A 142,118-nucleotide genomic window follows, 5' to 3' on the forward strand; every position below is an offset into this window, starting at 1 on the left:
ACAAGAAAGAAGGACACTAGAGGCAACTTTAGTCTCTGACACCACAGCTAGAACAAAAAGTAAACATAGCACCTCATACTAAAGGTTTATCTACCTCAGTTCCTTTTAACTAATATATCACATCTGGCTTTCAACAAAAAATTACAAGGCATGCTAAAAGACGGGGGGAAAAAAAACAGTCTGAAGAGACAAAACAAGTATCCGAACAAGACTCAGATATTAGAGATTTCAGAACTATCAGACCAGGAATTTAAAATAACTATGATTAGTATGCTAAGGGCTTTAATTGAAAAAGTGGGCAGCAGGCAAAAACAGATGGGCAATGTAAGCAGAGAAACGAAAACTCTAAGAAAGAATCAAAAGGAAATGCAAGAAATGTTTTAAAAACCCATGGTAACAGAAACAAAGAATGCCTTCGATGGACTCATCAGTAGACTGGACATGGCCAATGAAAGAATCAGTGAACTTGAAGCTATGTCAATAGAAACATCCCAAACTGAAAAGCAAAGAGAAAAAGAGTGGAAAAAAACTCCAGAGTATCCAAGAACTATAGGGCAATTACAAGAAGTGTAACATACATATAATGGGAATACTTGTTCTTTTCTCTGTCTACAAGGCTTGAAATATCATTCACATGCCCTTTCTTCAAAGGAGAAGAAATAGAGAAAAGAATAGAAGAAATAGTTGAAGAAACATGGCTGAGACTTTTTAAAAATTAATGACAGACACCAAACCACAGATTTAGGAAACTCAAAGAACTCTAAACAGGATAAATACCCAAAACACCTACACTTAGGTATGTCATATTCAAATTGCAAAACACAAAACAAAACAAAGACAATGATAAAGTCTTAAAGGAAGCCAGAGAGGGAAAATACCAACAAAAATGGTAACTAGAGAAAAAGAAGAAAATTTTATTATGATAAAAGTGTCAATCCATCAAGAAGATATAATAATTATAAACATATATGCACCTAACAAGACAGCCCCAAAATACTTGGTGCAAAAACCATCAGAATTGAAGGGAGAAATAGACAATTCATCACATAACATTTCACAATAATAGTTGGAGATTTCAATACCCGACTCTCAATAATGGATAGAACAACCAAACAGAAAATAAGTAAGGAAATAGAGGACTTCAACAACACAAGAAACCAATTAGATCTAACAGATATATGCAGAACACTATCCAACAGCAAGACAATATACACTTCTTCTCAAGTGGGAGATGGAAAATGGGACATTTTCCAGGACAGACCATACGTTAGATCACAAATTATGTCTCAATAGGTTTTAAAAAACTAGATGTCGCACAAAGTATCTTCTCTGACCACAATGGGATGAAGTTAGAAATCAATAACAGAAGGGAAACTTTGTGGAATTTGTGGAAATTAAACAAAGCTCTTAAACAACCAACAGATCAAAGAAGACATCACAAGGGAAATTAGAAAATACTTACAGATGAATGAAAATGAAAACACAACATTACAAAACACGGGATACAATGAAACAGTACTAACAGGGGAAATTTGTACCTATAAATGCTTACATTAAAAAACAAGATAGATCTCAAATCAACAACCTAACTTTACAACTTAAGGAACTAGACAAAGAACAAACAAAACCCAAGACTAGCAGAAGGAAAGAAGTAATGAAGATTAAAGCAGAGATAAATGAAATAGAGAATAGAAAAATAATAGAGAAAATCACTGAAACCAAAAGTTGGTCATTTAAAAAGATCAACAAAATTGACAAACCTTTGGCTAGGCTGACTGAGAAAAAAAGAGAGAAGACTCAAATTACTAAAATCAGAAATGAAAGTGGGGACATTACTACTGATTCTACAGAAATAAAAATGATCATAAAAGAGTACTATGAGCAATCTTTTACCAACAAATTGGATAACCTTGATGAAATGGACAAATTCCTAGAAACACAAAACCTACCAAGACTAAATCACAAAGAAATAGAATATCTGAATATACATATAACTAGTAAGGAGATTGAATCAGTAATCAAAAATTTCCCAACAAAGAAAAGCCTTGGGCTTGATGGCTTCACCAGTGAATTCTACCAAATATTTAGAGAAGAATTAACACCAATCCTTCTCAAACTTTTCCCCCAAAAAATGAAGAGGAGGGAACACTCCCTAACTCATTCTGTGAGGGCAGCATCAATCTCATACCAAAGCCAGACAAAGATGCTGCAAGAAAAAGTATAGTTCAATATCCTTTATGAACATCAATGTTAAATTCCTCAACAAAATACTAGGACACCAAATTCAGCAGCATAGTAAAAGGATTAAACACCATGACCAAGTGGGATATATTCCTGGAATGCAAGGATGATTCAACGTATGAAAATTGATCAATGTAATACACCACATTAAGAAAGTGAAGTGGACAATCCACATGATCATCTCAACTGATGCAGAAAAGCCACTGACAAAATTCAATACACTTTCATGATAAAAAATAAAATCACTCAACAAACTAGGAGTAGAAGGAGACTACCTCAACATAGTAAAAGCCAGATATGAAAAACTCACAGCCAACATCATGCTTAATGGAGACAGATAAAGCTTTTCTCTAAGGTCAGGAACAAGGCAGGGATGCCCGCTTTCATGACTTCTATTCAACAGAGTACTGGAAGTCCTAGCCAGAGCAATAAGGCAAGAAAAAGAAATAAAAGGCATCCAAATGAGAAAGGAAGAAGAAAAATTACCAGTTCACAGATGATATGATCTTATATGTAGAAAATCCTAAAGATTCCACACACAAAAAAAAGTTAGAATCATTAAATGAATTCAGCAAAGTAGCAGAATAGAAAGTCAACACATGAGGCTGGCCCTGTGGCTTAGCGGTTAAGTGCGCACACTCCACTACTGGAAGCCTGGGTTCAGATCCGGGCGCGCACCGATGCACTGCTTGTCCAGCCATGCTAAGGCAGTGTCCCACATACAGCAACTAGAAGGATGTGCAACTATGACATACAACTATCTACTGGGGCTTTGGGGAGAAAAAGGAAACAAAAGGAGGAGGATTGGCAACAGATGTTAGCTCAGGGCCGGTCTTCCTCAGCAAAAAGAGGAGGATTGGCATGGATGTTAGCTCAGGGCTGATCTTCCTCACAAAAAAAAGAAAAAAAAAGTCAACACATAAAAATTAGTTGCATTTCTATGCACTAAAAATGAACAATCAAAAAAGGAAATTAAGAAAATAATTCCATTTAAGATAGTATCAGAAAGAATAAAACACTTAGGAATTAACTTAACCCAGGAGAGAAAGACTTGCACAATGAGAACTACAAAACATTTCTGAAAAATATTAAAGAAAGACATCCCATGTTCATGAATTGGAAGACTTAATATTGTTATAATGTCAATACCATCCAAAGCAATCTACAGATTTAATGCAATCTCTATAAAAATCCCAATGACTTTTTCTGCAGAAATAGAAAACCCATCTTAAAATTCATATAGAATCTCAATAGACTCTGAATACCCAAAACCATCCTGAAAAAGAACAAAGCTGGAGGACTCACATTTCCTGATTCAAAACCTACTACAAAGCTACAGTAATTGAAACAGTGTGGTACTAGCATAAAGACAGACGTATAGACCAATGGAATAGAATAGAGATTCTAGAAATAAACACTCACATGGTCAAATAATTTTTGACAAAGGATCCAAGGTCATTCAATGAGGAAAAGACGGTTTTTACAAACAGTGCTGGGAAAACTAGATATCTACATCCAAAGAAATGAAGTTGGACCCGTACCTAACACCACATAAAAACATTAACTCAAAACGGATCCATTGCCTAAATTAAAGACCTAAAACCATAAAAACTCTTAGAAAAAAACACAGGCCAAAATTTCATGACATTGGATTTGGCAATGATTTATTGAAAATGACATCAAAAGCACAGGCAACAAAAGAAAAACTAAACAAAATAGACTTAATGAATATTTTAAAATTTTGTGCATCAAAAGACACTATCAAGAGAGTAAAAAGGCAGCCCACCAAATGAGAGAAAATATTTGCAAATCTGATAAGGGACTAACATCTGGAATATATAGAGAACTCCTAAAACTCAACAACAAAAGCACAAACAACCCGATTCAAAAATGGGCAAAGGACTTGAATAGACATTTCTCCCAAGAAGATATACAAATGGCTGATAAGCACAGGAAAAGACGCTCAACATCAGTAGTCATTAGGGAAATGCAAATCAAAAGTACAGTGAGATACCACCTCACACCCATTAGGATGGCTACTATCAAAAATCCAGAAAATAAAAAGTGGTGGCGAAAACGTGGAGGAACTGGAAACTTTATGCAACTGCTGGGAGTGTTAAATGGCACAGCCGCTGTGGAAAACAGTGTAACAGTTCCGCAAAAAATTAAAAACAGAATGAACATATGATTCAGCAGTTTCACTTCTGCGTATATGCTCAAAAGAGAATTGAAAGCAGGATCTCGAAGGGATATCTGTACACTCATGTTCATAGCTATTACTCACAATAGCTAAAACATGGAAGCAATTCAAGATGGATAAATGGATAAACAAAATGTGGTATATACGTACAATAGAATACTATTCAGTCTTTAAAAAAGAAGGACATTCTGACACATGCTACAATATGGATGAACTTTGATGACATTATGCTCAGTGAAATAAGTCAGCCACCAAAAGACAAATATCATATGATTCCGCTTACATGAGGTACTTAGAGTAGCCAAAACCATAGAGACAGAAAGTACAATGGTGGTTGCCAGGGGCTGGGTGGAGGCGGGAATGGGGAGTTATTGTTTAACGAGTATAGAATTTCAATTTTGCAAGATGAAAAGAGTTCTGGAGATGGATGGTGGTGATGGTTGCACAACAATGTGAATGTATTTAATACTACTGAACTGTATGCTTAAAATGGTTACGACAGTAAATTTTACGTTATGTGTATTTTACCACAATTTTAAAAACTGGAAAAAATGGCTAAGATGGTAAATTTTATGTGTTGTTTTAATTTAAAATAAAAATTTAAAAAACATGCCAAAACTTATGGGGCAGCAGTACTTAGAGGGAAATGTGTACTGTAAATGCCAATATTAAAAAAGATCTCAAACCACTAACACGCATTATCTTATTGCAGAGTTCGGTTTACTCTTCTACCCCCATCACAATGTTGTCCACGTGGAACTTCGTCATTCTGACAGTCTGCAGAACATCAAGCTAGTCCACTACATTAATGACATCATGCCAACTGGGTCTGGTGAATAAGAAGTAGCAAGTACTCTTTATTCCCAACTAAGACATGAATGCTAGAGGGTAGAAGAGAAACCCTACAAAGATTCAAGGGGCCTGCCACATTAAGGATGTTTTTAGGGGTCCAGTGGTCTGGGGAACACCAGGACATCCTCTCTAAGGTAGAGGACAAGTCATGGCATCTTATACCTCCTTCCATTAAGGATGTATGGCAGTTGGTGAATCTCTTTAGATGTTGGGAACAGCATAAATTGCTTTTGGAGATACTGCTCCAACTGACTTTTATCAGGTGACTCAGATGGCTTCCAGCTTCAAGGCAGAGGGTAGCAGGCCCAGAGAAAGTCCCTGAAGAAGGCCCTGGCTGCAGACCAAGCTATGCTGTCCCTCGGGCCGTATGGACAAGCAGAGCTGATGATGTTAGAGTGACCTGTGGTGGATGAGGATGGGCAGGCCCAACAGGAGAGTTGCAACAAGGCAACTACAACGTGCCTTCTACAGCAAAGTACTATTCACTGTTTGGAAATTAGCTCGTGGTGTCCTGCTGGGCCTTCATGGGAATGGAGCACGTGGCCTCAGGACATCAAGTGACTATCAGATTCACGGAGTCATATGTTCGGGCAGAAAGAGTGGCAAGTCATCACACAATGGAGATGGTGCATGTGGGATCAGGCCAAAGCAGGTCCAGAGGATACAAGTACATTTCTTAAGTCAATGGTTGTGATTCCGACAACATCTACCTCTGTTGTGACAATTCCTCTCCCTCAAATCACACCTAAGGCCTCACAGAGGGATTCTCTGTGGCCAATTGATAGAGAAGGAGAACGTTCAGGAATGATTCACATAGTCAGCTTGGTAGATTAATGTGAGCTGAAAATGAACTACTGTCATAGGAAGCTCCTCTCGGGGGTTATCCCGAAGGACAGTAAGGAGGGAAGATGCTCCCAGTTTGTAGAAATGCAAGCAGGGCACTCGCTTGTCCACTCTGCATGGATGGAGAAACGTCCTGAAGCACGGATATTGTTGGGCTCCTACGCAATGAGGAATGGCTTGGCGGGTTGTTCAGGGGCCTGGGAAGAGCAAGATTGGAAGAATGGAGACAAGATAGTTTGGTGGGAAAGGTATACGCGTGGATCAGTGGGAGTGAGCACAAAGCACAAAGATTTGTTTCTTGTGTTAATGCCCATCAGAGAACGCGGAGAGAGGAATCGAAGATCAGAGAGAAAAGATGAGTTGCCCAATAGAGGTCAGCTGGCCTCTGTCCTCAGCCACTCAAGGCTGGCACAATGGGCCGTGAGCAGAGCGGCCACGGGGTCAGGGATGGAGGCCGTGGGCACGGACCCAACAGCTTGGGCTTCCTTTCACCATGGTCGACCTAGCTATTGCCACTGCGGAAGGCCTACCTGCCAGCCACAGAGACCACGCTGAGCCCGCGATTTGGTACCATTCTGTAAAAAGACCAGCCAGCCAGTTGCTGGCAGATGTGTCACATCAGATCCTTTCTTCCCTGGAGGGAGCGTTGACTCATCCTTGTAAGAATTTGCCTTCCCTGACCTGGGGATCCCTGACAAGGGACCCATTTTATGGTGAAGGGTGTGTGACATGGACACATGACCACAGGATCCACTGATCCCAATATATACCACATCATCCAGAAGTATCCAGCCTAATAAAATGACGGGATGGCACACTAGAGGTTCAGCCAAGGAACCAGCTTGGGGGTGACACCCTGAGGGTGGGGCACTGCTCTTTAGGACGAGGTATAAGCACCAAGTGAAAGGGTGGCACATAGCGCTGTGGTCCCAGCAGCTAGAATAAGTGGGTCCAGCACCCCCAGGGTGAAAGGATTGGCCCCACTCAGCAGTATTCTCAGGGGCTGTGGTAGAATCGGTGCTTCTTGTCCCCACAACCTTAGACCCTGCTAGAATAGAGGTTCTGGTCTCCAAAGGGGGACTACGTCCACCAGCAGACACGTAGGCTCTACGGTGACCACCTGGTCATTTAGGGGGCGTCATGCCAGCGAACGAGAAGGCCAAGAAAGGAGGAGGTCATTGACTCTGATGAACACGAGGGGCTGGGGCTGCTGCCCCACAAGGCAGGTAGGAAGGGGTAGGTCTGGAACCCAGGGCTTCACCAAGGCGGCCCTTGGTGCTTCTAGCCCAGTGATTACTGCTACTGGACAGCTGTCACAACCACAGGCCAGCAAGGACAAGGCGACTAAGGGCTCAGACACCTTGGGGGTCAATGTCACTCCACCAGCCCCGTGCCCTAGAGCAGCCAAATGGCCGAGGGTGAGGGGACCCAGCATAGACGGTGGACAGGAGAGATGACGAGTATCGGTTCCACCTTGGTCCCAGCTGCAGCAGCAGGGCCTGTGGCTGGGTCCCCTCAACTACCCTCAGGTAGAGCCGGGGCTGGCTGCTGCCCTAGAAACTCCGATCACCAGGCGCCACGAAGGACACAGACGCAATGGGCGAACGAGAAGTGGACGTCTCTGGGCCTCCCTCGTATTTTCTTGGCCCAGCTTTCATTCCGGCCATGGCTGCACCACCCATCTCAGCCAGACGTCACCCATCAGCAGCTCCCGTCAGCTACGCTGCAGGGCTCTTGCTCTCTGCCCCGGGGCTGCATTGTGAGATGCCCGCGGGAAGCTGCTGGGCTGTCCTACAGGTGTGACCCGGAAGTGCAAGGGAGTTAACACCCCATGGAGTGACCCTTGACCACTGGCGTGGGAGCCGGTATGGGGCCAATGGATCAATGCCATCCTCTTCCCGCCCCTGGCGGACTATTCCAAAGTGGCTCCTCAGAAGGTCCTGGCAAGACTGAGCCCCATTGCTCACAGCAGTGTCCAGCTTAGAACATTCCCTTGCACTGACTTTCCCTCTTCCCTGTTGAACTCTCCCTGGTCTCTCACTCCTGTTCCCCCGGATCATGTCCTGGAATAAACTATCTGCACATAAACCCTTGTCTCAGGCTCTGCTTTCTGGGGGAAACCCAGGCTAAGACACTGTTATTTGTCAAATTGTGTCCCCTCAAAATTCAAATATTGAAATCCTAACTCCCAGGACCTAAAAAGGTGACCTTATTTGGAAACAGGATCATCGCAGATTAGTTAAGATGAGGTCATACTGGAGCAGAGTGGACCCGACTCCTAGGTGACTGATGTCTTTATGAAAGGGAGAGATTTGGAGACAGACACCCCCACAGGCAGAACGCCGGGTGGAAATGAAGGCAGGGAGCCGGTGGTGCTTCTCCAAGCCGAGGAGAGCCAAGGATGGCAGGCACTCCCCCAGAAGCTGGGAGAGAGGCCTGGAGCGGTTTCTCCTTCACAGCCCTCAAGACACTTCTGTTCCTTAAGCCCCCTGGTTTGTGGTACTTGGTGATGGCAGCTCTAGCAAACTAATAAAGAACCAACCCAACTTACTCCATAAAATCCCCCAAGAATCTCAGGAACTAGCAGCACGGCGTACCTCTGGAACTGGGGATGGGGGTGCGGGATGAAGCCTCTTTGAGAAGCTTTTGGATCCCCTCCCCCACCACACAAGGCTGGGTGTCTACCCCTCTCCGCACCGGTGGCACTCTGACAGCTGATTCTCTAAAGAGGGTAAAACGAAGGAGCTTTAGACTGACAGATGTGAGACACGGTTGAAGGCAAAGCTACCGTACCAAAAACGTGAATATTAATTGATAAGATGTACCTGAATACTGTATATGGAGACACGGAAAAGCTGTGTGGCCTTAGGCAGGTCATGCAACCACTCTGTGCCTTCAGTTTTCTAACCCCTAAAACAGGGAGACCAGTGGCATCTATCTCCTGGGGGTGACATGAGAACTGAATCCTTAGCACACACATGTCCAGCAAAAGTATCCTTTGCAGGGGCCCCTGAGCCCCTCCATCCTGAAGAGCCAGAAAGCGCTGAACTTCCAGAGTTCTCCGTCAGTGGAGGGAAGACAGGACCCCGGGCAACACGCCCACAAATATAGACGCCACCAGCCAGTGGTAATGAGTTTTGGGTCCCTTGCCACCCCAGCACAGCCCCGACACCCAGCCCTAGGCCCCGTCCCCCCCAGCCCCTCCAGAGCTGACCGTGTCGCCGGGGGTGTGCCAGGAGATGTGGCGGGTGTCCCTCAGCTGCCGCAGCACGGGGTTGTAGAAGGCAACGCTCTGGAAAGGGATCTGGCTCCGGTCCCACTGCCACTGGATGATCTCCAGGCTCACGGGCAGGTCTCCCTGCTTGTCGAAGAAGATTTGGTGGCCCAGGAGGGTGAAGTTGACCTTCCGGATCTCCTCAAGTAGCTGGAGGGGCCAGAGGAAGTGAAGCTGACACCCAGGCCCGGGTCAGACCTGGGAGAAATTCCACCACCCCACCAGCCTCGGTTTCCACTTCTGTAAAATGGGGCAGTAGGACTGAAAACGCAGCAGTTCAGAGACAGCGCAGGGAGCTCCGAACCCGGAGTCAGACACGTCTGAGTTGAGGCGCCAGCTCTGCTTCCTGCTGTGAGGCCTTGGTCCTGTCACTCAACCTCTCTGAATCCCAGTTTCCTCTTCTGCAAAGTGGGAGCAATGAAACACTATCTTTTGGGCTTTGAAGCAATAAATGAGTTTATCCACATCAGGGGCTTAGCACAGTGCCTGAAAAATAGTAAGTCCTCACCTCAGTCCTTTTCCTGGAAGTTACCTCGGCCATCCCTCTGGGACCCAACACCTGTGGTCCAGAGTCCACTGCGTCTCCCACCTGCAAGGGTTAGCTGGGCTCTTTCCTGTCCCGGGTCCCTTCTGCATCCCTACACTGTAGAGTCAGCTCTCTTTCCAGTCTCTCCCACCCCTCCCCCATCACTCTCAGTATGTAGAAGCTGGTACATACTAGAACATGCTTTGGATAGGGCATCCTTTGGCCTGAATTCCAATGCCAGCTGTATCCTCAGTTTGCTGTGTGACTTTGGGCATCACTGAACCTCTCTGGGCTGATCCCAAAAGGGCTTCCAGCTTCGATATCCCGTTAATCTGGCTTCTAGATTTCTCTCCATAAATGGGAGAGTCTATTGGGCTATATCTTGGGGGCCCAGAGCTCACCTCACCTTGGGGACTGACAGACAGATAGCCAAGGGAGTTGGGCCCTAGCCTTCTCCCTGCCCTGCCCGGGGAGTGAGGTCCTGGCTCTGGAAACCTCTTTGGAATTTTCACAGGTTGCTGGGCCTGAGGGCAATGGTCCTGGGAGACGAGAGGAGGGAGGCTCCTGCCGAGTGGTCGGCCTGAGGATGGGGATCAGGAGGGCAGAGCCCCTGGGGAGCCAGATGCTGGTGTCCGTGTCACACCCCTACAGTGACCTGGCCAAGCTGGGCTGAGAGCAACTTGGGACTCCAGGGATCCAAAAGACGGGCTCAGAAAACATTGTCCCCGGAATTCTCCGGAGGGGGCAGTGGCCAGGACTATTATTGGCAGGGGCCTGGGCATCTTGGGACCCCCTATGGGGTATGAGCCTTGATTCCCTTCCTCACCTAGCCCCACCCCCCAGCAGTGGCTCTGCCCCCAGCCCCACCGTCTCTCCTAAGGCCAGACACGGGCATCAGAAAGGAATGTGGAGGACACTTGGCTTCCCCTCTGCCCCAGGCAACGGGCACACACTATTGTTAGTCCCTCAATAACTCAGCAGGGTATCATGAGTCCTTCTATTTAACAGATGAGAAAACCGAGGCTCAGAGATGTTAAATAAGTTGCCCACAGTTGCACAGCTCTTGGTGGCAGAGCTGGGATTCCAACCCAGGTCCGCCTGATGCCAAAGCTCTGCTCAGTTCATCACCACCTGCCTCCCAACAGATGGGCCGTAACTGCAATGCTGAGGGGTGGGCAGAGGCAGAGAGAAGGGTGAGCCGCCAGTGAGGGTGGCGAGCAGGTGGAAACGAACCAGCCTGTGTTCCTGGCTAGTTAGATGGTCCCTGTTAGGGTCCCATTCCCCCCACCTGTAAAATAAAGGGATTGGACCAGAAGATTCTGAGAGGACTCACAACTCTGACCCTCAACAACCTGCTGAACTTTCGCTTGAACAGCCAAAGCCCCGACACGTGTGTGCCAGCCGGCATTGACCCAGCCTCCTCCTGATCGGATCCCCTGCCGTCACCTCCCAGCACATCCTCCCGGCCTCCATCTCCAAGCCTCCTCGTCCCCCCCGAGGCCTCTCCTAGGGGTGCCCTCCTCTCCAGCCCCACCGCCCCTGCCCTATTTCATCACCACCCTCTGGCCACTCCTGAGCTGGGTGACCGTCACCTCTTAGAACCTCCGTTTCACCTGTATGTGGGAGAGAAACAGTACAGTAACAGCGTCTGCTCACAGGGTGTTTGGGGCTAAGTGATAATTGATGTAGAGGAGGCCAGCTCTGTGCTGGGCACATACTACCTGCTCAGTCATTCACCCATCGTTCAATAAACATTCACTGAGGGTCAATTCCGAGCCGGACCCACTGACAGCAGCAGGGACACAGCATTGAACAGGATTGACGGGTCCCTGCTCCCACAGGCTTACATTTGAGGGGCAGGGTAGGAAAGAGACAACAAGCAAGGACACAGATGAATAAACACCATAATAACACCTTGAGATCAGTGTTACGACAAAAATAAACAGGGTGGCGTGGCATGACCCAGCATGGGCGGGGGGGGTGGTGTAAGGACGCCACAGATGGTTTTGCAGCTCGTGGGTCTGTACAAGTGGGTCCAGTTAGGGCGATGGGGAGGGAAGGCTGGAGCCCGGCTCGCCCAGCTCATCAGGCCATGCACCCGCTGTGGGGCCGTGCTCACCCGGAGCAAAGGGCATCGTAATCTGATTCATCTGCGCAAAATGGCATCGTTTCCTGGTTCACACACCACACTGTTAATGCCAGTGGAGACCCTGTGTAAAGCCGACATGGGATGACCCGGGCTCTCTGCTTCCGGCCTCTACCCCCGCTCCACCCCAACCCTAAACTGGCTTGTTGGATTGTCTCAGAAACATCACCTTGGTGCTCAGCTTGACCTCTCTGCAGGCTCCTGCTGCGGCCAGGACAAAGCCCCAACTCCTCCTCCAGCACTATGCCCTCCAAGGCCACCCGCAGCTCCCCTCGCCCCCTACTCTTCGGCCATGCTGGCCCAACCACTTGTCCAGGCCGCCACTCTCCCACTCTCCTCCTGGAATGTCCAGTGCCTGCCCTCCCCTACTTAAACCCTGCCTTCCCCCTCCCGCCCACCCAGTGATGCCCCTGCCGCCCCTCCACTCATGGCTGCAATTCTGACTTCCTGCTATGCTTTTTAAAGACGAACTCTTAGAGTTACAAGGGCTAGGCTCTGAGAATACGGGGTGGAGAGGTCCCTACAAACAAATAGAATAAGGGAGGGGACTTTTAAAGAGCCAAGTTGCTCTGTTAAGGAAGTGAGCAGGTATTTGGGGATGGGGGACCCACAAAAGGGAGGAAGGGGACCATTAAGATGGGACATGGACAGGGGTTGGGGGGGAGGCTGAGCAACAGGGTGGGCAGCTGGCCCCAAACTATGAAAAAGCCAGTGAAGTGCTTACGCCCAGAGAGCAAGGTAGAAAGTGTACGTCTCTGATGTAAAGCCCCTCTGCTCCTCCAGACCCTCAGTAAAACCTTCTACACCCTGAAGGCTTCATAGTAGGGTGCATGCATGCCTGCGTGTGTGTGTGTGTGTGTGTGTGTGTGTGTGTGTGTGTGTGTGTAAATCAGGAAAACACAGATTTAAATCCCAGGTCTGAGTCAAGGAGATGCAGACCTGGGACAATGAGAAGATCCACACCCCCAAAGCAGGGTCTCGGAGAGCTGATGGGAATACACAAGCCCCACCCCAGGCCTCAGCCCTGGAGAGACGGCCAGGGGACCCGGCGCTCCCACCGCCTGCGAGCCTTCCCGCGAGGGACTTTCACCTGAATCTCCAACGACAGACTATTTTGGATGGTGATAATTAAATTAATACTAAAAAAGGCATTTTGCTGTGGCACCATGAGGGACTTCTGGTCCCAGTGTCTGGAGGCGGGCATGTCCTGTGGCTCCCCAACCTGCTTCTCCAGAACCCACCAAGGGAGGAGGAGGCTAGAGCAGAGTAGGGGGCGCCCTGTGGTCTCCACGGCAACCACGGACTCTGCCTGCTCCGCAGGCCCTAGCTTCCTGCGGCCGGGCCTCACCCGCCAGGGGTAGACCACCTCCTTGTGGCACGCGGTCTGGTTGCAGCCCAGGAGGCTGTGCAGCGCGTGGGCCACGGCGTAGACGGCCGAGTACACGCTGTAGGACGTGCGGTCGCCCGAGAGCGTGAGGATGGTGTTGTAGGACATGGTGGTGTCCAGGCAGGTGTCGCACTCCTGGTTGCAGGTGGCCCCCTCGCTGGTCCTGTTGGGCGCGGGCTGCCTGGCCTGGGAGCGGCGCAGGCGGAACTCGTTGAAGCCCGGGATGGGCACGGTCTGGGTAGCAATGCCCAGGAAGGTGCCCGTGTGGCGCAGCTCGGCGAGGTTGTGCAGGACTGGGTCGAGGGCCCAGGACTCGGAGGCGATCCACACGGCGCCGGTGAGGTTCTGGTGCAGCACCTCGAGGAAGAAGTTGTGCAGGGCCAGGTCTGGCGAGAAGATGACCACGACGTGCGCTGTGCTCTGTTTCAGCTTCTGCACGATGACCGCCAGGCGCTGGCGCTCGTCCGGCGTCACGGTCTGGTTGGGCTGTGGCGTGGGCAGCACCTCCTGGAAGGCAATGCAGATGTCGTGGTGGGCCAGGTGCTTCCTGAACAGCTGGCTGTTGTCGTGGCCGTAGTCGTCGCCGCTCACCAGCAAGACGATCCAGTTCCAGCGGAAGCGCAGCATGAGCTGCGCTATGGCCTCCATGTGGTGATCGGCCCCCAGCACTGTGCGCAGCACCGCCGGGAAGCGCAGCTTGTCGCGCAGGTCGTCACTGATGGCGCTGTAGGCGATCTGCCGGAGGGGAGGGGCCGCTGGCATTAGCGAGGGCACCACCTGCCACATCATCCTGGTGGCATTTAGGGAGCACACAGTGCCAGCCACACCCAGGGCTAGGTGGTTTACACCATCCTCATCTTGGTCATCAGTGCAGTGACATTTCATGAGAACTTACCGTGTGCCGGACCCTGGATAGGTGCTTTATATCAGCGTCATCATGACTATCGTTGTAGGAACGTTCATTGAGCACCTACTGTGTACCACCCCCTGGACTAGGTGATCATCAGCCTTGGGCTGGGCTACACCATCATCGTGATGGTCATCAGCATAGTAGCATTTAGTGAGAACCCACGACAGGCCAGGCCCGGGCTTGGTGCTTGGCATCAGCATCAGCCTCATGCTCATCATCTAGCAACACTTACTGAACACCTACTGTATGCCAAGCCCTGGGCTAGGCGATTTATATCATTATCATTCCTATCATCTAATAACACTTACTGAGCACCTACTGTGCGTCTCCCAGCATAGTGCTCTCCTCCTCGTCATCACCATTGTCCCATCATCAGATTAGTCCCATCTCCTCCCTCAGCATACAGGACTTCACCCTCTTGGTTTTCTTTCCAGCTCGCTGGTTGCTCCATCTCCTTTTCTGGTTCCTTCTCTTCTCTACGACTCTCAACATTGGAGGACCCCAGGGCTCAGCCCAGTCCTGGTTGCTCTCTCTCCCTGGTGATCTTATCCAGACTTTTGGTTTTAAATACTTTGTATGCTGACAACTCCCAATAGCCCCAGCCTGGACCTCTCTCCTAAACTTCAAACTCCTATTTGCAACTGCCTATCTGACGTCTCAAACTTGACATTTCCACAACTGAACTCCTGTCTCCTCTGAACCTGTTCCATCCACAACGTCCCCATCTCAGTTGATGGTGGATCCATCCTTCCAGTTCCTCAGGCCAAAACTGTGGAGTCCTCGTCAGCTCTTCTCTCTCACACTTGCCACATCCAATCCATCAGCAAATCCCAATGGGTCGACCTCCAGAACGTGTCCACCCAGTGCCGGCCACCTCCCCACTCCCTCCTGGTCCAGCCACTGCCATCCCTGGTTTGGGTTACCACAATGTCCTCCACCCTTCCCCTACAATCTACACTTAACGTGGCAGCCAGGGTGTCCCCGCTCACACATACATCAGTCACATGACTCCTCTGCTCAAAACCCACCAACAGCTCCCAATGTCACTCAGGACAAGCCAGAGGCCTTCAATGGCCCCTAAGGGGCCCCATCCTCAGCCCAGCCCTTACCTCCCTGACTTCATCTCCCCCTGCTCTCCCTCTGCTCCACTTCTGAACACACCAGGCACCTCCTGCCCTCTGTGTCTGCTGACCTCTCTCCCTGGAATGCTCTTCTCCTAGATGCCCGCATAGCGCCCTCGCTCCTTCACCTCCTCAAGTCTCTGTCCAGCTGTCAGTGAGACCCACTGACCGCCCTGCTTAAAACTGCAATCTCCCTCTACCCACCCCCACCGCCTGACCCCTGACATGCAGGATCTCCCTTACCTGCTCGACCCCTTCCATCCACGGCACTTCTCACCTACTAACCCACTCTATCATTTATGTATTCACAATTATTGTCTGTCTTTCCTCGAGAGAAGCTCTATGAGGGCCGTGATGTCCGCTGGTTTGTTCCCAGCTGTATCTCAGTGCCGACAACAGCACCCAGCACAGCAGATGTTCAATAAACATTTGTTAAATGAAGGAAAGAATGAGGCCAGTCTTGGACTAGATGCTTCACATGAGAATATTAACATTTATTGAGCACCTACTGTGTGTCAGACCCAGTGCCAGTTGCTCTTTAATGAACAGATATTTTATGCCGGTTCTGGACTAGGTACTTTCAGCACGATGATGATAATAGTTCTAATAATGGTAGTAATACTAACGGCACTTTTTTGAGGACCTACTATGCGGCTGACCATGTGCTAGGCAACTGTACGGGATAATAGTGAGCACTCTCTGAGTTCCCGTTCTTGTGCAAGATGCTTTATGTAACAACAACATTCCTGACTACCTACCTAGAAACTCTTCCATAGGTTGACTGCTTAATCTTCAGGCAGTCCTGGGATGGAACTCTTACCATCCCATTTTACAGGTGGGGAAACTGAGGCTCAGAAGAGTTAAGAGATTTGCTCAAGGTCTCGCGATGGCCAAGACGCAGAGCCGAGAGGCACACCCAGGTCTGTCTGCCTCCAAAGCCTGAGGTCTTAGCTGGTAGTCCAGGCTGCCTTTCACGGATGGGGGTTGATGGCCTGACTCTGCTTCTGCTCCCACCTCTGCCACGCCCGGTGACTGGAGGGGGAATTGAGCCCTCTGGACAATCACTCCTCGGCCCCTCCGCAGCCCCTTCTCCCGGGGCCCAGGGGCTCACCTGTGGAAGGAGAAAGAGGGAGAGGAGATGGGCCACTGTCATGGCGGCCTCGGAGCTGTCAGGGCCGATGACGGCCACCACGCGGGGCACATAGTGGCTGTAGTCGTCCTTGATGGGCAGTAAGTAGTCCTCCCCCGCCAGGTAGTAGAGCACAGGGTGCACGTTGTTGGAGACGTAGCAGGTGTCCACCATTTCGTAGCCCAGCAGCACGCCCGGCAGCAGGGTGCTGTGGTTGTTGATCTCCTCCACCGCAAAGCGCATGGCCTGCATGAGGTTGTAGCCCAGCACCTTCATCTCATACCTGGAGGGGCCAGATGGGGGTATGAGGGAGGAGGCAAGGGAAGGGGATGGGAGAGTCAACTTGTCCTTCCTGCGTGTCATAGGAAAGCCAAGGCGTTGCCTAAGAACAAGCCACTCCAGAAGATTCTGGAATTTTTATCACACCATTGTTACCATGTCACATCTCTAGGATCACCATTGTCCCTAAGACCACCTCTGACACTATGATCTCTGTGGCCACCATCAATCGCTACCACTTCTATCACCATACCTATGACCTCTGTCACCACTCTACCAATGGCCATAAATGTGACCACGATTACCCACTATAACCTCCATCATCATTATCACCACTATCACCTTCATCACCTACTATTCCTGTTACCAATATCATCACTACTGCCATCACTGTCACCACATGTCTGTGAACACCATCACAATACCACCATGACCACCATCACCCTCATCATCACCATCACTACCATCACCACCACCATCACCATCATCACCATCGCTACCATCACCACCACCATGACCACCGCCATCACCATCGTCGCCATCACTACCATCACGACCACCATCACCATCATCACCATACTCTTCACCATTTTCATTATCACCAGTATTACTACTGTCAACATTATCAACATCGCCACCATCACCGTCATCACCTCCATCACCACCCTCACCACCATCACTTCACTGGACTCCCCACCATTATCACAAGCATCAGAATATCCAACATCATGCCTAGTACCACCACCGGCACCATCACCCTCACAGTTCTCAAGCCAGCGTATAATCTCCCCCAACATCATACAACTTGTGTGTTTCTTATAGTCAGCCCTTCAGCATCTTTGGCACTCTCCTTCCTTTCTGCCTCTCTCCCAGAATGCCTTCGCCCTCTCTGCACGAGGTCACTACTTTATAATCCCAGTGTCCCATGCTTGCATGAAGATGGCCCACCCAATCTCCGAGGGATGCTGCCATCCCAAGGGGCTCATGGGGGAGAGGGGGCAAAGGAAATCCCTTCCAGCCCTGAAAGCACTCCCACCCACCCAACCACAGTCCTGGGAAAATGCACCCTTCCCCTCCCGCCTGAGAACCTGCTACAGAAAAACCACATTCTGCCTCCCAAAGTCTAGTCCCTAGTCCCTAGACTAGGTCTTGACATGGACTCACTGGGAGTCCCCCAGTTGCCAAAGTGTTGATAGTCTCTAACACTCCTCTAGGCTCAAACATCCTATAACTCTTTATTAAGAGATGTGACATTGTGACAATCAGGTCTCAGCATTTCAGAATACAATTGCCAATGGTCTCCGTAACACGGACTGTGTGGGATGTCCCTGGGGGCCAGTCCTCTCCCATCCAGGACGGGGGGTTGGTGATGAACGAGGAGGAGCATTCTGAGTCCTGGGCCTGGGTCCTGGCCTGGTCCCCCATGGGCCACAGGGGAAGCCCGGGCTTCCCACTCCCCGGCCCCGCCGCCATTCCAGCTTCACGCTGGAGACTCACTCCTTGCACTTGGGCACCTGCAGGTAGTTGAGGTGGACGATGCCCTTCACGTTGGCGTGGAGGCTGAAGAGGCCCCCCAGGAGGTAATCCCCAGCCAGGTAGAAGTCCGAGTTCTCAGTCGGCTCAGCCAGAACCTGTAGCAGGAAGAACAGGGAGCAGACCGCCGTGGCCTGGGGTCCCATGGCTGGAAAGCGGGGGTCCCAGGAGATGGCTCTGCCTCACTGGAGACCTGGCGGCTCGACACCAGGGCATTTGCACAGACATTTACATAGGGGCGGTCCTGCCACTGTCTGTGGGGCGGGGAAAGCCACTGGGACAGGCGGAGAGGTTTGAGGGCTCTGAGGAAGGGGAGGAGGCTGCAATTAGGACGATCCTTGCTGAGGGCACAGTGGGCCCTGGGTGGTCCGGGAGAACTCCTTTTGGAGATAGAGAGTGTCCTGCTAACCCGGCCACACCCCAGCCTTCTGCCACTTGGTTTGGGACAGGCCTATCCCCCTGACATTTCAAATATTTGGGAGTAAAGGACATAGGTGCTCACATCAGGAGACAGTAGGGTGGTAAACGGACCCGGAGCTTCGGGGCCCGGCCAAGTCGGGCCTGGCACATGGTAATGTATACATGGCACCCGACCCACAACAGGTGTGCCAAAGGCAGTAGCCATTGTCGGTAAGAACCAGGCATCACGCTGGGCGCCTGTCATTCGCCATCACTGAATGCTCACAGTAACTGGGACTACTCCTGACCCCAGGGAACTGAGGCACAGAGAAGTTGAGAAACCTGCCCTAGGTTGCACAGCCAGCAGAGCTGGGATTCAAACCACATCACCAGACTCTAGGGACCAGCTCTTAATCGCCGTATTATATCACGAGGTTACTGCTTTTGATAAAAGTAGCAGAGCAGCTGCCAGGAGAACGGGAGGTAGGAGTGGGGGCGGGGATCTCGCTCCCTCCAAAGGCTGCTGTCTCTCTGCCCGGCAACCGAGCCCCTCGGGGTGCCCCGCCTGGGACTCGGCACCAAGGGGCAGGGGTGTCGGCAGAAAGGAAAGTTGAAAGTGCCTAAGGTCAAAGGTGACTATCCCCCAAGGAGGGGGATGGAGGGAGGCTGCTCCGGCAAATTAGGGATTCATTGGGATCAGAGACCCTCCTCCACGTTATCATGCTGTTCTGGTCCTTTCCAGCCCTAACCGTGTGTGGCGTAGCGGGAGCCTTAGGGGACTTGTCACAAAATGCACAGCTCAGATGGCTTGTCGCAGGCCTGCCAACTGCTCTGAGTCCCAGGGCTGTGCGGGAGGAGGCTCCAAGGCACAAAAACGTGACTGAAAACCCAAAGCTCTCCCTCTGCCCCACCCCAGCCAAGCCCTGCTCCTCCTTCCAGGCCCGGTCTGAGACTCGCCTCCTGCCAGAAACCATCCCTGACCCCAATTCACAGGAACCCCTGCTCTGAGCTGCAATGACCCTCCTGTCTGTATTGTCACTGGGGACCCCCAACAACCTTACATTGCTGGCTGGTTCCCGCTGATGTGGGCGTCTACACCCAAGGAACTTCGAGACAGCATGACTCTGGCTGACCTGGTTGGACGTCAGCTCTGTGTGCTGTGTGAGCACAGGCAGGTGGCTTAACCTCTCTGAGCCTCTATTTCCTCCCCCACTGAAATAGGGATCATAGTTCCAGCCTCAGGGGATCCGTGTGGGGATTAAATAAAATGGCACGTGTGAACTCTGGGGTGCAGAGCAGACCCTGAGAAAGCTGAATTTACCGAAGTGCGAGATTGTTACTTCTTGAAATGAAATGAACTGCCACGGGGGCAGCACGGGCTCTGTGCCTGGCTAAAAGAGCCCAAAGCTTCTCGAAGTTACCCTGAAGATGCTGGATGTCTTTAGCAGCTTCAGAGGGGGCACCCCGCCCTCGCCCCTGACCTCTCCTGGGGTGGAGTTGTCCCACAGACACAAACGGTGAAGCGACAGGGAGAGGTCTCCCACTGCTGCAGACAGACACAGGATTGGCTGTGTGATCTTGGCCCGTCCCTGCCCCTCTCTGGGCCTATGTAAACCAGTGAAGGGGAGGGGCAGACCCAACCCATAAAACAAAAGGAAAAGCCCTGCATGAGGTGTCTGGAGGTGCGGGTTCTGGGCCTGGCTCTCCCCTCCCCGTGCCTCAGTTTCCTTGTCTGCGCAATGGGGAGGCCCTCTCTGGACTGCCCTGATCCACCCTCTGTGTCAGCCGGTCAGAAACCCCGGCACTAATTCACCCTCTGCCCTACGGGTTCTCTCCAGACCCCTCCCCGCTTTCGCCACACCCCAAGCTCAGACCCTCCTCTCCTCCTTTCTAGACCTTTCTGTCCACCTCACGTTGATGGTTTAAACCCCCCAAGCACAGCTCTGCGTCTGCCGCTCCTCTGCTCTGACACCTCCTGGGGCTCCCCACGGCCGCAGGGTCACGGCTGAGCTCCCGGTCCTGGCACTCGAGGCCTCCCCAGCCTGGCCCAGCTCACCCTCCTCCCTGTCTCTGCCCTCGCAGCCCGCTCCCTCCTCCATCACGCGCCCCAAGCCACGGCCACACCGGCCTCCCTGGAACGGGGTCCCTGGGGCCCTTCCCAGGATGGCATTCTGGAAGACTCCGAGACCACAGTCAGCTGCCCTCCAGACACTCAGGGAGCCGTGAGGGTAAGAACAACATGGCCTTTCCCGGGGCACGTTATACGCCAGGCACTTTATGTGCCTGAATTCCCACAAGCACCCTGCAAAGCAGCCGTTTTTAAGACGAGGAAACCGAGGCTGAGAGGTTAAGCGACTTGTCAGAAGTCACAGCCCACAGGTGGTGTAGCAGGAACGCAGGCCCGGGGGCTGCACGCCCTCGGTTGCTCTGCCTGCAGGGGCTGTGGCCGCCACCGCCGGGGGAGGATGGGTTCCAGGGCACGAAGACTGCCCGTGTGGGCTCTGAAGAGGGGCAACAACGAGGCCGGTCGCTGGGAGCACCGGGATGCTTTGGGGACGCCCGGCAAAGGCCGCGTCCTCAGCAAAGCTGCAGAGTTGGGGTGGAGAGAAGAAGGGCATCTAAATTAACCGGAGCGCCCGGGGTGCGGCCCCTCCTCCAGGGTGGGCTACGGGGGTGGAGAGCAAGAGTGGCTGGGACAGCCAGTAACCCCGCGGGCACCGGCCGAGCCCACTGTGTGGCCGGGCTGGGTGTGGGACAAGCAACAAGCCGGTGACACATGAGGGCTGCGGCTCGCAGGCTGGAGACAGAATCAGGGCCTTGGTGAGGGCAGGAGGTGCTGGGCGATGCCGGGGCGCCAGGGCCTCCCTCGTGTGGTGCATCAGGGCAGAGCTGAGAGGGCTGCAGAGGTCCATGGACCACCCATTGTGCACATGGGGAAACTGAGGCCCGGAGAGGGCAGTCGCCAAAGGGCCGGAGAGGCAGGTTGCTTTCCTCTCGACTCCAGTCGAGTCAGAAGTGCCTCAGGACGGCTTTGCGATGCCCTACGCCGCGCAGGCCCCTGAGACGTGGTGAGGAGGGGGAAGGCGCTGGCCAGCCAGGAGCTCTGTGGGGGGCGGGGTCTGTGCCACGGAGCACGGGGCCAGGATGCTGACCATGAGCACGACTTATTTCATTGTTCACACGTTCTGAGGGCTCACAACAAGCCCGGCACTTTGTGGCCCACTCTCCATGCTCCAGCTTCCCATTTCATTCTCACTACTTTTTGAGGTGCTACTATTATTCCCCGTTTTGCAGATGAAGAGACTGAAGTTCAGAGTGGAACAGGAACTTATTCAAAGCCACATAGCGAGTATGTGGATTGGAGGAATCTGAGACCCTAACAGGAGTGGTGGCAACCAAGGGGCTCCAATGAGGAAGGAATAACAGGGTCCCCCGGACAGGGAGAGCTTCTTAGTGTGGACTGTCAGTACGGACGGACAATCTTTCTGAAGACCAAAAATCTGAAGAAGGAGCACTGGACGGAGAGTCACAAGTCCTGGGTTCTGGTCCAGCTCTGCTCCAACCTGCAGGCTACTCCTGGACAAGTCACCTCCATTCTCTGGGCCTCAGTTTCCCCACCTGTCAAATGGACTCAGTACTCCTTAACATTTCAGGGACGAGGATCCTTTTGAGATTCTGGACACTGATGCGCACCCAGCGCAGGCAGCCGTGCACCCAAATCCAGGGGTTGCAGGCTCCGCCCCCGAGGCTCATCCGCAGACCCTGGGCTGTGGTCTCCATGGTCCCCTCTGGCCTTGACGTCACCTAACAGGGGCGAGTGGATGTGGCTGGGGTGCTGGCCGCCCTGGGGACAAGTGCCCAGGACACCACGTCACTGCAATTCTCCTTCGGGGCTGCACACACAGCACACGCCCCAGACCGACACAACCGTCACCTCAGGGCCCAGCCCAGGGCCCCGTGTTCACACCAGTGTGGCCACCGGTTGCCAAGGCGACAGAGAGCCATGACAGGCTTATGCAAAGTACGCGTGGGGGCAAGCGTGGAAACGGGGGCCCGGGAGAAGCTGCCCATTTGCCTGGCATCTGCGTCCCCGTGCTCACGGAAGGGAACGGGCCGCATTTGCTTTGGGCTGGAGGGGACCACCCGGGACGCCCTTCCTCTGCCTGCCGTGGTGGTGGGAGGGGGCTGGAGCACGGGGGGGCCCCCAAGGGGGCCTGACCCCAGGGCCTGGGGGCTGCACCAGGCCTCTCCCTCACCCCACCCTCCAATCTGTCTCTGTGTCTGTCCCCATGAGCACATCCCTCCATTCGCTTCTCTGTCCCCCTCGCCGTTTCCCCCGTCTCTTTCCTACCTGTCCTGCCTCCTCCTGGACACGCTGGCAGCTGGAAACACACTAGCCCCAGTCTGGCTTAGGGGGAGTGGGGGGGACAGGCAGGGCCTCCTCAAGGAGGGTCTGGGAGATGGCCCTCTGAGCCGCCCTGGAGGAGGTCACTGGCAAGGCCTCAGAGCCGGTTCCCAGAGGGCCCAGCCTCATCAGTCACCCCTACGAGAGACGGGCAGGAGTCAAAAGTGGAGCGGGTGGGGTGGCCCCTGGAGGCTGGGGATCTAGGGGTCAGCTAAGGCCTGAGAGAGGAACTCTGGTCGGGATACCCTCTTGAGCCTCACCAAACTTTGCTGGGTGACCTCAGCCTGTGTCTCAACCAGAAAAAGATCTGGAGGTTCCAAATGACCACAAGCTCAATAAGGGCCAAAAGGGTGAGAGTCACTAAAGACGGAGGGAAGGGAAGCAAAGTTTGTGGAGCCTCTACAATGATTTCGAGCATCATTGCTTCTACTCACCACAGCTCTGTGAAGGGTTTTTATCCCTACTGTACAGACGACAAAACCAAGGCTCAGGAGGCTAAATGGCTTGCCCAAGGTCATTGGGATTTGAACCCAGTTTCGTTTCCCTCCAAAGCTCATACTCCTTCCATTGAATTAGTGTAAGCCATCTTAAATTTAAGGTTATATCAAGAGGAGCAGACTGTCCAGAACAAGGGGGGTGACAGTCCTGCCATATGACATGGTGATCAGACTTCACACAGGTGGATGATTTTAACAGCAATGGCTCACGTTGACTGACCCCTTCCTGGCCTCCAGCACTAAGTTCATTTTCCTGTTTTAGCTCATTCAATCCTCATCGCAACTGTAAGGGATGAGTACTATTATCATTACATTCCCATTTTACACAAGAGGAGACCGAGGCAGAGAGAGGTGATGGGACTCAGCCAAGGTCACACAGCCGGGTGCCCAGCTCAAGATGACTCTAGACTGCTCTCCTTGGCACCACCAGAGGATGTGACAAAGTGGACAAAGAACCAGAGACCGTGTCCCAGAGGGAGCAGGTGAAGGACTGGGGATGTTCCGCGTGGGGAGGGAGAGGCTCAGGGAGCCCTCGACGGGAGCATGATGGGCTGGGATGAGGAGGAGGGCGGTCCTGTTCCGTGGGGCCCCAGAGGGCCCAGCCAGCAGGCTGCCTCCTCTCGGCGTCCTCATCTATGAAATGGCCACAGCCGCCCTCCATGAGGAGGATTGAATGAGATTACACATCACGCACCTGCCCGGTAAATGGTGGCCAATATTATACTACAGTGTTGATGGCTTCCTTCCTGGCATGGAGCTGGTACGGGCCCCTCGATTTCTGCCCCAGTAAAAGGCTGGGTCTATGACTGTACATCCCCATCTTCCTGAGACTCAGATCCGACCGACCCGGGTCCCCACCCTGGCTCTGCCGCTTACTGGCTCTATGACCTCTTCCAGGCCCTTTGCTCCCTGAGCCTCACTCCCCTGCCAGCGATGCCCGCCCTGATGCACGGCACGGAGCGGGTGCCCAACGGAACATCAGCTCCCTGGCTCACCCCGGCCTCTGTGCCAAATGCTGCAGGGGCTGAGGGTACCCGCCTGGGCACAGGGGCCTGGAGGAGGGCACGGCAGGGCTCCGGGACGGCATTCTGATGGACCGGGGGTGCCTGAGAGTCGAGTGTACCCGCGCCACACCCGGGGCGGCTGCCACAGCCCGAGTGAGGGGACAAGGCTGGCTGCTTGAGTTTCGAGCCCCGGCGGCAGCTGTGATGGCTGCACGGCTCCCACCCAGAAGGTGCTGGATGCCTGCAAGGCACAGGGCGGGGGGCTGGCAGGGCCATCAGGAACAAGCTCTGCTTGTGCCCCTGCCCCTCCCTCAGCCTCCGTTTCCTCCTCTGTGAAATGGGGCCAAAATAACACCGCCTCCCTCACGGGCTGGTGTGGCCCAGAACGAGCAGGAGCACGGGCCATGCACAGGCGCCCGGTGAAGCTGGCTTCGCCCCCCTCCCGGGCACGGGTGTCCGGCTGAAGCTGTGGCGGGAGCGGTTGAAATATGTTCTCCCTCAAGCATCTCACTCTGCGCAGGGCACGGGACCTGGTGCTTTGTTCCTAAACCTGCCATTTGACCCGCAGCTCCCTGGGAAAGGTCACGTCTGAGCGTGGGGAGCCAAGGCCCAGGCAAGAGGGGTCGAGGCGGGACTGGAGCCCAGGGCTGCGCTCCGGGGCGGCGCGGCGGTGCTGATGGCAGGCAGAGGTGGGGACGGAAACCCAGGCGGTCGTCTCCTCCTGATGCACTAGTTACTTTGTCCGCCGGTGCCTCAGTCTCCTCATCTGTGAAATGGGAGTAACAGACTGTACCTTCGGAGTTGCGGTGAGGCTCCGAGGACGTGACAGCTAAAGCATTTAGCACAATGCCCGGCCCACGGCCTGCGTTCAACTCAGGCTGCCCCCTACTACTTACCAGGCTGCCCCTAGACAGAGAACATACGGGAATTGTGAGGATGAACGCGGGGGTGGGTGAATTGATGAAAATGAAGACGTGACTCCGTGAGGAGGGTGGGTCTGGACCGTGCCGCTTCCTCCGGCCCCCGGGAGCTCCGGGCCAGCACGGGCGGCCCCTCATTTCCTTAGAGCGCACGCCCCACCGGCAGCCGCGGAACGGCGGCGGCAGGGACGTCCGGCCTCAGGCAAATGGTTCACGCTCCGAGGCCGGACCGGGGCCGGGCCCCCAGCCACCGCAGGGAAATGAAGAGGCTCCGCGGGCCACCGCGGACATGGGGACTTGCTGTGGTGACCATGCAAAGAGGCCTGCACTGGGCCCTCGGGAGCCACCAGCCCGTCGGGGGACGAGGGCAGAGGGAACAGAGTGAGACCAGCTTTCGGCCACCCCCTGCCCTGGCTGACATGGAGGCCAAGGCGGCCCGTTGGGGGAAGGCAGGGTACAATGACGTGGAGGGGGGCAGCTGGGAGATGGGAACCCGATGGAGCAGGTGGCGAGGGGCACGGGCTGTGGACACCCGCAGACCCGGGTTCCAACCCTGGCCCTCCTGCTAACCAGCCGTGCGACCTCGAGCTACACCTGACCTCCACCAGTCCCTCCATAGAAGGCAGGTAACAGTTACCTGGGAAGGTCAACATTAAGGTCATGAGACTGGGTAGGTAAGGCACTGCCTCGTAACGAGCCAACCCTGCTACTGTCCCCGTGACCTGGAGCAAGTCACTCCACTCATTCAAAAACATCAACTGGCCTGCGTACCCCCGACTATAAGATGCAGACCCTCTCCTCCCCCGGCTCCTCTCCCCTCCACTCAGCGAGCTCCAGCCTGGGGTCTCCGGGTGCCGCCCTTTGTCCGAGTCCAGCCCCTCTCTGGCACAAAGGAGTGGCAGCCCCTGGGTGAGCCAGGTGGGGGTGCTGCCGAGGAGGAAGGGCTCCATGCCCCTCCCCACAGCTGAGACCCTCCACGCCAGCAGCTCTGACGGGCCTCGGAGGGGAGGTGTCCATGTGACTTCGGAACAGCTCCTTTGACATGATCTTGGGGTGGAGACAGGCTGGGACGGACACCCCCCAGCTGGCCGACGTGGGCTTGGACCCACGGATTCTGGGCTCCAGCTAACGGGCCATGGCTGCCCCCTCCGCCTCATCTCCCGGCCGGCTGAGCGGGTCTTTCCCAGGCGGTTCAGCACCAAGTGTGGACTTCCGGGTGGAAGACAGAGAATGGGTTTTGGTTTATGTCCCAGACACACCACACCCTGGGCCAGTCTCTTCAGCTCTCTGCATCCGTTTCCTCGTCTGCAAAGTGGGAGCATGGCGGAACGTACTTCACAAGCTCTTGGAGGTGAGAAAACGTATGCAAGGTCCCTGCACGTACATTAGTCAGGGTTCTTCAGAGAAACAGAACCACGAGGATGCACAGAGACAGAGCGATGCAGTCTAAGGCCTGGCTCACACGAGGATGCAGGCTTGGTAAACCCAAAATCTGCAGGGTAGGCCAGCAGGCCGGAGACCCAGGGAAGAGCTGCATTTGAGTCCAAAGCCCGTCTGCTGACAGAATTCTTTCTTGCTCAGGGGAGGTCAATCTTTGTTATGTTAAGGCCTTCGACCTATTGGATGAGGCCGGCCCACCCACACTACAGAGCGGGTGATCTGCAAGTCCACTGATTTAAATGTTAATCTCATCCAAAAAACACCTTCACGGGAACATCCAGAATAATGTTTAACTAAATATCTGGGCACTGTGGCCCAGCCAAGTTGACACATAAAATTACCCATCTCAGCACTTAACAGTGGTTGTCACACCAATGGGTAAACGGTAACATTTCTGCATCATTAACTATGTATCTGGCACTGTACTAAGCACTTACATGAATTAACTCATTTAATTCTCACGACAACCTCTGTGTATGTGTGTGTGTATTATTATCCCCCTCTTACAGATGAAGAGACAGGTCAGAGAGGTCGTGTAACTTTCTGAGGATCACCCAGCCCCAGCCTGTCTGACCCCAGAGTTCCCGCCACCTCCAGCACGGATTCCCAAACATCAGTGCCAGCCCCTCCCTCCACCACACTGAGGGCACTGCGATCCTGACACGGACGACACACTGGCAACACCATCGGACTGAGGAGCTGTTGGCCGGTCCCCGTCACCCCCAACAGAAAGACCACTGATTCGATTAAGTAACAGGCATTTTATTGGGTGGCATCAGGGTGAATCCCACTGCCACCTCACAGTGTCGAACCAGCAGAACCAGGCACAAGTCCAGCCCCCACCGACTGCCCCGGCCCCGCATGGGAAACAGTGCAGAACGTGGGGGGAAGCAGAACCCTGACCATGGGCCACAAGGGACATAGTGGCACTGGGGGAAAGGCCACACTGGCCCTGGGGGGGCCCCAAGTCAGCCGTGGTTGAGGAGAGCCCAGCACCTTCAGGGCCCCCTAAATGTCATCCCTTATGGCTCCCTGGCCACCCAGAACCCAACCAGCAGGTATTTGCCAGTGTCCACCAATTGGCTGTGTCCAAGAACAGACCACAGGGGCCAGTCCACACAGAGCCACTAACACGCCAAGGAGAGAAGATTCTACAGGCAATCCTCGGCCCAGGCTGGACGGGGACCCAAGGCTAGGTCTCGGGGGGCTGGGAGAAGGTGGGAGCAACGTCTACCTGGGCCTGCTCTAGCACACCTGGGGGAACCAAGCTCCTGCAGGAGGAACCCAGGCCGACACAGGCCCTGAGCGTGGCTAGGGGCGGGGCCAGAGAGCCAGGGGAGGCTGCAGCAGCGTGAGGGCCACCCAAGGTCCTCCAGACTCACAGCCCAAACGGCAAGGACCACCACATCCCCCCCTCGGCAAGTAACTTCCAGTAGCACCCGAGCCCCAGCACAGGGAGACGGCAGGGATCCCGTGGGCCCCGGGTGAACACAGGCCCCTGGAGAAAGGCACATGGGTGTCTAAGGCGGATGGTCGGCACAGGCCCCTGCGGGCTCTGCGGGTCTGGGCAAAGTGCCAGTGAGGACGGTGGGCAGCCCAGACCAAGGAGGGCGAGGCCAGCTGATGCCCTGCGCCCTGCAGCCGCGACTTGCCAGCCCTGCAGGCCACCTGGTCACACCTAGGCCTGGAGACCTGGAGGAGCCAGGGCCAAGGCCAGGAGGCCCCTCTGCGGGTGGGGAGGTTTGCTGAGGGGCCCAGAGCTGCCTCCTGGTCCCCAAGAGATGCCGGGAGCTGCTCCACCGCCACGTCCCAGGTCCCTAAGCCCCTGGGCCACCGTGTAAAGAGAAAAGGACAGAGAACCAGCCGGGACCAAGGTCACACCCACCAGATGGAATTTCTAGGGTGGCTGATGGGATGAGAGGTAGCCGCCCTGTTCCTCCCAGCGTGATCTCACACCAGAGCCAGCACCTGACCCCGAGGGGCGGGACAGGCCGGGATACGGGCCAGTGAGGGCAGGGGGACAGACCCTGGCCCTGACAGGGGGCTGTCCACGGGGAGCGGGGTGGGGGGCTGGGAGGGGCCGGCGCACTAAGTCAGTAGTCTGGACGGACAGACAGGAGGATGGCGGAGGCGCCGCACGGGGCTCACTGCATGTACGAGTAGCGCCAATCTCCCAGCGGTTTGTGGGTTTCCTTGATGACCTGGGGCGACGTCCAGCGCAGGATGTAGTGGGGGCCCCCCGGCTTGTCATTGGTGCCTGCAGAAAAGATAGCTCTGTTTTTTTCTGAAAAGATGCAATAGCTCTGGGCAGAAGGGACAAGGGAAGGGGAGCTGATGGAATAAATGGGGCACAAGCCCGCACAGCAAACAGCTAAACTACGACTAAACGTGTTCACGCGGCCAAGGTTCCCGGGCAGCACACGCCCGGGCCGGACGAGGTAGGAACCACGAGCAGGCAGGACGCCCATGCTCCCGGGTCCATGTGCCCCCCTGCAAGAATGTCCAGGGGGCAGGGATGCACTGTGGAGAGAGCACTGGACTGGGAGTCCGTTGATCTGGGTTCTGGCCCTGGCTCTGCCTCTAGGCTGCTGGGACCTTTAGCAAGTCACTGTCCCTCTCTGAGCCTCAGTTTCCCCATCTGTAAACAGGAGGGAGTTGGACTGAAGGGAGCCGGAGCATGGTGGTAAAAGGCACGGGTGCTGGAACAAAGCCAGCTCCACCACCTCCTAGCCATGGGCCCTGGAGTGAGTCACTTCACCTCTGGGCCTCGGTTTCCCCCTCTGTCAAATGGGAACAACAATAATAGTACCCCAGCTCACAAGGTTGTTGACAGGACCCTGAGTTAGTGCAGCGCCTGGGGCACAGTGCTCAGTCAGTGGTGCTGTTCCTATCACTCTCAACACCCTTGTGACGAAGGATCCAGGGCCTCCCGCCAGGAACTCGGCTCCCCCCTGGGAAGGGGCACCCACTCACCAGAGGCTCGGGCCCCCCCGAAGGGCTGCTGGCCCACCACCGAGCCGGTGGACTTGTCGTTGATGTAGAAGTTGCCGGCAGTGTTTCTCAGCATCCGCGTGGCCTCCTGGACAACGTCCCTGCAGGCGGGCAGCGGTAAGAGGGCAGCCAGCTCACCCCGCCCTACAGCCCCGGTCCCACCTCCAATCCCCCGCCCCGGCCCATGCCGGCTGTCCAGGTGGAAGACTAGGCCAGGCCTGGAACATGGGCCAGCCGCTAGCTGTGCGCCCCCGCGCAGGTTGCTTAGAGTCTCTGAGCCTCCTCCTCTGGAAGGGGGTTAGCGCCCCTCCCTCGCAGGGCTGCTGCAAGGACTGAACAGGACGGAGGGTCAGGCTGCACACATTTGAGGGAGTGGCCCACCCCAGTCCATTTTCCCGGCCCCCGGGGGCTGGGGGAAGCCCCAGAGCCCCACCCTCCCCCCAGGTTCCAATCCCACCTCCACTGTCTCAGAGGCAGACGTGGGGCAGCAGCCAGCGAGTGGGGGAGGAAAAGGCCAAGCCCAGGTGTAGCATGAGACCCGGGCTCGAATCCTGCCTCTGCGAGCCGAGCAGTGTGCGCTGCCCCCGGGGCCTCTGTCACCCACTCTGCAGCACGGGCCCCTCAGATCCGGGGAGCTGGTGAAAAGCACGGATTCCGGGGCCCCGGCCCGAGACATCCAGGCTCAATAATGGAGCCCAGGAATCTGCATTTTAATAAGGAGCCCGGCTGCCTCTGCAGCCCTGTGCTCGGGAGCCTTCCTGCCTGCGGGTCAGGGCTGAGGGGCGGGGAGCGGAGAGAAAGCGAGGGGCGGCACGATGACTAGGATCCACATCCCGGAGGGCAGTCTCTGCGGTGGGGACAGACACCAGGACCAGAGCTGAGGGGCTGCGCCACTCACTTATCCCGGGCGAACACCGCCCCCGTGAGGCCGTAGCTGGTGCTGCTGTCCACCAGCCGCAGCGTCTCCTTGTACTCGTCGTCCGGGTAGACGTACACGGCCAGCACAGGCCCGAAGATCTCCTGGGAGAGAAGCCCCAGGCTCAGCCCCAGCCTGGACCAGCGTCCTGAGGCCTCCCGGTCTCCCTGCCGTGGCCTCTGCCTCTGCCCGTCCCCAGGCCTCAGTCCACACCGCAGCCCCTGCACGGCGCTGCCTCCTGCTCAGTTCCCTCCGAGGACAGCAACGTGCCCAGCTCCTGCCCTGCCCACCCCAGGCCACCACCCCGGCAAAAGAGCCCCAGACACTTGCTGGCCCTCCCTGCCAGCCAAACCCACACCCGAGCAGCCAGGACCCTTGGCAATGGGAGACTTCTGGCAGCAGCTGGCACAGGAACTGCCCAGCAGTGTCACAGTCCCCTCTGCCACCAAGGGGCTGGGGGAAGACCCCCACCCCTGCACTGCCAGCCTGGACAAGTGCCTTGACCTCTCGGAGCCTCCGTCTCCCATCTGTAAAATGGGAATTCCCACTCATCTCAGCAAGTGCCCAGCTGTGGCCAGCCCCAGTGAGGGCTGTCAGGATGGCCGCGGGGCTGTGGGCAGTGGAAGTGCCCTGACACCAGCCAGGGTCAGCGGCATCAGGACAGAGCACTGGATGTGGGGTCAGGAGACCCAAGCTTGAGGCCCGGCTCTGCTCCCACTAGGGTGAGACCTTCCCTCTTGAGGGCCTCACTCTTCCCATCTGTGGAATGGGGCAACGCAGTGAGAAAAAACGCCGTGCAAGGGCCCCACGCGTGCACTGTGCTGGGGCGAGACTGTCCCCTCGACGCCCAGGCTGCCCGCCCCGCTACCTCCTTCATGATGGGCTCTTCAGGGTGCTTGCTCTCCACGATGCAGGGCTCCACGAAGTAGCCCACGGAGTCGTCACACTTGCCCCCCGCCAGGATGGTGAGGTTGGGCGAGGAGCGGGCATGCTCCAGCCACTTCTTGATGCGGCCGAAGGACTGCGGTGGGCGGGGAGGACGGGCGTCAGGGACCGGCGGGGAGGACCAGCAGCCCCCAACACACGCACCCTGAAACACCCGTCCCTGAAGAGCCCGAATTCTGAAACGGGGGAGGGGGGACGGCAAAGGCAGTCTGGCTGAGCCACGGCAGAGACAAGGGCGGACGTGCATGCTCGCGTGTGTGTGTGAGTGTGTGTGTGTGTGGCAGAATGACAGGTATACTTACGTACAAGCATAACACACACATAAATGAACACACGGGCATGTGCATGGCCACGTGTCTTTATGTTTAAGCACGTAGGGATATGTGGTTATGCTTATGCATATAGACCTACACGTGTGCCTATATACACGTATCAATGTGTACACGATTGTGTGTGCACACCCGTGGGTGAATGCGTTTGTGTAGGGAGATGTGTGTGTGTTCATGTGGGAAACCTGCACGCACGCCCACACAGAGATCTACGTGATAGTGTTCACTGATGTGTACGCACATGAGCACGTATATGTAGGTGCGTGCACACAGATATGTGTGCCTTCTTGTACGTGTGCATATGAACACAGACCCTTGAAGGAGCTTGTTGAGCCTGGTTGCAGGGGGTGTGGGAGGCGAGTTCTTCTCTGGTTGAGGATGCTTCTGCCCTTTTCAAAGCTGGCGTGGGAGGGTATGCGTGGCTATCGAGCTGCCTTGCTGGAAGCAGTAGGGCCGGGTCACCCCGGGTCAGGGCCCCCCGTATCTCTTCCTCCCCCTCCCACCCGGTCCAGGCCTCGGCCCCCCAGGAACGCCCCGCTTCCTGCCTGTACCTTGGCATCAATCACTGCAGAGAAGAAGGTCCCAAAATCCTCTGCAGGCTAGAGGCAAGGGAGACGCCAGGAGAGACCGAGTCACCGCAGGCTCGAGACAAAGGCAGCCCCTCCCCACTCACCCCAGCCCCCCACCCGCTCGGGAGTCTCCAATCCCATCAGCCACCCGCTGCGTGGCGGCGGGGAGCAGGGCGCCACTCACGTCGCCCACTTTGATCCTGCCGTGCTCCTCCAGCAGGCGCCCTCTGATCTGCGGCCACAGCGAGCGAGGCACGTAGAGGCGGGAGCAGGCCGAGCACTTCTGGCCTCCGTACTCGAAGGCCGAGCGCAGGGTCCCGCTCACCACGCTGTCCACGTCGGCCGAGCAGTGCACGAAGTGGAAGTTCTTCCCGCCACACTCTACAAGGGCCGGGGTGGGGGATGACTAGGGCAGCAGAGCCGGTGCCCCCGCCGGCCCAGGGACCCCGCACACCGCCTACACCCGTCCACAGGGCCCTGCGACCAGCCCCCATACTGGGCAGACGAGAGCGGGGGAAGGCAGAGTTAGGGATGGACAACGTCCCAGAAACCCATCAGCCGGGCCTCTCCTCCCCCCGCACGGACGGAAAAACGGAGGCCCGGGCTGGGGTGAAGGGCATCAGAGCTCCTCAGGACCAACGCCCCCACTACACAGACGAGAAAACTGAGACTGAGGGCGGGGGTGCCACCCAACCTAAGGGCAGAGGAAGGACCAGCACCCAAGGCTCCCGAGAGCCAGTCCATTCCCAGAAGTGGGTGCAGCTCTCTTAGAGCCTCCCCCGCTGAAGCCTCTCCACCTCCCACCATTATTCCCATTTCAAAGACAAGAAAACTGAGGCACAGAGGGATTGAGTCACAGGCCCGAGGTGGGAAGCAGTACAGTAAGTGGTGGTCTCTCTCCCTCGGGGAGGCGGGGGAAGGAGACAGAGCAGAAAACCACGGGCAGCTGCCCAAAGGGGCTCGCTGTTTCCGTCTCATAAAAGCTGGGCTGGGGGGCCCTGAGGGCTGGGAGCTGGAGATGCTGCAGCTGGCCCTGAGGAGGGCTCACCTTCCCTGACACCCCACCAAAGCTCCCCCCAGCACAGGAGAGGGGTCCAGTTTTCACCCCCCGGAGCAAGAACACGGAAGCACCAGCCCCAGCTCTGCCATCACTGTGCTGTGTGGCCCCGGACAGCCGTCCCTCCCTCGAGGTCTCGGCATTTTCCCAAAGTGTGTTCCACAAAACACGTGGCCCCTGGGGCCTCTGCAAAAATGAGGTTCTGTGGCCCCAAGAGTTTGGGAAACACACATCAGACCTTGCTCTTGAAGATGCACAATGCATGTTAGAGCAGTAAAGGTTCTGAGAAGTCCTGCAGGCAAGAAAGCCATTTTGCTTTAACACAGCACGTGCCTAATTTCCTTGACCATGAAACTGCTTCTTTGTGGGACAATTATTAATATTTCAACAAGATCTAGCCCCACCGACTCCTCAGCCCCATCTCCTGTCACCCCCTCCCTCTCTCAAGGTCTCGGCATTGCCCCAGCTACACTGGCCTTGCTTCCTCAATACAAGCTCATTCCCACCTCATGGCAGCTGGCAGCTCCCCGAGCCTAGACCAGGGCTGCGCCACACGGCAGCTGCCAGCCACACGTGGCTATTTAAATTCAAATTCATTAAAATTCAACAAAACAGAAAACTCACTTCCTCGGTCACACCAGCCACATTTCAACTGCCTGATGGCCACACACGGCCAGTGGCTACCATACGGGACACGCAGATACAGAACATCATCATCACAGAAAGTTCTCTTGGACGGTGCTGGTGCTGGGACGGTTCGTCCCCCAGGTCCCTCTGAGGCTGGCTTCTTCTCGTCATTCAGGTCTCAGCTCAAATGTCCCCTCCTTGAAGAGGGCTTGCCTGACCACCGAGGTCACCACCACTCCCAGCCCTCGGGGGCCCTGCCCGTCGCCTCTCTTTCTTCCTTTAATCCCTCACGGTGTGGTGGCAACCTGACATGCGTTTACCGTCTGCCTCCTGCTACGGGAGCAGTGGGTGACGGCCGGGTCTGCGTCTCCTCATCTCTGCCTCCCCAGTGTCCACAAAGTGCCCGCGTGGACACTTAGTAACGTATTTGCTGAAGGACTGACGAATGAACGAAAAAATGCACCTGCTGAGGTACACGCGCTCTGCACGAGCCGGGGCCTGCCAGGGCAGAGGCTCCCCCCGGGGCCCCCCGGTTCTCAGCTCCTGCGGGGCCACCCCCCCGCCCTGGAGGCTGCCTCGCCCCCACTCCTCCTCTTTCAGCACAGCCATGGGAGGGGTCCCTGGGGCCAGGGGAGGGGTGCAGAGGGGCCCTCACCTCCGGCCAGGCGTGGGAAGGTGCGGAACCGGTCCAGGTTCTGGGCCACCTGCTTCCACAGGTGTCTGAAGGTGCTAAAACCAGGACAAGACACGGATGAGGGGCCGCGCTCGGGTTCCTGAGAAGCTAAGGGTCTCGGGTGGGGCAGCCCTTACTAGGGGACGGGGCCGAAGAGCCCAGGGAGGAGTGTCAGGGTCGCGGCCCAGCAGGAGGCGGGCAGGGGTCACGGCAGCATGGTGGGGAACCGAGTAGGTGGTGGCACCTGGAAATGGGCTGCATTCCAGGCCTACAAGGAGGGAGCAAGGGGAGGCTTGGTGGCAAGATGGTGCAGAGAAGGCCAAGGGGTGCTGGGTTCAAGTCCTGACTCAGACACGGCTGTGTGATCTTACGTTCATTACTTAACCTCTCTGAACCTCAAATTCTGCACCCCCTCTGGCAACAAGAGAGAACAATCCCACCCGGCAGGGCTGTCCTGATTCACCCGAACGAGAGTCAGTGCTGGGCACACGGCAGTGCCTGACGGGGACAGATGCTGCCGTGGTCTGTCAGGGGCACCCCAGCCCAGCGCCCAGGCTCCAGAGGCCAAACCAACGAGGGTCCGGGGAGAGGGCGCCCGGCCCCTGCCTCCTCCCCGGGCTCTGAGTGTGACCAACCTCAGCACCTCAAAACAATAAAAATGCTAATCACCGGGAGCCGGCGACACAGCAGCTAATGCTAATTTATGACTTTCCCACCTTTGAGCCCGCAGAGCACGGCAACAGGGGCCGGCCCGCCCCGCCCGCTAATAGGCAGGGACCGTGGGGCCCGCAGCCAGCAGAGCGGGCCTTCTGGAAAACGGCCCTCCTCAGCAATTCTAACGCTGCCACCGCCACCCGGGATACCTTGGGGGGGAGTGGCAGGGGGAGCCTGAGGCCAGCAGAGGGGAGAAGCCATTGTAGGTGTCCCCGAGGACACCTGGAAGGTCCCCAAGAGCAAACCCTGACATCTGTCCCCAGACAATCCCTGGGCAGCTCAGCCTCAGAGTGACCAGCACGTGATTCACCTTCTTCAGCCGACCCCCCACCTGACCCTGCTCCTTGCTCACTGCAATCGGCCCCCTTCTCTCCATTGGCACCGTCCCCACCCAGGTTCAGGCCCCCGTCGCCCCTCCCCAGACGTGGCCAGCCTCCTCACCGGCCTCCTGCTTCCCGCCACTAGCGCCTCGTGCGCAGAGCGGCCAGAGCGACCATGTGCGACACAGGCTGCGAACACAGGGGGCTCGAGGGGCCAGCAGGGACGGAACAAGGCCATCCAGGCATGCAGAGACCCGGGCTGGTGGGACAGCGGGGGACCGGGGAGCACCCGCCCGCCTCCGGCCAGTGGCACCACGTGGAAATGTGGGCAGCGACCATGGGGTCCAGGTCGTCAAGAGAAGCCAACGTTTGGATTTTCACATGAAACTGTCCCAGTGTACAAGGCTGGTCCATCTCTCTTAGGAGTCAAAGAAAACAGAGCCACACGGCAGGTCCACCTGGAGAGCCACCATTTGCAACCTCTACTTGAGACAGAACTCTGATTACGCCACTCCCCCTGTGTAAAACCTGCCGTGGCTCCCATCACCTCTGGAATAAAGTCCAGACACCTCTGCAGGCTCACAGGGCCTTACAGTCACCAGACTAAATCCCCCGAGAGGTGGGACCTTGTCTCCTGCACGCCATCACCGCTGAGCAGGGGCTCGATAAACACCTGCTGGGTGAGTGAATGAACGAGCGACCATGATCAAACTGTGTCCTGCCCCTCAAATGCCACTTCAGCCACACGGGCCACCTCCACCTCCCAGACCACGAGAACTTTAGCCTTCAGGCTTCTGCACATGCTCTGCCCTCTCCTAGAACATTCTCCCCAACCCCCCTTTGGCCAACTCCTCTGTTTGATGCCACCTCTTCCAAGAAGCCTGTCTGATCTCCTCCTGCAATTCACTCCAGGCTCCCTTGTACCCTTTCCAGTAACAGATGAGGTGTCAAAATCAGTATCGCCAAACACCTGTAGCAGCTCCCAGCCTGTGAAGCTCTTCCCTGTTCGTTACCTAGTTTGACCCTCACAATTACTCTGCAGGGTAGGGACCATGACTCCCGCTGTACAGCTGAAGAAACTGAGGCTCAGAGAGGTGAAGTGGCTTGCCCACAGCCACACAGCGAGTAAGTGGGTATAGTCAGTGCCTGACTTCTGGGTTCACAGCACCAGCTCTGGGACAGAGGTGACGAGGCAGTTGCTGGGTGAATGTCCCCACGCCACCCCGCCCCACCCCACCCTAGGGACTCACGGCACGCTGCCTGTGAAGTTGATGCCGCACAGGTGCTCTGAGCTGGTGACGGTGTCCCCAAATGTGGGCCCATCAGCTGGCACAAACTGGATGATGTTGGGGGGCAGGCCGGCCTCCCGGAGGACGCGGTAGACGGCATAGCTGGCCAGCATGGCAGTGTCACTGGGCTTCCACAGGACCACGTTGCCCTGCCCGGGGGGGCGTGGTGATGACCCACGAGGCTGGGGCCACCTGCCCCGACTCCCACCTCACCCCGAAGCACGGCCATCCCTCGCCTGGAACCACCCTCTTCTGTGCAGGCCAGGATGTCCTCTACCCAACGCCACTCCTCCAGGTGTCGGGCACTTGCTCTAAAACCCCTTGCCAACAAGACCATACCCTGCCCGTCTGCTCCCACACTCTGGCCAGGGCTCCCTTCCTCCAGCAGCCCGCGCAGACTGGTCCTGCCAGCACCCTCGGGCAGGTCTGTTCTGGGTGTTTCCGAGTCGCTGGGCGCTCACTGGGTGTGGCCGGGCAAGTGCTCGCAGGGCTATTTCTGCACGTGTCCCGGCTGAGGGCACGTGGGCACCTCCATGTGTGCCACGCCTGCCTGTGCAAGATGCACGAGGATGGCCCCATGCATGAGCGTCCTCAAGGTCACCCAGCCGCCCTGGGGCAGAGGGTCCAGACCCCCGACAACTCTCAGCCCCCCTCCTGCTCCTCCGTGAGCCACCGGGCCCTCTGGGGGCAGGGCTGCGGCTCCCCCACCAGACTGGGGTGACTTTAAAACTAAACCCGAATCCTTATCTGTCCCAGCACTTACGAGCTGTGCGGCCCTGACAAATAAGCCCCATGCTGCCCCCGCCTCCTGTGCTTCCCCCACCACCAGGGCCGCGTCTCACCATCAAGGCCGGCGCCCCCGCCAGGTTGCCGCCGATCGCGGTGAAGTTAAAGGGGGAGATGGCTGCCACGAAGCCCTGGGGGAGGGGGAGGGGGAGGGGGGCGGTGAGGCCGAGCTCAGGCCCCCGGCAGCCCCGCCACCGCCCCGCCGCCTGCGGGTACCTCCAGCCCGCGGTACACCACGCGGTTGGTGCTGGGCGGCACGCTCATCGGCTGCTCCCCCTCCAGCTCCACGGCAAACTTGGCATTGAATCGGAAGAAGTCGATGAGCTCGGCCGCGGCGTCGATCTCGGCCTGGATCACCGTCTTACCCTGAGAGGCGGGAAGGCCGGGGTCAGTGGGGGTGGCCGTGCCTCCCGTTAGCCCTCTCCCGACACTGGGCCCTGCGCCCTCGGTGACATCGTGTGCAGGGTGCTGGCGGCTCCTTCCCCGGGACGAGTACGTGCCCTTTCTGGGGCGTCTGGGCCGAGAACCAGGAGGCCTGGCAGCTGTAAACATCTCGTCAGCCTGCCCGTTCCTCCCGACGGCAACGTGAGCCGTGGGGAAGGACTCCGGGCAGCAATAGGGCTTTCTCGGCTCGCGGCGGCCCCTCTTGGCACATGGGGTCACTGGCAGCTGCTCGCCCTGTTTGGGATGCAGAGCAGGGGAGGCTGGGCTGAGACGCACTGCCCCCTGCTCTGTGCGGTCGCCGTGCTTCCTACAAGCTCCTGAGTCTTCAGTAAAATAGAGGCACCTTCATCTGGTCTTGATTTTTATTTGGTTGGTTTTTTTGGTGAGGAGTATTGTCCCTGAGCTAACATCTGTCCCCATCTTCCTCTATTTTGTAAATGGGAGGCAGCCACAGCATGGCTTGATGAGCCGTGTGTAGGTCTGTCTGCGCGCAGGATCCAAACCCGCAAACCCCGGGCGGCCGAAGCCGAGTGTGCAAACTTAACCACTACACCACCAGGCTGGTCTCATCACCTTCATCTGGTCTTGGAGCCTGTGTGTCTCCTGCCCAGGTGTGGCTCACTCGGGACACTCTGGAGCCCGACACTCACCCCAGGGGCTGCTGAGAGAACCAGGAGACACCTGGCAGGGCGGGGAGCTGTTGTACCACCTCCAGGCAGCAGAAGGGGCTCTCGGCGCGGAACCCCCAGGAAGAGCTCCCGGAGGGACCCAACCCCAAGGCTTACTCCTGGGGACGGTGAAATTAACCCTATCTCCCTCTGCTCCTCCCCAGCTCTGTGCTGCCGGTGCCAATCACTGGCTCAACATGCACTCACTCCTATGATTCCAGGAAGACACAGTGCAAGGCCCAGAAAGACAGAGAACATTAACATGTGATTACTGTCCCCAAAAAGCTCATAAAGGGGGACAAACCCATAGGAAGTCATAACATCCCAATGTGATCTGAGCTGTAACTGACAAACGAACCGCATGCTATGGGAGCACAGAGGCGGGACTGATGCTTTGAGACTGAGAAGGTTCTGGAAGCCTCATAGTGGAGGTGATATCTGGACTGGACCTTGATGGGTAGGAGTTCACGGGGCAGAGAAAAGAGAGCGAGCATTCCAGGCAGGAGACACCAGGCACAGGCAGGGAGACGAACGCCTGCGGTGTCCAGGAGTCTTGCTAACGGCAATGTCAAGGCAGGATAGCCTGGTGGGAAGGGCAGAGCAGCTGGCGAGCTGGACAGAGGCTGGAACGAAGGGCCCTGGGTGCTGGGCTCAGGACTTGGGACGTGACTCAGTGACAGAGAGATCTTGTTGGTCTGCAAACCTGGAGTGACCGGCTGAGGTGTCAGAAAGACCGCTCTGAGGACTGAGGGTCTGACCGAGCCTGGAGGACTGCACAGGGCAACCATCAGTCCAGGCAAACACAACAGGCCTGGCCCAGGACGGGGACAGAGATGGAGGGGAGGGGACATTTCCACGGTAGGACACATAGGCTTTTCACAGTCCACCTCGTCCACCATTTTTGTTTGTCTGTCCCTCTCCTAGGCCTTGTCCCTCAAGGGCATCTCTGGGTCTCCAGCACACAGAGCAGGGCTTGGCACCCGGAAGCCGTTCAGCCGATGTATGCTGAATCGGATGGGGTAGGACTGCCCCCACCCCGACCCCAACTGTGCCCAAGGGCACCTCACCTGTCCCACCATGGTCTTGGCAAGGACCTCTGCCCTGCGTGGCCCGCTCAGCATATCTGCCGCCTTCAGGAAGACCTGGGCCCGGTCTGTGACAGGCTTCAGGTCCCACTCTTTCCTGGCGGCCAAGGCGGCCTGGATGGCCTTGTCGAGCAGGGCCTAATGAAGAGGAAGAGGTCAGGGGCTTCCTCCTGCAGCAGGAGGGGTCCCAGGGGAGTGAGCGAGGGAGGAAGATCTGGAAGAGCCCTGGCTCCCTTGGCCCCAGCCCCCTCTCCCCACAGCTGCAGACACCGCAGTCCCATTGCCAGCTGGGCCACCCCAGGCTCGGAACCCGTCCTGCTCGTCTGGAGACGTCTGAGGGACCCGCCAGGTAGGGCAGCAAGCCAGGGACTTGGCACTAGGTCCCACAGCTGTTAAACCTGCTCCACTGTCTCCTGTGGGCTCATCACAGCCTCAACTTATTCCTGGGACCTGGGGCCCCTGACCCCACCAACCAGAGCCTCCAGCCCTCGAGGGGGCTGGCCTTGCCCTTGCCAGGCCAGAACCACAGCCCAAGACACATACCTGCCGCTGGCGTCCCAGATGCCAAGTGCCCTCAGTGCCACATGATGCCAGCTCCCAGACCCCCGGCCACAAGTCACCCCATCCCCTCTGAATGGCCTTCTGTGATACCAATTCTCCGCCTGCCCTTCCATCCATGATGTCTCCAATTTCCCTGACTCAACCTTCCAGAACCTACCCCCACTTCCCAAAGCAAGATCTGCCTCACCAAAATGTGCATGTCCGGGGATGTCCAGCCCTGGCCCAGGCAGTTCCCACTGGCTCAAGTTAACCCTTGCATGCCTGGCCTGCCAAAGAGACTCTCCCAGGGCCAGCCACCCCCCCAGCCCCCACCCCCCACGGCCACAGAGGGAAGCAGCGACACGTCCACCTCCACATCAGCAGCTCGCAGGCCAGACAGGGGCAGTGCCCCAACCCCAAAGTCACAGGGACTCACCTTGTCTGCATAGCAGAACTTAGCCACCTGGTGTCGGTGGTTAAAGGGCTGAAAGAGAGAGAAGGCTGAGGTCACTGCGGGAACTCACTGAGGACAGTGAGCATGGGGCCGGGCTCAGAGCTCGCTTTCCAGGCACGAGTCCTCGGCACGCTCGCTCTCTCCCTCCATTCCCCACAAAGCCTTCGCCCGCCGCCCCGGCCCACACCACCTCCCTCTCGAGAGTTAAGGAGCACCTGCTCTTCAATGAGTAAGACACGGTTCCTGTTCCAGAAGGTTCACAGTCCAGAAGGACATGGACTGCACAATCTTTTTCCAGGGAAGGCATGGACTTGGTGGTCAGGCAGACACGGGTTCAAATCCCAATCTGCCACCTCCTAGCTGTGGGGCCTTATGTTCACCGACTTCCCTTCTCCAAGTCATTCCGTCTGGGAAATGGGGACTTCCTGCCTCACAGCATGGAGAAGAGGACCAGATGGGGTCACAGGCGAAAATCCTTCCAAACCAGGTCTGGCATGAGGCCACGGCTCAGTGATGGGCACTGTGACCATGGGAGGCCCAAAACAATGCACTGGTGTGAAACACTCGGGATTTCTGCCATGCCCCTAAGTCCCTAGGAAACAGAGCAATTGCCTCTTGAGCCCCTTGCATGAGGCCCCGATATACTCATCCAAAAGGGAAGATCCTCGAGAACATTTACAAACAGAACCCGGCAGTGCTGGAGACTAGCATGAGCAGTAAAGTGGGGAAAAGTTCGCTTCTTTGCCCTGTCTCAGTTGCACGAGCCAACTTTCATACGCTTGACAACCACGTGTGGCTGGTGGCTGCCACAACAGACAGCAGATCACCATCATCATCGCAAACAGAAAGCTCTACTGGGCAGCGCTGGTCTAGGTTTGCGTAGAAAGCGGCCCTTTCCCCTTCGCTTTAACCCTGGCACAGTCACCTGTATCCTGTCCACACCTGAGACCAGCCTGTGGCACTGAGGGGCCAGGAAGGACCTGGGACCCAGGCGCTTCAATTGAGCACGTCCCAGTGGACTGTGGATACCCCAAGTTAGCAACGTGTCCCCGCAACACAGCTCCTGCCCTCACCCCTGCACCGCCCCCAAATGCCTGGGTCCCAACCACTACCACGGGACCAGGTCACGGAGGCAACACGGAAAATGGAAATCAGAAGTGCCCGCCCAGGGGGTTATCAAAATCCCAGCTGCCTGGAAAATCCCCGGGGGCCGCAGCGGCCTCGGAGGCCTCGGGGGGCTGCAGGCGAGGGCAGGCTCCAGGCAGGTACAGAGACGAGAGCCGGTGAGTGAGGCCGTGGGAGCTGCTCTGGGCTGGCACCTGGCACACACCTGGTCAGACCTGAGGAGGGCCTGAAGCATGCTGACCCCAGGCCGTGTTCCACTGGCTCCAGGTGTCAGGCCATCTGGTAGCTGATCCAGCAGCAGGGGCTCTGGGACGCTTCTGTGGGCAACTCCTGCCCCAGGCCGTCCTGGGAACCCTGAGAGTGGGGTCCTCTCCCTCACCCCTGCACACGCCTGCTCAGGGTTCTATCTGGACAGAGCCAGAGGTGCTCACCCGTCTGCAAAAGGGCCAACCCTTTATGCTCCCCTAAATGAGAGACCTAAGACCTTCCTGGTCTACCCTAAGTCTACGCCAGTTCCTGCCTCCCTGAACTCGGAGCAGGTGGGTTTCTCAGGCCAAGGTCATCACAGGTCACAGCAAGATGACCTTGCCGCACTGTATGCAAATTAATCCTCTTCAGAAACAGGGTGAATGAATTCATTTACATCAAAATCAAAGGGATACAGACTGGAAAACCTGGACCTCTCATTCATGTTCCAGGTCTAACTGTGCCACCCCAGGCAGGTCATTTAACATCTCTGACCTTGTCCCCTGATCTGCACAATGGGCAGCTAACTTCCTGCTCTTCCCGCCTCCAAGAGGAGTGGCAGGGACTGAAGGAGGAGCTCGTGCGATGGGACAGGGCCTCTGAGACTGTCTGCAGAAGGAGCAGGGCTCCTGCAGGAGGACTTCTCCGAGGAGGTGACACCTGGCCCCGCCCCGGGTGCTTACCTTAGATGAAAGCTCACTGTCGGCTAGACCAGTGGTTCCCAAATACAGACAAGGACTTGGGTAACTCCCCTTTCTTTGGAAGGATTAGCTTTGATTCTGACCTCCAGTCCTTTCTTCCTACTCTCCAGGTGGTCAATGGGAGAACTTTTCTAGAGAGCTGGCGAAGCTGGCAGTAGTCCTTGTTTTTAACTTCCTCCTGGCAGCCCCCCCAGATTGCTGTCGGAACTTTTATCTCGGTGCATGGAATTCAAAATCCAGGAGGGGACTACAAACCCCTCTGGAGGCAGAGACCCTACGTTATATGTGTGGCCCAAGAGACACACCCCAGATTCAGGGAGAGGCCGAGCCCTGCCCACCCACTGGACTTACCGACAGCTGGTACCTCACGTCCGAGGTCCACACTTCCTCATCCCCCACCACACATGGGATGGCTTCTGTCCGACCCTTCAGTTCCTTCAAGGCCTGGGGAGAGGACAAGAGGGCAGATAGGCACATCCTTCTCCTCTCCACCCACCTAAAACCCCAATCCAGAGTCTGCAAATGCAGATGCCCAGGCAGCAACAGAAATGAGTGGGGGGGCCGGCCCAGTGGTGTCGTGGTTAAGTGCATGTGCTCCGCTTCGGCGGTCTGGGACTCATGGGTTTGGATCCCGGGCGCAGACCTACACACCACTCATCAAGCCATGCTGTGGCGGCCCCCCATATAAAAAAATAGAGGAAGATGGGCACAGATGGTAGCTCAGGGACAATCTTTCTCACCAGAAAAAAAAAAAAGAAATGAGAAGGAGGCAAGCAGGTCTGGGTGAGAGAGCATGTGTTCCCCTGGGAACAGCAGGACTCAGCCTCCATCCATCGTCATTGTCTGTCCTGCCAGGTCTTCTCATTACAAACAGATTTAAAAAAACCTGCATCTGAAATTTATGTGAAATCTCATGACTTTTAAAATACTGGCAATTAAGGGGAGAATGTTTTCAAGCATAAAACATCTGTGGGCTTATGACCCCTGACCTGGACTCAGGCCCCAAGGTGGTCCGGGTTGCCACCCTGCTGCCCCCAGCCTCTCCCATGCTCCACGTCTCCTTCCAGGGCTGAGGCGGGGCAGGAGGGGGTGACGGCTGTAGGCACGGAGCAGCATCACCAGGGCAGCTGAAGGCATCTCCGCCCCATGCCCTCTACCCGCTGCGTGTGCCCCACCCTCCCATTACCTTTTGCAGTGCATCTCGTTCAGGGCTGCCCTGTGTGAACGCCAAGATGGGCTCATTGGCCACCGTCAGGGAGGAGGTTTGTTTCCACCGCAGCCTGGGGTGCAAGAGCGGAGAACAGAGCAGATCAGCAGCTGCCGCCGCCAGCGCCAGCCCCTCGATCTCCGACGGTGGGGTCCTGGGTTGGCCCAGAAGCAACTACAGAACTGGCGGGCGAGAGCTGGCCCAAGTTCAAGTCCCAGTCCTGCCACTGTGTGTTCTTGGGCATGTGACCTGCCTCCTCTGAGCCTGTTCCCACATCTAGAAAGTGAGATCATCGTACGAAGTCACGCGGTTGTTTGAAGTTTAAATTCATAGATGCAAAACCATTTCCAAGTGTTCCGCACACAGAGAGGGTTTATTCTCGCGCTCTTTCCCCACAATGCAGACGTTATCCCAAACAGACCCACGTGACTTCTGTCTCGAAGATGAAAAGGCAGCACACTCCAGAGCTGAGTCTCTCGGAATGTGAACCCGCTGAAGTTCCCTCGGCACGCAGAGCTGAGCTCTGGGTGGGCGGGAACGTCCAGGCTTGGACCGTGAACTTGGAGGAGGGCCCTGAGCTCAGCCCAGAGACAGGGAGGGCTGGTCTGCAGGTTCAGGGGCTGATTCCTGGCACTGAGTTTCAAGAACTCCTTGTTCTGGGGGCCTATTCAGTCTTGAACTTCACAACCTCATTGACTAGTGACCTCCAGTGACCACATCCCCTAACGTGTCTGGGGGTCACAGGTGGGAGGACGGGTGGGTAAGAGCTGGGACTTTAGGGTCAGTCATCCCCAGTCCCTGTGGGGCTTCCCCTCCAGGCCTGTCTCCTCATCTGTAAATGAGGACAATCACAATGACAAAGGCCACCTAACGCACACAGGGCACATTAGACTTGATAACGCCTCCCATCCATCGTGGCATCCGATGGCTCTCACCCGCGGCCCCATTATAGAAATAGGGAAATTTAGGTCCTTAAAGGAAAAAGATTAGTTTAAGATCAAGATCAGGAGAAATCTGGATTTGAGTCCAGAAAAAGCCAGATGGATCTCCCCCAGTGTCAACAGCCTGCAGAGACCAGAGGGAACACACCTGCGGTGGACAAGTTGGGTTACTGGTCACTGCGGGAGGGAGCGCGCACATCTGGGGGATGTAGGGCCTCGCGAGAAGAGGGTGCTAGAAAGAACCTGTTATAGGATTTGGGTGCCGGCTGGGTGATTTGGGGAGGGCTTAAGGAGGGCGGGGTTTGCTCTCGACTGGATGATGTCAGAACACGGGGGCGTGTTCCCCATGTTCAAAGCAGCAGTTTCTCATTTAGCAAGAGAGGGGGGTGTCTGGTACTCTGGGGGTGGCACGGTGGCCTCTGTGCTTAGACAAAATTATGAAGGGGGTTGTGGCGCCTCATCCCATTCTCAGGCCTCGTCTGAGGCTGGCGTTCTCTAAGGCTGTTGATGCCCAACAGGAGAACAAAATGGCCCGGCTACGAGCGTCAGGGGCACTTTTTTTTCCTTCTCACTGGGAAGGGGTCTGGAGGCTCAACGACGCATTCTGGGAGGCCTGGAGGAAGGACACGAAACCAGGGCCGTGAGGGCAGGTCCTTCATTCTTTCTACAAGGTTACTGGGCACCTGCCACGTCTCTGATGCTGTTCTAGACCCTGGGGATACCGCAGTGACCGGGAAAGGAAGGCCTCTGGCTGCAGGCAGCTGACCTCCAGCGGGGGGCACAGGCAAGAAACAAACACGATGACAGAGGGGACGCAGCAATGAGTGAGTAAGGGGAAAGGAGGGGCTACTTCAGCCAGGGTGGTCAGGGAGGGCCTCTCTGAGGAGGTGACCTTTGCAGGAGACCAGCAGGAGGTCTGAGAAGAGCTGGGAGGACATTCCAGGCAGAGGGAGGGGCAGGTAGGAAGAGCAGAAAGGGGCCTGTGCAGCTGAGGAGGGAGACAGGGGCAGGCCGGTGGCCCACGATCCCCACAGGCAAAAGGAGTGACCTTCTTCCTCCTCTCCCCCCGCCCCAGGCTGCACCTACACACCCAAGGAAGCCAGTTACATTCCTCGGGCCCCACCCCTCCCCAAACTGAAGGAAGACACGTGGGGCTGGCTCAGCGTCCCACGAGCAGGTAACCTGGGGCAAGTCACTGGTTTGGAGCTGGATTCCTCCTACAGGATGGCAAACGGTGACCCCATCTCATGGGGTTATGATGGAGATCTGAAGAGATGACAATGCAGAGCTACAGACTGGCTCAATAAATTAAAATCCACACGGCAGGCTTTCACCTCCTGCGGTGGGGAAGAACAGAAAGGCAGGAAAAATACCAGCAGCCACAAGCCTGAACAGGAAAGGGGAGGGTGGCATCTATTCCCGGGCCATCTGGAAGGTTCCAGCCGCCTCTCTCTGGGCCTCAGGAGCAGCACACCACCAATCAGCAGATCAGACGGCACCATGTCCTCCTTAAGCCAGGAGAGCGCGGTTGGGAACAAGCGCTGGGCTGGGAGCCAGGAAGGCGGCGGCTGCAACCCTGCTCTGAACCCCCATTCCTGGGGGTGCGAGAAGCACAGGCTCTGGGAGCAGACGCACCCAGGACCACAAACCACACCTGCTCCATCTGAGACCTCAGCACATCATCACAACCTCTGAGAGCCTCTGCTCTGTCGCCTGAAAAATGGGAGTAACACCCTGTTGCCTGCAGGGTCATCACGAGGATTAAAAGCACTTGCCTTTCCTCACCCCTCCCGCTCTGAGGTCTTTCTAAGAAAATTGCAAAGGTCTTCCAGAATGTTTACTCCACCAGGCCAGGTTTTCAAAGGCAAACTGGTTCCCAGACACCCCCAAGGTGTCAAAAATGCTGCTGGAATAAACATAGCACCGTAGTCCACCCAGGGCAAAAGCTTACAATGTAGTAGATACCAGCTCTCCTCTCTGTGTTCCCTCCCGGACAGTGTCAGGAACAGAAATCCTGCAGGTCTCCCTCCGCAGGGAGAGGCCCTCAGGGCAGAGGCCCACTGTGACCTCAGGATCATATGTGCCCATGGCCATCTCTATGCCTAGAAAGTCTCCAGGGCCTGGAGAGACTAATTCAAAGATCAGCCTGAGTCAATAGAGCCAAAAATAATCCAGGGACTCTCTCAATGTGTTTTTGGCTCATGGGCCATTCGGGATTAACATGAGCACCCTTCCATTGGCTCAAGGGAAGGTGGAGATCACTCTCTCACACGACTTGGGGCCTCTAGGAGGATCTGCGCGGCCCTGCTAGGCAGGACTGCATTCCTATTCATTCATGCGGTCAGCACATGTTTATTTCACAGCGCAGAGATGCAGACATAACTCAGATGAAGTCAAGAGGGCTCACTCCCTTATTCATCACCCATTTCCTGAGCGCCCACCAGGTGCCCGGCTCCGGGAGGCAGAGATGCGTCCCATCGACCTTTCCTAGGGCGGCGCTCAGCCTTCCCACTCCAGGAAGGAGGCACGGGGCAGTGTGAACTTGACCCCGCTTCCCCCAACAGCCCGGGGTGCCCCTCTGCTCACCCGGGGACCTCACAGCCTGGGCACGAGACCTCAGCTGCCCCTCCCCTCCCTCTGCAGGCACCAGATCTGAGCTGCAAAGGCCACAACACCAAGACATCACGTCAGGGCTGGATGGAGCTGTGGGCCCACCAGCGCAACCTCAGAAATCTACAGAGGAGAAGCAGAGGGCCTCCACCCTGGTCCAAGGCACTGTCAGCTCTTGCCTGGACGTGGCAACAGCCACTCCTGCCCCAGTGTCCCCAAGCGACTCTCCAACCACAGCCAAAGTTAAAGCTTTAACAGGAAAATCTGATCACACACAGGCACACAGAGAGGACAAGCGCTCAGCTCAGCACTACTCAGTGGCTTCTCCTTTCTACAATAAAAATTCAGAATGCTGACCGAGGCCTCCAGACTCATCTCCCACCGCATTTGCTGCAGTCCAGCCCCTTGGTCTTTTCCGTGGTCCTCTCTGTGTGGATGCTCTTCACCTGGCTGGCCTCGCACAGCCTGGACAGGCCCCTGTTGGCTCATCTCTCAGCCCGCACTTTCCTCGCAGCAGCCCTGACTGTCTGGGCTCCGGCCAGGCCGTAAGCTCCACCTGGCCGGCTCCTGTCCCCTGTGCTGGTGAACACACTGTTCCGGACACACCGCCCAGCCCAGGGCAAGCACTTGAGAAATACCTCTAAAACAACGCACAAGCCGTGTCAGAGGGACACCAGGCCCCCAGAACTGGGCGCAGGTCCCTTGGGCTAGCCAGTGGCTGGAGTCATGGGTGGCCACGGCCAAGGAGAGGAGTGGAAAGGAAATTATCCTTGCCTCATGGGGCTTCCAGGCTTCCCCAGCTGTTATCAGGGGCCCGATAAGGCTAATTCCCCTTATCGCTGAGATAAGCGCCGGCAGAGGAGGCCAGCAGAGAGAAAGCGCGGGGCCCAGGGCCAGCCCAGAGGGAGGGGCATCAAGCTGTTTCCACCTCAGTGCCATCGAGGGACTTTGATTAAGCACTTATAACACGCCTGGCACTCCGCTAAGTGATTATCTCACTGAATCCCCAGGACAAATGCACAAGGGAGGCACCACTATTAACCCCATTTTACGGGTGAGGAAACTGAGGTTCAGAGGTCACGGTACTCTCGGCTCACGGCCTCAGCTCGGTCAGTGACAGAGCAGGATTTGAACCCTGGTCTTCCTCACTGAGGAGACACACACTACTGCAGAAGCACCTGGAACATTGCAGAGACCCACAGTCAGCTGGAGCCGAAGGGACAGGTTCATCCTCCTCACCGTCCAGCTGGCACCTCCTCAATCCCCAGCTGAGGGAAGAGGCCACCCCAGGATGGGCAGCGGCTTGCCCACTGACACTGCCAGCTCAGCCAGGGCCTTCCACTCCACGACGTGGTCTCTGCCAGGGAAGGTCTGGGGGCTAAGGAGCCCCCAAGAAGGGCACGTGTCTGCCCCAGCCCCTGGGGTGAGCAGGCTCAACTGCAACAGAAGGGGTTTTGCACCGGGGGAATTAGAATAAAGGGAAGGGACTGAGGACATCTGAGTTCCACACCTGCCACTATCCTTGTGCTGCTGGGACCCTCTTGCCTCGATATCCCAATCAAGGACGGTCGTTCAGCGGGTCGTTCAGCCCACCAGTGGGGGAGGGGACCAAAATAAGGATGGAAGCAACACTTATCAAGTTTTTTAGGTGCCAGACACTCTTCAAAATGGTTTTTGCGTATGAATTCATTTAATCACCAAGAGAATTCTTGCAGGTGGCTATCATCATCTTTATTTTCTACATGGGAACATGAGGCAGCACAGAGAGGTTGAGTAACCTGCCCAGGGCCACAGAGCTGCTAAGAGGTGGAGCCAGGATCCACCACAGGCTGTCCTCTGGGCCATTCTAACAGCCACCAATCACAGTAGCCACCTACTATGTGCCAAGCCAGGTGCCCGGCACCAGAGGCAGGTGCTCCAAGGTGTGCCAGCGCCGATGTTGCCTGAGTGGGCATTTTAACAACCTTAGAAGCAAGTATCAGGATCGTTCTAGGTTCTAGTTATTCCTTTACTCAATTATTTACCAAGCACACACTGGGTACCCAGGAAGCCACTGTCACATCATCTGTAATCCTTGTGCTACGTGGCTGTTCAATCAGATTATCCCCATTTTCCAGACAGGACACTGAAGGGCCAGAGGAGAGCTGCCTGTCCGAGGCCACAAAGCACTGGAGGAGTGTGGGCTCACCAAGTGGCCAGGGGATGACATTCCAGACCAGGGGCACTGCCCGGCCACTGCCTGGAGGGCTGAGAGAGCACAGTGTGTCCAGGGAATGACAGGCCGTGCCAGCCCCCTGCCCCGCACAACCTCTGCCCATCCAGGGGGCAGGTGGCTGAGACCAGCATTGGGGGGTTGTGAAATTTTGACAATTAAACAGGCAGGTGGGCTGAGAGGATTCCTGCAGGGCACGGGACAGTGGCCAACTCCAGCCCACAAGCCCCCTGCCGCTGGGGGACGCAGCTGGAGTCATCTCTGGACCCCCAGCACCCGGCAGGGTCTGGTACCAGAGTAAGGAAGGGACAAAACTAACCTTCATTGTAAGCAGACGATGTGCCTGGGCTAGTTCTTTTATTTATTGAATTTATATATAAACATAAACATGTATCTTGGCTCTTTCCAAAGAGAATTTGCAGAGACACAACCGAGGACACAGATGATAAAGTTCAATGAAACAGAGAAAAGGGTAAGAAGTCAGGGTCAAAGGAGATGGATGGAGGCCTGGTATTTACGAGCTTAAGGCCGAGGGCAAGTTTTCCTTAATTCCCCCAGGGCCTCAGTTGTTTAAACTGTGAAATGGGAACAATAACACCTGCATCAGAGGTTGCTGAGGAGCTAGGTAAAATAACCCGCATCAAAGGTAAGTGGCAGCCATTGTCATTAGTGACCATCCCTAAAGGCCATAAAGGCCATTGTGGCGACTGTCTCAAGACTGGACGACTGTCTCAAGACTGGACGTGATCAAGATCTGCTGACTAGGACGACCTCAAAGATCATTCCTTCATTCACCAATTGTTTGCCGAGTGCTTACCAGGTGCCAGACACAGTTCTAGGCCCTGGGGCCAGAGAGTAAGGTATACAAGTCCATGAGGTGAGAGAAGCAAGCTACAAAAAAGTATTTGCACATGAGACCGTTTTTGTATTGTTGTTTTAAGCATATATACGTTCATGGAAATTTAAAAGGATATTAATCAAAACGATGGCAATGGTTACCTCTGCCTGTTGAGATTCCAGGTGATTTTTGCATTCTTTTTTGCTTTACTTGCACTTTTTACAATGGACACATATTAATTAAATTAAAAGAAAATGCACAATCAAGAGTATTTGTAAAAACTGGTTGAGCTTCCTGGCACTCCAGGCAAAAAGGGAAACACTACAGAACCTCACCCATACCAGTTCCTGGAGATGGTTTTTCTCGGCACTAGAGTTTTACGTATAGGACACTGAGAGATATCACCAAAAATGTCCTAAAATTGTTTCTCCATAAATGCAGGCATGCCACAGGTGTGTCCTAAATATCTGTCAAATAAATGAACAAGTGACCAGACACCAAAGCTCTTCATCTAGAGCCACGGCTCTCAACTGGGATTTTGCCCCCCGGGTGACATCTGGCAATGTCTGGAGACACTTTTTTGTTGTCACGACTTGCGGGTGCTACGGTATCTAGGGGGTCGAGGTCAAGAATGCTGCTAAGCACACTACAGCGCACAGGACAGCCCCACAACCAAGAATCATCTGACTCAAGTGTCAATAGTGCTGAACTGAGAAACCCTGTCTGGGGCATTGGGCCAGCCACTGTTATTAGACGAGGTGATCTGAGCCTGCAGATCTGGTTGCAAAATGCTTTCTCTCTGGTTGCAAAACGTTCTTCTCCACTCAAGAGGCTTTGTAATTAAAAAGAGCAAGAATCTGGAGTCAGACCAACGGCGATTTTAGTCCCACATTTGCCTACACGGGCAGATAAGTTTCCCATCCGTAAAATGGGGCTAATACAGGGCTTATCAGCACGGTGCCAGGCCTATGGTACTTGACTGCTTGATAAATATTATTATTATGGGCTTTTGGGGGGGGATATGGATTGCTTTCTACCAGACATTAGAGGGTTTTTTCTGTCTAAGCCTTTGTTCCCCATTAAACTGAAAACTTCAAAGGACTCATCGACATGTGAATCCCCCAGGGACCCTTCCCTCCAGGGTTTAGCAGGGCACAGGCACACGGTAGGTACTCAGCTAACACATGAATCTATGGGACTTCCATCCAGGGTCTGAGAGGGCTGGTCTCAGACTGCAGGGAGAGGCCTGAAAATGGGACGACTCTGAGGGTGTGGCGAGTATGGGCCCCCACCTCAGTTTGGAAGAGGAGCCCTTCTCTCCATGTCTTCTTCCTGTGCCCTTCTCCATCCCACCCCCACTCACAGAGGACACACAGCAGTGATGAAACTCACCTGGGCCGATGGCTGAAGGCCACCCCTGTGCATCCCTTGGGACACTGATTAACTCAGAAAGAAGCTGAGCTCAGTAGGGGAGGCATAGCTTGTGACAGTCCTAGGGGTCAGGTAAACAAAACTCAAATTGCGGGCGGGGGCTGCCCAGCTCTGAAAGGGAGGCCAACAGAAACACAGGTCCATAAGGGGCAGCCTCAGCAGACCATGAGTCCCTGGGGGGGCAGAGTCTGTGTCCTACCCCACCCCCACCCCCCCACGGTGGAGCCCAGAGCAGTAAAGAGCTCCGAGAACATTTGTCATTGAGCAGGCAAGGGTCCAGGAACCCTACTCTACAATGTAGGGGGTTGCAAATCTGGGTTTGCAGGGCAGCTCCACCCTGAAACTAAACCTCCGTTTCTTCATCTGTAATTTGGAATAATACTACCTGCCACACAGGAGAAGTTGAAATACAAGTGACAACGATGATCATGATGAATAATAACCGGGCCCTGCCTATGTGCCAGGCTCTGTTCACTGCACTTTACATGTACTAACTCGTTTAATCATCACAATAAGGCACATACCAAGTGCCTAGCACAGCATTTGGCCCATATTCCAGCTACCAGAAGGAGTCCCTTTTCTGCCCAACACTTAACTTGAAACAAGGGGAAGAGGAAAAGAGAGGTAGAAATGCGCTTAGAGAGAGGAGAGGCAAGACTCAGGGAACCCCAGAGGTGGGTCCTGATGTGAGACCGAGGGTGGGGAGGTGAGAAGTGGGCTGTGCTAAAAATAGAGGTGCTCCTGGGAGGAAGCCGCCGCACTCAGGCGGTGGGCAGATTTCGAAAATCCAGTATTAGGAGGAAGACGAGTGATGGGGAAGGTACCTTCCGAGCGTGGGAGCCAGGAGGGCACCGAGGAACCCCATTCGGCCGCAAGATTCGGGAAGGGGGTCCCCCTCCCTGAAGGAAGGCGACCACCGAGGGAGACAAGGGGATCGCAGTGGGAGGAGGGCCTGGGTGGGGGGCGGGAGCACTAGAGGAAGCGACCCCGGGGGAGGGGAGCCCCAGGGGAACCCGGCGGGGGTCCGGCAGGGAGGGAGTCCGGCCAGGGGGGCCCGGCGCCTCCCCAGGCCCGGCGCTCACTCACCCGGCCCCCCTCCAGGGGCGGGCCAGCAGGGCGCGGCGCAGCGCGGGCAGCAGCATCTCGGGCTCGCGGCGCGGCTGTGCGCCGGAGTGTGTGCCCGGGCGCCGCGGGGAGGGGCGGCCCCGCCCGGAGCGCACCACCTCGGCGGGCGGGGGAACCGGGTCTGCCGGCCTGTCCTCCGAGTGGGGTCAACCGAAAGTTGCCTTCTGTTACTAAAATAATTCTCTTTTGGAGGGCATGATAGAGGCCCCTACGTGACCTAGGACAAGGCGACCCAAAAGGGAAGCCGTGAAATATACACGTTTCCCCCTCCTCTCTTTATGGTATGACCCCGCAGGTCTCGAGAGGGCCGCGGGAGAGAGGGCGTGAGCCCCATCGACCAATCAGAGCGACAGATGGAAGCTCCTGGGCCAATCAGAGGGGCGGTCATGTTGCAGCCTTCTTAGGCGGGGACAGAGGCTGAACGAGCCAATGAGAGAGCGGGGCTGGTCACGTGTGAGGCGGGGCGGAAGGACCGCAGGGTAGCGGGTCAGGTGTCGCTGGCGCGCGGCGTCCCGGCGCGACCGCTTAGGCTGTCCTTGCCCTGTGGCTACCAGGCTCCTCGACCCCGCAGGGCCACACCGCGGCCAGTCCCCTGCCTCCAGCTTGGAGTCCCTGCCGCCAGTCCCCTGGCGGTGACCCAGCCGCCCCCCCCCCCGCCCCGGCCTGGCGCGGGGCCACCCAGGGGCCTGGCGCTTAGATAAATCGGCCTGCTTCCTTGCAGTTTACGGTCAATAAAAGATAAAACGCGAGGCGGTCTTGGCTTAACTTTTCTTTCAAAGCCTCTGGCCGCGGAACCAGTTGGTCCTGTGCTTTATCTCCCCTCCCCCCCATCAAAATTTCAGTTTTCTCTTGGAGAAGTTTGGTGAAGGCTTGAACGTTACTTGAAGCCTTCGTATTCTGCAGCCTTCGTGATGACACGGTCTTAGGGACCCATTCTATTCCTAAGGAACTGTTATAGCTTTTCTAACACTCTCGTCTAATTATCTGTTTATATTTCCTCCAGCAGCGTGAACAGAAAATCTGCTTAGGAGCCAAAGTTCTGATGCTGATTGTGGTTCCTCCCTAGGACATTGGCAAAATACGTAACTTCCCTGGGCCTCAGTTTCCCTGTCTGTAAAGTGGGGGTAATAATCCCCACATTAGAATGCCCTGGTTATCTCATGCTACTCCCTTCCTCCAGATCATCCCTTTAAGACACTTTGGGGAATTGAAACAGAGCGGGGAGCGGCGAAAGGAAACCACATTAAGAGCACGTCTTAGGGTAGAAAATAAATTGGAATTGGTGGGGGTTGTTTCCCTTCATCCTTGAAGAAAACCCTAGTCGGTGGGCCATTCACATAGGGCAATGTCTCCCTGAACTTGGCCATTAACAAGAACATTGGACAGTGTCAAATCCAGAGCCCCAGGAGGTGGCCTCTCATGGGCACTGGGAGGAGGTTTAAGAAATGGGGGCTTGGGGCCGGCCTGGTGGTGTAGTGGTTAAGTATGCACGCTCCACTGCCGTGGCCCGGGGTTTGCAGGTTCGGATCCTGGGCGCCCACTGACACCACCGCTTGTCAAGCCATGCTGTGGCGGCGTCCCATATAAAGTAGAGGAAGATGGGCATGGATGTTAGCCCAGGCCCAATCTTCCTCACAAAAAAGAAAGCAAGAAATGGGGGCTCTGTGATTAACAGGACCTTAATTCCAAACGAGGCTACGACAATTACTCAGCCTTAATCTCTCTGGCTCTCTCTTCCCCTTCTGTAAAATGTGTACAACTGTCAGAGGCGAATGTAACCAGTGATGTGAAATTCCCCTATTGTGTCACTAATTGGCTACTTTGTTTTAGTGTTTATGTGGCCCTCAGTCCTCTTCCCCATCCCCCATCACCACTTTATTGTCAATTTAAAAAAAAACACCATCAATTCTAAGACATTTTACTTTATTTAAAAGAAGCCAATATACAGGATATAAAGGGCATGATATTTACAACAGTACAGTAAACAGGTTGGTTTCCGGTAGGATCAGTAGTCTTTCAATGAGTATAAACCCCCCCTTCCCCTTGATGCTAGACCCAGCTGGCAGACAAACAGCAACAGTGGGGTGGGATGGGACTGCAGGATACAAAGTCTCCCTGGATGAGGCTAAAAATCAGGTTGATGCTAAAATGTCCATGAATGGGTCTTGAGGGGTGGGGGGCGGTTTCCTTTGCCTCATTTCTTTTCCGGCTTGGCAAGGGGAATGGTGAGGGATTTACCCAACTAACACACAGCCCATCCTGAGCCTAGAAAGCTTCCACCCATGGAAAGTTCCCTTCCAGAGAGAATTTGCCTTTACCCATACCCACCGGCCACCTGCAGACTCCCCACTCTAGGAGACAGCCCTTCTAGAACCCAAGCTCAGTGTCTCAAGGTGGATGACTCAGGTCTGGGAAAGCCCCCAGCACCCTAGTTCCTTAACCAGGACCCTGGAGGAGCACATCAAGGACTGTAGCCCAGGCCCGGGCCTGGAGCGGGCACAGCCAGGGCTGGGCTACGAGCAAGTCACAGCATTTCCTCTCCTGTTCCAAGTGCCTGACAACCTGGGACCCACTAGGGCCCAGGCCCCAAGGAGCCGTGTGCCCCCTGAACCTACAGCCCCATTGCTGCCCACGCCCTGCTGCTTCTCAATTCGCTCCCAAACACAGCTGACTTGGAAATGGATCTCGGGAGACCAGAGCTCAAGGAACTAATCAGAGCCCACCCTCTGAAAAGCAGGGCTTGTTGCCCACGGAGTACCCCTCCCCCTCCCAATTCTGAATTCCTCACTGCCCACCTACTCCCACAAGTACCCTCCCCACTAAGACTTCCAAGGACCAGAGAGCTGAGGGAGCAGGGAACAGAGAAATGGGGTGAGGTGGGACTTGCACTCTGCTGAAGCTGCTCACGGGTGTAGATGAGCAGGCGGTGAGGACGGGGAGATGGGGATGGGTACTGATTATATTAAATCCAGCAGCAACATGCATCTTGTCCACAGAAAAATGCTGGGCTACCACAACTGCCTACCCTAGATTAAAAAAACCTTTCCTTTCATAAAAATAGATGAGAGACTCTTGCTTTATAAATAGATTACATTTAGCTTAAGTTACACCTTATATTATCCCCTACCCCACACCCTCTCCCCCACCCCAAGCCAAAGTGGTTTGATTCTCCATAGGTCATCTGAAGGACACCCAGGGGCTAAGTCCATGATGGACTGGCCCTTCAGAGACCTCAAGACATATTGCTACAAGAAAACAAAATGTGTGTACCTGCCAATAATTTTTTTCCCTGTTCGGAGTCTCAGAAGAGTGTGTGTGTGTGTATTTGTGTGTGTGTGTATGCGTGCACATATTCCACAACCAGGGAGCCAAAAGGAAGCTACTCTCCCTGCCCCTCCCCAATCCTCTCTTTTTATAAAACCCCCCCAAAATAGGAGAGTGAAAGAGGGCAGCACAGGAGAGCCCATCTGAGAACAATTCCAAAATACCAATGTCAATATGACACTGGGCTTAGAAATAGAAAACCAAAATTAAGTATTTACAGCTTTACAAAGGACGGACCAGTTTGTCCCAACTGGACCTGGTGCTGCCCCAGCGAGCGTTGGGGTCTTTCTTGGCAAGCTGTGGGCTCTTGGCGGGGGACAAGCAGGGCCCACTGGCAACTAACTCAAAAAAAAAAAAAGTGGTGGGGAGGGAGGCAGCCAGGCCTTGGTCCAGGCCAAGACCCGGGACCCCACCCAGGAGGCTGGTCACCACACTCTCGCTGCCCCCCTGCATCCACCTGCCCCAAATCTTTGCTCCCCAGGGGAGAGCAGCTATTAAAAACCAGCGGGAATAACTTTCCAGCCAACGTCTGTCTCTGGCTGCTGCCATTTCCATACGCCCTGGACAGATTCAGAGTACCCCAGTCCCCAAAGACAAACATCCTATGTATACAAGGGGGAAAGCACAAATACTACCACTGGCCACCAGTCGCCACGGCCACCTTAGTTACCCCCAATACTTACACTGTTGCCTTACTGTCTTAACCCTAACGATACGTCTGCCACCCTCCCACCACCTTAAAAAACAACCCAAGGCTGGCTTCCAGTCTGCCCGCCTAACCACGCCATTCGATGCCTCCTGCAGGCCTGGACTGAGGAGGCCCTCGGGGGCGGCCATCTCCCCCATCTCAAAAACGGAAAATCTTTTCAGCAGCTGAGGTCCAAGCCCAACTGGCTCTGATAACCTTTGGTTAAAGTAAAACTAAAACTAAAACAACAATAACGACAATAATAATCGAATATGTTTGAACCCTGTAACCTTTGGAACAAGGGTCAGCGAGGAGGAGGGGAAGGGCTGTCTCTCCTCTGAAACCATCGTCCCTCCACATACCACCAAGGGACTGCGGCCAATCAGAGACGCTGGGAATGGAAGCCTCTCAGCTAGACTGCCACTGGGGACCAGTAGGAGGCCCCCTCAACATAAAAAAAGAGGAAAAAATTCACAATAAAGGCCACCAAGTTCTGATAAATAAAAATGACACACAGTCACTAACACTCTCTCACTCTCTCCACATATATATTATATGAATGTTATGTACAATGGTTTTAAGACTGAAAAATAGGTAAGGGAATGGAAGAGAAAGAAGGCCCTTACCGGTGCCCTGGAGGAAGGACAGGGCCACATCCTACTCAAAGCTAGAGCCCTCCTCTGCCTGCAGACAGAAGCAGCAGGTGGGAAGGTCTGGTCCTCGGGCACATTTTGCTCCTTTGACCTCCAGGGGGAGCTCCTGGGCCAACGAAAACAAAAATCAGCACTAAAGCCCACGGTAGTGGGTACAAAAAGAAATTTTGAAAAAAAAAAAGCAAAGCCTGCTCAGCTGGCTCCAAGCTGAGACTTGGCGGGTGGCCTCGACACAGCGCCCTTCAACTCGGGCCCACTCCAGTCCTGGGGAGATACTGGCTCAGATTAACTCCCCAACTGGTCAGTCAACCAAGTGAAGTATGGAAAGAGGCTTGCATGTGCCCGTGAGCAGAACAAGGATGGTTCTCACTCCAGCTCCACTCCTGCCACCTCTGATCCACCAGCAGCCCTTGCTGCCTCCTTTCCTTTCCCTTTCCAGTGTCTACCAATGGCCAAACAGCAGGCGACTGGGAGACAGTGGAGAACCAAGATGGTGGCAGGCGGTACTGACCCGGCTCCACCGTGGAGAGGTGGATACCAGGCCTGGCCTCTTCAGACTTTCTCACAGAGAAATTAGAGATCTGCAACCCTTTATCGTTGGCTGGAAAGGGACAGAAAAACATCAAGTCATCAGGGCAATAAAAGACCCCCCCAACCCACAGAAGTCCCAAGAAAGCAAGCAGTCAGGTGACCGAGGGCCTTGCAGGAGCCAGGCCCCGCGACCGACCTTGACTGCACCCCCTCCGAGTCAGTGCTCACCCTCGGAGGCTGCGAGAGAGATTGCCTTAGCTTTGGCCTCCCTCCCAGGAAAACCAGGGGTCTGGGAGAGGGCCTACCTTCCACAATGATATAAGGCAAGCTGCTGTTTTCTGTTGGTTTTGTTTTTTGCATAGTAGTTGAAACACAGTGAGGCTCCACCTTCCCCCACAGTGCCTTGTCCCTCCGCTTTGCCACTCGATCCAAAAAGAAAATAAAAATTTGTCTTCCCTCCCTCCTTCCATCTTTTCTCTCTTTCGGTAAGTGAAGAACACCTGGGAGGTCCCCGTCCAGGCCTGGGAAGGTTGCAGAAGCAAACAGCTCCTTCCTGGGGGTAGGCAGATCACTCCAAGCGCAGCTTGGTCAGCGCTGGCCAGCAAAAGGAGGGGAGGGCATAGCTCACAGCCAATCAGAGGAGCAGGTGGGAGGGTAGAAAATCTGCGTTATACCATGCCCGCGGGCCCCGCCCTCACCTAGAGTTTTGTATAAAAACACCTGCAAGGAATAATTCTTTGGAGCTCAAAGTGGCTCAGCTTAAGGGAAAAGGCACAGTTAACACTGCATCGTCCGGACAGAAGTCTGCATTTGTAATGTGGAGAACAATAGAAATTGACAGCACCATTCCTTGGGTGGGTGGATGGAGAAGGGGCACTGGTTGGTGGTGGGGTGGAAGGAAGGAAGGAAGGAAGCAGCGGTCCCTCAGGGCCTCCAGACAAGGGAGGGCAGAGGAAGTCTGTATGGTGAGGACTGGAGCCCCACTCCGAGGAGCCTTCCTGGCCCCATGGGGAGAAAGGGGCAGAGGCCCCATCACCAAGACCACCAGGCACGGGGGCCTCGGTCATCAGCTGACCATGGGCTCCACGTCCGCCTCCCGCTCAAAGTCGTCCTGGATCTCGTCTGTACTTCCTGAGTCACTGCTGGCCACAGAGCTGGGGGATGGTGAATTCCTGGAAGGCACAAGAGAATGGGGGGCGGTCAGAGGGTAGCCTGCGGACCCCTGAAGGGATTCAAGGAGCGAGACAGGCCGAGCAGCCACTCCTGTAAAATCTAACCTCAGGGGATCCTGCCCTGACACCTCGCCCTTGCTCTGCTTTCCTTAGAATCTTCTAAGCTCACGTGTTGAAAGTAGCCCTCAAGACCTCTTGGGACCCCCTGCACTAGCCTCTCATAGTTCTGGGTGCTGAGAGCTCCTCGGGAGCAGGGACCATGGATCGAGCTTGGTTCTGACCCTCCAACCACCAAACACAGGTCTGGGCACATAGAGATGCTCAGTAAACCCCAATTAACTCAGAGCTCAAAGGGAGGCCACACTGGATAGCAGTTAATAGCACTGGCTTCGAATTCTGGGTCTATCACTGATGAGCTGGGGGACCTTGGGCCAGCTGTTTAACCTTCCTAAGTGTCCACTCCTCCATCTGAACAATGGAGATAACAACAGTGGGTTCTGGAGGATTCAGTGAGTTAAATGGATGCCATGCTAAGCCTAGGGCCACACACACAGCTTCCCACGGAGCTTCTGCCTCTTTTATGGCCTGAACCATGGCCTGCAGGAATACGTTCATAATAAGAGAAACAAAATTACAATTAACATACACTTGTGTTTTATGCCAAGCATTTTACATGTATCATCTCATTTTATTATTAGCATGTCTGTCTCCCCAATGAGGCTGCATGTTCCTTGAAGGCAGGGGCTCTGTCTTTCTTTTGGGGTCCCCCAGCAAAGAAAGGGGCCTGATGCATGTCAGTCTCCTGGGACAGAACCACTTAGCCCTGGGTTGGAAGTTGGGAAAGGAAGGGAAACGGCTTCCTATGGACAAATGCGAGCCCCATCAGCAACCGTGGAGAGGAGGGCCCTGCCCACTCCCTCCAGCTGCCGATTCAGCAGAAAGTGGGGTGTAAGCCCCTTGAAGACAGGGGCTGTGACTGTTCTGTTCATCACTGTATCCCCATTGCCTTGCACAGAGCAGGCCTTTGACAAGTAACTGTTGAATCACTGGGGGCACGGTTGCTGTGGAAGTTATGTGAAATTAATATGTAAGGCATCTAGCATATAGTAGGTGGCTAATATCCATTGGATGCTTGGATGGACGGATGGATGGATGGACAGATGAATGGATGGATGCCCGGAAGGGTTAGGTGGATGGGCTGGGCAGATGAAACAGGCCAGGCTGTAAGTTTCAGCCCCACGAATTCCCCCCAAGAACCCAACCAACCACTGAGTCCCCAGGGAGGACAAGACAGGGTACCTGTCTGCGGAGCCTTTGATAAGCCGGCGGCAGGTCTCCATCTGCACGTCCAGGCCACGCTTCATGCTGCACATCTCCATGTACTCATGCAAGTGCCGGTTCATGTCGCTCTTGGCTGTGGCCAGCTCCAGCTGAGAGGAACCAACACGGGTAAGAGTGAGGCCAAGTCATCCTTGTAGCAGAACCTCAGCAACCTCCCTCCTCGCGACCTCGGTGGTGGCAGCATCAAGGCCACCCCTGGCCCCCACACCCTCAGGGCCCTGCCTCGTGGACATCAATCCTCTCTCTGCTCTCTGCGTAGTGGTCCATGGCCTCTAGAACTGCTTCTGCTGAAAGGGAACTGGTTGCTTAGCAACCACAGGGCCAGCCTTCCCTGATGGGCCCCCACCTGGTTCTGCCAACTCCACCCTGCCCGGCATCTCCTTTCTATGGACTTGGTTAGAAAAGTCCTCGAGGGCCGGCCCCGTGGCTTAGCGGTTAAGTGCGCACACTCCGCTGCTGGTGGCCCAGGTTCGGATCCCGGGCGCGCAGCGAGGCACCACTTCTCCGGCCATGCTGAGGCCGCGACCCACATACAGCAACTAGAAGGATGTGCAGCTATGACATACAACTATCTACTGGGGCTTTGGGTGGAAAAATAAATAAATAAAATCTTTAAAAAAAAAAAGAAAAGTCCTCAAGTCTCTTTCACGTTTCTGACCTTCTCCTCTACCAAATGATACACCCCCCCAGGGAAGGAGCCTGCTTCTCTCTCCCCAGCGTGACCAGAGCAATGACTCTCAGGAATAGACGTGGCCAAGTCCACAGGCTCTGGAGCAGAGAGAACTGGGCTCGAAGGCCGCTTCCTGGTTGAGGCCTTGGGCAGGTCACTTGGTCTCTTTTAACCTCATCCTCCTCTGTGAAACGGGATACACAGTGCCTACTGCACCAGGTGGAGGCTCCGAGGGACCTCTGGGCACACACACAGCGTGTGGACACCAGGGAGGGTGGACTTCAAAGGGCTTACTAGTGCCCAGCATCACTCAAATGATGTCACTCAAATGTCAGCTCTCTTTATTTTGGGATCACCATCTACGCTGAGGAACAAAAAAAAATTCTCTGGGGCAGACAGGGATCATCACCCCCATTTTACAGATTAGGAAACTGAAGCCCTAAGAGGGGTATGGCTTGCCCAGCGCCAGGCAAGGAATCGGTAGGCCTCTTGACTCCTGATCCTGGGCCTGCCCCGCTCTACTCGCCCCTGCACACATGGGCACTTGACCACCGGGGGTCTCAACCCTGTGGCCTCAGTGGAGCTTCCCCGGGGGCTCCACAGCCCGCACCCTCACCTCGATCTGGCCTATGGTTTCCTGGTACTCCCTGTCTCTCGTCTTGAAGAAGGATTCAGTCTCGTGGATCAAGTTGCCCAGGTTTTCCTCTTGCTGGGGAAAGAGAACAAAGGGGACGATTGAGCTGGTGGTGGAGGCTGCAGGGAAAGAACGGGGACGAGGGATAACTGAAGGGAGGGCCCCGGTCCCCGCCTCCTGGCCTTTGGGAAGCCAGGCCCGGCCCACCTCGCCCTGCAGGTCGATGGACGGGTTGCAGTTGGTGAAGTCCTCCCAGAGCAGCAGTGTGTCCTCATTCTCCTCCCACGTCAGGCTGTCACAGTCGTCGTCAAAGTCAAAGGTCTCCCGCCTGGGGGGACACGAGAGGGCGTGACTGAACAGAGGCCAGGCTCCAGGGGTCCGGATGGGGGAGAGAGGGGGGCACCACCCACGGGTATGCTCCTACAAGGCGGCCCTCTAAAAAGACAGGGGTGGTGGCCAAAGTGGACATGTGCCTTACCCCTGGGGTTAACCCTTTTAAAATGCAGAAGGTATTCACATATTATTCATACAATTTAAAATGTATATTTTTTAAGATGCTTGGCTTGAATTAATGGAGACTAAAGATATTTGCCTCCCAAGTCAATCTAATAACTTTTTCCATTCATTTAACAGTGCATTTCCTGAGCCCCTACTTTGAGCCTGGCACTTTATATAATCTCTGCAACTCGGCAAGGTTGATACTATTATACCCATTTTACAGATGAGGAAATTGCAGCTCAGAAGGAATAACTCACTTGTCCAAAGTCACGTGACTAGCCTGTAACAGAAACTGGGGCTGACAGGCAGATCTTCCTGTTTCCTACAGCCCTTTCCTCCCCATCAAAACCTCGCTGGGCACCAAACGTGCTGGGCAAGGACTGGCCGCTCAGCATGTATTAAAATGCAATCCATTCCACCCTCACAACAATCCTTTGAGGCAAGCCAGATTATTATTCCCATTTTCCAGGTGAGGAAACCGAGGCTCAGAGGGACTAGGTGGACTCCTAGACCAACACATGCTGGAAATCAGGTTTGAATTCAAAGCCTGAGTGACTTTAGGGCTCCTCTCTTCACTAGAACTAGAAGTAGGGTGATGGAGCAGACAGGTTTGCCTGGGATTAAGGGGTTTCTGGAGATGTACTCGTTACCCCAACCGGAGGGGATCTTAAAAATCATTCGGCCTAACACGCCCATTATTCAGATGGAAGCCTATGTCTGCAGGAGTGAAATCACTTGACCGGGGGACTCAGCCGCAGAGGAGGATGTGCGCCCCAAGTCTCCAGATTCCCGTGGCAGGGCCCCCCACTGCCTGCACTGCCTCCCTCGGCTCCTTCCTGGGTCCTCCAGGGCACCACTCCCAAACTCCCTACAAGGGACCAGGCTGGGGGCCACTGGGCAGGGCCTAAGAAGAAAGAATTTCTGGTAAAAAGCTACCGAGAGGGCCCCCTGGAGCCAGGGTCCCCGCCAAAAAGCAGTTCCTGCCGGAGCCTGTAGGTGGCTCCGGGGTCCAGGGACCAGAGGCGCCAGGGCTGGTGAGGGAGGCGCCGCGCCCGGCTAGCTTCAGAGGAGCCCCTGGGGTTGACTGTCACTGCATTACATACTCGACTGCTGACTTCACTTCCTTCCCAGCGGCTGGGATCTGAAGGATATCCCAGCTGAAGATAGGGGAGCCAGACAGGACGGGAAGATGGACAAGACAAAGGGGTCAGAAGAGGCATCCCCACTCCCCATAGATCTGGAGGGCGGGGCTGAGGAGGAGGGCTGGCCACTGTGCAGAGAAAGTAGCAAATTCCTCCCCTGCTCCTTGGTCTGAAGCCCAAGGAACCGATTTTGATTAAAACAAGACAACCCTGACACGAGTGCCTCATTCAGAGACTTCAGTGGAACCGGCCTGGGCATCTCTGCTTGGGTCTCAGCCAGTAGCTGGCAGGAGATATCAGTGGGAGGGGCCGGGGCCCCACTCAGGGTGGGGTCGGCATGGCCTAGATTAGAACTACAAGGGTGGGGGAGTGATCAGAGGATGTTTTTTTAACTTAGACAACTTTAAGACCAGATAAATCTGATTGGACACTAAATCACCCAGTTCAGACCTGTCAGCACTCAGGCACCATTTCTGCAGCACGGGAATGCTCTTTCCTACACACAGGAGCACTGCCAGTGGAGCCCCCGACTCGGCTCTCAGGACGGTCCCTTTCCGCTCACCCCATTCATGGGCAGCCTAACAATTCCCTAGGGACTTTATGAAAACGGGGACAATGACTTCTTCAGAGAAGACCTTTCATTCGACCAAATGAACCCAGCCTGGGTCTGTGGGGTGTACATCCTGCCTTAGGCTCAGAAATGCCCAGAGCAACATTCAGAAAACCCAGAGCCGACCAGGGTTCTCTTCCAAAGGCCCTCTCGTCAGCAAGAGATGAGAATATGAGATGTGGGGGGATGTCAAAAGATAGATCAAGAATCTAGGAGTCTCCTCGTCACCCTCAAACAGCAAAACACAGCCCCATCTCCATTCTGTTTCAAGGGAATGGCAAGTACAGGGAAGTGGCGGGCAAACCCATCCCTGCCCAGTTCCGACTCCTGTCTTCCTTAGAGTCACCTTTCTCAGGGGCAAAGGGACCGGGGCAGGGATGGTCCCAGAGAGAGCAGAGGAGGGACATCTCTTCCAAGCACGAACACAGCTGGTTGGGACAAAGCACTGGACCCAGAGTCGAGGGCCAGCTCTGTCCCCATTTCTCATGCGCCCCTCTCTGAGCCTCAGTTTCCCCATCTGTACGGGAAGGGGCTGGGCGGAGTGGTCTTTGGACTCTGTAAAAGCCCACCCCAGAGCTTTGCAGGAGCTTTGTCAGGAGAGGCCCTGGGCCCTGGCTTTTGAAGGAGCAGATGTCAGAGTGATCTGCTAACAGCAGCGTGCTCTCTGGAGGGGTTCTGGGAGGTTTTGTGATGGTTCATCGGAGGCAGGAGCTCACCCCTAGCCCTGCTGTCGGAAACTCAGGACTCCAGGGGGCACATCAGGCCAGAAAGCTGGCTCAGCCTGGAGACTCTGATGCAGGGGGATGGGTGAGTCAGAGGGGAATGGGTATGGGGAGGAATGGGGTCCTGGGGGAAAACTGAGTTCTCAGAGCCCAGGTGCCCAACTGTGAGGGACTCCAGAGAGAGCGGGCAAGAGTGGGCCAGGGAGAAAGGTGGACCCCAGAGGCCCAGTCTCAGCCCTGCCCTTTGACCCCAGGCCCTTAGTTAAGTCATCCAAAGCACCTCTCCCCTCTTTCCCCACTCCACTTTAGGGTACAACACGGATTAGAGTTAAAGATAGATCAGGATTGGAAATATGGCACTGGACAGGCCAAGGCCACCACACATCCCTGCCCCAGGCACCTAGACCCAGACAGGTTCTGGTAAACCAGTGCTCCGCAGGGGCAGGGAGAGGAACCCCGATCGGTAGCATTTGCCAATTTCCCACCATGGCAAACTTTAAGCTACCGATGTGCCATCACTGAAGCTAGAGTGGGCAGACATGCACACTACCAGCTTTCACGAGCCAGTACAAGCCGGCCCCAGCCCACCACTGACGGTATCCAGCCCCAGACTCTGTCACTAACCCAGGCAGCATCTCACCGTGAGAGAACACAGGCAGACAGGCCGAGCTGTGAATCCCAGCTCTGCACCTATTAGCAGAATGGTCTTGGCCAAGTGGCTTCCCCTCTCTGAGTCTCAGTGTCCTCATCTACAAAAGGGGAGCGATAACTCCACCTCCTAGGCTTGTCTGGGGTCACTGAGTCACACTTGTAAAGCACCTCGCAGATGGAGAATGCTCAGTGAACGTTGGGAGCCCTCCCTCGGCCAGTGTGGTAGGCCCCGGTGTGGGTCAGCTCTAAGCCCTCCCACCACAAAGAAACGAGTGAGAGTGGGTCTGAGGCTTGATCAAGACTCGCACACAAATCCAACGTCCACCACCATTTGGCACTCTCTGAAAATGTGAAACTCCCCAAATCATAAATGTTGAAAAGGAATCCAAATTCTTTCAGAACACTATGCTGGCCATACAAAACACAACAGTGGGCTACTTTCAGCCCAGGCCCCCAGTCTGCCACCCCCGCCCAGCAGTCTGCAGAAGTGGAGAGGACCCCCCCGCGCTAGGGCAGGGCGATACTCACAGCTGATTAAACATGCGTTTCATCTCGTCCGTGATGTTCATGGAGCCAACTTCGTCATCCGAGAACCGGTTCCCCTCCCCGTCCTGCTCGGAGATGTCATCATCCGAAGCGACCTTACGCTCTTTCTTTTTGGGGACCACCTGACCCAGAAAGGAAGAGATCAAGGTAACTGGCAGGCTCTGCTGGGATGGAGGGTGCGGTGGGCTGGGAAGGGAGCTGGCTTCCCGCAGGATGGATGGAGTGTGGCTGGGGCCAGCCACAGCCGGGAGAGATGCACAGGTCCTCTAAGAAGCAGGCAGCGTTAGCAGGAAGCGTGAGGGGGTGACATGCAGGATGGAGGACACAGACGGCCTGGACCCTTCCCTGCCCTGGTGGTTGGGCTGGCCCAGCTCGCCCCTTCACCAGAGAAACAGCCCCATGAATTTGGGAGAGCAGTGGGCCAGGCTGGGGCGCAGAGTCACCTGGGAGGTCTCAGAGCCAGCCAGAGAGATGGAGAAGCCCTCACAGAGGCCCAGACGGCCCCATGCTCCCCACAGCCCTCCTGCTCCCATGCAAAGGCAGAGGGGTGGGCAGCTCCAGGTTCACCAAGCTTCCTCCACTCCCAGCAGACAAGACTCGAGCGAACCCAAGAGGGCTGAAACGGCGTCCCCCACTTCCCAGGGGAGGGGCAGCGAGAAGGCACGGAGGTGGACAAAGGGCCCCGGGGAAGCCCAGACCTCACCAGCTATACACAAACTCACACACTTAAAGCGACAACACACTGTACTGCCCTGGGCTCAAGCAAAAGCCAAACCACAATCCAAAACTCAAGAAGCAGCCTTTGGAGAATGACGCGCGCCCTTCCGGCAGCTGGACTAGCCCCCCAGCACTCCCCGGAGGACAGCCTGCCGGTGCTAACCTCTCGCCTTCTCTCGGGACACACACCCTTGCTCATTTTGGGGGGTGGGGGGGTGCCGAGAGACTCTTCAGGGGGAATGGAAAACAGTCAAAAGCCAACAGCTCCTCTTCTGAATTCTGAGGCTCATCTGCCGGGGCACAGCCCACCTCACCCGGGGTTCCCCAGCCTGGCCCTGGCTCCCCGAATGTGGCGATGGTCCCCAGAGGAAGAGCACGGAATTGGGGCAGTGGACCCTGCGTGAACCAGTGGATGGAGCCCTGGAGGGTCAGGAGACCTGAGTTCCAGTCTCGGCTCTGCCCTTTCCTTCCTTGAAGCCGTCACGCCACCCCCGCCCAAGTGAGTGGCCTCCTGAGCCACAGGATGAAGGGTCAGCATGGGTGATGGTGAGCCCACCAGTCTACGAGTCCCTGATTCTGTTTTCCTGGGGAGGCCAGAGGGGTGGGTAAACGCTGCCTCTGGGGGAGGGGGAGTGAGCGGGGTGTCAGGGAAACAGGGGTTGGCCAGGCGGGGTGGGGGGGAGGGCGGCCGCCCTGGGAGGGGGCAGTGGCAGGTGGGCGTGGCGGCTGCTGAGCGGGGTGGCCCTATTCACCTGGAAGATCTTGGACACGTCTTCCGAGTTCCGCTGCTGTGCGACATCGCACAGCTTGGCCGTGATATCGATTCGGCGACAGATGTCCATGTCCACCTTCATGGCCTTTTCTTGGATCTTTGTGTCCAGGTCTGTCATGGGCTGCAGGGAGGACAGCAGGGGTTACGTGAGCGAGGGACGGAGCAAGCACGGGGGCGGAGCAGTCGCCCCCAGGCTCCTGCTGCACAGAGAGGCGGGAGGCCCCCAGGTGCGGGGTGGGAGGCCCCGGAGGCCGAGGGGGGCCTTGAGCTTCTCCTGGGCGTGAAGGGCTGGGTCAGGGCAGGGGTGGAGGGGATGTGGGAACTGCAGGTTTGGTGCCACGTGGACGTGAGACCGTTTGCCAGTCTCCCTAAGGGCTGGAAGGCACCCTCTCAGCAGACGCAGTGTCAGTGTTTACTTTGTTAGAGCAAAAAAAAAAGAAAACAACTCCCTCTGTTGAAAGACGTCCCTTCTTTCCACCCCCGTGCCCCATCTGTCCCCACACAGAGGGGCCTGCCAAGGCGGCGCTCTCTCTCCAGGATTCCTCCCATGGCTGACAGCAGGAGGCCGCCTAGGACAAGGGGGACCCCTTGGACCCCAGTGAGGGGAAGCCAGGGGGCCTGCACCTGGAGCCCCCAAGGCTTCTTCCAGACACGCCAGCCTCACGACCCTCAGGACCAGAAGCCAGGCCAGGCTGAGTCACCTGCATTTGGGCTCCTTCTCCTTTCTGGCAGCCCTTCCTACATACTGCCCACTGCGTGAGGGGGGCAGGACTCCCGGGTCCCCAACGGGAAGGAGGCCTTCGCTGCCAACAGCTCCCCCACCCACGGTTACTCAGAGGGGCTCCGATCGTCAAAAGGACACACACACTGGCCTCTCCCGACTTTACAAGCAACCCTGCTGAAGACTGCTGGCCTGAGGGGCTCTCAGGCTGGCACAGACCAGACCTGGGGGTCTCCCTCAACCTGTGCCCAGACACCGAGGCCCACAGCCACCACCCTCCCTCATCACGGCGAGCCGGGCAGGAGTCGGAGCAGACACGCACATAGACCATCAGAGGAGCCCCGGGAGGGCGGGAGGGGTTAAGCGGCAGATTAATGCATCTCTACTCAGACCAAGGGAAGCGGACGTGGGGGAGGGTGCCTGGTCTCCGATGCATCCGTCACCTTCATGTCAAACGCAGCCAGCCAGGACTCTAACTAGAAGCCTCGGAGTGAATGAAGCATTTTGCATGATGGGTGGGGGGGGTGGTCGTGACGCCTGGGGGCAGTGGCCATGGTACTTACGTCACTCATGAGCCCCTTAAACACCACCAGCTCAGCCTTGAGCCGCTCAATCTTCTCGTTCATCTCCTCCTGGATGGCCTCGGCCTCCTGTGCCGCCTACGGGGGACGGAGATGGGAAGGGTTTAGGGACGCTGGGCACCCTGAGGGGTAGGAGGGACTGGACACCTGACGTGTAACCAGGCCAGGTGCCTGAGTGCCGGGGAGGGGCGCCAAGGACGTCATCCCAGCCCGGCCTCCCACCCAGCCCTGCTCACTGCAGGGCACCACTCAGCGTAAAACCCTTCTCAAAAGGAATATTTACGCATGGAAAAATCCATGGCAGATATTAAGAGAAAAAGAGCAGATTCATGTCACAAGGGAGGGATCCCAATAGGTTAAAATACTATGTCGATTCACGTGAAATTGCCAATAGCTGACCAACTCTGATCTCAAAAATGGCAGTCACATGTGTCAACCCAACCAAATGTACACATCCAGAGTATGTGTGTGTTTGCACAGAAAAGACCAGAAGGTCCCACACTGATTTATCAACAGTGGAGGGCCAGAGCTGGAAGTAAGTTTTGTTCAAGTATTTGACCATGAGCATGTTATATGTATAAAGGAGAAAGCACGTTTATTATAAAAGGGGGACGTTCATCCTCTTCCTCCTATACGTTGACATTATTTTAATGTTTCTAACTTTCTGAGAAGATCAGCACTTTAAATTCCAGAAAGCAATTTTTTAAAATGTTTGGAAGAACTTTCCAGGCCTTCTCATGGAGTCTCTGTTCTTGTGCCCATTTGACAAGAGGAAAACAGAGGCTGAGAAGGTGGAGTTTGCTGCCCAGGGCACACGGCAGGTGGGTGAAGTGCGGGGCCCAGAGCTCCCGGGAACAGCAAGGGAACGTCCTCATGGCCGCCACAGAGAGCCCGCTGGGGCTGGGGGCCACCCCCAGTGAGGCCCACCGCCCTCTCCAAGGCATCCAGCCCCCAGTCAGGTCCTGCAAGCCGGGACTCGGATCCAGGCTTCCCAACTCCTGTACCCGAGCTTTTCTGTAACACTGTGCTGGTCCCCTGCTAGCTCCAAAGCAAGAGAAGTGGAGGAGGCCTCTTGGCTCCATCGAGGAGGCACTTAGGCATCAGGAGGTAACAGAGTAGGGTCTGGGCTGGGAACTGCCCCCCAGCTTTGCCCCATGGACTGTGCCCACTGGCCAGATGGCTCTCTGGTGAGCCTCTCCCGGTCGGGACTCAGGGCTCTTACCTCCTGCAGCGTGTCCACCATGGTCTGCAGGTTCATGCGCTTGGCAAGCTCCTCCTCCCACCTGCAAGACCAAGATGGACAGGTGGTCAGAGCGTGATCTCCCCACGCCAATGTAGCCCGCAGACACAAAGCCAGCACCCACCCTCAGCCTGTCCCAGTGGACCCATCCCTGCCTGCCCTCCTGGAGCTCCCGGTCTGGGAGGTCGGGGGAGGACCCACCAGGTTGACGAGTAACCATAACACCAGGTGGTGGTGACGAGTGCCACACACGAGGCAGGAGCACAGCACCAGGAGGAGACGAAGATGGGAGGGACTGCCACCCCCGATTCACACAAACTGTAAAGCGCTGTGTAAATGCTGCTGCTCCTGATGTTGCTACAAGCCACAGTATGGAAGCTGGCACTTGGGAGCCAGGCTGCAGCCAGCACCACACTCTTGTTTCTTTGCACCCGAAAGAAACAAACTTCCCTTGCCCTAACCATTGCAATCCTGCCACCTACCCTAACCAACAAAGAGGAAACTTACAGATGAGGAAACCGAGGCTCAGAGAAGTTAAACATCTTGCCCAAAGACACACAGCTAGTTAGTAGGGGGTGCTGAACTTCAAACCCGGGTCTGCTCTATTACGTTAGAACAAAAAATAATAAACACAGCTCTGACTCATTTAGCGCTTATTCTGTGCCAGGCCCTGTTCCAGGGTGTTCCATGTATTACCTCGTTCGTGCGCACGTTGGTTGAAACTGGACAGGACAGGACAGACGCAGAAGGCACACCGGGCTCACAGCGCGCCCCCAGCACGCACTGGAGGCAGGAGGGGATGGTGATAATTATGGTGCCATAACAACACCAGCTCACCGTAACCGGGTGCCGACCTCGTACCAAGCAGCGTGCTACACGCCGTAATTCAACCCTCCTAACAACCATCTTATCCCCAGGTAACAGGTGAAGAAAGCAAGGCAGAGAGTCAGAGGTCACGGTGAGGACAGGTGGGGCCAGGACTCAGACCCAGGCTGGAGGCTCAAACTGAGAGCTCGTAACCTGCCAGGCTCCCCGCAGACCCAGGACCCATCAGGGCCCCACCCGGGATCCCTCTCTCTCCCCTCCCTCCATCCTGGGACAGAACTCCTCTCTTTCTTCACCCCACGGCCGCCTCCCTACATGGCCTCGGAGCAGGCAGGTCTGGAAGCCTTTTAGGATGTTGTCAGGGCCGACTAAAAATAGGCCAGAGGGGAGGATGAAGACTGGGTTACGTCACCGGCTTTTGGAAAGAAGAGAAAACGGATACTGTTTGCACACACAGAGGAAAATTCCTCCTCTCCCCCAAACAAGACGAGACGGGCCTGGCCAGGGCTCCTGGCACACACACACGCTCCCGTCTCCCCAGTTCCCCGTGGTCTTTACCAGCCCCCCGCACGGGCGGCCAGGCCTAGATCTACCGTGGGCTGCAGGGTCTAGAACCTAACGGGTAGTGGGGTTGGGGCTCCTGCCAGGAATGAAAGACACAGAGGAAGCTAAGGGGGGCCAGCCAGAGAACCTAAGGGCCTAATGCAGGGGGGACCACCTGACTGAACACCCTCATTGTACAAACAGGGAAATTGAGGCCCAGAGTGCGCGAGGAATTTGCCCAAGGTCACCCAGTATGTCAGGGGCAAGGCCAGGAGACCAGCCCCGTGCCTAACGTGGGGGACAGGAACGCCGCGTGGGTTGAAGTTCACAGGCGTCCTCACCCCAGCCCAGCAGCACGGGGCATCTGGGGAGGCCAAGGCCCAGAACACAGCCCCGAGCTGAATCATCTCTCCTGGGCAGGCTGCTCTGAGGGGGGCTGGGGACTCCATTGCAAAGCCGCTGAGCAGAGCAGAGGCCAGGGAGGGCCCAGGGGTGGCACTGGCTGCAGCCTGGCTTCTGGGGCCGCCTCGCTACTGCGTCTTGCAGCAACAGCAGCAGCAGCAGAGCAGGGGGCAGCGAGGGGTGAAGACGCAGCGCCCAGGGGCATCTCACCCACACACACCCATTTCCCAGACGGACTTTTGGGAACAAGGCCTAGCCCCCCCTCACGTTTCCTTAAGCAACCTTTCCACGAGGAAGGTGGGGCAGGGTCAACAGACCCAATGTACAGATGGGAAACTTGAGACCCAGAGATGAAAAGCGACTTGTCCCAAGTCAACCCAGAGCGAGAACACAAGCCGTGTCTTTGGCTCTCTAGACATGTCAGCAGCCACTGATTGGCGAGCACGGTCTGGGTCCCACACACCGGGTTCCATGCCTTGTACTTATATCTCATCAGCCTTCCTGTGAATTATTAACCCTCTTGGGTAAAGACTTTTCCTCCAAACCCATTTTGCAGATGAGAAAGCTGAGGTTCAGAGAGGTGAGGTCACTTGTCTAAGGTCACACAGCCAGTAAGCAGGGATGGGACTCAAGCCCAGCCCATGCTCTAGAGCAGCAAGTCTCACACGTGATATGCACGGGAATCCCCAGGGATCTTGTTCACATGCAGACCCAGATCCGGCAGGTCTGGGGTGGGGTGGACACGCTGCATTTCTAATGAGCTCCCCTGCAGACGACACTTTGAACGGCCCACGCCTCGCTAGTTGTTTCTAAACTGCACCCCAGCACATGAGCTTGCACAAATGATTTCATGGGCCTTTTATTTCCAAAGCGGGGCTGGGTGGGCAGCCGGCGTGCCTGCTCCCAGGAGATGGAGGACAGACCCCCGCATGTCGACGGCAGCTGGCGTGACAGACTGAATCCGCTGCCCACACTGACATCCCTCCCCGCCGCGGCGGGAAACCTGGCCGATGTTGACAATGCAGAAGAGCTTTGCCCTTCAGCTGCTCGGGCTGACTGGGGTGAGGGGACGACAGGGGATGTGCTGCTTAAGGCGCCCAGATGCCCACATTCACTGCGACTCAGCCTGGGGAGGGAGTACGCAGCTGAACCGAAAACGGGTCAACCATGTTGTGGGCTCTGAAATAGCAGCACCTGCTTCCCAGGCACACCCCCCCCACCCTCCACCCCGATGAAGAAGCTGCCATCCAAAACCGTCACCCAAGATCGCACAGCTAGGAGGGGGGTTGTTCCTATTTTACAGGGGAAAACTGAGACTCAGAGAATCTCCAAAAGAGGAGGCTGGAAGGGACCAGAGTTCACTCGTCCAAACCTCTGAGTGTACAGATAAGGAAACAGGCCCCGGGTCGCGCAGGAGTGAATGGCAGAGTGCCCCCCACTCCCCCGGCCCAGGCCAGAACTCATGAGGAGAGTGGAGGGACATGAGTCTGAACCCCAGCATCTGCCTCCCTCTCTCAGAGCCTGGATCCTCTGCCTGTAAATGAGACAAGGGTGGGCCCAACACACCCAGGGGCACTCAAGAAAAACCATTCTATTCCCACTCTCTCTCACCGTCATGGGACTGGCCCCCAGCCACCGATGGTTCCGGCTGGGCTGGACCTCAGGGCATGTCTCCTGGCCCCAGCCCACTGCCCCCACAACTCAGTCACTCCCATCCCTCTGGTGACTGGTGCTCATATCTCCCACTGCCTCGAGCCTTGAACTGAGTGTGACATCAGGATCCAAGGAGGAAGGGGCCGACACACAGCCCCGGAGGCCCCTGGAGCCCCACGGGGCGTGATCCACAGCATGGCGGCAGGGACAGGCTGCTGGGCGAGGACAAAGGCAGTCCTGGAGGGCCCCTGTGCCAATGCCAAGGACACGCAGGGGCTCAGAGCGTGGAGTCTACGAATAGTGAACTTGGACGAGTGTGTGGGCAGCACGGCGAAGCCCTCCAGCACCCATCTCAGGGAGTCTCAGGCACCCTGTGCCCCGGCCTGTCCGGGCGTGGAGGAAACATGGGTAAGATGCCTGTTCTGGTGGGAAAAGAGGCACAGGGAGGGGTGCCATCATACAAGTCATCGGAGGAGCCAGGTCTAAAGCTGGGGGTCCAGCCCTTCCACTAGTGCAGAGAACTGGTTATGGTTACCATCACTAGTCTCGCTGCACACTCCCTGCCCCTAAAACCCACCCACACTTGGTAAGGTGTCAGATAGCTGTTGCATGGATTTGTTGAATGAATGATGAATGAATGAATGAACCCAAGCTGCAATCACTCCTCAGCCCTCCTGCTCGCCCTTCCCCAGCCAGGGCTCTTCTGCCTGGAACATCCTCGTCTGCACCGCCCCGGCCTGGGGGTTCCCGGGAGCCGACTTCCCAGCCCTGGCTCCAGAGCCTCTCCAGGGGGAGGCCAGGAGAGGGACAGCCAGGGCAGGGAGAGAGCAGTGAGGAGGAGAAACCCTCCCTCTCCCACTTCCCACAGCACCACACACCTTCCCACCCCCTGCTCCCCCACCCCCGCCCCGGCCGGCCGGCCGGCCAGGAGGGGAGGCAGGGATGTCAGGACAATGGGGGCAGGGAGAGGAAATGACTCCACAAAACGACACTGCAGCCGAGATCCGGGGCCTCAGCCACCATCTTAGCAGAAGGAGCACACATGTGAGGCCAGCGGCCAGGAGGGGGAGGGGGCAGCACTCGCCCCAGCCAGATGTGGTCTCCCCACATTCCTAAGGGGCCACCGCTGCCACCACGTGACAGACGAGAAGTCATGGCAGGCCCCTGGGGGGAGGGGATGGGCAACTTCCACGACAGCCCCCACCCCCAGGCAACACTCAGGGCCAGCACCTCCCCCTCCCCCATCAGCTCTCATGACACAGACCCACAGGAAAGGGGCCTACGATGCCTGGCTGCCGAGGGGCGGGAAGCCAAGTGAAGTCACAGGCAGAGGGACTGACTCACAGATTTTTCACTTCCTGTGCCATCAGAGAAAGAGGCTCTGGGGCTCCGGCTCAGAGGAAAGTGGGTATGGCCCCAGCAAAACCATTAAGGCTCCAGGGACAGCCCTGGGGCTTCTGGGGAGAAAGTCCTGGAGACTCCTGAGCAGCGAGAGACTGGGCCCCTGCCACTTCCCAGCTGTGTGACCTTGGGCAAGTCAATGACCCTCTCTGGGCCTCAGTTTCCTCATCTGTGAAACGAGAAGCACACAACCCCATCTGAGGGTGGTTGTGAGGACTACATGAGGTGGGCGATGTGGATGAAAACACCCAGTCCCACCCCTGGCACACAGCAGACAATTAATGAGATGGCTCAGTCTGAACCACAGAGGCTGTGGCTGGCTTGGCAGCCAGACCTCAGAGAGCTGGGAGGGGGCCACAGGAATGGTCCACACCTTTTCAGGGAAGGCGAGTGGCCGGCACACCTAGGCCGACTCACTCAGGTGAGGCTGGGCAGGAGCTGTCAGTGGAAAACTTCATTCTGGGCCAAGCGTGGGCCGGCCTCTGGCAGACGGAGGATGGGTGGAGAGCAATTTCCCCCCAGGCCACGGGGAGCTCACCCCACTGCAGCATAGCAGGTGCAGGCTGCCTGGGGGTGGCTGGGGCGCACTGGAGCCATTGTGCCCGCCGGTGCCCCTGGGCTCTGCGCTGTCCCCCACTTCTGTGTGAGCCCACCCACAGACGCACGGAGGCACCTCTCCGCTCCCCACGTGGCCAGCGCCTGGCCCCGGGCCTCGCTGCACAGCTGGGTCCGAGCCGGTGCCGAGTGGCGCGTTCTTCTCTAGACTAACACCCCAGCTGGAGGACGAGGCTGCCGGCACAGACTCAGACCAGGCGGACCCTTTCTGCAAATGCGGGAACAGATCAGAGGGGGCGCTCCAGTGGGGTCCGGGGTACCCGTGAAGATCCGGAGCCCCCCACCTGCTGTGCTTCTGCTGAGCCTCCCTAGAGAGCTTAAAAATCACCACTGAGTCAACTTCCTCGTTCCACACCACCCCCGTCTGACACCACGAACAATTCACGTTTGTGACAGAAAAAAACAGAGACGCAAAAAGGGCGGGGGCGGGTGGAATACATAATAAGAACCTGCCCCTCCAAGGAGCTCCTCCTCCCAGGCAGCCACACACGGAAACATGCAGTCTCTCCACCTCCCAACTTCCTTCTCCCCTTTGGTTCACAGTGAGCATCTTTTCTCTCCAGTAAATGGAGGGCTGGGTCCCCCAGCTTGCGAGCAGGGAGACCCCCATGCCCCTGAGCCCCACTCTCACGGGTACCTCCAGGTATCGCCTCATCTGCGCTCACCATCCTCCTCCCTGGGGACTCTGATGCTCCCATCTGCACTGAGCCCCCGATCCCGGGAAGGGATGCCTCGCAGACATGCCCATCAGAGGCCCAGCTGCCCAGCTGTACTCGCAGAAGGAAACACAAATTAAATGCCAACTGATTGTCTCCACGGAGGAGGTATTAATTTAATGTGAACACTTAACCAGGGCAGCCAATTCCATTACGGGCGGACAGTAATGGCCTGGGCAGGCCGGAGCACAGGCTCCAAGATGGTATTGGGCCGGGTTTGAGGAACCACCATACCAAACGTGAGCCTCCACCCGGCATGCTTCCCCCACGACCTGAAACAGCAGCCCCCTCCAGAGATCCCAGTGGGTGAGGTCTGTGCAAGCCTGCTCAGGGGGCATGGGGTGTCTAATGTCCATAGGGAAGCATCCTGCAGAGGAAAGGGTTCTCGGCTAGGAGGCAGGAGACCCTGGTTCAAGTCCCGGCTCTGTCACTAATTCACTGCATGACCTCAGCAGGTCCCTTCTCTGCCTGGGCCTCAGTCTCCCCATCTATAACACGATCTCCAAGAGTCCCTCTGGATGTGACATTTGCAGTGCTGTCTGCAGACTCTGCATGTGGCCCTTCCTGGGAGCCCAGAAGAGGTGACAGCCTCAGGGAAGTCAACTCACCGCGAGTTATTCTGGGTAACAGTGTCGGTTCTCCGGCCCCTGCCCTCAGCACCGGTAACCGACCACAAAGCTATCTGATAAACCGCAAAGTCTCAAAGCCAGCTGGGACATCAGTCTTTGAGTTCAAACCAATGTGCATAGAGAAGAGAAGGGCAGGGGCTCTGGAGCCAGAGGGTCCTAGGATCAAACCCCAGCTACACATCTTGCAGCTCTGTGACCCGGAGCAAGCCACCGACCCTCTCTGAGCCTCGCTACAACCACCCACCTCACAGGGTTTTTTGCAAACATTCAATGGACTCATGTATGACAGGTGCCTAGGACAGGGCCTGGCACCCCCTGAGCATGCAGGCAGGGCCAGCATCCTCACCCTCACGACCTCCCAGTGACAGACGGTCAGAAAGGTCTGGAGAGACTGAGAGAGTGGTCTCAGACCACATTGCAAGTGACAGGGCAAGACCTGAACCCAGGACTGGCTGACCCCAGAGCCACTATGCTGCCATAACAGTCATGTTGATGATGATAATGATAATGAGCTAAACGCCACCGTGACCTGGCTGGGTGGCCAAGGGCACACGGGGGTGGGGGTGGCAGAGGAAAGAAGCCAGACACTAACACCACCGATTCCACTGCCAGCAAAACCCAGCAAATGTCCTGTTCTGCCCTCCGTGCCCTCAGACATGCCCTGAGATTGAACGGGCACACGCTCAGCCCTCTGGGGTCTGTCCTAACAAGGGTCACCATGACAGCAGGGGAGACCACGGCAGGAGAGGACCCGCCAGCCAGAGCCCAGATGGTCTCAAGGTGCCACCCCCGGAGGCACCTTTAGGAACATCCTCCTGGGACCAGAGAAGCCCCTGACCACCTGCCCCATGCCAATCCAAGGTTTTGGCCATTTATATCAGCCACCTGTTCCAATTACCCGGTGTCCATATTCGCCAGATTCCCAGCACCATTCCCACTTTGGTGTCATTTACTGAAAACACATTTGAGACCTGGCAGCTCTGTGGATGCTCATAATCCAGAGCTGGATGCTGGGCATGGCCCTGCTCCCAATGCCTCTGCCTAGAAACCACACCAAGTGGGCACTGCCCACTGGGCCCCAAACCAGGCTACTCTGAGAAGGAAAGCAACTCAATGAGCATCTCACGGTGAAGGGCGATCTGCAGCCCAAATTGCAGGCCACCGTGAGGTTTCTGGGGTACCACTTCCAATCTCTTCCAGGCTTGCGACACCTTCATCACCTCCTCCAGGAAGCCCTACAGGATTTCCCCAGGATGAGTCACCGCCCATCCCAGTGTTTCCAGTCCCGGCACATGCAGTCCTCACAGCATGTGGGGTGCTGTAAATCTTCACTTCTCTGCCTGTCTTATCAGACTTTACTCTCCCAGGAGAAAGGGAGGACTTGCATTTACCATAAAATGCTTATTACGTGCTAGTCTAGTCACTTTACACCCACCATAGCTCCGTGAGCCAGGTGTCAGCACTCCCACTTTACAGATGAGGAAACGGATGCTCAGGAGAAATTACTTGCTCCAGGTCACGCCCAGGTCCCTCTGACTCCCAAGCCTGAGCAGGCTCTCGGTGGTAAGAGGGTCTCATCAGCTCCATAAACCCCACTCCCTTCCACGCCCCCCAGCACACTGCTCAGAAAACCCCCCAAATGAGGCACAGGGTCAGAGGCACAGATGTGTGCCCAGGGGCCACAGTCACCGACTTGGAAAAGAGCCACTTGGCTGGGGATTTGTTCTGACCGTTTACTCACTTCTCAGGGCCCTAGAACCACACGGGAAAGGCCTGCTATTCCTCCTCCACTGGGCAAGACGGATCCACCCACAGCCCTGCCCCCGGCCACCCCTCCAACTGGCTGCAGCTAGCACCTGATGAGCAAAACAGGCACCAGCTTCGGAGCTGGACCGAACTGAGTCCAAACCCCAACATTACTGGCCACATGCTTCTGGGCAAATGATGCCCTGCCCCTGAGCCTCCCCATCTGCTCATCCACAAAATGGGGATCATAAAGGCCCCTCCCCGGGGCTGCCAGTGTGTGAAAGAGATGACTCTGAATAAACGGAGGCTCTCCTGCCTGCCCTGCCCTCCCTGTCGCTACCTAGCTCTGAGGTCTGAGACAGCACCCTTGTCTCTCCAGGTCTCAGTTTCTTCTTCTGTAAAAAGGGCTCAGTTCTTTCGGCCCCCCTGCTCTATGGAAAGCACGGTGGGCGGACGGCCGCAGACTGTCATGAGGCCCCCAGGCGCTGACTGCAGAGGTCCCACACTTTCCCCACCAGACGGGGATGCTGGCAGGGGCAGACGTGTGCCTCTGAGCGAAGCACTGACCGTCCCGTGCTCCAGGTTCTCCATCTAAGGGGTGGGGCTGATGGAACCACCTCCCTTGTGAGGCTGGCGTATTAAATGAGTCCATACGCCATAAGTACTTAGCACAGAGCCCCGCTCAATAGAAGGATGCTAATGATTAGCCACGGAACGTGGGCTTCACGTTGTCTTTCTTGCCATGGAGAATGGGCAGCTCAGCCTGGGGTGGCAGCTCCATTGGGGGACTGGCCAGGGTCCCGGGCACCAGCAGGATACCTGGGTGCCAAACCAAATGCCCTGCTATCAACTGGCAACACACGGGGCCGTCAAACAGACACACGGGAGGACGTCTCATCTCTCTCGTGTCCAGTCCAGTGCCATGTCCCAGTGTGGCACAAGACCTGGCACCGAGGACACCCCAGGGAGGGGGTGTTGGGTGTTTCTGGGACTCCAAGCCCAGGACCCTCCGAGCGTCCTCGGCAGCCCGGCTCCGTCTGGCTGTTGGCTTCGATTCCGTCTTCCTTCCCCCACGACATTCAACAAACATTCCCCAGTGCCCACTCGGGAGCCAAGGGCCGGAGCAAGGAAGTGGATTAGGAGCGTTCTCCTCCCCCGAGGCATCCCGGCCTCAGGTCCTCAATCCCTGCAACTCAGCAGGGCGGGAAGATCCGGGCACTGGCTGCCTCGTGCCCTGGAGCGGGAATGGCAGGGGGTGCTCATCCTGGGCTCCTGGGGCCGAGCAGCATCCTTGCTCTGCCCATCAGTACCCGGGGGCAGGAGGGAGGGAGGCAAGGATCCACCACCACACTGAAAACAGTGGTTGTCTCCAGAGAGGGAACAGTGTGGCTGGGGGACAGGGATCGGAGAGAGACTTGTCACTCTGTCCCCTTCTGTATCTTCTTTTTCAATCGTGGTAAAATACTCATCATATAAAATGTACCACCTTAGCCATTTCTAAGTGTACAGTTCAGTGGCGTTAAGTAAACTCACGTTATGCAACCATCACTACCATCCATCTCTAGAACTCTTCATCTTGAAACTGAAACTCTGCTCCCATTAAACAAGAACTCCCCATTCCCCCGCCCCCAGCCCCTGACAACCACCATCCTACTTTCTGTCTCTAGGAATGTGACTACTCCAGGTGCCTCATGTAAGTGGAATCATACAGTATTTGTCCTTTTGTGACTGGCTTATTAGCAGAATGCCCTCAAGGTTCATCCACGTTACAGCATGTGTCTGAATTCCTCTCTTTCCGTATCTTTTTAATTTTGAATGATGTAATGTATCACCTAGTCAAAAAGTGAAATCCCTGTAAATTTTAAAAAGACAAAAATACCTGCTCATTGTCCCCTTGTTTTAATTGCATGAGTATTTTACAATGATTACACAATAAAATGGAAAAAAATCAGGGAAACCAAACCAAAAAAAATTTACAACCCACCCAGTGCCCGCCCCAGAGAGAGTCACTGTGAATATTAGCTGCACATCCTTCCCAATTCTTGCTTTTGAGATTTTTTTTTCTTACGAGATTTTTTTTTAAGTGAAAATGGGATCAGCCATATGAGGTTTTCAAGTGTACTTTTTCTATTTCACGACACACGGCAAGCATCCTTCCGAGCGGGTGATACAGAGCTGGCTGGGGCACCAATGATCTAACGGGTCCTGCACTGTTATTCCCAAGTGCTAGCAATCTAAACACTGCCAAGAGCTTCTCGGTTCACACGTATTTGCACACCGTCCAGCTACCTCCGCGGAGTGGGTTGCTGGGTCAAGGGTGCAGGCCTGGAAAAGGCTTCTGTGTCCCTCCAAAGCGCTGTGTGTGACAAGGCTGCACTCTCGGGGGCTCGGCAGCTGCTGGAACCCAGACAGCTGCCCAGGGAGCCACGGAAAAGCAGGGGCCCCGGGTCCTCACCCCAGCTCCTGCAGCAACACTGTTTTGTGCCTCAGTTTCCCCATCAGTCAAAAGGCTGCCTCTCCCTCGGGTGGAAGAAGACCCCACCATAAGTGCCCTTCCTCCCCTCACTGGGGTGGCACTCTGCCTTCCCCAAGGAGCAAGGGCTGAGAGATCAGGCGCATCGGAGAAAGGGGCCCACAACTCTCTTCTGAAAGGAGAGATGTTCCCACCTGTAGGTGAGGAGCCCTGAGCAAGCGGCCACATGCTAGGGTGGGGCAAGACAAAACAGCATCCCCGCGGCACCCCTAGCCACAGGCGTGCCCAGCTGCATCACACTCGAGGCCTGTGCCTGTGCCGTAGACTCTGCCTGGAGGCTCTGCTCTACACACCCTCTCTGTCATCTCTCTCTCCTGCTCATCTTATGCCGACATCAGGACCCAGCTTATAGACCCCCTCCTCCAGGAAGCCTTCCCTGACTACTTGGTCAAGGTCAAGGGCCCCTCTTCTGGCTCTGAAGGCCCCAGTCACTTGCTACTGAGGTTACCTGTTCCCCTGGTGGTCTCCCTACTTAGCCCAGCTCGTGCAAGATCAGGCCCATCTCTAGCTCCCAGCTGCCACTCCAGAGCCCAGCACGGAGCCTGGCACACAGTAGGCACCAAGTAAATATTTCCTGGAGAAAGGGCCCATCGAGTGTCACCACTAGGGCCTTCCTCAGGAGATTTCATCTGGAGCATAGCACTGGCTCACTGTGTCGCCTTGGACATGCCCTCCTGCCTGCCCTCCCCACCAGCCTCAGTTTCCCCAGACAACCTCCACAGTCCCCTCAGCTCTTCTGCTCTCCTCCAGTGATCCTCTTCTCTCCTCTCGGCGCCTGGGCCTGCCTCACACGGGGTGGACGGCAGGAAGGTCGGCACTCCCAGCTCTCCTTCCCCAGGACTTGGCGTTTCTGCCCAGGTCTGACCGAGCCCCAGAGACGCTGCACCCCACCCCACCCCACCCCAGCTGGCCTTCAGCGCCTCTCGGCCTCGGGGCTCCAGCTCCGGCCCAGGTCCAGAAGCCAGCAGGGGGTCTGGGCACCCAGGCCAAGAAGCAGGAGGCCCGGGGGGGGTCTGTGCCCAGGAGGCTCGGGGGCTCCACCCAGGGATATGTTTACAGCTCTGAGGAAATCAGCTACTCCCAAGGCTATTCTGGAAACCTAATGTGCACTTTGGGTCTCTCGGTTGTTTATTCCTGGTGACTGTGCCGCCCACAGGTAAATGCAGGGCGCTGTGGGTCTGCAGCTCGATGCGTCTCCCCATCAAAGCCACATCACTCCCTGGGGCACGCCTGTTCACCGCCAGCAACCCTGGGGCCAGCTGCTCTGGTTTCCAAGTCTCCCTCATCATCCGCAGCCTGGACAAATAAGGGGTCGGAGCCATGGAGAGCCCACCGGGTAGGAGCTGACACCCACCCCGTCCTCGATTCCAACCAAGGCTCTGCAGCCTCGAGCAAGTCCCCTCTCGAGGCCTCAGTCTCCTCATCTGTGTAATGAGTCCCCTCTCGAGGCCTCAGTCTCCTCATCTGTGAAATGAGTCCCCTCTCGAGGCCTCAGTCTCTTCATCTTCCCACCTGGATCCAATAAGGATGGCCAAGCACAAATAGGCTTAGGTGTGAAAAAGAACTCACAGAACACGGGATCCCAGGATGTCAGACGGGGGCGCTCAGAAGCCCAGGCATACGGAAGTGAGAAGCCGGATGCTCAGAGAGGTGAGGTGACATGCCCAAGGTCACACAGCCAGGCGGCGGCAGAGCAGGGACTGAACCCCAGAGCCCGTGTGCTTCCTGCCCTGCTGCGGTGAGGGGAGGAGGACGTTCCCGAGCCATCGTCAGGAGGAAGGCGGGAAGAGGGACAAGGACCCAGGCAGCCAATTACGTGTGGGCTTGTGCAACTGGAGACGGGTCGCGGCGGCTGCCTGCATGTGCAGCGTCCTAATTGTCCTAACCGGCCGGGAGGGCTCCAGGCACGGCCGGGACGGGTAACAGACCGCGATCCCAGCGCCAGGAGAGGGGTCAGCGACTAAACACAGCCCCAGGGTACCAACTCACGACTCAACACCCACCTCCCGTTGTCACACGGGCCCTGACACTCAACTCGATGCGGACCAGTGGGGAGGGCCCGGGGTGTCCCCAGCGCACACGCACACACAGAGCATCCTTGGGGCTGGGGTACCCCTCTCAGCGGACAGAGAAGTCAGTGCCCTCTGGGAAGACGGAAGGGGGAATGAAACGGACAGACACCCAGGGATCCTTCTGTGACAGTCAAGCACCTTACTGGAGCCTCTGGTTTCCTCGCCCCCATTCTGCCAATGGGGAAACCGAGGCTCACAGAGGTGAGGCGACTTGTCCAGGGTCACATAATCAAAACAGCTGACATGAAGTGTTAGTATGCGATAGGCTCTATTACCTCATTTAATCCTCACACCTGCCTTATGAGGCAGCTACTATTATTATGCCCGTTTTACAGATGAGGAAACTGAGGCCCAGGGAAGTGAAACAAGTTGTGCAAGGTCACAGAGCTCGGAGGTGGCAGAGTCAGGACTTGAATCCAGGCCCCAGAGCCCAGGCTCTTAAGCAGCAGACTCGCCTGCCTCTGTTCTCCTTAGGGAGCACCCCGAGCTGGGTTAGAACACGCGCCTCTCCCATCCCATAGCCTGGACTCCTTACTCTGTGCCAGGTGGCCTCATAATGGGAGCGGGAAGGTCAGGGAGCGTGTACCTCAGTCTACTGGGGGTCAGAATGGACCCCAAGTTGCATCACCTCCAAACCCCATAAACAAAGTGCTGAGGCCCCCACCTGGGCTGCCAGGTTGGGCCCGGCTTGGCCCGACCACGTGGCCCCTGAAGTGAGGTGCCCATTGGCCTGGCCCAGCCCCCCAGGGCCCTCAGATGGGCAGGGAGTCCTTCAGACACCAGGGGTCCTCCAGAGGGAGCCCCCCAAGCAGTGCCCAGGTCCTGCCAGGTGCCCAGCCCCGGGGCGGGGGGTAGCGCAGAGGGTCACCCACCCGGGCGTGCCAAAAGGCCAGCCCAGCTTCTCTTCCAGCTCAAATCCAACTGGGGCCTCTCTTCCCCTCTTCCCCTCTTCCCCTCTTTTCAGCCACACAGTCCCTGGCCTGGACTCAGCAAGAAGCCAAAAAGGAGATGGTCCCAGAGAGAGGGACGAGAGGGAGTGGCCTGGGGCAAGGGGTGAGGCCGTTGGCACTGCTCCCCTGCCCCGTGTCCCCAAACACTTGGACGTCAGACAGGCAGACTCAGCCACTCCTCAGCTGGTGACCTGGCAAAAGTGACTTTACCTCTCTGAGCCTCAGTTTCCTCATCTATCAAATGGGGTAACAACAGTACCCACCTCACTGGGTTGCAAGGATCGCACAAGACTGTGGACACCAAGCATTTGATATTTTGTGCATCTTAGCGAGCAGACCCCACTTCCAGCGGCTGAGGGGGCTGGCCCGGAATCCAGGGGCCTGGGCTTGGCTGAGATGTGCCATTCTTCCCCTCAGAGGCCTCCTCCTCTGGGTTCCCTCTCCCTCCCGCTGGGACAGGGATGCTGTCTGGTACCCAGAGTCTCCAAGTGCCCAGCACGTAGTAGGCCCTCAACCAGTATTTACTGGATGAATGAGCTCGTGAGCTGGAGCCATGGGGCGAGCAGTGAGCAGGGCCTGGGTGCGAGTCCCACTCTCCCTGCACTGACCCACTGTGTGACCCTGGGCCGGTCCCTGCACCTCTCTGGACCCCTGTGCACAAGGAAGCTCTGAGCACCCCCGGGAGCTCAGGCTCTCTCTCCTCCTGCCTCTGGGAGACGGAAGCCAGCCACCCCCAGGGCAGCCTGCCCAGTGGAGGGCCTTTTCCCAACCTGCCTGGCCTCCTGGGGACAGATGGCCGGGTCCGTGCCCACCCAGCAGGCCCACGAGGGCAGCAGGCGGCTTCCTCCTGGTGACTTTGCCTCAGGATGGATGGAACACGGTGCGGTGTCTGTCAAGCCAGATGGCCTGGTTGGCCTGAGCGGTCAGGACACCAGCTGGGAGTCCAGCCCTGGCAAGTAGAGCTGCTTAACCCCTTCCCGCCCAGCCCCAGGAGTTAGTGTCCCTGGGGCAACTTAATCACTGTCGTCCACTCGGGCCTCCTGTCCTCCACCCTTGGGGGCGAGGGGGAGTCAGGGAGGCGGTAGGGCGGGAGGGGACCACGGCACGGGTAGGAGGGTAGCAGGTGCCCCAGCCCTCGTCTGAGGGCAGGCCTGGCCCGCCAGGAATCCGCCAACCCAGAGGGCGAGCAGGCGTGGGCACTGGTTCCGGCCGCGGCGTCCTGTGGAGCCACGTGCAGCCGGCCGCTCTGCTCCCAGGACACACGTCTGGGGCAGGGACCGCCAGGCCAGTAGGTCACCAGCCGCTGCCACCTTGATCAGGCTGGACGCAGCCCTGCCCCGTGAAGGAGGAGACCCAACTCCACCAGGCTGGCTGAATGGCCGCAGACACGTTGGTCAACCTCTCTGGGCCTCAGTTTCCCCTTCAAGGAAGGTGAGGCTGGGGTGATCCCTGGGCTCCAGGGCCTCTTCCGGCTCAGAGGGCTCCATGACTCCAGGAGAAGGAATGCGCCTCCCTCCCAAGAACTTGTAGGATCCTAAAGGGACTGGCCAGATCCTTTCTATACCAAGAGCGTGCCCCAATGGGTGTGCGTGAGTCAAGAGCAACTTCCAGCGGGAAGAAGGTAAGCTTTGGGGGCTTAGAGGGGGCGTGGAGCTGTCCTGAGAACTTGGGAAGGGTCCTCACCAGACAGTGGATGCCCACTCACTTCCTACTCTATGGAAGGCTGAGCGGGGGAAGCGCTGCATGTGGGACTACGGCTAGGGTCCAGGAAGCACTTCCCAACGGAACGCAGGTCTAGGGGAAGGCTCTGGAAGGCCTTTCCAAGGCAGTAAGATCTTTAAGTAGGATTTGGAATGGTCCAAGCCTCAAGACAAGGGAGGAACAGATGACCTCTGGAGACCTCTTGGGGACAGCAAGCCGGTGTCCACAAGGAACAGTAAAGCAGAGCCTCAGAGTCTGTACTCGGGTGCCCGGCCAACCAGACGTTCTGAACGGACAAGGGTGTCGCCTCAGGGCAGAGCACCGCCGAGCTCGGCCCCAGCCCGGGGCCTGCACACTGGTCCAGCCAGCATCTCTGGATGTCTCTCAGGACAGAGGCTGCAGAGGACTCCAGAAAAGCCAACAACATGTCAAAAGAGCCGAGGAGGAAAGGGCTGGGCGAGAGGGCAGCCAGCCAGGAGTCGAGCCGTCTGTCAGCACGGCAAAGAGGCGAGAACAGGGGGCTGGGGTCCACAGACCTGGCTGTGAGGCCTAGCTCCACCACCAACTTGCTGTGTAACCATGGGCAAATCACTGCCCCTCTCTGAAAAAAGTGTGTGTTGGGGGAGAAACTAAACAATCTCTAAGGACTCTTCCAGCTCTGATTTAACAGTCTTTTGGCAACCTCTCTAGGGACAGAAGTCTGCCTTTCTGGTCCATACAGCATCATCCCCAGGGCCCAAGCACAGGCACAGGGGTCCTGAAGAGGATGGATGGATGGATGGATGGATGGATGGATGGATGGATGGATGGGTGGGTGGGTGGGTAGATGCGTGGGTGGGTGGGTGGACGGGTGGGTGGGTGGATGGGTGGATGGGTGGGTGGATGGGTGGATGAGTGGGTAGATGGGTGGATGGGTGGATGAAAGATCAAGTGCAGTAACTCCTGAGAAAGAAGAGCAGAAGGTCCTAGGTGTCCCCTGGGAAGATTCCTTACACTTGCCCACAAGACCTCCCTAGGATCACTTTCCCACAACTACAGACTCTCCAGTGTGTAATCTCCTTTCTCTACCTTGTACATACATGTGTACCTACCTACACATGCATACTTACACACCCAGCACACACTCCAAGCACAGTGACCCATCTCTTAATCCTGAGAATAGAAATTAAAGCTATGGGTCCCCAAAGCCATGAGATTTATCTGCTCCAGCCTTCCCCCAGGGCATCTCGGCTTTCTGAAGTACCTCCCAAAGCTGGGTTTGAAATGACACTTAACAGTGGTGGAACCCAGTGGTGATCTTTTAAGCCAGAGAGCCCCAAGTTCACATGCCAGCTCTGCCACTTTCTGGCTACGACAAGTAACAAGTCATTTCACCTGCTGAGACTCAGTTTCTTCATCTGTACAATGGGCATAAGCACGCTACCCTTCAGGAGTGTTGTGATGTTCAGGAGAACATGTCCATGAAGTTTTAGACTGCACTGGGCACACAAGATGCTCTCGGGACACAAGTGAGACAAGTATGATGGGGTTATGTGAATCCTGGCTTCCTTCCTGGAGGAGGTGAGGGAGAACCAAGCCTCCCAGGACTTCTCTGTTGGGGCCCTGCAATCGCTTCCACCTTGTTTCCCACCTGACGGGGTGATGTGCCCGGATGTAAATCAGGCAGAAGCTTCAAAGCAGCCTTTGCCTCAGAGACGAAACCCTAACCCAGCCGCCCTGACATCAACCCTGGAAAAACAATGCCAGGACAGCCTTTGACGTCACCTCTCCCCCAAGGTCAGGGAGCGAGCGCGTCACCCACACGGCCTCGCAGGGGCAGCCTGTGGGCCGGGCGAGAACCCAGAAGCCAGCTTCCCATCGCCTTCCAGGGGCCCCCAAAGGAGGAACAGCTGTCCCGCTGTCTGCTGCGGGGCAAGACAGGGCATGAACCCCATTTTCCAACTTCAGTATCTCAGCCCAAGGTCCAGGGCCAGGCACGTGCGGCCCATTTCTAAGCCTGGGAGACTTAGCCCATGAGTGTGGCGGGCAGTACTCTGGAAGAGTCTGCCAGACCCAGGTTCAAATCCAAACCCTAGCTCTGCCTCTGCCTCACGCTGAGACCTCAGACCAGGACGTGACCTCCTGAGGCTGCCTCCGTATCGGCACAAGGAGGCAGGGACAGAGACAGACGCCCTCATTCAAGGCCACTCTCCAAGGCCACTGGGAGCCACAGGCTCCGGGCGACACACTGTGCTGGACACAGCCTCGAATGCTAGGTCTTGCCCGCCCAGAGACCCTGCGCTGACAGTCTGCTGAGCAGGAGAGGGGACGTGACCTTCTCGCTGGCCAGGCAGGCGGCTCTGCAGGGGAAAGGAAGTGCCCTGAACACAAAAGGCCACTCCACCGCCGGAAGGGGGAGGGAGAAGGCAGTTCTCACTGCGCGGGGCCTGGGGGCTGGGAGGGCCAGGCCTGGGCAGAGGGGACAGAGGGAGAAGAACCAAGGGGCCATGCCCACACCTAGCCCTCAGCTCACACTAGTTCACTGAATCCTCACTGCAACCTTGTGAGCTGAGGCTGTCATCCCATTCTACAGATGAGATGACTGAGGCTCAGGGCGGGGACGCGACCCTGGCAGTCCCACAGCAGAGTCAGAGCCCCCACCCAAGGGAAGGCCCGGATCGCAAGCCAACAACGCACACAAAGGAAGAGCGAGCAAAGCTATTGCTTTTTAATTCCCCATGGATTTATTATGCCTCAAGGCACAGAAGGGAACAATCCAAGAGTTGAGAGTCCCCGGAACTTGGCATCCAGTTAATCCTGGCTCTGCCAGTAGCCTGCTGAGCTCAGGCCTCAGTTTCCCCAAGTCTTGATGTTCTAAACGTTAGTATTTTCTTTAAAGGCAAGTGTAAAACCTATTGCAGTGGAATATTAAATATAAGACTTTCCATATAAAACTGTGTACAGATCTAAACGTACTACCTGTCAGGCCACAGCCCCAGCCTGGGGACTCAGGAAACACGGTGTCGTGGGGATGGAGGGTCAGCCTTATGGTTGACCAACTCCAATGCTCTCGGCAAAGTCCTCAGACCTTCCAACCCCAGGGCCTCCCCAGAGAAAGGGGAGAGGAATGACCCTCACTGGGCCCATGGGTCTCATCATCCCATTTTATACAAGAGGAAACCGAGGCACTGAGAAATGATGCAGCCAAGCACATGGCTGGCAGACAGGGACGGTAGGTCAGTCAGTCAGTCAACACCCCAAGACCCCAAGGCCGGGCTGAGGCCAGGGAAGTGCTTTTTGTTTTAAGGAGACAAACCCACAGCAACCTCAGACGTCCCTTCTGCAGGCCGAGAGCCTCGTCTGCAGCACGAGGACCTGGATGTCAGGCCGAGGGCCAAGGCTCTGTCTCTGTGGACTTCATTCGACAGGCTCTGAGGCTTCTTCGCCCCAAGTGCTCTGGCCTCCGGGAGTTTTTGAAATCCCTCTTTAAAGGACTAGCAGCCCCCAGAAGGATCCCTTAGCCCAAGAGTTTCAAAGGAGCCCTCTTCAGGGGACCTGGATTCCAGCCCCTATTCTGCTGTGTGACCTCAAGGGAGCTGCTCTCCTTCTCTGAGTTTCACTGTTCTCATCTGTAAAATGGTCATGGGCATGCAAGTGGGAATGGAGAGGAAAATATAAAAACTGAAGGACAAGCTCTCAGGTCTTTTTCAAAAGACAGAAGGCACGTCTACTCAGCCGGCATGACAGGACACAATGTGGCCCAGAAGCAGGGGGATGGATTAAATGACCTCCGAGAGCGCCTCAAACCCTCTGGGCCCGCCAGGGGGTAAGAAGTCTCAGGTGTGAGGGAGAGGGGACAGGCGGCGGTCAGATGAGAGAGGGAAGATGCGCAGCCCGGCCTCCCCAGCCCGCTCCCCTCCTCGTGCCTAATCCTCAGTCCAGACCCTGATGAGGGCCGGGCAGGCTGAGCCCCCATGGCCAGCATTGAGCTCCAAGACCTGGCAGCCATCCCTCTCACCAGGCAACCTCCCCTGCCACCCACCATGATGTCAAGACCCCAGCCCCAGAGTACAAGGGGCCCGAGGTGGCCACAAGTGGGGTCCTGACCCCAGGGCTCCAAGTCCGCAGGGTATAGACAGAGGCTCCGAGACACATGCTCACACGGACACACGGGCTCACAAAGCCCCAGCCACGGACAAAGAGCCCCCACCGAGGCCTGGCATCAGGCGGAGGGCGGGGGGGTCGGCGCCCCCCTCACAGCCCTGCCCTGCCTCAGAGCGGGGATGGGCGGGGCGAGAGAGCCAGCCACCAGGAGCAGAGGCCAAACCATGAGAGAGGGGAAAGAGGGAGAGGAGAGAGGATGAGAGAGAGCCAGCAGGGCCACGGGAGGGAGGAGGACAAGCAGGGGAAGGAGAAAGGGCAGGTGGCCAGGTTCTGGCCGTGTCCAGACGCAAGCCTGGGCACGAGGGACAGGCTCCAGACTGTTGAATGGCACCGCAGTCTCACCTCCAGGCCTTTGCACAAGCTGCTCTCTCTCCCTGGAGCACCCTTCCCCCTTCTCTTCCACTCTTACTGGACCTTCAAAACACAACTCAGGTGATATCTCCTCCAGGAAGCCTTCCTGGACTGGCCCTAAGCTGGCTCAGGTACCTTCCGGAATCCCTGGGTTTCAGGCACAACAGGATCCCACCAGGGTCCCACCTAGAACTCCAAGGCTCTCTCTCTGGTCCTGTGGTCTGCCTTTGCAACAAGCTCTCTCCAAAGCTACTCCAGTCCCAGTCTTCCCGCCCTCCCCATCATCTCCTGCTGGATGGCCTTCTGTCCGTTACCACAGCAGCCCGGGGCAAAAAGGGCGTGCCGATGGGCCCTGGGAAGATGCAGCGACCCTGCCCAGAGAGGAGCCTGTCTGCCTGGGAATTTCACAAGGTCCACTTAGACCAGCAGCTCTTCCCCTCCCCCAAGACGGCAAACAGGCGGCAGCAAGCCAAGAACCATCTTAAATAACCCAAGTAATAAAAATGGCCAATTAAGAGGGCGGAAGGCAGTGTCTCCACTGCGGGGGCGTCTCTCCATCCAGCAGCAGATGAGCGGGGGCCTGTGTGAAATTGTGCATCCCGAAGTCGGAGCACGCGGGCCGTAGAGCGCTGAGCAAGCATCTCAGAGACAGCTCGGAGACAGCCACGCGGAGGGGCTCCTGCCCCGGCCAGGGCCAAACGCCATCCGACTCCCGCCCCTGCTCCTCTTCCCAGGACCCCCAGCCTCACTCAATAATCACCCCGGCAGCTGCCAGTGTCTGAGCACCATCACCTCATTTAGTTTCTGGAGCCATTCATGCAATATGACTGTCCCCATTTTGCAGATAAGGAATGAGCAAATGCTCATTTGCTCAGAGAAGCAAATGACTCTCAAGGTCACGTCGCCAATAAACAGCGGAAACACTCTTGGCTTCCTCTCTTCCCAGCTTCTAAGTTCCACACAAACGCTCTGCTCCAAGCTGTCTAGTTTCGCAGGTTTCTGTCTAACACCCCATCACAGCTTGCCTCGGGATCCAGGGGAGGCGTGAATATAAAGGCAAGGGGAGGATGAGACATTTCATGCAGCTTCGAGTAGCCCCAGGCTATATGCGATATTGGAGGAAAAAACAGCAGTATGGGTAGGGCCCAGAGCTTCCAACCATTTAGTCACCATGGGGACATCCCTCAACAGTTTATAAAATGCTTCCACGGGCATCACTTCATTTAATCTTCCAAACGGCCTCATGAGGTCAGATTTAATACTCCCATTTCACAGAAGTGAAAACTGAGGCTCAGAGCAGGAAAGCTGCCTGCAACAGGCATGCCCCTTCCTGGGTACCACACAGGATAAAAGGTTGAATCTGGAGCCTGACCTCCTGGGTTCGAATCTCGGCTTGCCGCTTATGAGTGGTCTTGGCCCAGTTCCCTCAGTGTCTCTGTGGCTCAGTTTCAGCATCTCTAAAATGGGCTAATGTTAGTACCCAACTCACAGGGTTATTACGAAGATACATGAATTAAATGTTTGTAAACTGCTTTGAATGGAGCCTGGCAGAGTCAATGTGGTATAAATATTTGTTTAATAAATTAACTAATAAATATGTATTGTGCCCCTAGTATGCACAGGCTCTACTTGAGCAGGTACCTGTCACGTGGCATTGTCTCATCTGCCTGCGTCCCCAGACTCTGAGCTCCTGGGCAGGGGCTGTGTCTGCTTCACCCCGGTGCCCAGCACAGGGCCTGGCCCGCGGCGGGCACCCAGGCACTGCCGAGAGAATGGAACCCTGGCTTCTCGGACGTCTACACCCAGCAGGTTCACCTTCCCCAAGGAGAGGCACGGAATGACTGTAGCAAGGTCCCTGAACCCTGGCAACGCTCATGGCACTCCCCAAAAGCAAAAGTTAGGCGACCAGAGCCCAGGGCGGAGGCCACCGCCTCCCACCCCCAGAATGCCCTTTGCCCCATCCTGCTCGTTATCAGTTGGTGAGAAGCCCTGGCCACCGCCCTGGGGCACTTAGGGGCCGGGTGTGATAAAAGGGCATTAACTTAGAGTCTGAGACCCACATCCAGGCCTGGCTTTGCTATGTGATGTCAGGCAAGTTACCTTTCCCCTCTGAGCCTTGGTGTCCGTCCTGCAGAACCGCCACAATGTTTAAACCAGATCACGTGGCAAGTGCCGGACAGGTAATAACACGTGCTCCCTGCTCCCCATCCCCTCCCTTGCCAGGCCCGCCAGCCAAGGTGTGCCAACCTCTGTGGCTGACCAGGACCTCCCCCACCCAGAGTCAGGCCCCCAGTAGGATCATCTCCAAAGAGCAGGGCGCTGGACGGTGGCCCCGGAGGCTCACCTGCCTGCCACTGCCAGTGATTCATTGGCTTCTCAAGAAATAATTACTATCAAGCGACAGCAGGAAGTCTTCCCAGTGTAGCTGCCGCCTCCTGCTCCGCCACCCGCTGCGGCAATATTGTGACAGGCACCGGGGAGACCTCGCGCCTCGGCGTGCCTCCTGCCTGCCTCCTCACCCTGGGCCAGCCTTCACCAGCCCTCAGGCCGCACGGGACAAGGCCAGCCTAGCCTGCGTCTCCCCCTGGGAAGAGCACTGAACTCGGGGTCTGGAGCCCCAGACTGGACTTGCTGCAAGATCTGGGGCAGATTTCTTCACCTCTCTGAACCTCTCAGCTATAAAATGGGCATAATCAACTCCCACCTCTTGGGGTTCCTCTAAGAATTAAATCTCACTTATTTAAAGAAGTCATCACAGAGCCCAGCACATAGTAGGTGCTCAATCAATGGTAGCTATTAAGTCATTATGAGTTATTTTTAAACCTTTTTTCGAAAATGCTTTCACACTCCACAATTTCAATTGATTTTTTACATCAACCTTGGGAAGCAGAATTCATAAGAAATCTTATCCCCATTTTACAGAGCGACAAACTGAGGTGCAAGAGATTACATGGCATGTGCAGAATCCAGCCCACTCCAGTGAGGTTACAGAGAGAACAGGCTTCCCAGGGCACTGGACAAGCCCAGCTTCCCACCGTCCCCATTCCCAGGTGGGCAACGGGAAGCTCAGATCATGCCACGGGCCAGCGAGGACCACCACCTGGACTCCAAAAAGCTCTAGCTGCCCCAGGCCACCACCCAGGGGGCTCAGCGAGGCCACAGCCCCTCGAGGGAACCAGAGGCATTTGCCAAATTTACTGTTGAGTGACAACTACCCTCTCTTGTTCCAGGAACTAGAGTAAGAAACCACATCCTGCCCAGGAAGCCAGCACTGGTGCCCACTGAGGGTGGGAGGGCACTGCCCTGGAGGGCAGGCAGGAGCATCAGAAATCTGCACCAGGCCCTTTTCTGGCCTGGAATCCTCTAAAAACCTGCAGCCAGCAAGGCCCAGAGCCTGCACGACTCTCAGATGCTGCCAGCAAGGGCAGGGACCACCCTCTCCCAGTTTCCGGCCTGGTTCTCAACTCCTGCCCACCTCACAAAGCCGGCATCACTCACTCCTCAGGACACCCACCCTTCTGCCCTGTGAAATCTTGCTGTGTAATTCTTTTGGAACGTCACTATTCACAAACAGCTGTAGCTACTTTACTCCTCCCACAACCTTGGGACACAGAGCTCAGCATGCCCCTTTTCCAGATGAGGAAACTGAGACTCAGAGAGGCAAAGCGACCAGCCTAAGCTCGCTCAGCTTCTAACTCCTGCGCTGGGGGCTGACATCTGGCGCCAGGCGATGGGTGTTATTCAAACTTCCTGAACGGATGTGTCGAGACTGAAGAGCAGGTCTCCTGACTCCAAGTGCAGACCCTTCCCTCCACAAGCTGCGAGTCCCCAGATGTAGAGTCCATGCTGGTCACCCGTGTCGTCTGTGCCTTACCTCCCCCAGCCCCGCTGGGGGCCCACGAGCACGCAGCAGCCAGGCACAGACCCCTCCCTCGTGCACAAATGCTCAGCGTGGCCCTGGCTGGGCTCTGCAAGTATCACACAAAGAACACAGACCCAGAGCCGCCCCCACAGAGCTTACAGTCAATGTGCCGCAGACACATCCCGGGCAATTACTACTCAGGGTGTGGAGTGCTGCGATGGGGGAGGTGGTGGGCGCTCAGGAATGCCTGACAGAAGAAAGGCAGGGCAGAGCACAGGGGACAGCGGAGCTGCCTCCTTCCCTGTCCCAGACCTTCAGCCATCCATGACATGGGAAATAAACAGAACGCCAGCCAGGCTTCACCTCCCGGATGGGATCAAAAGCCAGGACTCCAGATGCAAAGGCCACAGCCTCCGGTATCACTGACACACGGCACGGTGTAAATCAATTCCCCTGGAAGTCAACGCATCTCCTTGCGGCAAACAGCGCGTTCAAATTCTGGGTCTACCCTTCTATGTCCTTCAAATACCGACACGTGGGTATTTGGCCACGTGGGGATGCGGCCACGAGCCTGGAGAGAGAGCCGGAGAGCGTATGAGATGAGAGTGTGTGAGAGTGTGTGTGTGTGTGTGTGTGTGCTGGGGGAGCCCAGGGGGGCCCCCCCGCATCCGGTGGCCGAGGCAGAAGCCCCGCCTGCATTCCTGGGAGAAGGAATCTTCAGCGTCAGCTGTCTCCCTGCTTCCTGCTTCCTCTTCTTTTCTGGGACCTCATTCCCCTCCCTCTAGCTTGAGGCTCTGAAAATCCCTCCCAAATTTGTCCCCAAGAAGAACGCCAGCCCAGCCAAGGACTCTGGAACACTGAGGAGCCAGATGGAGGGGGGTTTGTGGGTTTCTTTGAAGAGAGGTTGGGAGAAAGGGCGGGGGGTGGCCAGAGATTTCCGGAGGCACAAATCAACCGCTAAGAGTAGGAAGAACACCCTCCTTAGAGATGCTGGACAAAGCAGCAGCCCCCCCTCCGCCCCCAGCACCATCCCTGGCGCCTTCCACAGGACAGAGAGAGGGACGTGTCCTGAAATGGATGTGCTGGGCAGCCCAGCGCCGCGCCGAGATCGTGTCCATGGACGGCACAGACGTGCGGGGGAAGGGATGGGCTGGCGGGACACACCAGGAGCCTACCAAGCCCCCGGTGCCTTAACACGTGGGCTCATTTGTTCCTTCCCCATCCCTGGGGGAGCAGCGTTCCTCTCCCTCCTTTACAGAAAGCGGTGGCTCAGGCAGCTCAGAGAGGCCAAGCAACTGCCCACAGTCACACAGAAAGTGGCTGAATGACAGAGCTGGGATTCGAACCCTTTGTCCACATCCTCGGCTGCCCCCCAGGAAAATCACAAAGAATCCATATCAGTGGCAGCTTCAGAAATAACGGAAGTGGCAGGGCACGAAGCCCTCCGGCCAGCCTTCCGGGCCAGCCTTCTGGCCTTGGGGCGTTTGGGGGCCACCACCCACCTGCTCAAGGGCCCCTAGGGCAGGGGACACTCCAGCTGGCTCACCCACCAGCCCTTTTTGGAGCCCTCCTTTCGGGCTGACAGCCCAGCCCTTTCCTGCTCACGATCAGAAATAGCTGTGACAAAAGTCCCTCCCATCCATGAAAGTGGCTTTTTAAAAAATGCTTAAAGGCAGAAGCACAAAAAGTGGTGAGAACTCTGCCCGGCCCCCACCTCAGGCAGATGACGTGGGCATCACCTCAGAGTGGTGAGGGAAGCTCTCGATGGCAGAGAGAGGTCTGCCCAGCTCAGCTTTGTGGGTCATGCCCCTCTGGGCCTCAGTTTCCCCATCTCTAAAATGAAAGTACTCAGCTGAATCAGCAATTTCTTTGTTTCTTTTTTTCCTCAACTGTAGAGCCCTGTTTTCCAATTGAATCTTCCTCAGAATGTCAATCTGAGAGTCACGGAAATGGAGCTGCTGTGGTTAATGTGGGCCAAATCCCAGGTGCTCAGCCCCTACTGTCCCCAGAATTGCCCCAAGACACCCTGCTCTGGACCCCAGGGCTCCAAAGGGCCCATCTGAAAACAGCAGGCTGAATGACCACCGTGGTCCCTCCAGGCTCTCAACCAAAGCTCCATCACCCCAGGCACCAGGGAAAACAAAGCAAGCCCTTCATGCTGACTTGAGTCAGGGGCAGACACTCGGCGAACTGCAGGGGGAGGGAACAAAACCAGCCAGTTCCAAACCACACTGGGCCTGGGACAGGAGAGGGGGAGGCCCAGACTGTCGTCCCAGGAGGCAGAAAGAGCAGCCCTGACCCGGGCCCCTTCAAGTCCCAGACTCAAAGTGTAGAGTGAGCTGGGAGGAGTCACCTGAAGGATCCCCTCATGTCAAGGTGAAGGACTAAGGCTCAGAGAGGGCAGCAACTGGCCTGAGGTCACACAGCGCCCAGTGGCAGAGCCAGACCTGGAGTCCGGGTCTCTTGATGCCAATTCAGTTGATGCACTTGTTTAAAGTTCGGAAAGATTCAGCAGGAATCTCCCAGGGAAAAGCCCCCAGCTTACAAACTCAGAACAGGATATTTTGGTGGCAGTGGGTGGTGACAGGGCAGAGATGTTTGTTTTGGTTTCCAAATCAACGCTTGACAACCTTGTCGCGTTACGGTTTCAGCAACCACATCTCGCTCGTGGTGAAGAGCTCAGGGCTGGTTGGAGCAAGGAGAAACCAGAGCAGTAGCATGCAGGGTCCGGGCAGCCCAGGCCAGGGCTCTGGTTTGGGTTGGTGCTTACAAAACATGGTTCCTGTACCAGTGATAGCACAGGAGAGGAGGTGAGGGGTTGGGGGTAAACAGGGGACTTTTTAAATTTAAACTTTATTTTATTTATTTATTTTTTTCTGTGAGGAAGATCAGCCCTGAGCTAACATCCATGCCAATCCTCCTCTTTTTGCTGAGGAAGACCGGCCCTGAGCTAACATCCATGCCCATCTTCCTCCACTTTATGTAGGACACTGCCACAGCGTGGCTTGAGAAGCGGTGCGTCACTGCACGCCCAGGATCCAAACCCGGGCTGCCAGCAGCAGAGCGCGCGCACTTAACCCCTACGCCACGGGGCCGGCCCCCTTAAATTTTATTGACTACATAGGTGAATGGATAGACAAAATGTGTCTCACCATACAGTGGAATATTATTCAGCAATAGAAAAGAACATACTACTGATCTATGCTCCGACACAGATGAACCTTGAAAACATCACATAAGTGAGAGAAACCAGACGCGAAAGACTATATATTGCATGATTCCATTTACATGAAGTGTCTAGAAAAGACCAATCTACAGAAACAGAAAGCAGATCAGTGGTTGCTCAGGCTGGGGTGGGAACAGGGATGAAATGCAAACGGCCATGAGGATCTTTTGAGGGTGATGCAAGTATTCTAAAACTGGGTTGTGGTAATGGTTGCACAACTTTGTGGATTTACCAAAAATCATTAAAATGGGAGGATTTTTATGATATGCAAATTATACGTCAATAAAAGCTGTTTAAAATAGTTGACATAAGTAATAATACAGGTGGTGGTACATGGATATAGCCACAAATCACGGAGGGGGAACTCAAAAAGCCTCCAGCTTGGAGAACAGTGACCTACACACGCCAGGCTGCCCTTTGAGGAGGCAAGTGGGGGGTCTCCGAGGCTGTGAGTTCCTCCAAGTGGACCCAAGGAAATCCTGAAAGCCTTCCTTTCCTGGCACAGGCTTCTTCCATTGCTCACTGCTTAGGACTCCGGGCTAGACGTCCTGGAAGAATCTGAAGCCTTCAGTGGCCAACAGTCCAGGCAAACCCCTTGGTCTCATTCCTCAGACTGTGACTTCTCTTACAGACAAGGGATCAGAAGTGAGCTGGGAACTCAAACTCAGATTTATAGATTGTCAAGGCTGGGAAGACCCTTTGAGATCATCTAGCCCAGTGTTTTTTAAACTTTTTAAAAAGTTGATCATATGCCAACCCTCCTCCCAAAAGAAAATTCTTACGAGAAACCCAAAAATAGAAACAATTAAAAACAGAATGTTACTTGTGTAAATTTATATTGTAGGTTCAAATATATAAGAGTTACCTACTCTAAATGCATTCAGTGAGGTTGATGAGGCTATTTTGATCCATCAACATTTAGAATTGGCATTGTGGAAGACAGGTCCACATGTCATTTAATTCTATCTCCAGTTTTGGCTGCAGAGTATCAAGAAAATCCTGACTCACACAGATAAGTCGCTGCGAATGGGAATTGTTTTTACCAGTTTGCTTTGTAATCTCAGAATACTCTTCAGACAAATGGAAAAGGCAGGAGAGTGGCTTTAACTTGAGGCCAACTACTAACAAGTTAGCTTATACGTGGATTTTGATGAGTTAACATTAAGAACTTAAAAGTGAGTGAGCCCATTTTTATGACCACGTTAACATTTTAATATATTTTTAAATATTAATTTTTATTTGATATTCAAGGAACCCCTACAGCATCTCTGAGGAAGCCTGGGGCTTCGAGGAGCACAATTCTAGCCCACCCACCTCTCACTCTACAGACAGGGAAACTGAGGCCCAAGGAAGGGAGTATACTTGCTTTGGAAAAACCCAAAGTGAGCCCTGAATCAAGGTCAGAAAAGACGCGTCTCCCCAGTTCACAAAAGAATGGAGGAAGAGAAGGTGCACACGCACCCTGGAGGGCGGGAAGAGAGACACCCGCACTCCACCTGTCTCAGCAGTGCCCGTCTCATTCCAGGCCAGTGCCAGCAGCTGACCTCACACCCCACGCCCTGGGTGCAACTCGAACAGAGCGTTGCTCAATGCCAACCTATCTCCCTCTGAGACTGGGCATGGTTTTTCCATCTCCTTAGTAGCCAGGTCCAAAAAGCACACACACAATAAAACAAACACAGCACAAGCCTGGGGCATGACGACACAATCAACAGTGGCAGACAGAAGGGCCCATCCCTCCGAGTTTCACCATGGAGAGCACATGCCTGTTTCCCTTCCCCACCCCAACGAAGCTGCCCACGAGGGGCAGGGAGGTAGCCTCCCCATGGCAAGACACCAAGACATTCTCAAGTCCTCAAGAGAGACAACTAGCCCTGGAGAGTAGCTCATCTCCGAGTGTGGTGTAAGATCTACCCCCAGAAAGCCAGGCCCTGCATGAGAGAAAGCTGAGACTGGGCATCTGCTCTCTGCTGGCTTGACAAAGAGCCTATCATCTTGATAACATCAGCTTGATTACTTTATACCTTCCAAAAACCATCACCACCCTACTCTTCCTTCATGCAACTGTGGATGGATTTTATTATTCCCATTTCTCAGGGGAGCAAACAGGCTTCCGAGTGGTTCCACAATCTCGCTAGCCGGTGATGGAGTGGGCATTTGAATCCTGCCCAACAGCCAGCCTGCCCACTGGAAAGAAATGCAAGGAGATCCTTGCCCAGCCACCAGGGCAGACCTCTGTGCTCATGGGAGCACCAGGACTCAAGGAGTGGAAGGAAAAATCCTTCTCAGCACATCCTCCCAGCCCTGGAGTTCAGAGCCCTGGCTCCCAGCGCAGGGTTGCCCATGCCTGGGACAGCAGCAGCCAGGACCAGAGGACCCCACCCCCACCCAGGCCTGCGATTCTACAGACAGACACTTCCCCTCTTATCAGAAAACCGAGCAGACAGTACTGTCAGCCAGACTGCAGGCAGGAAGCACTGTCAGTTTCTCAGCTGCGGAATCTGAGCTAGACAGCAATGTGCGGCCAGTCTTGCAGGCAGTCTGCCCTACACTCTAGCCAGAGATGGTGGGCTGGGTCCATTCGATGTCCAGTGTTCTAGCCGAAGGTTATCTCCTGCTGTGGGCCTTTAGGGCCGAGTTTGTTGTGACCCAATAAACCAGAACAATAGTGGGGTGGGGAGAAGAGGGGTGAAGGGAAGTGTTTTTAAAAGCTTGTGGCCAGTCTGATGTAGGTCTGGTTATCCAGCCCAGCCAGCTGGACCTTAGAGAGCTGCAGCAAGACGGCAGACCCTGGTCCCAGTGGGTAGGGACAGATGGGTCCATTTTCAAACACATGATCTCATTTAATTCAAGGAACAAAAAGCCAGTGGGTTGGTTAAGAGTTTTTTCTTTTCATCCATGAAGGGAAGGGAACCCACCTCCTACCTCCCTGGGAAAACACCCAAGCTGGGAGACAGACTAGCCAGGAGTAGTTAAAATCACTAGTTGAAATCCGCCCTTCACCACTTATTAGCCAAGCCACCTTAGGCAAGTCACTTGCATCTCTGTGCCTCAGTTTCCTCATCTACAAAATGGGGATAAGAATGCCCTACACTCTGCGTTGCCGTGAGGATTAAATGAGATCCCATAAAACCCCGATGGTTACGTCACCTAGAAAACAACGTGCCCGGTCCAATGACGGTGCCGAGGTGTCCCCCACCGTAGTCAGCGCCGCCCCCATTCTTGGAACCAGATAACTGAGTTTCCCAAGCGTGTGTAGGCAGGCGCTCAGCAAACACAGCTTCCAGCCCACCCGCCAGGACCAGCTGGCCGCCCCCGACCCCTCCCGAACACATTCCGCGGCTGCCGGGACCTGGGCGCCCCTCGCCGGGCGGGGTGGGCGGCGGGACCCCACTCACCTCCGCTTGTACTCGTCGCGCTCGCGCTTCACCTTGGCCAGCACGTTGTAGAGCGCGCGGATCTCGGGCGTGATGGTGTCGATCTGCACGCCCACGCCGTCGGGGTGCACCCACGACACGCCGGGGCCCTGCACGGTCTCCACGCCGCCGCCGCCCGTGCGCCGCACCTGCGTGTAGCTCCAGATGGTCCCGGGCAGGCGGCCGTAGTGCTGCGGGTGCGAGCCGCCGCCGGGGGGCAGGCCGCCCAGGGCCACCGCGTTGGCGTTGGCGCCGGCGCCGGCCGCCGCGCCGCTGCCCAGCCCGCTGGCCGGCGCGGGCGGCCGCAGCAGCTCGGGCCCGGTCTGCACGGCCTGCTCGCGGGAGAAGGTCTTGTAGCGCAGCCGCCGCTCGCGCTCGCTCTGCTGCTGCTCCAGCTGCTTCTCCAGCAGCCGGTTGCGCCGCTCCAGCTCGTGCACCTTGGCCAGGAAGCAGCGGAAGCGCACGTTGAGCCCCTTGAGGAGGTGGATGTTGGAGCCCAGGTCGTCCCGCAGCGCCGCCGTCACCGGCGACGGCCCCGGCCCGGCCCCGCCGCCGCCGCCCCCCCCGGGGCAGCCCGCGCCGCCGCCGCCGCCCGGCGGGCAGCCGAAGGCCAAGGCCATCTCCCCGAACAGCAGCGAGTTCACCATGCGCCGGCTGCGCGGCTCAAGGCCCCGGGCCCGCGGCTCCAGGTGCGGCTCCAGCTCGGGGCCGGGCTCCCGGCGCGGCCGGGCCAGGGCAGGCGCGGGCTCCAGCGCGGCCGGCCGGGCGGGTCCAGGTGCGCGCCAGATGCGGCCTCCGCAGCGACCGCGGGCGGACCGCCGCCGGATGTGGGCGCCGGGGCGAGCGCGGGACTCGGGCCGCGGTGGAGGCCGCGGCGGCTGCGCGAGGTCGCGGGGCTCGCGGGTCCGGCGCCGGGGCTGTCAGAGACGCTGTGGAGCCACCGCGGCAGCCGCGCGCAGAGGACCCTCGGCCGGCACTGCCCCTCTGCGGCGGGCCCCGCCCACTGCAGACACGGGCCCCGCCCCCGCCCTCGCCCCGCCCACCCCGCCTCGCTCTGCGGCGCTCCCCGAGCCCGCGGCCCCGCCCCCGCGGCCCGCAGCGCCGGGCCCCGCCCACGGCCCCGAGGCTCCGCCCACCCCCGGGCTCCGCCGCTCTCTCGGCTCCGCTGACAGGCTGTCTGCAGCTCCGGCTCCGCCCAGCTGCCGGCTGGACCACGCCCCCGCCCGCGCCGGGTCCTGCCGCCCCGCCCGGCTCCGATTCCTCGCCCCGGGACACGGACCGCAGAGCTGCGCCAGGCACGCGGTTAGCTGGAGCCACCGCAGAGCCAGCCCGGCCTCTTAAAGGGGCCGGCAGCCTGGGCAGCGCTCGTTTCCCCCTTTAGGGCGCCCCTTCCCCCACTCCTCTGCCAAGGAGGCTCCGCTTCTCTTTCACCCCCACCCCAATTCCCCCGGCCCCAAATTCCCACTGGGTGCGGGAGACCTTGGCCTGGAAGGGCTGGGGGACCATAGCATCCGAAGATGCATCAGCACCCCACCCCCACTCCAGCCTGGGGCGGCCTAGATCGACCTTCCCAGGATAAGGCAGCGCTTCCGCCGGCACGTCCCCCACGCGGAGAACCCGGGCGGGCTCCTTGACCGCTGCCCCTCCTTCAGCCGCTCGCCCGTCGTCCCGAGATCGACCTGGGCACTGCCGAGCCCGCTGGTCCCCGGGCCCACGGAGGCCGCGCTGAGTGGGGAGTGGGGGAGGGGGAGACGGAGCGAAGACCCTCCCGGAACATGACACCCGCAAGCTCCGCCTGGGCTGCTGGGGCTCCCCGGCCCTGAGTGACCACCTCCCACCACCGCACACCTCATACACTGAGATGCAGCTGACCCTGGAGCCGGGGGTCCATTTCGCTGAATCGCTTAGGGGGCAGCATGCCGGCGTAATCGGTCTGGAGGGCGGAGCCAACCCAAGGACGCATTCATTTGTTTACTCATTCACTCGTTCAAATCTGTTTTCAGAGCTACCACCCTAATGACCAAATTCTGCAGTCTCCTCGTGTCTCTTGAACCAGTTTGCAAACATCTGTCGTTATTTTTTAAATGGTAATAATAGCTCCCATTATTGAGTGCTTAGTATATGTCAGATGTCATGCTTAGTTATTATCCCCCTTTTACAGAGAGGATCACTGAGACCAGAGGAACAGCAAGCGATCCCAAAGCGCACGCTCTAAGCGGCGCTGCTAGACTTTGTCCATGTCCCCATTCGATCCTCACCGCAAACCTCCGAGGGGAGGCGACCCCCACCTTTGAATGCCTGTGGCTTGCCCTGTGTGCACTTAACCAGATATGTGGCATGTTCCAGATTCTTCTGTCCGCATTTTTTGGATTGCAATTTAATTTTTGTCTTGTTATTAACTTTTGTGTTTGTTTTGTCTCGCTGTATGTAAGCTTTAGGGCAGGCACTCTGTCTTACAGGGACAGTGGCTTGGTGTTCTCAGTGACAAAAGGGACACAAAGGAGACCCGGGCTTGCTCTGGGGTGAGGTCATGGCTGTGATGTTCGTCTACTGTTTTTGATTCAGTCTCCAGAGCAAACCCTCCCCATGTTTCCTTCTCTCAATGCCAGCTCCTTGCTCCCTGACAAAGAGGCTCACCTTTACAGCACACAGCGCCACCGAAACTCACTTGTGCTGAAACTTTTCTCTGCTTAGCCCAACCCAGTGTGGTCACTGCTATCTACTTCATTCTCTATCTCTCCCCAATTTTCTTGTTTATCTAACCTAAAGAATCAAAACCCCTTTGCCTTAAAGCAGGAGTTCACAGACCCCCAAGGAGGCTGAGGATAGAATTCTGAGGGGTCCATGACACTAAGATGGAAAAAAGTTATATCTTCATTTTCACTAATCTCTACATGGCACTTAGCATTTCCTTTGATCATGAATGCAGGCGACAAGTAGAAGTCCCCGTGATTTTGTCACTAAATCACACTACAGTTACTGTAGATATCTCGAAATATCATTTAAGCTAATACAACTCTGAAATTAAGATCATATCAGACTGACTAGTAAATATTATTTAATGTGTTAATAAAGAAGCACCCATGTTACTATACCACAAAAATTTTTTAATAATATTTTGATAATTGTGTTTTAGTAGAATTGTTTTCATTGCAATCCAAATGCAATTTTTAAAAATTATTCTCAGAAGGGGTCCACAGGCTTCACCAGGTTCCCAAAGGGCCTGTGGGACAGAAAGGGTTAGGAAGCCACACCTGGGGAGTGGCTCCTTGAAGCCTTTTCCAGGAAGGATCTGCCCTGCCAACAGCATTGCCCTGGAGTTGGGGTGTGAAACCCTCCCGGGCTCCCCTAGCCCTGTCCCGGGCACTGGAGAGATAGACATCCCATGATCGTTAATTGAGCATCTGCTTGGGCACAGACCCAGCCCTAATGCAGAGGAAACAACCGCGGACGATGCGACCAAGAGTTTAAGGTGCTCTGGGGGAGCTAATGGAGGCAGACAACCCAAAAGATTGTCCTGAGACGTGGGAGGCGGTGCAGAGGACGGACGCTTGACCTGGAGCAGATGGCTGAACAGAGACCAGAGATCTGAAGGAAATGGAGGAAGGAGTACCCGGACTTGAAGGGATTTTCAACTGAGTCCTAGAAACATAATTTGTACAAACAAAATGCCTAGAAAATAGTTCTGTGGCCCCATAGGAGCAAAAGGGAGAATGCTGTGTGCCTTGCTCTTTGTGGGTGAGATGAGAGGGAGGCTAACCTAATGTCCTTCCAGCTAGGGTGACTAACTGTCTCTGTTTGCCAAGGACGGAGGGGCTTCCCTTGATGCAGAACTTTGAGGGCTAAAACCCAGAATGTCCTGGGCAAACTGGGACAAGTTAGTCACCCTACTTCCAGCCCATATAACTCTGGAGACTTCTGAGGCCAGCAGTCCTGGTCACCAATGTCAGCCAGACAGAGCTCAGAGTGCAGCAAGCCCAATGTTCCCATTTCAGAGACCAGAGAATTGAGGCCCAGAGAGGGGTAGGGACTAGACCCAGGTTGCCCAGATAATTGGTGGCAAAGCCTGGTCTAGAATTCTGGTCCCACGCCCTGTCCAATGCTCAGTCCTACCTCACGCTGGACAGTGAAGTCAGTGGTCCCTTCCCCTCAGATGGATACCCTCACCTCCCCCATTCATCATCCAAAGGGACTACTGGTGAGTCCTCACCAGGTGGGGGAGGGGGGTCGTTCCAACGACAAAGGAATGCCAGCCTCCACCTGCTGGAGGGATGCCAGCCTCCACCTGCTGAACAAGAGTGGATTTTCTTAGTGAGGTACCTACCCGTAGCCCTCAAAATGACAGCGATGTGTCTGACCCACCTGGCCTCTTCTGGCAGGAAGGGAGAATGTTTCCAGAGATGGGATTTTGGGCCAAGGTTGGCTTAGGTTTGTGTCTCTGCTCTAGCTGCGTAACCTGGCCAGTCACCCCACTGCTCTGAGGTTCCATTTCCTCATCAGTGAAATGGGTACAACTTCACCTACAAGGCCCTTCTTACACCCTCCACCTCTGTCACGGCCACTCTGCTGCCCTATCAAAGTTCTGGGCACATGGCAGGCTAGCAATAAACAGTTGCTGAATGAATGAATAAAAGAATGAATGAATGAATGGTCAAAGATCTTTCATTCTCCCCACCCCACTCCCCCTACATTTCACCTGGTAACTACCCCTCGTCCTTTGAGTCCCAGCCTAGATGCACAAAACCTTCTCTGCCCTCCCAGCACCTGCCACGTCTGGACTGGGGTGCTCCCTCTGGGCTATGTCAGCCGTGTGCCCACCCCAGAACAGCACCAGGTACCCTGTCTTGTCACTATGGGCTCTTTCATCTGAATCTCCACCCCACCGCCACCCCCACCCCCACCCCCAACACTTGCCAGACCATGATCTCCATCAGGGCAGGGACTTTGAACCAGAACCAGGTCTAGTTCACCACTATACCCCCGTATCCTGGTATGGGGCCTGTCACATAACAGATGCTCAAAAAGGTGAGTTTAGGTAAACAAATGAATGAGCTGTCTGCACTGGAAATGTGTATAATAGGTGCTCGATAAATGTTAGATTTCCAAATTTTAGTTACATTTCTTTGTTTTACAACATTATTGAGGCATATTTTACATATCATATAACTCACCCATTTCAATGGTTTTTAGTCAATTTACCGTGTTGTGCAACTATCACTATAAATCAGTTTTAGGATATTTCACGTCTCCCAATAAGATCTCTTGTGTTCATTTACTGTTAACCCCCGTTTCCAGCCCCTGCCCCAGGCACTCACTAATCTACCTTCTGTCTCTATAGATTTTTTTGCCTTTTCTGGACGTTTCACATAAATGGGATCATATAATACATGATCTCGTGTCTGTCATCTTTCACTGAGCATAATGCCTTTGAGGTTCATCCGTGGCGTAGCATCAGTAGATTGATCCTTTTTATTGACAATCTCTTTTTAAATTTTGACAGTTTGAATTTTCCATTATTTACTTTTCTGTGCTTCAGTTCATCATCTGGAAATAGGACTAATAAGAATATCTTTTTCTTAGGATGGTTGTAAGGGTTAAATGGGTTAATACATGTAAAGTCAGCATGTAGTAAATGCTTAATAAACGTTAGCTATCCTCACCATAGTTTTTTCATTCTTTTGCTTATGCAAATGTGGAAAGCTCATACATGTATAAAGAAGCGAGAAAACAATATAAGCATCTCCAATGATCCCGCACCCAGTGGCCCTCTCTGGCATCTAAGTTCAGTCCTGCTGCCAGGGAGAATAAATTGCCCTCTCTCCCCTGCGTCCCCCATCCCCACCCTGGGGCTACAGTTTCTAGAACATTCTCATCCTATTTCTTCATGGTGAAATGAAAGAGAGCAGTAAAACATGACAGCGCAGAGGAAAGGGAGTGGCTGCAAGTCCCACATGATGCTACAGGTGAAAATTAATCCTTTAAGCAGCGCAGGCAAATTCTTGAGATGTCCTGTCTCTCCTCGCAAAAAACAATAATGACAGCAACAACAGCCAAAAAAAAAAGCTGGCAGAAAGGGTGACTGTTGCTCATCTGGCAGCGGTGGCATGGTGCCTGGCCTCGTCCCTCCCGGGCACCTCCGGGCTTACAAGAGGCTTAAGCCGCCTGTTGGCTCAACAATTATTCTGGGTGGGTTTGCCTTCCTCGAAAAGGGTGTGGGTTTCACCGACGTCACGGCGCCAGAGTGTCCCACCGGCTGCCTGGCCAGCGCTGATTTGGTCAGTAGCCTTGGGGAAGCCTTGGTTGTTTCCGGCACCTTCTCCAGGCCTCTGCAGGCCTATCTCATGAAGGCCAGCTGGATAGAACTATATAATCTTGTTATATGGCAGGGTGGTTATCAGCAGGGGATCCAGGGCCCGGCTCCCTCAATTAACTGTGTGACTGTGGGCAAGTTACTCAGCTGCTCTGAGCCTCAGTCTCCCCCTCTGTAAAATGGGATGGTGGTAGTTGCTGTGAGGATTAAACAAGTCCACATGTGTAAAGAGCTTAGAGTACTGCCTGGCATGTATACAGCACCCCTATCAGGAGCCAGCGTTCCTCCACCCCCCGCCAGGAACCATGCTAGGTGGTGGCTTGAGCTCCACGTGACGGGAAATCAAGGCCGGGGGTCACAGAGGTCTAACCAGGGTCGTGCCGGATCACTCTAGGGGTGGCCATGAGTTTGGGGGGCCCTTGTTTTCAGGCCTTAGTCCCTGATTCCCATATGACAGGCATCTGTTGGACATCTCCTTCACCCTGATTCCGTCATAAAACTGCACGTGTTAAAGACCCTTCTTACAGATGGGGAAACAGGCTCTGGAGAGTAAAGGGGCCTGTCCAAGAACACACCATTCATCGCACAGTTGAGCTTTGAACCCAACTTCGAGTCCAAGTCCTGTTCATCCCACTCTGGCTGTAGCTCCTTCCTCAACAACACAAGGATAGAACATTCCAGCACAGACCTGAGGAGTGAGCTGTTGAAGTGATTTCTGCCAACTGTGGAAACCTGCAAATGAGTGGAAAGAGGCAAAGAGAAGTGAGGGGTAGGGGCATCATCAAATGAGCCCAGAAGAGAAGCAATGCCGTGTGCTCCCATCTCTGGGCCTTTGCACGGGCTGGTTCCTCCTCCAGAAACACTGTTCCCCCTTCTCACTGGCTAGTTCTGACTTATCCTTCAGATCTTAGCTTTGGGGACACCTCTGCTTCTTTGTTTCTTGTCTTGTTCTGTCTTTATATTGAGGTATAACTTACGTTTAGGAAAGTGCACAAATATTACGTGTACAGCTTAACAAATTTCTACATATGCACACCCCAATGGACTCACCACCCAGATCATCTCCCACACACCGGAAGAATCCGTCACGCTCCCTTCCAGTGACGTCTCCCAGAGGCAATCGGGTTCTGGCTTTTCTCACCATGGATTCCCTTCTAGCCTCGTGTAAATGGGGCCATACAGCAGGTTGTTGGCTTCTTTTCTCCATCTTACATGTCTGAGATCCCTCCGTGTTCTTGTGTGCACCAGCGTTCTGTTTTTTCCCTCTGCCGTGCAGTACTATGCGGTGTGAACATGTCACACCTTATTTATCCATTCTATTGCGGAGGAACATTTGGGTGGTTTCTGGTTTGGGGCTATCAGGAGCTGCAAGGGTCCTTCTCATGTACGTCTTTTGGTGAACATTAGCTCTTGGTCGTCTTGGGGACAAACTGAGGGATGGGATTGCTGTGTCATAGGGTATGTGTATGTCTAGCATTAGAAGACACTGCAGAACAGTTTTCCAAGCTGGCCGTACAAATTTACACCCCCATCAGCAGTGTATGAGAGTTCTGATTGCTCCGAATCCTAGCTAATATTAGTATAGTCAATCCTTTTTCTTCTAAACTTTCTGGTGAATGTGAAGGGTACTTCCCCCCTGAAGCCACCCTGCACTCCGCAACCAGGGTATGGGCCTCCCGTTCTTCCCTGCTGTAGGTTCACTTCTCTGCAGCATTTCCACCATTTGCTGTCTCACTCATCTCATGGAGGGAGGACTCCTCGGGGCAGTGAGGACACCATCCATCCGACCCATAGCCCCCTTGGGAAGGAGAATCCAGACTCCATCACCCCAGTCCCAGGCCACTCACTCTCTTCCAGTGCAGGCAGAAGTCCAGCCCTGAGGATGTAGGGCCCCTCTCTTTGATGTGCCTAATTAATTTCAAGCCCAATGCTTAACGAGATGGCTCCTTACTGGGTATGTGATACCGGACCTCTCTGAGCCTCAGTTTCTCCATCTATAAAATAGGAATGATCTCTTTGCCCCATGGGGTGGTGGTGAGAACCAAATGAAATGCTACATGTTAAGTCCTTCGAAGGGGGCCTAGCAGAGGGGGAGCGGCTCTCTGAGGTCACTTTAAAGCCCGCAGCCCTCTCTCAGAGGAGATGACCTCTGCCTCATTCTTCTCATCATCAGAAAGCTCGATGAAGTGCCCAACTGCATGAAGCGACGCGTCCACCTCTGCCCAGAGGGATGGATCCCTGACCTCCAGAACCAGCAGGCTCTGAGAGCCTTCTCTCTGTCCACCCGCAGCATCTCTCCCATTCCTCCTGTTACCCTGCTCGGATCAGTTCTAATTGCAATACTTCACGCGTCAGGCATTGTGTGAGCGCTCCACACGCATCATCTCACTCTATCCCAACCTCATCAACCTGAGGGGAGGACCACTACTCCCCTTTTACAGATGGAGAAACTGAGGCTTGGAGAGGCACAGCTAGATTCTTTCCCCCATTCCAGGGCCCGAGATCATAGGTCTGATATCTTAAGCCAGGTCTTGCGTGGATTCTGCCATGTCCACACCAGCCGCAGGATGAAGGAGGGCCCTGCAGCCGCATGGAGGACCAGGAAGAGTGGGTTGTTGCCAGGGAGGCCTTGGGAGTTCCAGAAACCACAGGGCAGGGCAGGCCAGGGGAGTCCTTACCCTGTGGGGTCCCTCGTGTCTTCTTCACTGGCTTGATTCCTCCCATTAGGGGGCCAGCTGGGTAAATCCCCACTAACCCCACCTCTGATGTCTGGTTTGCACACGGCTCTCTCACCTGTCAGGGAAAGCCCTCAGAGGAAGGTAGGGCAGGTCTTCTGTGGCCTCGTGGTCCCATTTCTGCTGAAACAGACGTCTCAGCAATGGGGACACCTCCTGGGAGGTGACTGCAAGAAAAGAGTGAGTCACAGTCCTGCTTCCTGGAGGACTGCTCCTTCCAGCGCCATGAAAAGGAGGAATGCGTCTGAGCTCATCCGGGCCCCAGTGACAGGAATGGCTCCCTAATTGTCCTTAACATAACTTCGAAGTTACTCGCCACAAAAGTCATCGTGTCAGCCTTGTTCTGTAACTCCACAGGCCTCAGCCAGCCAGAGACTTCTTTGGTCCACACCCGCCCTGCACCTTCCAGCCCAACTCAGTACAGATGATGGGAGTCATCTAGGTGTCCAACAACAGGGCATTGACTAAGTAAGCACATCCAGAAGTAATGCTCCAACAATCCAGAGGATAATACACACCTATCTTTATTGGCACAGAAAGAGGTCCGCCACTTATCACTGAAGTGAAAAGACACACTATAAAACACTATAAAACCCATTAAAAAATGTTCATCTTATGTTGGTGGGGATGTTCATGTGTATATACTTAGAAAAAAATCTGTATGGTATCCAAAAGCTCAGCTGATGGTTTTTATTTTTTTTAAATACCTTTATGTGTTTTCTGAATAATAATAACAATGGTTACGAGGATCTGCACCGGCGCAATGGAAAGCATTTTACCAGCGTCATCTCATTGAATCCTCACATCAAGATGACAAGGTCGGTAAAATTCTTTCCCCATTTTACAACAAGCAGTTATTACTTTATAAGGAGAAAAATGGAAAAGCTATTTTCACTTTGAAAATAAAAACATTTATTGCGTACGGCTGCATAAAAGCGCCTAGGCCAAGTGGGAGATCTAAAGATGCGTGGGGTGTGGCCACGGACTTCGAGAAGTTTCCAGCCCCAGGTACGTAAATAACTATAATGCTAGTTCGCATCTGGTAAGTGGACCCAGAGAGGCAGCAGCCAAAGTGTATGAGGATACAGAACAAAAGAGGCTGCAGGGGCAATGCAACAATTTATTGAGCACCTGCTATGTGTCTTCTGCTCTGAGCATCTTGTCTCATTTAGGGCTCATAACAGCCCTTGAGGCGGGCATAACTTCTGTCATTGTGCTCACAGGAAATCCAGGCTCAACAAGGCTCTGTAACTTTCCCAGAGCCGTGAAGCTGGCAGTAGGGGAGATGGGATCCCAACTTCCATCTCCAAAGCCCATGCCTTCTCTTCCCCTCCTGACATTCCCGCCATCCCCAGGCAGGTGTTCAGGACAAAGGAGCTTTTGAGTCCAAACTCACTTCATAGGTAACGTTGCAACAGAAGGAGAGGCAACTCTCCAGGCCTCAGTTTTCTCGCCTTTAAATTGGGGGTAGTAACACTTACTTCACAGGGTTGGTGTGAAGATTAAAAGAGAAATCCAATGAGCCAGCCCTGATGGCCTGTGGTTAAGGTTCAGCACGCTCCACTCTGGCGGCCCGGGTTCAGTTCCCGGAGGTGGAACGGCACCACTCCACTGTCGGTAGTCACGCTGTGGCGGCGGCTCACATAGAAGAAACAGAAGAACCCGCAAATATTTACTGGGGCCTTGCGGGGGTGGGGGAGAAGAAAGGAGGAAGAAGATTGGCAACAGATGTTAGCCTAGGGCGAATCTTCCAAAACAAAAAAAAAAGAGAGAGAAACCCAATGTATGTCAGGGCAGAGGTGGTGGAGATGATCACATGTGTAAAGCATCTTGAAAACATGCCTGGTGCACAGTGAATGCCAGGTTAAATAGAAGCTCTAGTGGGCTCTGGAGTCAGGCTGCCTGGTTTTCAGCCCTTCCCTGCCACTTACTATGTGACGTGGGACAAGTTACTTAACTTCTCTGTGCCTTACTTTCTTCATCTATAAAATAGGGGTGATAATAAAAGTCCCAACCTCACACTTTTATTGGGACAATTAAATAAGGGAATGCATGTAAGGGATTCAGAGCAATGTCTGACACATAGTAGGCACTTAAGAAATGGTCATTATTATTATTAATATTATTTTGTACTGCAAAGACTTCTGAAGTCATCTGAGCCTGACCCTTGCTGTTAGGGATTTCGGTGTTTTTTTTTTTTTGGTGAGGAAGACCGGCACTGAGCTAACATCCGTTGCCAGTCCTCCTCTTTTTGCTGAGGAAGATTGGCCCTGAGCTAACATCTGTGCCCATCTTCCTCTATTTTGTGTAGCGGATGCTGCCACAGCGTGGCTTGGTGAGTGGTGTCTAGGTCTGTGCCTGGGATGCGAACCTGTGAACCCCGGGCTGTGGAAGCGGAGTGTGAGAACTCAACCACTGTGCTACCAGGCCAGCCCCTGCTGTTCGGAGTTTTCAAGGACCCCTTTAAATGAAAATATCCCTGGAAGGGTAGTAACACCACCGGTTTCCATCTGCCAACCTCTTGGAGAGAGGGATGAGAAGGTGTCACAGGTAACAATGAGAGACAGGGACTCGGGGGCCAGAGGGGCCTCGGAGGGAAGAGGAACCTCTCCTAGGAGAGCATAAATTGGGAGGAAAGGTGACCTTGGACATAACTCTAGCATTTGGCGCCTCACCCCGCCCAACCCTAACAGCTCAAGGTCAGGCAGAAAATAGTAACGAATTAGAGCTGACCTTGCCAAGCAGTCGGTATGGGTCTGGCACTTCCCTCAGCTTTATTCACACAGGCAGTCATGTCACCCTCACAGCAGTGCTATGAGCACGTGCTCACATCTCCATTTTACAGATGAGGAAACTGAGGCCCAGGAAGCTCAAATGACTTGCAAATGTTACACAGCTAATTGGCGGTCTGGCCAGGACTGCAACTCAGGCTGGGCAAACACAAAGGCCATATTCTTTCTCTAACCCCACACTCTGTCCCTTTGACTTGCCCTCCCCCTGGTACAGTGGATGGACAGACACCTCTCTTTATCCCCTGGCTCCCCAAAGTCAGACAGTCCCCACCTCCCACGCAGCTGAGACACACCTCTGCTGTTGGGCTGGAATCCATCCATGGGACCCTCTGGCCTTCTTTGGAGACAACCACTGGGGGAAAGAGCTAGTCTGGCCAGCTCGCAGGTGTCTCCGGGTCTCAGCCCTCCTCTGGCGGTCCCATCTGAGGTTGGCCGCCATCCTTACCTGTCAGGGGAGTTTTCAACCACCCAGCCCACGGGCAGGGTTGGGACGTCTGTTTGGGAGGAGCCATTGGGGAGGCACAGCTCATGCCCTGTGACCTGGACATTGGTCACCCGACTTGGAGCCCAAACTCGCCTCCCTCTGCCCATCCATGCCATAGATCAGATAAGAGGGTGGCGAACAGCTGGAGCAGGTGGCAAGTGCTCAGGAGTGGAAAGCAAGATGCCTCTGGGAGAGATAGTGGGACCCAGGGGCGGGCCCAGGACTCACGACACCCGCTTCTGTCCTGCTGCTCGCTCAGGTGTGAAGCGCCCCTCTCCAGGCCTCAGCCTTCCCAGCTGAAAAATGAAGTCTCCCAGGACCTTCCAGTTCCCAAAAAATCTGGTAGTTCTACAATAGAATTCCCTTCCTTCTTGGTACCCACAAAGGAACAGGAAGACACAGTCCCGACCCTCGAGGAGTTCAAGTAGGAGGCTGTGGCAGTGCGAAGACAGTGGACTTTGTGGCCACTGGAATCTGGACTCCAATCCAGCTCCCAGTATGTGACCTTAAGTTACTTAACTCCTTCAAGCTTCAGTATCCCCCCCTGTAAAATGGGGCTATTAGAGCTACCTTTAAAATCACGGGGAGAGTAACCACAAGAGATACCACTTCACACCTATGAGGATGGCTGTCACCAAAAAATGGAAAATAACAAGTGTTGGCGAGGATGTGGAGAAATTGGAACCTCATGCACTGCTGATGGGAAGGTAAAATGGTGCAGCTATTGTGGAAAACAATGTGCAGTTTATAGAATTACCAGCAATTCCACCCCTAGGTATACACCCAAGAACTCAAACAGATACTGGTATATCCGTGTGCATAGCAGCATTATTCACAATAGCCAAAAGGTGGAAGCAACCCACGTGTCCATCTACAGATGAACGGATAAACAAAAGATGGTATAGACATACAATGGGATATTACTCAGCCTTAAAAAGGAAGGAAATTCTGCCACATGCTACAACGTGGATGAACCTGGAAGATGTCATGGGAAGCGAAATAAGCCAGACACAAAAGGATAAAGCTTGTATGATTCCACTTATAAAGGTATCTAGAATAGGCAAAGCCATAGAGACAGACGGTAGAAGAGAGGTTACCAGGGGCAGGGGGATGGGGACTCATTGTTTAATGGGGGTTTCAGTTTGAGATGACGAGACAGCTCTGCAAATGAACAGTGGTAACAGTTGCACAATAATGTGAATGTACGTAAATACCACTGAATTGTACACTTAACAATGGTTAAAATGGTAAATTTTATGTATATTTTACTACAATAAAAAAAATTTAATATATCATCTGAAAAAAACTCCTGGGGAGGTAAAATGAGACAAAGTGTGTAACCCCCCAGCACATTCTCTGCAAAAGAAATGTCACCTCCACACATCTCCTTGCCAAGAAGGGACAGGAGACCCCCTGCAGTCCATGAACAGGCCTGCACTCTGCCGCACCTGGCGGCAGGCGTGGGGTGGGAGAGAGTTTGCAAGGCTCTACTGTCCACTCTCTGCTGGACCCCTGCTCCCAAGGAGCCTCCAGCGCCCAGTGGAGGGGACCAGGCAGGCCCACCCGTGACGCCCACAGAGGGTCAAAAGTGATGAGTGACAAAGTCAAGGGTGCTCCGGGAGGTCAAGGGCATTCAGAGGAGGGAATGAGTAGCCCAGGCTGGGAGGGGCAGCAGGTACAGGATGGGATGGTGTCCCATAAACCAAAGTCCTGGGGAAGTTGAAAGTGAAGACAAGGACAGTGGGGCTCTTGGGAACCTAGAGAGGCTTCCTGGAGGAGGTGGCCTTGAACTAGGTCTTGAAGGAGGCAGAGATGGTACACTCCATGGGGATCCTAGCTTTCTAGCAACCCCTCTGCTTAGGCTGGATGGGGCGAAGAATCATTCTTGGAGCTTCTACCCAAGAACAGGTAGCTCATTCAGTCCTAACAGTGACCCTGGGAGGTGGCTGTCATGGTGCCCATGTTATAGATGGAGAACCTCAGGCTCAAGAAACTGAGGTATTTGTCCAGGGTGGCAGTGTGACAGTTGAAGCCCAGGCCTATCTGACCCCCTAACCTGTCCCAGCCCCCACATGACCCCATCCCACTTCAAGGCCTGGGATAAATTAGCTTTCTGCTTTACCTGCTGTGTTAGCTTGGGAAATGTACTTGAATACTCTGATCCTTGGTTACCTTACCTGAAAAAGAGAGAACCTTAAGATCCTTACTTGGAAGGATACTGTGTCTGGTGTGCTCGGTACAGTCGCTGGCATATTATAAATATCCAACAACTGATAGCTACTTTATTATTCTTTGTTGTTGTTATGATGATGACAACTGTTTCTACTACTATTAAGTCAAAGAGCATCTATTAAGCATAGATCACCACTTCAAGTACCTACAGAGGCTGAGCAGGCAACACAAATCTACGAATTGGGCAGTGCAAAACAACAGGGGGTGGTGAGGTCTGTGGCAAAACAGAGTGTACATGTCCCTGCTTAAAGATGGTCTGCAGTATACTAAAAAATAAATATTTGGTCTTTGTCCCTGGTTCCTGGCACAGAGCTCCTAAAACCGTTGGAATTTACTGTCTTTTGTATGCTAATGAGATGAGTCATGGGGGGGCCCAGATGGCTTCAGGAAGGGGGCGGGCCATCAGAAAGCCCAAGTCATGATTAGAGGGTTGGGACTTTCCACCTCCCTCCCCAAGCTCCAGGGAGGAGAGAGAGGCTGGGCATTCACTTCAGTCACCAATGGCCAGCCATTTATTCAATCATGCCAGATAATGAAACCTCCATAAAACCCCTAACAGCATCTTTCAGAGAGCTTCCGAGCTGGTGAACACACAGAGGAGGGAGGGTGGTGCACTCGACAGTGTGTGCCCCCAGCCCCATACCTTCCCTGTGCATCTCCTCCACTGGCTGTTCCTGAATCCCGTCCTTCATAATAAACCAGTAAACACCAGTAAAGTGTTTTCCTGAGTTCTGTGAGTCATTCTAGTGAATTATCAAACCAAGGAGGAGGTCATGGGAACCCTCGATGTGTAGGCAGTTGGCCAGAAGTCCCGCTGGCCGCCAGGACTTGTGATTGGCGTCTGAAGTGGGGGGCAGTCTTGTGGGACTGAGTCCTGAACTTGTGGGGTCTGTGCAAACCCCAAGGAGTGAGGGTCAGAACTGAACTGAATTGTTGGACGCTTAGTTCGTGTTGGAGATTTGCAGAATTAGTGTGGAAAAACCCCACACTGTTCAGTGTCAGAAAAAAGACACCACACGGTGAAAATAAAAACTTTTTTTTTAAATAGTGTCAGGTGATTGGAAGAGGCACAAGGGGGTCCTGGGGGCCTGCCACGCCGGGCTCTCTCTCTTGGCCTGGCTGGGGTTACCCAACCAATGTTTCTGTCTGTTTTATTACTTCATAATTTGTAACAAATCCCAAAAGTTGTTTTTAAAATTTTAACTATATCAGTTAAATAAAACACATTTAAGGGCCAGATCTGGCCCCAGGCAGCAAGTTTGCAAGCCCTGAGTAAGGTATTTTCTCCCAGATGGGGAGCATCTGGGACGCCCAGGGCACCGGGATCTGAGACTCACATCAGGTAAGAGCTGGCGATACTGGAATAGACCTAAGGAGCAACTCTGCTCCAGCCCCCTTCCTCCTTTACATGGAGTATTATCATCTCCATTTCCCAGATGAGCCCACTGGGGCCCAGGAACCTCCAACAAGAGGCCCCGCGTCAGAAGCCACCATCTCATCCGGGGCCTTGAAATTCCCAGCAGCCTGACTTTTGTCTCATCTCCGTGAGCTTCCTGAAGCCCTGCGCAAGCCCCTTCCCAGAAGGGGCCAGCGGGGTCTCGAGGCTGTCTCCATTGGCTCTTCCTCCAGGCCTAAGTCGCTTTTATGTCCTTGACTCACCCTATTGCAATTTTAATTATTATTTTAGTGATGCTTTTAAAAAATGCTCCCAAGCCTTCAGGCAGTAACGTCTCATCAACCCAAATTCATCAACATTATTGTGATCCGTATTTTATTAACAATAATAATTCCCTGCACTGGCCATCAGCTTGCCATTAGGTGATTTCAAAATATTTAGCAGAGGTCATCTCACGCCCCACAGGCTGGTCAGAGGCAGCCTTTTTCTCCCCAGTCAGCAACCTCGATTAGAACTCAGGACCCTGAGCTGCCACTCGTGGTCCCCAGGAACAGCCAGGCACCCTGCTGGGCGCTTCACAAGATGACATCGTGCTGCCTCCCACACGATGATGTCAAGCTGTACCAGACGTGGCACTAGATAATGCTGACTTATATAAGGAGGTACCCTCCTGTGCATTGCTTTTCCATTTTTTTCCCGAATTTGACCAGGAAAATTTCAGTTTTTTTTTTTTTACTTCTCCTTTTTTTTCTTTATTGTGAAATTTTTGTTGTACATTATTGTTTGTCAGTCACCCTATAAATGCATCCCTCCACCCCTTGTGCCCACCCCGCACCCCCCAGCCCCTGGTAACCACCAAACAGTTCTCTCTGTCCATGTGTTAGATTATCTTGCACTTATAAGTGAAATCATGTCGTGTTTGTCTTTCTCTTTCTGGCTTATTTCTCTTAACATAATACCCTCCAGCTCCATCCATGTTGTTGCAAATGGGACAATTTTGTCTTTTTTTTGTGGCTGAGTAGTATTCCATTGTATATATACCACATCTTCTTTATCCAGTCATCAGTCGAGGGACACTTGTGTTGCTTCCATGTCTTGGCTATAGTGAATGATGCTTCGATGAACACAGGCGTGCATAAACCTCTTTGAATTGTTGATTTCAAGTTCTTTGGATAGAAACCCAGTAGTGGGATAGCTGTGTCATAACGTATTTCTATTTTTAATTTTTTGAGGAATCTCCATACTGTTTTCCATAGTGGCTGCACCAGTTTGCATTCCCACCAGCAGTGGATTAGGGTTCCCATTTCTCCACAGCCTCTGCAGCATTTGTTGTTTTTTGTCTTGGTGATTATCGCCATTCTCACGGGTATAAGGTGATATCTTAGTGTGGCTTTGATTTGCATTTCCCTGATGATTAGTGATGTTGAAGAAAGCCTCAGTCTTATTCTCATTTGTCCTTGACATCTCTCCATCCCTCTTTAACAAAGAGAACAAACTCCAGGCTCGGACCCTTAGAGGGGCCCAGCAAGAATTTTAATTGATATTTAATTGATATCATTAATTGATATTTAATGACGCCGGTTTGCTTTTTATGCTATTTTTATGGTCACTTTCTATTTATGTGAAATGGTGTTGGTGTGATGCGAAGTTTCCTTTTCATATGAATTTATTTAAGTAAGAAAAAGGTGAATCTAAAGAAAATATTAAAGAAATAATAGTCTGGGTTAAGGGTCTCAAACTGTGGCCCCCCGGGCCAAATCCAGCCCGCTGCCTGTTTTTGTGCAGTACACAAACTAAAAATTGTTTTTCTATTTTTAAATAGCTGGGATAAAAAATCAAAAGCAGAATAATATTTTGTGATATGTGACAAATATACGAAATTCAAGTTTCCGCGTCCATAAATAAGGTTTAATTGGCTCACATCGCTGCGCATTCATTTCCGTTTTGTCTGTGGCTGCTTTCACACCACAGTGGCAGAGCTGAATAGTCACAACAGAAATAGCCCACAAAGTCTAAAATACTTATTATTTGACCCTTTACAGAAAAAGTGTGCCAACCTCTGGTGGAGGAGGTTGGCTGACATGGCAAAGATCTTGATGATGGTACTAGAGTGAGTGAATCCCTCACTGAAACTCTAGGAGTTATCATCATTTATTTCTATCCAGTTTATAGATGAGAAGGAAACTGAGGCTCAGAGAGGTTTAGCGACTTTCCCAAGGTCACACAGTTGGTCAGCAGCAAGTCGGGATTTGAACCGAGGTCAGACTCCAAAAGGGCATTTGTTGAGCAGGGCTGAACATACATGTACTTTATTGATCTTTCTTCCCACAACTCCCACCCCTTTATCCTCTTCATGTCCCCCAAACACACCCAGGACTTTCTAACCTCTGCACCTTTGTCCGTATACCCTCCCGCCTCTTCTTCCCATTCTTAACCCAGGCAAGATGGCGCCTCCTCTAGGAAGTCTCCCCCACCTGCCCATCCCTCCTAGACCAGGGCAGCCCTCCCTCCTCTGCCCTCCCCACAACCAGCACCTGCATGGCTATAGATTATTCATCATCATTTCCTGATGATACGGCTCATCTCCCCAAGCTCAGGAAAGGCCCCTGGAGGGCCGACTGTGTCTCATACAAAGTCTACATGATTTAGCAAGACAGGACAGGTCCTCTGTGCCTCGAGCCTGGTCTACAGCCTCCCATCACATCCACCTGCTTATGCTTTATGCTCCAGCAATACTGAGCCACTTGTAACCCTCAATACCATCATGCTTGCTCAGGCCTCTCTACCCATACACATGCTGTCCTTCTGATGGAAATACCCTCCCTGCTCCTTCTGCACCTAACTCCTATTCATCCTTCAAAGCCTCAATCAGGCATCAGTATGAAGACCACTGTGTACCCTACTCCTACTCCCAAACTTCCTCCCCCGGGCTGCCTCCATACCCCCCACTATTGGTGAGGCCGCAGAGGGCGAGACTTGGCCAGCAGGCTCTGGGGCCAGACAGCCTGGGTTCAAATCCGGCTCTTCTCAGTTCTAGCTCTGTGTCACTGGACAAGTGACTGAGCCTGGCTCTGCCTCAGCTGCTTCGCCTGCAAAATGGGGGCAGCGACGGCAGGTTGAGCCTGGGCTCAGTGTGAGGAACGGATGCCCCTGCATACAGTAGGTGCTCAGTAAATGTTCACTCTTATTACTGCGCTGTGATTGTAGTCGTCGGTTGCTTTGTCCCCCGCCCTCCAAGTGACGGCGGATTCTGTGGGAGCGGGAACAGGCTCTCATCCATATGCAGCTTCCCAGTGCCTAGGGCAGCAGCAGGTCTGGGCCAGGGATGCAGTGACAGTCAGCTCCCTCCACTTTTCTCCTCCTCGCCGCCACCCCTACCCCTGCTCCCAGCTGAACAAAGCAGACTGGCCCGCGGTGGGACTCGGTCTGCCCAAGTCTGCTTTCTCACGGGGGTCCTGGACCTGAGACCCAGGCCCCCATAGTTGTCTTTCCAGCCCCCTGCAAATCCAAGGAGAGTACCCCATAAGCATGGTTCATGGGCCAGGAAATGGGTTAAGAGGCTTGCCCTGTTCATGAGTCAGTGGGACCTCAAAGGAGGTCACCCCAACGTCCTGGTTCCCAGTCCAGCCCCCAGGCTTTCTCCTGCAAAAGGCTCCCCCTGCCCCCCCGCCATAAAACAACCCAACCAGAGACACGCCTGAGCTGTGCCCTTACAGCTGGGCTTGGGGCCAAGGCAGGGGCGTGTAGAGCAAACTGGAGCCTCCCCAGGAAGAGCAGAGTCCTCAGAAATCTAAACGGAAAGAGCGCGGGTCAGCTGCCTGACAGGGCTCCTCGAGAGGCAGGGTGGTGCAGTGGCAGAGCCCAGGCCCTGGGTTCCAATTTAGACATCACAACTTAATAGCTGTGTGACCTTGGCAAGTCACTCCACCTCTCTGAGCCTCAGCTCCCACTCAGTCAAATGAGGCACAGAGCTGCTGCGAGGATGAAATAACACCTGGGCAGTACTCTGCACACAGTGCCAGGCACCGAGAACATCTTCAAGTCACCCAGCTCTTACCATCACCTGGAGAATCCTTGGGTCTCTCTCTTTCCTTCTCTGAGCCTCAGCTCCTTCTGGGGCAAGTCCTCCCTCCTCAGAGGAAAGAAGGGTAGAGAGCCCAGGGTCATAGTGTGCACTGGGAGCAAGATGGAGAGGGGCCAGCTTGGAGACTGGACTAGCCTCATTAGGACCGTAATCACAGCTAGTGCCTGGGAGCCCGGCCCTAAAAGCCGACTCGATACAAGGATTCATGTACCTGAACATGTAGTTCATTGGGGAGGAGGTCCCAGGAAATACCAGCAGTGGGGTGGGGAAGTGAGACGGCAAAGGGAAGGCAGCCACCGAGGCGGGCAGCTGGGGCTCAGTCTCCATGGGGAAATTCTGGGAGCCAGTGCAGAGCCCGCAGTGAGAGAGATGGGGTCTTCACACACCAACTCCCGTCCGTGTGTGTTTCGGGGGTGGGGGTGTGAATTCCCCAGCACTTCCTGCCCGCCCTGGACGCAGCACGGGAAAGGCCCCGGGCACAGAACTGGAGGACCCAGCGACTGGAAGCGGGGCCAGTGTGCTGCGGAGGGGTGAGGGCGAGGGCCTGGGGGGCCCCCACTGCATCTGCCACAAACACCTTCTGTGTTCCAGACACTCGGGTACCACGCACATGATTTCTCACTCAATCCCCCCAACAACCTTGCGAGATGAACGTCGTCATCTCCCTCCCCTTTTAAACAGCTTTATTGAGGTATAATTTACAAATCACAAAATTAGCCCATTTTAAGTATGCAATTCAATGTATTTTTTTATGTTTACAGAGCTGGGCCACCATCACCACAATCTAATGTTAGAGCATTGCCCCACTTACAGTCACACCCCATCCCCGTAAGCAACACTCACCACCAGTCTTGGGCCCCCACGAATCTATTTTCTGTCTCTATAGATTTGTCTCTTCTGAATATTTCATATAAATATAACCATACAATATGTGGTCTTTTGTATCTGGCTCCTTTCATTTCGCATAATCTTTTTGAGGTTCATCTGTGCTGTTGATGTTTCAATATATCAATCTTTTTTATTATCAAATGGTATTCTGTTGGATGGATATACCACATTTTGCTTACCCGTCGACCAGCTGACGGACATTTGAATTGTTTCCATTTTTTGGCTGAATAATGCTGCTATGAACATTCACGTACAAGTTTTTGTGTGGATATATGTTTTCATTTTTCTCGAGTAGATAGACACCTAGGGGTGGAACTGCTGGGTCATCTGCTATCTCTATGTTCACCATTTTGAGAAAACGCTTTTCCACAGCAGCTGCACCGTTTGACGTTCCCACCAGCGACGCATGCAGGTTTCACTTCTGGACGCTCTTGTCAACGCTCGTTACTGTCTAGTGGGTGCGAAGCGGTATCTCATGGTGGTTTTGATTTGCATTTCCCTGCTGATAGGATGTCGAGCAGCTTTTTGGGTGACTGTTGGCCATATACATTATCTTCTTTGGACATATATCTATTCAAATCCTTTGCCCATTTTTTAATTGGGCTGTGTGTCTTCTTCGTCATCCCCCTTTCACAGATGTGAGGACTGAGGCTCACAGACGTGGAGCAGCTTTGCCCACAGCACACAGCTTGTGGGTGAGAGGCAGCCTGACCCCTAAACACTGTCCTTGGCACTACCGCAGGCTGTGTCCAGATGCCCATTTGACGTTATTCCCCAAGGGCCTGTTTGGAGGTTGTTGGGAGCTGAAGGTTTGGTTCTTTGGAAATGAGGAGCTGGGGGGCTCCTCACATCTCCCCTGCCTTTACAGCGCTAGGATTCCCAGAGACAAAAGCACTTCTCCCAAATAGACTGCTTCCCCCACCCTGATCAGCCTGTGCCCCTCCCCAGCACGAGGACCAGGTGATAACACCGAACCGCCCTGCCGGGTGCTCAGAGTTTGAAAATGTGTGTCATGGACCATGCGGCTCCCCCCAACCTGCTCCCTCCTCGCTCCCTTGGCCTCCCCATCCGCCTCCCTCTCAGCCCTCCACTAGGGAGTATCGCCTGCTTTTTCCTGACCTCAGGCCTTGGCTCTGCTTCCTGGCTATTGTTCTCGACTCTTCTCTGCAGGCCTGTGATTCCACTAATGGCCCTCTGGGTAACACCCCTGCTGGCCTGACCCAGCTCTCCTCTAGCAGCCATCGGTCCATCCTCTCAGCGGACATTGTCTTAACACCTGCTCAGTGCAGGATGCCAGGGACACAGAAAGGACAGGACACAGTCCGTGCCCTCAATGGGTTGGACGAGGCAGAACCGTAAATGATTGAGAGCTGGTGAAGTTTTATGGGAGCTGAAATAGATGAGAAAAGTCTGTACAGGGAGCTGTGGACCGAGGGGCAGGAGGCAGAAGTGAAGCAGACTTTGTGGGCAGACTCACCATTGGAGGGTAGAGGCAGGGAAGGGCGTTCCAGGCTGTGGGAACAGCAAGAGCCATGGCAGAGAGGTGCGAAATCTGTTCGGGGAGTTGCAATTAGCTCTGAGCTGTTGGCGTGTACAGGGCAGAATTGGGACCTAGTAGAGCCGGGGTCATGGAGAACCTTGAATGCCTTACAAAGGAGTTTGGAGCAGAGGGAGTGAATGAGGGTTTTAAGCAGGGGAAGGACATGGTCATATCTATGCTTTAGAAAAATATAACCACGCCGATCAGTCTCTTGCTAAATTCAGTACCTAGTACCACTAGTACCCACTGTGTTTGGGGCTGCCAGACAATCCATTCCATTCCATTTCCCAGTCCGTTCACTCTCCCATTGCCCTAGATGACCATTTCACACCTTCTCTCTCTCATACCTCAGACGCCTCCTCCCTATCCTCCTTCTCAGCCAATGACCCTCCTTCCTATATACTAAAGAAGCAGAAGCAACCAGAATAGCTGGCCCACAGACACCCATCACCTCATTCTAACCTATGCTCTGCCATCCCCCCTGTCCCTATGAGGGAACTCTCCAGGTCCTACCTGAGCCCTATTTCTCCCCTCGGGCATTGGACCCCTACACGAGGACATCACCCCATCAACTGGCCCCTCTTTGCTGGGTCATTCTCATCACCATGCAGATCTCCATCTTACCTTAAAGGAATGGCTCAACCTTCATTTTTTCTTTTTTTGATCCTACATCCTCCTCCAGCTACTGGCCCATTTCTCTGATCATTTTTCACAGTAAAATTTCATAAAGAGTTGTGAACTTTTCTCCAGCCACATTCAGTTTAAAGAATTAAATCAATTAAAAAGAGAATCACACTGAGCAAGGAGCAAGAGACCATAAAAATGACCAGGGAGATTTCAAAAAGAACCAAATAGAACTTCTAGGAATGAAAACTATATTAAGTGAAATTTAAAAAATCAATGGCTGGATTGAACAGCATCTTAGATAGGGCTGAAAAGATAATTGGAAAAATGGAAAATAGATCTGAAGAAACTATCTAGAACATAGCACAGAGACAAAATTATATAAAAACTAGGAAAAAGAGACTGAAGACATGGAGGATGCAGTGGGAGGACTTAACTTACATCTCATTGGAGTTCAGTGTGGCAGGATGAAAAATGGCCCACCAAGAGATATCCATGTCCTGATGTCTGGAACCTGTGACTGTTACCATAAATGGCAAAAAAAGAGTCTTTGCAGATGTGATTAAGTAAAGGATCATGGGATAGGGAGCTTAGCCTGGATAATCCAGGGTCCCTAAATGCAATCACGTATATTCTTATAAGAGGGAGACAGAGGGAGATGTGACAACACACAGAGGAGAAGTCAAAATGAAGACAGGGCAGAGAGAGATTTAAAGATGCTGTCCTTGAAGACTGGAGTAGCACTGCTGCAAGCCAAGGAATGTAGGCAGCCACCAGAAACAGGAGGAAGAAAGGAACAGATTCTCCCCTAGAGCCTCCAGGGGTAGCATGGCCCTGCTGACACCTTGATTTCAGCCCAATCGTACTGATTTAGGACTTTTGGCCTCTAGAACTGTGAAAGAATAAATTTCTGCTGTTTTAAGCCACCAATTTGTGGTCATTTGTTATAGCAGCCGCAGGAAACTAACACAATGGCAGAGAAGCAATAATTGAAAAGATAACGACTAAGAATTTTTCAGAATTGATGAAAGACATGAAGCGTCATATCCAAGAAGCACAGTAAGTCTCAAGCAAGATAAACGTTCAAAGCCACCTCTAAATATAACATAATGAACCTGCAGAAGAGCATGGTCAAAGAGAAAACACAGTCAGAGAGAGAAACAACAGATAGTCAACAAAAAGCCAAGGATTCATGGACAGTTGGTTTTTCAACAGTAACAATATAGTAACTATAGTAACAACTGTAGCCAGAAGACAGTGAAACAATATTTTCAAAAGACCAAATAGTTGCCATTTAGTGAAAATTATTGTCACTAGAATTGTGTACCCAGCAAAACTATCTTTCAAGAACAAGGATAAAATTTTTAAACCAATCAATATTGACAAACCTTCACCAAAAGAACTTTCAAGGATGTATCACAGGAAGAAGAAAAATGATCCAAGCTGTAGGTCTAAAATACAAGACAGATCAATGAGAAAAGCAATGCAATTTGCTTGCATACATGCAAGCAAATATGAAGAAATATTAGCTATATAAAATATAATACACGCACAAATTAATTTATCATGAATGTAGTTCCAAATAAAATCCCAACAAGGTGTTCATGGCATACGACAATCTCCTTATATAATTTAACAGGGAAAGCAAAGGATCAAAAAGAGCCAAGACATTCCTGAAGAATTACAAGGGGTAGGGCTTGGCCTACCAGGTATCAACACACAGAACATCCAGTGATCATTAAGACTTGTTTTAATGCATAAGTTATTGGAGCAGTGTGGTTTTGGCTCAGGGGTAGACACATAGACCAGCGGATCAGACTAGAGAGTCTAGAAGCAGACTCAATCATAAATGAAAATGTGATCTACAGAAGAGGTGGTTTTGCAAAATAATGTAGATGAACTGTTCAATAAATAGAGCTAAGACGGTTGCTTACCCATGTGGAAAAAACTGAAATTCAATCCTTATTTATACAATGTCAGTTCTAGGTGGACTAAAGACCTAACAGTGGAAGGCAAAACTTTTAGAAGAAAATATAGGAAACTATCTCTATGACCTCAGGAGAGGGAAGGATTTCTTCAAAAAGGCAAAAAAGCACACACCATAAGGGAAAACATCAATAAATTCTACTATGTGAAGGATAAGAACTTCTGTTCATAAAAACACACCACTTAGAAAGTGAAAAGACACGCCACAGATTGGAAAATGACACTTGAAATGCATACAATTTACAAAAGCTTAGGATCTAACTATATAAAGAGTCCTGAAGAATCAATAAGAAAAAGACAACACAATAGAAAAAGGACTAAAGAACAATAACCAAGCATTGCACAGACAAGGAAGCAAATATTGCCAATAAACATGAAAAGATGCCCAAGCTCATTAGGAATCAAGGAAATGCAAGCTGAAAACCTCCACAATTTGCCAATTTACACCCACTGCATTGGCACTAATGTCAAAGTCTGACAACACCAAGTTTTGTCAGGGCTGTGGAACAATGCACACTCTTATACACTGCTGGTGGGAGTGTGAATTCATACAACCATTTTGGCGTTGTCTGGTCAAGTTCAGATGCATGTATCTTACTACTCAGCATTCCTGTTCCTATGTGCCTCACCTAGAAACTCTCGCATGTGTGCATCAGGAGATGTAATAAATATTGATGGCAGCAACACTCTATCCATCAAGAGGAGAACGGATTGAGGATCTGTGGTTTATTCATACAATAGAGTGCATTACAGCAGCGAAAATGTATGCATTCCAGCTGTATTCAACAACATGGGTGAATCTCACAAGCAAAATGTGGAACAGACACACACACCGTAGGAAAATGCAGACGGTCCAATTCTATTTCTCTGAAGTTCAAAGGCATGCAAAACTAGACGATATGTTGTTCAGGATTGCATCCACCTGTGAGAAAGCTATAAAGAAAAGGGCAAAGGAATGATAAATACAAAATTCAGGATGGAAGGGAGAGGAAGAGCTTGAAGAGGGACGCGGGGGAGTTTGTAATGTCAGCTTTCCTAAGTTGGATGGTGGGTATATGAATTTATTATTATTATTAATTAATATATCACATATAAGATATGTTTTACATAGATGAAATATTCTTAATCTCAAAAAGGAAATGCAATTACCACACGTGGCCACCCGTACTCTGGCAACCGAGGATGGTGTGGACCCCAGACTCAAAGAGAGAAACTAGAGAGGGGACACCTGCCACAAGGCTATTACCTCTCTGGGGTCTTATGAGAATTAAATGAAATCACAAATGTTAAAGTGTTTAAAACAATGCCTTGCCCATGATAAGGTCTAGGTAAGTGTTTGTTCTCATTGCCATGATAAGGGTTTGGCGGGGGGTGATGGTAGTGGGTACAGGGAAAAGGAATATATCTGAGAGATCTTTGCAGCTTAGAGTGATTGAATGTGGGGGTGAGAGAGTCATAATGATATTATGATTTCATTGTATTTATTAACACACTTAGTATTTGCAGAAAACCAAGCAGGGACCAGTAGAGGAGAAGCCATTGCGGGTCGCAGCGGGGAGGGTTGCTCCTCACGCATCTTTGGGTCATGTGGATGGTTTTTTTGTTAATTGAGGTATAATTGACATATAACATTATATTAGTTTCAAGTGTACAACATAATGATTCGATATTTGTCTATATTGCGAAATGATCAAGTGCCTCGTTATTTTTATCAATATGGCGTGTGTGCTGGACTGAAGGCAAATGGAGAGTTTGTATTAAGGATGGAGAATTGAAGAGTTGCGGGAGGAGCTGTCCCCACGCCTGCCCTGGCAGCCATGTGCAGACTCCATAGCTGCTCCAGCCCTCAGGCAATCTCCGGAGAGCTCACTGGTCACCTTTTGGGCCACTCTAGAACTCTTCTATCGCATGACTTTCTCCTTGCCTCTTAAAAATGCCCGGCATCCTGTCTGGAGGTGTACAGAGCTTTTTGAGGCGGCTACACCTGGAGCGTGTAGCAAATCCATACTGGGACTCTGTCTTTGGGGCCTCTGGGGAACTTGACTCCCGACCCGAGCTCTCTGAGAGCAGAGTCTTTGGAGATCCACCCAGGGGCCCTGGATCTCACAACCAGATGTCAAGGTTAACCTTGATGCAGCTTCCATGGTTTGTCTTCTTGTCATTGGAACCTCAAATCAGTTCTGGAAGGGACTTCAAAAGGTCACCTGGGCTGCTCTGCCTCTGAGGACCAACCAGGATAGACTTAGATGTCTTCCTTCTCTGAAGATCTCCTATGAAGGAGACGCCACTGATTCTCCTGGGAACATTTTCTCCTTTGGACAAGAAGTTCCCCTTGAAAAGCCTTGAGGTAAGGGACCTGTCAGGAACATACTGCCCTGTGCAGTCTGCAGTGGGCTTCACCGTGATGGAAGGGAACTGTGCAGCACGTATCAAAAGCTTTAAAATAGCTTTAGCCCACATTGTTTCCTAATAAAATTATCCTAGATAAACAACTGTACAAAGATGCCCTTACAAGGTTGCATATAATAAAGAAAAATTAGAAATAAGCTATGCGTCAACCACAGAAGATTTAAATACATAATGTTAAATGCAAGCAGCATAATACAATGCATCCACTAAAAAGAAAAAAAAAACAAAACTTGGGGGACCAGCCCTGTGGCATAGTGGTTAAGTTCTCAAGTTCTTCTTCAGCGGACAGCCTGGGGTTTGAGGGTTTGGATCCCAGGCGTGGACCTACACACCACTTATCAAGCCATGCTGTGACAGGCACCCCACATATAAAGTAGAGGAAGATGGGCACGGGTGTTAGCCCAGGGCCAATCTTCCTCAGCAAAAAGATGGGGATTGGCAACAGATGTTAGCTCAGGGCTAATCTTCCTCACCAAAAAAACCCAAAAACTTGGCTTGGGAGAATATTTAATAACATGGAGAGATATTCACAATATAGCATAAAGTGTAAAAAGAAAGCAGGTCATAAAATAGTATGTTTAAAAGTATTTTTTTATTTTTTAACCATAGGAAAATAGAAAAAATTGGGAAATGTAGTAAGATCTTAATAATGGTTATCTTTGGGGTGTAACGTTATGGATAGTTTTTCCCCTTCATTTGGCATAGCTGCATTATCAGAGAGTTTACAATGAACATACAGCAGTTTTAGCTTTGACTTTTTAATTACAGCAGTAATGCATGAAAACAGACTCACAGGGAAATATTCAAGCAAAACACCTAAGGCTAGCACCATCTTTAACCCCTGCCCCATGCCCATCCCTTCCCATGAGTGACCACCGTTACAAGTTGAACACAATTCCTTAGAGTCCTTTTCCTATTTTTCATGGGTATATGTGGACATTTAGAAATACGCAGCATTCTTTAGGGCTTTTTCTTTTTCTACATAACTGGTGTCATAATGTATGTACTGTATGGATATGTAACTTGCTTTTTCACTTACCCATAGGCTTAGGAGATCATCTCATGTTGGTATAAAGAGATCTGCCTCAATCATTTTAACTACTGCATGGTCTCTATAGCATGGATGGACCACAGTTTGTCTACCCATCCACAACTGATGGACGTTGAGGTTGTTTGTTTATAGGTTCTGACTAACACAAACACTGATGTGAAAATTCTAGTCTGTACTTGTGGGCATGCAAGGACATACTCATTTCTCCAGGGGAGAGTCTAAGAAGTCGAGTCTGTAGTCATGTACATTTTAAATTTAAATAGATAACCCCAAATTTAAACTTAAATTTGGGGTTATCTATTTATTGGAGATTATAGAGTATTATAATATATAAACTCTATAATTGTAGATTATTATTATTTATTTTATTTAATTTTAAATAATTATAGATTATTATAATATATAAAACTATTATAATATAAAAATGAAATAATTATAGATTATTATAATATATAAAACTCTCCAAATATATAGATTATTTGGAGAGTTTAATGTAAACTCTCCGAAAATAAGATTTACCTGTTGATTTTTCTACTAATGGTATTTAAGTTACCTGTTTCTCCACGTCTTTGCCAATGCTGGACATCATCAATCTTTTTACTTTTGTGCGTCTGTATTACATCAATAATAAGGAAGAAAATAGAGTTCTCGAAGGTCATCCCGTTTAACTCCTCACCCCCTGATGCTTGACTGGATCATTAACACCCTCCAAGGGGTCCACCAGCCTTTCTTGCCCACAAGTACCCAGGAACACAGTTTCATACCCAGTGCCTGGCCAATGTCACACGCTATTGACGTGTCTGAAGGCTAGGCGAGGGGGGCCAGTGGGGCTGTAAATGAGAGAGGAGATCCCAGAGATGAATGAATCATCTTCCACCACCAACACTATTCAAGCACTGTTGGCTCCACCTCCAAAGTAAAAGCCAAATCTGTCTGCCTCTTCTGCCTCCATCACCACGGTTCCAGATCCAGCTGTCCTCATCTGTCACATGAACTCCGGAATTGTCTGCAATGGTCCCCAACGTCTACTCTTGTCCTTGAGATCCTCTGTTCATTCTCCACCCAACAGCCAGAGAAATCTATCTTGAAGTGTAGCTCAGATCACATACTGCCGTGCTCAGAAGCCTTCTGCAGCTCCCTGCTGGACGGGGAATTACATCTCAGCCCCTTTCCCTGGCCAAAGGGCCCTGCGCCTTGTGACTCCACTTGCTCTCTGCCTTCGTCTCCTCTGCTCTCTCCCTCGCTCCCTCTGCTCCACAGACACCCCCCAGCTCCTCTATGCCTCAGGGTCCTTGCCTTTGTTGTGGCCTCTCTTAAGAACCTCCTTCTTCCCACGCTGGCCCCTGCCCATCTTTCAGGTGTTGGCTTCAATGCCACGCAACCTAAAACGGGTCTTCCCCATCTTGTCCTAATTTCCATCCTTTGCCATCATAGCACCTGTCACAACGGAAACTCAGCAGCTAGTCTGTGTGGCTGTCTCAGGTACTTCAGGGCCATCGTCCCACCAGCCTGGGAGCCCATGAGGGCAGAGACGTGTCCATCTTTTCTTCCCTGTATCTCCAGCACCAAACACAGTGCCAGACACATACTGGACACAAGCTTGGTGAGGAATGAACAAATGAATGGGACATCCCAGGAGGGACGGAGGAGAGGCAGCCCGGCAACAGGGGATGAAAGAGGAGAATAAGGAGGTACTTGGGGGAACCTCGGTCAGAGGGAAGCCCTGGGAGGCAGGGGCGCCTGGAGATGGCTAAGAAGATGAGTAACTAACGTCACCTTCCAACTGGCTGCTGCTCTGTGATGCAATTCTCTCAGCGACCCCAAATCTCAGTAAAAGCTTGTGCTGCTCAGGTGAGCGACACCTGGAGAAGGAGTTAAAGGAAAACGGGCTGCCGTTGAGTCCACGTGGGGGTGGAGAGACGAGAACTGCGGGAGGCAACTCAGAGAGACACACGCCCCTGAAAACCCTTGGTGACTTGGGGCAGGTGGGGCCACCACGGGTCCCCATGGTGGGACTCACTGAAGGGAAGAGCGACCCCGCATGGCCGGAGGAGTTTGGTGACTCCATTTTTCTACCAGATTCACCATCTAAAACCACAGAGGAAAAGAACATTAGAAAAAAGTCAGGAAGGACACAAAGAACGGGGTGGCTTACTACTCTTGGGAGGAGAGGTGGGGGTGCAGGGGACGAGCCCAAGCTTTGGACTCAGCTAAGTTTAGGGTTCAAGTGCCAGGTCCTCCACTGCAGCTCCATTTCCTCGTATGGAAAGTGGGCGTGACAGCCATCCTTCACATCCGATGGCAGCAGATTACACGATAACACACCTCTAAAGCCTTGGCACCGGTGCTTTTCACCCCATCCACAGCGGGTGGAGAGGAGGGAAGGCGCAAGTCCAGGACCAACAGCAGGGACCTTGTGGGTTGGCATGCAGGGAGGGTCACCTTCCCAGATTTGTGACCCGGGCAGTCGCACGCTCACAAGGGACCTGTACTTGGTTAACGCTCTGCTTTAATGTCTCCGTCTTGAAATCCTTAATTTTTGAACAAGAGATTCTGTGTTTTCATTTTGCGCTGGGCTCCGCAAATTAAATTATATAGCCGATAGTGTGCACGCGAACATCTCATCAATGAAGCAATGTTGACTGTCGGCACAGACACCGGGCCAGTACCCAGCCCACGGCCTGGGCCAGCCCCACACGCCAACAAGCTGAGACTTCACCGAACAATAACCCCTCAGTTCCAAACATCAACCACCAAAACAACCCCTCCTAGCCTTTGGGCTGTTACCCACACACCCCCACACCCACAGGCCAGGGCCCAACACCCGGCAGTACCAGGTGTGGGCTCCCTGCAGATTTTCCCAAGGACTCAACCAGCCCCGGAGGCTGTTAGCTGGTGGTTCGTACATGAGGCATTCCATCTGCTGGCTCCCACAAGCGCTTGCCCCATGCCACCCTGTGTGCACCCTAATGATGTGTTTACCACTCTGTTCTCCCTGGGCCGGATGGTGAGCCCCTTGAGGGCAGGAGCTGAGCCAGCCTCATGTCTGTGTCCCTAAGACTGGGTGTAATGCTTAGAACACAGTAGGTGCTCGATAAGTGCATGCTAAAGTCATCTATGCGCTCGTTCTGCACATATTCATCACCCAGTGGTTGAGAGGGTCCCAGACAGGATAAACATAAAATAAATGAACGCTAAGAAGTTTACAGTCTGAGCAAGAATTTGAGCCTCAGCAGGATTTTGACTCTTTCTACTTTAGGCCGTGCCTTCTGCACGCTGGGACTCTTGCTGCTGAGAGGTAGGAAGAAAGGAAAGGCCTTGCTGTCTGAATTTACTTCCGAAATTGCTGCTTCTGAGTTAGTGCTTGACCTGCTCAAAATAGGGCAGGCGGTGAAGAGGGATGGAACAGCCCTGACAGAGTCGGAGGCCTTGGTCCTGCTCCCGATCAGCTCTGCGCCCTTGGACCGGCCACTCTCCTCTCTAGATCTCACTTCCCCCTCAGTCAGGAGAACATATTGGGAGTAGGGCTGCACCATCCAAGATGGTAGCCGTTCTCTTGAAATGTGGCTAGTGAGACCGAGGAACTGAATTTGAAATTGTGCTTATTTTTAATTAATTTGAATTTAAAAACCCATACACATGTCAGTCATTGGAGAATTTTCAGGTACATTTGGAACAACCTGAGTATAGGAACCTCTTTTTTTCCATTGTAAATTTGAAAACCTAAACACAGATCCAAGTATTTCTGAGGAAAATTTAGATTTTGGACTAAGATGTTCTATAAGGATAAAATGCAGATTTTGAAGACTGAATATGGAAAAAGAATGTAAGATATCCTATTAATACCTTTATATTGATTGCATTGTGAAATGATAATATTTTGGATTTAATGGGTTAAATGAAATGTTTATTAAAATTAATTTCACCTGTTTCTCTTTTTAGTTTTTAATGTGGGTACTAGAAAATTTAAAGTTACGTTTGTGGCTCACATTCTACTTCTGTTGGACAGCACTGGATTAGGGAATCCCTTAAGGTGCTTGTTTTTTTTAAATATTCTAATATTCTACAAATCTACACCCTTCTGATGCTGGCTAATCAGTGAATTCTATGGGTTTGCTTGTTTGGCATTATACGCCTCCTCACCCCATTCTTGTGTTAGCACCTTGATTCCCAAAGGAAAATTGCCTCAGGTAGACTCATCTTCATCCCCAGCTATAGGGATGGGCATATGACCAGGCCTGGCCAATCAGAGAAGCGCACCCTCCCTTTGACCACAGTGATTGGTTCAGGAATGACACATGACCATCGGGCCGAGCCAATGAGACTGCACTCGATTGAAAGATTAGAAATGAGTGTGTCTCTTCCCCCTAGGATTGCTAAGGGAGTAGGTTGGAAGCCTAGACCTGCAGGCCGCCATATTGCCCGCTGAGAGACCAGCCTGCCTGACAAGGAAGCCAATGCAGAGATAAAGGGAACGAAGAGTGCAGAGAGAGTCCAAGTCTTGTATCTGAAGCCAGGCTCTATCCTTGGAATTTTCAGTTATATGAGGGGAAAAAATTCCTTTTTGCTTAAGCCAATTTGAATTGCAATTCTGTGCCCTGAATCTTGAATAACACGTGGACTCTTGGTTACCCCCTTGATCCCAGCTCAAGTGATCACGTTCAAAAATGGCTGGGCTGCCCTCACCCATCTCATAATCTCTGTGGATCTGGCCCTTTCCCTCCCCCTCCTCTCTGCCTTGAAATCCAGCCTGCCTTACCATTCTCCCCAGCCTCTTCTCTCCTGACCACTCTGTCACCCTTCCATCAGCTGGAACAACTTGCAGTGGCATGAACCAGCCCTACTTGTCTTCCTGCATTTTCACACGCGGTTCCCACCGCTTAGAAATTCCCTTCCCTCTCACTCCCCACCCTGCTCCCTATCTCATAGGACCTGGCGAACTCCTCTTTCAAGCCAAAACTGCTCTTGTCCAAGTCACCAATGATCTCCATGTTGCCAAATCTAATGGTCACTTCTCCATCCAGCTCTTGTGCAACTTCTTGACAACATGCCACGCAATTGACCACGCAATTCTCATCTTTCTTTTCCTCTTGGCTTCCATGATACCTTATTCTCCTCTTCCTGCCTCATTGACCACTCCTCGATCTCTTCATTCATTCATTTATTTCTTCATGTGTTTCTTCAATAAATATTTACTAAGAGCCTACTACTTGCTAAGCGCTGTGCGAGGCATTAGGCGGGCAACAGAACAAAGCTCTGCCCCACGGAGTTGACATTCTAGGGCAAGTCTTCTTTATCGATTCTCCACCTCTGCTCAACCTCTAAATGTTGGCGTGTGCTTAGGTTCATCTGGGGACCGCCTGTCTTTTCCATCTTATCCAGTCTCATGGCTTTAAATTCCATTCACGTGTACTGACGACTCCCAAATGTCTATCCCTAGCCCTGGCTGTTTCCCCAGCTAGACTCGTAGACTCATAGATCCAACTGCCTACTAAATTTAACCACTTGGATATCTACAGGTTGTCTCTAGCTTTACATGTTGAAATCAGGAGTATTTATTCCCCTACTCTCAGCCTAAACCTGTTTCTCCACCTGCCGTTCTCCTTCTCAGTCAATGGTACCGCCATCCACCCAATTGCTCAGGCCAAAAACCTAGGCGTCTCCTGATTCCTATCTTTTCTTGTTGCCCCGCATCCAATCTATCAGCAAGTGCTGTCAGCTCTACCTCCAAACTGTGCTCTGGAACTGTCTACTTTTCTCTTTTTCCCCTCATACCACTGTAGTCCAGGCCACCATCACCCATCCCTGGACCACTATAATGACCTCCTAACTGGTTCCCTGGCTTCCATTCATGTCCATCACACCCATCTACCCTTCACATCACAGCCAGATGCTCTTTTAAAAATGTAAATCAGATCATGTCACTCCTCTCCTTAAAACCTTTCAGTAAACAGCATGGGAGAAGATATTTGCCACATTTATAAAAGACAATGGGTTAGTAACTTGAATACATAAATAACTCCCACAAATCAATTAGAAACAAATAGCCTTATAGAAAAATGGGCGAGGGATATGAACAGACAATTCACAAGAGAAGAAACTCCGAAAGCCAATAAATATAAAATTACATGTTTAACCTCACTAGTAATCATGGAAATGCAAATCAAAACGAGTTACCATTTTATACTCAAAACATTGTCAAAATTTTAAAAGGCTGACAATATCAACTGTTGGCAAGGATATAAAGAAACGGGAGGTTTCAGACACTACTAGTGGGAATATAAATTCATATGCCAACTTTGGAGAGCCATCTGGCAACTTAAGATGTTGAAAATGTGCACAGCCTTCAACCCATTAATCCCCCATTTCAGAATCTGTTGTCATAGTAAAAATCAAGATGCAACCTAAATGTCTATCATTATGAGGATAGATAAATAAAATATGATGTATATGTGCCACATAATTCTACATAGCAGTGAAAATAAATTAATTCAACATCTATCAAGCACTGTTGGGTGAAAAAAGGCAGCCAGAGAAAGACATGGGCACACCGAAAATTCTAAACTGAAGAAGAAAAATAGCTTCCCATTAACCTCAAAGTGAAGTCCTAACTCCTACCCTGGACCACAAGCCTCTGTGATCTGGCTGTTGCCCGTTTCTGTGACTCCATCTCATTCCACTCACTAAGCTCCAGGCACACTAGCCTTCTCTCAACCGTTCCTCAAGCATCACATTGTCACGCCCACCTTAGGACCTTTCTATTAACTGTTCCTCTGCCTGGCACTTCCCCTATAGCAGGCTCCCCATCATCTCCAGACATTCTTGTGCTTGTTGATTCATTTGCTTGTTTATTCCTTTGTCTCTCCCCACTAAACTGTAAACACCAGGAGAGTAGGAACCTTGCCTTTTGTGTTCAGTGGTACGTCCCCAATGGATGGCATTTCATGGACGCTCATTAAATGCCTGGTGAATGAATACATGTGATTTCCTTCAAAAAGTCTTTCCTGAATTCCTGGACTAAGAAACATTCCTTAACTCTGCACTTCGACAGCCTCGAGGCTTGGCTCTGTCAGCAATTTTCCACTATGATTCAGGAACTCTGGATCTGGGGTTCTCGAACAGATGTCAGGGGAACCCAGAAATATCATAAAATTGTAGGCAAAATTTCATGTGCACGTGCTTATTACATTTTCTGGGGAGAAAGATCTTTGTTTTCATCATATTTCTAAAGGGGTCTATGCCACAAACACACAAAAGAGTTCTCATAACACTGCTGTTTCAGCTGGGTTATAATTTGACTGAGTCTTCCAGACTATTGGCTGCGTGACGACAAGTCCACCACTGTTTCCCAAAATGCCGGTGCAGAGCCTGGCATGTATTGGTGAATCTCGGTGACATCTTGAGTGAATGAATGAGTAAACGAATGCATGCTATTGGAGCCTGGGTACCGAGTCCATGTTCACTGTCAGACCCTATGGGAAACCCGAAACATCGGGAACCGGAATAGACAAGGAAGAAAAAGCTGGCCTCAGAGCCAGGATGGCCTAGTGCCCAGAAGGGCAGGGACCAAAACGGGGCTCTCCTCTTGTTCGCTATGAGCACAGCCGTGCTGATCTGATACAGGTTTTTCATCCTCAGCTCAATGCTGGCTGCACCCTCCTCCACCCTCTTCCTCACCCCAGAAGATGAGCTAGATGTGGTACCCGGGGTGTTCAGGCGGAGATCAATGCAATCACCAAGCTCAGGCAGCCCCATGGAAACTCCACAACAAGGCACCAAAACAGAGACCAAACCCTTCCTGGGAGACTCAAGGGGCGAGGAGGGGCGCCTCCTTCATCAGTGACTTAGGAATCCAGACATTCCGGCACAGCCAACTGGGCGACGGGTGCTCAGCCTCCTTCCGTATAAAGAAGTCCCAAGCTCCGAGATAAATCCCCATTTGCCATGTGGCCAGTCTTTCCCCAAGGCCAGCTTGCACACCCCGTAGGGGCACACGCTTTCTTGAGAAGTCTGTGAATGGAGTCCAAGCAGCCTGGGCCCGCAGGTCTCATGAGGAATATTTCATAATACTATTGGCTCCTACTGACTGAGGTCTACCACATGCCAGGTCTTGTGCTACGTGATCTACATTTTAAAAAATTTAGTATTCACAATATACCCACGAGCCCCATTTGACAGAAGTGGAAACTGAAGGAGGAAATACCAAGTGGCTTGCCTAAGGTCCCTCAGTCAACAAGTGACAGAGCTGAGATTCAAGCAGGTCACCTGATTTCTATTTCACCCTAGAGCTGCGGTTTCTGGAGCCATACTTGGTCACAGAGTCACTTGATTACATTCAGGCCTCACAGCAACCCCGGCTGGAGAATCACCATCACTTTCCCCATTTTACAGATGAACAAACAGATGCAGAGAGGCTAAGCAATCTGCCCAAGGTAACACAGCGAGGCAAGAAATGGCAGAGACCCACCCTGTCTGCCTCCGAGATGCTGGCTGTTAATGCCTGCCTGGAACTGTTTTCCTTAAGTGGGCTGGGCTGCTGTGGCCACTCCGCCTGTCCGCCCCTCCTTCTCCAAGAACAGAGTGTAAAAAAGTCATCCTCTAGGTTGAATTTCCAAGACACAAACCAGCACCTAAAACAATGACTGGTAAAGAGTCTGAGCTTGATGAATAAATGAATGAATGAATGAATGAATGGGTGTGTGAATAAATGAAGTGATGAATGTGTAAATGAATGGATGAATGAATTTCTCCTGACTACATTCTCTCCCCTTGGATAGAGAGCATCTGCGATTTCCTCGGGGAGAGGCAGATCAGTGCCCACCAAACATTCTCCCTAGGGCGGGAGAGCCCCCTGTGGTGTGGTATAGGAGCCGGGCTTACCTATGTCCTGGAGAACTAACCCTGCTGTTTGCACAATAATACCCGACCTTAGACCCCAGAGCACGTTCGTACACATGTTCTCATGGATGTCTCTCCACGGCCACAATGAGGGAGGTATCGCTCCCCATTTTACAGGCTGAAGAGCCTGCAGCGCAGATAGGGGACGAGAGCTGTCACAGAGGAACAGGTGGCACACTGGGGGTCCCTTCAGATCCCTTGTCCCTTCTCCTATGGCCTGTCCCTGAGTATCGGGATCTGACCTTGAGCAGCTACAGATCAGGGACAGGATTATGGAATTGCCAGGAGTTTGTCCCAAATCCACAGGCCAACAGGTCAGGCAGCAGCATCCGGGTCCTCGTTTAGAGAGAAATAAAATAGAAACAAAGACATCCCGGGAAGGTGTGCCCAGAGGTCCCAGGCAGGCAGCACAGCCAGGTCTGGAGGATGTCAGAGAGCTGCATGGCGGGCCCCGCCGCGGGGTCAGGCCAGAAACCAGGCAGAACGAGGGGCGTCACTCAGGGTTGGCAAAACAGGCACAGCCCAGCCAGAGGAAGCCCAGGAACCTGGGGGCAGAGTCAGCAATGGGCCTGCCTGCCCTCCTGCTCACCCTTCCTGGTGGGCACAGTATCATCATCGGGGAGGTCAGATGCCGGATAATGGGCTGGGAGGGCAGAACTTCCCTCTAGAATGGGCATGGAGCAACGTAGCCCAGCCCCGCCAGCCCTCACCAGACAGCCAGACACAAACGCTCTCTCTGGCAGCAGACAATTCAGGCCTTTCAGGCCGAGGGCAACCAGGCTGGCGTTCCCTGCACCTCTGTTTCTCTCTGGCTCTTGTAAGTGAATCACTTGGAATTAATGACCCTGGGAATAACGAATGAGGAGCAGCTCTGCGTTCTTCTTGAGCAGACAGCTGGATCCTAGGCACACCAGTGCCATTGCTACCGACAGAGATCAGGGCAGGGGATGCCCCCGGGTCACAGAGCCACACCACAGAGTGTCACAGAATCATCACCAACTGTGGCCATTAGAACCATAGAAAGTTAGGGTCACAGCATCATGAATTGTTCAAGAGCTACAGATTGTTCTAATCACAGAGCCACAGAAAGCCAATGTCCCAGAACCATCAATTATAAGCCTAGAATCACCAGCTCAGGGAATCACAGACTTCAGGACCATCAACCCATCAGCTGCCAGAACCCAACTCTTTAGAGCAGGAAAAGGCCTTAGAGACCACCCTATCTGAGGCTTCGTTTTGCAGGTAGGAGCACTGAGTCAGCTGATGAAGGTCACAGAGCTAGGGCTAGGACACAGACCTCGCCATTCCCCGTCCTTGCTCCACTTCCAGGGAGAGTGGGCAAGAGCTGCAGCAACCTGAGCTCCTGGACACTCAGCCCAGGGGACTCGCCCCTTGGGGACTGGTCTGGCCCCACTCTGGTGCTGTCAGGGCACCTGTGGTCAAGCCCTTCCATCGTGTCGAGATCTGAGGCTGTGTGAGTTCTAATGCCAGGATGATGTATTTGGCAAGTCTGGACAGGCCTGGATTCCTTTAACCAATCCCTCAGTCCCCCGCCTAATAAGGGAGAACTGTGCACTGTCATGATTTTACCTGGGAGTACGCCTACTGGTGATCACACAGAGGAGAGAGCCATTCCTCCTGGGTTTCGGCCTGGGATGCCCATTGCCTCATCAGGGTCACTTCAGTTCACTCTCAAGCCACACAAGGAAATCCAATCCAAGCTTGGAGAAGGTACTAAGATAAGAAAGACTCTGTGCCCACCTTCGAGGCCCTTATACCGCCGAGAGAGTCATATATGTATGTGATTTTAAGTCAAAGCAGATTGTGATGGCAATAAACACAGAAGAGATAGAAATTGAGAAAAATCTCATGAGAGAGGGGTAGCATTTAAACTGAGTCATTAAAAAGCTTTTCTTTATATCAGTTCCTGACTTCTGCTTCTGGCTATGATGCAGTAACAAGAACTAGACTTACCTCCTCAGCCTAAGCAACCCAGAAAACTGAACAAAACATATGAAACAACTGTTTCCAAGTAATGAAAAACAGGCATGGCAGGATATGACCCTTCAGAGAAGAGAAACAAACGAAGGGAGCCCCTGATTGTCCTGGTTTTCTGCCTGGAGTCATATTCCAGACCAGGGCTCAGGGAGAGGGATCTCAAGCAGAATCTAGTAATCTTGCTGAACTGAGGATTTGGAGATTGGATGTCAGGGGTGCAGCTAGAAGTTGTGTGGCAAAGTTCCAGAAAGGAGGAAGCTGTGCAGAAAAAGAGCTCCAGAAATCCGCACAGGACTTTTTAGAGTTGTTGCTGAGTACTAGGGTGGAATTCCATGAGACTGGGCAAAGAACAACTGGAAAGTTGCAAGAGCTCACTCAGGAAAGGAGACATTTGAGTTGTAACCAGCCAGAGTGGTGAGAACTCATTGAAAACCTTGAACATTCAGTGGAGACTTTGTAGAAGTCATGCCTTAGCAATAAGCTGAGCTATCCTATGAGCAAGGGCTAGTCCAGACCAGCCATAGAAAAGCTTAAAAACGGGCTTCAAAGGGATCAAGCTGATTTGCAAGTAATGTAGCTGCCTGCTAGAACAAAGTCCAACATTCTTTAAAGGAAGATAACAAAATTGAGACACTCAACTACATAATGTCCATAATGTCCAGCATCCAGTCAGAAATTACTAGATATGCCAAGAAGCAGGAAAATGTGACCCATAACCAGGAGAAAAATCAATCAACAGAAACAG

At 54.0% G+C, this 142,118-nt stretch overlaps 3 protein-coding genes across 4 annotated transcripts in view; all 3 read right to left on the bottom strand.

The window, feature by feature from the left end:
• Window positions 1–18,587, bottom strand: part of TAS1R2 (taste 1 receptor member 2) — a 24,107-nt gene extending 5,520 nt beyond the window's left edge. Inside the window, exons 1-4 of the mRNA XM_058552035.1 lie at window positions 18,406–18,587; window positions 16,612–16,912; window positions 13,431–14,204; window positions 9,351–9,560 (exon numbers count right to left, since the gene is read on the bottom strand). Of these exons, the coding sequence (XP_058408018.1) occupies window positions 9,351–9,560; window positions 13,431–14,204; window positions 16,612–16,912; window positions 18,406–18,587 (1,467 nt within the window). The remainder of the gene's footprint in view (window positions 1–9,350; window positions 9,561–13,430; window positions 14,205–16,611; window positions 16,913–18,405) is intronic.
• Window positions 18,588–27,847: 9,260 nt separating this feature from the next.
• ALDH4A1 (aldehyde dehydrogenase 4 family member A1) lies at window positions 27,848–53,993 on the bottom strand. 2 transcript variants are annotated; one of them, XM_058553046.1, is made up of 15 exons: window positions 53,911–53,993; window positions 44,772–44,865; window positions 43,937–44,029; window positions 41,496–41,543; window positions 40,502–40,657; window positions 38,539–38,688; window positions 38,379–38,453; window positions 37,498–37,685; window positions 35,196–35,269; window positions 33,041–33,237; window positions 32,839–32,886; window positions 31,882–32,034; window positions 30,996–31,117; window positions 30,080–30,198; window positions 27,848–29,363 (listed from the first exon to the last, which is right to left on the bottom strand). In XM_058553046.1, exons 1-15 carry the CDS (start codon window positions 53,964–53,966, stop codon window positions 29,251–29,253), a joined length of 1,686 nt encoding a protein of 561 aa, XP_058409029.1. In that variant the 5' UTR covers window positions 53,967–53,993; the 3' UTR covers window positions 27,848–29,250. The 2 variants fall into 2 exon arrangements, with proteins under 2 accessions (XP_058409029.1, XP_058409030.1); XM_058553047.1 differs by lacking the exons at window positions 27,848–29,363; window positions 30,080–30,198; window positions 30,996–31,117 and adding an exon at window positions 31,126–31,772.
• A 1,862-nt stretch (window positions 53,994–55,855) lies between these two features.
• IFFO2 (intermediate filament family orphan 2) lies at window positions 55,856–102,814 on the bottom strand. Its single transcript, XM_058553048.1, has 9 exons — window positions 101,929–102,814; window positions 71,145–71,205; window positions 69,905–70,000; window positions 68,601–68,741; window positions 67,114–67,253; window positions 63,170–63,290; window positions 62,945–63,037; window positions 61,617–61,747; window positions 55,856–60,317 (listed from the first exon to the last, which is right to left on the bottom strand). The coding sequence occupies exons 1-9, from the start codon at window positions 102,591–102,593 to the stop codon at window positions 60,212–60,214; spliced, it is 1,554 nt and encodes a 517-aa protein (XP_058409031.1). The 5' UTR covers window positions 102,594–102,814; the 3' UTR covers window positions 55,856–60,211.
• Window positions 102,815–142,118: the final 39,304 nt, after the last annotated feature.

The sequence above is a fragment of the Diceros bicornis genome, chromosome 13 (assembly GCF_020826845.1).
Source record: "Diceros bicornis minor isolate mBicDic1 chromosome 13, mDicBic1.mat.cur, whole genome shotgun sequence".
Classification (NCBI taxonomy): Eukaryota; Metazoa; Chordata; class Mammalia; order Perissodactyla; family Rhinocerotidae; genus Diceros; species Diceros bicornis.

Excerpts from the sequence above, each read along its gene's own strand:
- IFFO2 (XM_058553048.1), bottom strand. The coding sequence starts at position 102,593 with ATGGTGAACTCGCTGCTGTTCGGGGAGATGGCCTTGGCCTTCGGCTGC. Across the intron at positions 63,038-63,169 it reads CCATCGACCTGCAGGGCGAG|CAAGAGGAAAACCTGGGCAA; the intron begins GTGGGCCGGGCC and ends CTCTTTCCCCAG. Across the intron at positions 60,318-61,616 it reads ATCAAAGGCTCCGCAGACAG|GAATTCACCATCCCCCAGCT; the intron begins GTACCCTGTCTT and ends TGTGCCTTCCAG.
- ALDH4A1 (XM_058553046.1), bottom strand. The coding sequence starts at position 53,966 with ATGCTGCTGCCCGCGCTGCGCCGCGCCCTGCTGGCCCGCCCCTGGAGG. Across the intron at positions 33,238-35,195 it reads CTTCCCACGCCTGGCCGGAG|AGTGTGGCGGGAAGAACTTC; the intron begins GTGAGGGCCCCT and ends CGGCCCTTGTAG. Across the intron at positions 30,199-30,995 it reads GCGGTGTTCGCCCGGGATAA|GGACGTTGTCCAGGAGGCCA; the intron begins GTGAGTGGCGCA and ends GCCCGCCTGCAG.